General features: G+C 36.6%; 14 protein-coding genes and 3 long non-coding RNA genes across 20 annotated transcripts in view; 9 read left to right on the forward strand and 8 right to left on the reverse strand.

Annotated features, from left to right (window-relative positions):
• Positions 1-9,242: 9,242 nt before the first annotated feature.
• LOC148695626 (uncharacterized) lies at positions 9,243-10,893 on the reverse strand. Its single transcript, XR_015964916.1, has 2 exons — positions 10,810-10,893; positions 9,243-9,424 (listed from the first exon to the last, which is right to left on the reverse strand). It is a non-coding gene; the product is annotated as an uncharacterized LOC148695626 (long non-coding RNA).
• A 2,023-nt stretch (positions 10,894-12,916) lies between these two features.
• Positions 12,917-16,235, forward strand: LOC137734216 (endoglucanase 4-like). The gene is made up of 7 exons (XM_068473516.2): positions 12,917-13,207; positions 13,884-14,291; positions 14,508-14,600; positions 14,742-14,939; positions 15,048-15,159; positions 15,472-15,638; positions 15,815-16,235. The coding sequence occupies exons 1-7, from the start codon at positions 12,989-12,991 to the stop codon at positions 16,130-16,132; spliced, it is 1,515 nt and encodes a 504-aa protein (XP_068329617.2). The 5' UTR covers positions 12,917-12,988; the 3' UTR covers positions 16,133-16,235.
• A 1,464-nt stretch (positions 16,236-17,699) lies between these two features.
• On the reverse strand, positions 17,700-20,677 carry LOC137734719 (Tetratricopeptide repeat (TPR)-like superfamily protein). Its single transcript, XM_068473986.2, has 2 exons — positions 20,225-20,677; positions 17,700-19,314 (listed from the first exon to the last, which is right to left on the reverse strand). Exons 1-2 carry the CDS (start codon positions 20,591-20,593, stop codon positions 18,079-18,081), a joined length of 1,605 nt encoding a protein of 534 aa, XP_068330087.2. The 5' UTR covers positions 20,594-20,677; the 3' UTR covers positions 17,700-18,078.
• An 8,570-nt stretch (positions 20,678-29,247) lies between these two features.
• On the reverse strand, positions 29,248-30,104 carry LOC137733260 (PRA1 family protein F4-like). Its single transcript, XM_068472408.2, has one exon. The coding sequence runs from the start codon at positions 30,012-30,014 to the stop codon at positions 29,436-29,438; it is 579 nt and encodes a 192-aa protein (XP_068328509.1). The 5' UTR covers positions 30,015-30,104; the 3' UTR covers positions 29,248-29,435.
• Positions 30,105-36,603: 6,499 nt separating this feature from the next.
• Positions 36,604-43,615, reverse strand: ALG12 (homolog of asparagine-linked glycosylation 12). 3 transcript variants are annotated; one of them, XM_068473873.2, is made up of 20 exons: positions 43,443-43,615; positions 43,045-43,086; positions 42,882-42,927; positions 42,551-42,637; positions 42,011-42,066; positions 41,764-41,881; positions 41,077-41,135; positions 40,809-40,880; positions 40,644-40,707; positions 40,358-40,461; positions 39,852-39,923; positions 39,381-39,467; positions 39,227-39,294; positions 38,793-38,861; positions 38,632-38,714; positions 38,362-38,461; positions 37,704-37,769; positions 37,123-37,216; positions 36,943-37,042; positions 36,604-36,874 (listed from the first exon to the last, which is right to left on the reverse strand). In XM_068473873.2, the coding sequence occupies exons 1-19, from the start codon at positions 43,563-43,565 to the stop codon at positions 36,965-36,967; spliced, it is 1,488 nt and encodes a 495-aa protein (XP_068329974.2). In that variant the 5' UTR covers positions 43,566-43,615; the 3' UTR covers positions 36,604-36,874; positions 36,943-36,964. The 3 variants fall into 3 exon arrangements, with proteins under 3 accessions (XP_068329974.2, XP_068329972.2, XP_068329973.2); XM_068473871.2 differs by having other exon boundaries at positions 37,123-37,219; XM_068473872.2 differs by having other exon boundaries at positions 36,604-37,042.
• A 115-nt stretch (positions 43,616-43,730) lies between these two features.
• LOC137735532 (pentatricopeptide repeat-containing protein At1g71460, chloroplastic) lies at positions 43,731-46,001 on the forward strand. Its single transcript, XM_068474959.2, has one exon. The coding sequence runs from the start codon at positions 43,784-43,786 to the stop codon at positions 45,827-45,829; it is 2,046 nt and encodes a 681-aa protein (XP_068331060.2). The 5' UTR covers positions 43,731-43,783; the 3' UTR covers positions 45,830-46,001.
• Positions 46,002-46,192: 191 nt separating this feature from the next.
• LOC137734218 (uncharacterized) lies at positions 46,193-46,507 on the reverse strand. Its single transcript, XM_068473518.2, has one exon. It carries the CDS (start codon positions 46,505-46,507, stop codon positions 46,193-46,195), a length of 315 nt encoding a protein of 104 aa, XP_068329619.2.
• A 6,421-nt stretch (positions 46,508-52,928) lies between these two features.
• Positions 52,929-60,255, forward strand: ASG3 (SNF2 domain-containing protein / helicase domain-containing protein). The gene is given in 17 exon segments (XM_068474654.2): positions 52,929-53,164; positions 53,266-53,273; positions 53,958-54,036; positions 54,143-54,303; positions 54,459-54,590; positions 55,037-55,217; positions 55,451-55,586; positions 55,669-55,786; positions 56,438-56,527; positions 56,782-56,889; positions 56,989-57,192; positions 57,509-57,634; positions 57,712-58,355; positions 59,061-59,206; positions 59,445-59,609; positions 59,716-59,830; positions 59,922-60,255. Coding segments are annotated over 17 exon segments (2,619 nt in total). The 5' UTR covers positions 52,929-52,983; the 3' UTR covers positions 59,947-60,255.
• A 4,193-nt stretch (positions 60,256-64,448) lies between these two features.
• LOC148695627 (uncharacterized) lies at positions 64,449-66,072 on the forward strand. Its single transcript, XR_015963859.1, has 2 exons — positions 64,449-64,867; positions 65,552-66,072. It is a non-coding gene; the product is annotated as an uncharacterized LOC148695627 (long non-coding RNA).
• A 323-nt stretch (positions 66,073-66,395) lies between these two features.
• Positions 66,396-68,524, forward strand: LOC137733300 (type III polyketide synthase A-like). Its single transcript, XM_068472454.2, has 2 exons — positions 66,396-67,045; positions 67,367-68,524. Exons 1-2 carry the CDS (start codon positions 66,835-66,837, stop codon positions 68,350-68,352), a joined length of 1,197 nt encoding a protein of 398 aa, XP_068328555.2. The 5' UTR covers positions 66,396-66,834; the 3' UTR covers positions 68,353-68,524.
• A 404-nt stretch (positions 68,525-68,928) lies between these two features.
• Positions 68,929-74,106, forward strand: LOC137734934 (alpha/beta-Hydrolases superfamily protein). 2 transcript variants are annotated; one of them, XM_068474265.2, is made up of 9 exons: positions 68,929-69,172; positions 69,267-69,326; positions 69,967-70,099; positions 70,621-70,900; positions 71,791-71,919; positions 72,012-72,061; positions 72,351-72,448; positions 72,538-72,825; positions 73,415-74,106. In XM_068474265.2, exons 2-9 carry the CDS (start codon positions 69,282-69,284, stop codon positions 73,895-73,897), a joined length of 1,506 nt encoding a protein of 501 aa, XP_068330366.2. In that variant the 5' UTR covers positions 68,929-69,172; positions 69,267-69,281; the 3' UTR covers positions 73,898-74,106. The 2 variants fall into 2 exon arrangements, with proteins under 2 accessions (XP_068330366.2, XP_068330367.2); XM_068474266.2 differs by having other exon boundaries at positions 68,988-69,172; positions 70,624-70,900.
• A 5,387-nt stretch (positions 74,107-79,493) lies between these two features.
• On the forward strand, positions 79,494-90,401 carry HUB1 (histone mono-ubiquitination 1). Its single transcript, XM_068473390.2, has 19 exons — positions 79,494-80,045; positions 81,249-81,410; positions 81,539-81,623; positions 81,794-82,021; positions 82,116-82,277; positions 83,379-83,557; positions 83,654-83,737; positions 83,864-83,983; positions 84,080-84,266; positions 84,357-84,517; positions 84,589-84,660; positions 85,918-85,994; positions 86,395-86,589; positions 87,835-87,907; positions 87,990-88,076; positions 88,245-88,382; positions 88,465-88,667; positions 88,746-88,911; positions 89,648-90,401. Exons 1-19 carry the CDS (start codon positions 79,935-79,937, stop codon positions 89,777-89,779), a joined length of 2,622 nt encoding a protein of 873 aa, XP_068329491.2. The 5' UTR covers positions 79,494-79,934; the 3' UTR covers positions 89,780-90,401.
• A 1,245-nt stretch (positions 90,402-91,646) lies between these two features.
• On the forward strand, positions 91,647-96,901 carry LOC137734722 (autophagy-related protein 3). Its single transcript, XM_068473988.2, has 10 exons — positions 91,647-91,920; positions 92,357-92,427; positions 92,822-92,938; positions 93,014-93,174; positions 93,304-93,377; positions 93,599-93,650; positions 94,819-94,884; positions 95,372-95,499; positions 96,038-96,147; positions 96,528-96,901. Exons 1-9 carry the CDS (start codon positions 91,760-91,762, stop codon positions 96,132-96,134), a joined length of 927 nt encoding a protein of 308 aa, XP_068330089.2. The 5' UTR covers positions 91,647-91,759; the 3' UTR covers positions 96,135-96,147; positions 96,528-96,901.
• Positions 96,902-104,346: 7,445 nt separating this feature from the next.
• On the reverse strand, positions 104,347-105,279 carry LOC148695628 (ethylene-responsive transcription factor ERF039-like). The gene has a single exon (XM_088696346.1). It carries the CDS (start codon positions 105,243-105,245, stop codon positions 104,430-104,432), a length of 816 nt encoding a protein of 271 aa, XP_088552472.1. The 5' UTR covers positions 105,246-105,279; the 3' UTR covers positions 104,347-104,429.
• An 18,966-nt stretch (positions 105,280-124,245) lies between these two features.
• Positions 124,246-126,279, forward strand: LOC148695629 (uncharacterized). The gene is made up of 2 exons (XR_015964794.1): positions 124,246-124,455; positions 126,055-126,279. It is a non-coding gene; the product is annotated as an uncharacterized LOC148695629 (long non-coding RNA).
• Positions 126,280-127,103: 824 nt separating this feature from the next.
• On the reverse strand, positions 127,104-134,113 carry LOC137735106 (uncharacterized). The gene is made up of 4 exons (XM_068474482.2): positions 133,419-134,113; positions 132,120-132,644; positions 131,621-131,649; positions 127,104-127,508 (listed from the first exon to the last, which is right to left on the reverse strand). Exons 1-4 carry the CDS (start codon positions 133,969-133,971, stop codon positions 127,431-127,433), a joined length of 1,185 nt encoding a protein of 394 aa, XP_068330583.2. The 5' UTR covers positions 133,972-134,113; the 3' UTR covers positions 127,104-127,430.
• A 3,052-nt stretch (positions 134,114-137,165) lies between these two features.
• The window catches only part of LOC137735285 (lysine-specific demethylase JMJ26-like), an 11,323-nt gene continuing 6,173 nt past the window's right edge, over positions 137,166-142,315 (reverse strand). Inside the window, exons 8-13 of the mRNA XM_088697921.1 lie at positions 140,517-140,855; positions 139,925-139,997; positions 139,729-139,814; positions 139,255-139,374; positions 138,789-138,850; positions 137,166-138,666 (exon numbers count right to left, since the gene is read on the reverse strand). Coding sequence (XP_088554047.1) covers positions 137,337-138,666; positions 138,789-138,850; positions 139,255-139,374; positions 139,729-139,814; positions 139,925-139,997; positions 140,517-140,855 — 2,010 coding nt within the window. The 3' untranslated portion in view covers positions 137,166-137,336. The remainder of the gene's footprint in view (positions 138,667-138,788; positions 138,851-139,254; positions 139,375-139,728; positions 139,815-139,924; positions 139,998-140,516; positions 140,856-142,315) is intronic.

The raw sequence follows: 142,315 nt of genomic DNA on the forward strand, positions 1-142,315 counted from the left end.
CATGACCAACAACTATGCCACGCTCCAGAATCCTGAAGCATACACAGGCCCTGAACAAGTGTATATTGGTGATGGCAAAGGTTTGCCTATCACTCACACTAGCTCTTCTCTTCTTACTGCTTCACATAGTAAATTTGCACTCAAATCTGTGTTGTATGTGCCTGCTCTGAAACACAATCTTCTATCCGCCAATCGCTTTTTAATTGATAATCAAGTCTCCATGCATCTTTATCCATCTCACTTCGTTGTGAAGGATCTTTCTTCGGGGAGGATGCGTTTTAAAGGTCCTGTTCAGCATGGGTTTTATCAGTTTCCTCCACATTCTTGTACTACTGACAGACATCTAGCTCTCACTGCTGCTCCCAAAGCTTCCAGAACTCTTTGGCATGGACGATTGGGCCATCCTTCTGTCGCAGTTCTTAATAAGCTAGCTTCCATCTCTAGTATCTCTATGCTACAGAATAAGAGCACTTCTTTTTGCTCATCTTGTGTATTAGGCAAAAGTTCTCGGTTGCCATTTGTCTCTACTATTAGTACTACAAAGAAACCCCTAGAACTAATTCATACGGATGTTTGGGGCCCCTCTCCTATTGCTTCTAAGGAAGGTTTCCGATTCTATGTCATATTTGTGGATGACTTTACTAGATATTGTTGGTTCTATCCTCTGCGACATAAATCTGATGTACTCTCGTGTTTCATGCAATATAAGTCATTGGTTGAGAATGTTCTGTGTACTAAAATAATTGCTCTGAGATCTGATTCTGGTGGTGAATTCTTGAGCACTCTATTTTCCAATTTCCTGGCTCAACATGGCATTCAACGTCAGTTGTCCTGTCCTCACACTCCTGAACAAAACGGATGTGCAGAACGTAAACATCGCTATCTTGTGGAAACTGCAAGGACTCTCTTGGCAGCCTCTCAAGTCCCTCATATATATTGGGTTGACGCGTTTGCCACTGCCATTTATCTCATAAATCGGTTGCCTACTCTATCTCGCCCTTCTCATTGGGAGTCTCTTTTCCAGAAGGCTCCTAGTTATAGTACACTGTGAGTCTTTGGCTGCTTATGCTTCCCATGGTTGAAGCCTTATACTTCTTCCAAGCTGGATGCTAAGAGCAAGCATTGTGTTTTCCTGGGGTACAGCCTTCACCATAAAGGTTACAAATGTCTTGATCCTGTTTCAGGGAGACTGTACATCTCTCGGCATGTGGTCTTTGATGAGGTTCAATTTCCATTCCATACTCTTCCTACTCCTCCTCTCTCTTCCCACCCTCCCTCTACCCTCTCCACCTCTTCTATACCATCTTCTTTTACTTTTACCTCAATCCCTCCTCCTTCATGTCCCCCTGTCCTTTCTCCTCAACCTGTCCCTTCTCCTCAACCTGTCATTTCCAATCACCCTCCTCTTAATCATGTCTCTTCCTCACCCCCTGCCTCTTCCTCCCCACTGTTGCCCACTCATCCTATGCAAACCCGCTCAAAGTCTGGTATATACAGGCCTCGGGCTCTTACTGCCACTAAACATCCCCTTCCCTCTCAGCTGTTACCAGATTATCTTCCCACCACTTATCTTCAAGCTTCCAAACATCACCATTGGCGCACTGCAATGCAGGAGGAATTTACTGCTCTCTTACACACTCGAACCTGGTCTTTGGTTCCTTCTCATCCATCTCAAAACCTAGTGGGTTGTAAATGGGTCTTTCGAATTAAACGGAAGCCTGATGGATCTATTGATCGTTATAAAGCCAGGCTGGTTGCCAAGGGCTTTCATCAACAAGAAGGTCTTGATTACACTGAGACTTTTAGCCCTGTGGCTAAACCTGTGACAATTCGTCTTCTCCTTACTTTAGCTGTTCAATTTGACTGGTTCTTGAATCAACTTGATGTCAGCAACGCCTTCTTGCATGGTACTCTTTCTGAATCAGTCTTTATGCAGCAACCTCCTGGTTTTCAGGATCCCTCTAAACCGAATTATGTCTGTTAGCTCCATAAATCCTTATATGGTCTGAAACAGGCTCCTCGAGCCTGGTATGATAAACTGCATGCTGCTCTTCATTCACTTGGTTTTGTTGGTTCCAAAGTGACCACTCTCTCTTTGTCAAAACGGATCCTGCCTTCATCTTCATCCTAGTTTATGTGGATGATATTTTGGTTACTGGTCCTTCCTCTGCTGCCTGTCAAGCTGTGATTCACAAACTCAGTGATATGTTTCCCATCAAGGACCTTGGAGCTTTACACTACTTTCTTGGCATTGAGGTCAAACGTTCCTCTACTGGTATTTTTTTATCTCAAACTAAATACATTCTTGATTTACTTACTAAAGCAAACATGGTTGGTGCCAAGCCCTGTGCTACACCCCTTAGCACCTCCAAACTTGATCATGACTCTCCTCCTCTTGAAAATGTTACCGAGTATCGATCCTTGGTAGGTGTTCTCCAATACTTAACCTGGACACGGCCTGATCTTAGTTTTGCTGTCAATCTTGTCTGTCAGTTCATGCATCTTCCACGAGTGTCCCATTTTCAAGCTGTCAAGCGCATTCTTCGATATCTTAAGGGTAGTCTTGATCTTGGCCTATGGTTTACTAAATCCTCCTCCCCTCTCTCTCTCACGGCCTTCTCCGATGCTGACTGGGCCGGTTGTTCGTTAGACAGGCGCTCTACTGGAGGTTATTGCATCTATCTGGGCAACTCTCTTATTAGTTGGAGTGCTAAGAAACAACTCACTGTTGCTCGTTCTTCCACCGAGGCTGAGTATCGTTCCCTTGCTAACACTGCCTCTGAACTTACTTGGATTTGTAAACTGCTTACTGATATTGGGTATTGTTTACCTTGCTCTCCTCAACTCTGGTGTGACAATATCTCTACCTTGTCTTTTGCTAAGAATCCTGTTTTCCATGCTCGCACTAAACATGTCGAGATAGACTATCATTATATCCGTGAACAGGTTCTGGCTCAGCAGGTCTCTCTTCATTTCATATGCTCCCAGGACCAAGTCGCTGATATCTGTACTAAGTCTCTGTCCAAGCCCAGATTTCTGTTCCTCCGTGCCAAACTTCCACTTCGACCTCTCCAGTTTCGTTTGAGGGGGGATATTAAGGATAATATTGTAAATTCATCTTCAAGGGATAATACTTAGTGACTAAGGAAAACTGTTAATTTGTTATAGGTTTGTTTTCTCTTAGTTAGAAAGTGTTGTGATTTGCTTTGGCTCACAACCAGTATATATACTCATATTGTAATCTTATTCAAGTGTGAAATACAAATATAATTTCCTAACAATTGGTGGTGAAACCACTTAATATAAGTTTATTTAATGGGAAATTTTATTTGAACCCATCTAATTTCACTCTACACCCAACTTAAATTTTAAATGTTAATTGTCATTTTTATCCTATTGCTTAATTACCATTAAGTACAAGATGAAATTTATAATAAAACTAAAAGTTATCAATAAACCCATACTCAATAATCAAACTATACCATCACTTAATCTTTATCCTACGTTCATTTTGACTAATGGATGATGATTTTGAAGTTCCGAATCCTTCAACTAAGATATAAATCAATTTATGCACGTTTTTTTTTCATTTGATTTTAATTTTTTTTAGAGTTTGAAAGTATATTGCTTGCAAAGAAGATCTTTGTTAACCCGTGGATAAATTTCTCTATAGGACTCATAACTCTTCCAAAAGGCATTGGGAATTCAATACTACCACCAACTAAAACATAAAAATAATGAAGCTAAAATGCTAGTAAATAGCTTGGCATATACATAAGAAAAACAAACAAGGTAAAAACAACTGGAGTGAAAAAATGTATTTGAAGTTCTTGAAAGCAGCAGTGTCATCCATTAACCAATGCGAGAAAAAAGAAGAAGATTGGGACATTGATGATAACGATTATCATCCGTCCTATACCAATAAGAACAATGTATATCATTGTGACTATATTTTCAACTCTAGCGAGAAAAAAGAGAAGAGGATCACCATCCTGCATGGGCACTTTCTTCTTGAGAAATATTGGAGTAGCAGGTTCGCACACTTAAGAATCAGATATGAAAATAATTTCAAAAACAAAGTTGTCTCCAACTAATTTTGGGTTTATTTTCTAAATGGGTGTAAAGATAAATTTATATATTGAATTGGGTTCGTGAGGGTAGTTTAGGTAGATAATTAGGTTTAAAGAGATATTGATAGTTTAATTGAAATTAATATGGGTGTAGAGAGTCAATTGAGTGTAAAAAGAGGTTATATGGGTTTAAATAAAATTTCCCTTATTTAATTTTGTCACGTCTTCGATCTAGGACTTTACACACTCCCTCTCATGTGGGACCACTATTAATGGCTTCAACATTAATAGGTGTGGTGTTTTATCACAAAATGTCACATACTCACAATGCAATTAGCGGTGGAACCACTCAATATAAGTTATATTTAATTTTGTCACATCTTTGAACTAAGACTTTACATTTTTCAACACTCCCTCTCACGTGAAACCACTCTTTAGTGAGTTACACGTGCATCCAATTACACATCGTTACCCCTTTATTCTTGTTATTTTCTTAAGTTAATTCGGGCAAGGAGATATTCAACATTCACAACTTAAAGGTCGGGGTGGTCAAGGTCAATTCACAAGAGTAGTCATGGTCGGGTTAGGTTTAGACTAAGGTGGACTGGTTTAAACTAAACTAAGGTGGACTGGTTTAGACTAAAGTAAGCCTATCTCCAACCGAAGGGTCCAGAGGGCCAGAAGGCCGAAAATAGCCTGAAAACCATCTCCAACCAAAGGCTAGGGCAGAGGGCTGTGGAATCTGAGAGGGCCCTACGGAATCAGAGAGGGTTGGAGGGCTGGCTGGCCAAAAAAAATATCTTTCCTATCGGTATGCTTAAGAAAAAAATTCAAATGCAACGGTTAGTTGACATCAGCTAGCTGTTGCATTTGAATTTTTTTTTAATAGTTTTATTATTATTTTTTTATTTACAAAATTTTTCCTATAACATCTATTTTTCATATTTTTTTTTAAATTCCATTTTTTTTCTATAACTTCTATTTCACAAATATTTTTTTAAATTCCATTTTTTCCTATAACTTCATATTTTTTATACTCCTACGATGGCGGATGATGAAGATGATGTTGATTATGGATATTAAATTTAAGTTAATGTTGTTTTCGAATTTAATTTGTAGTTTTTAAATTTAATTTGTCGTTTTTAAATTTTAGTTGTAGTTTTTAAATTTAAGTTGTTGTTGTTTTTAAATTTAAGTTGTTGTAGTTTTTAAATTTAAATAATAAATTATGTGGCCGTATGGCCCTCGGTTGGAGACGGTTTTTTGTGACAGGGCCAAAACGAGCCCTCTGGCCCTTTGCCCCTCGGTTGGAGACAGAGGCAAATATATCACTTTACTGTTCATTAAAATATTAATATCTTGGAGGGCCAGAGGGCTAAAACGAGCCCTCTAGCCAGCCATTAGTTGGAGATGGCCTAAGCTGGACTAATTTAGTGAAGCGTTTGGTTCAGTGTTGGACTAAGAAGCAAGATAATTAACAAACTCTAAAATTATATTATTTTAATGCATGTCTAGATTTTTTTTTATTTTTTATAATTAATTATTCTTTTTTTTTTTCCTTCTAGAAACCCTTTTTCTAGTGTTCTGCCTTCTTTGCCTCTCCACTCCCCTTTTTTTCTACATCCGTAACCTCAATCCTCTTTGCCTCTTGATTTTTTCCTTCATCAAGCTTGGCCTAAACATCTGTTGCTTTCCTGGAATCCGTTTATAAAAAATCAACCGATGAAACACCTTTCAAAATCCCATTTCCTTTCATGCAATTCCCCAGTTCTTACTAATTTCCATTCCATTTTCTTTCCTTTCTCTCTCAATTTTCTCACCAAGTAAACACCTTTCAAAATCCCCAATTCCAAATAATTGCACCTTGTTTGGCGTACCGGATTCAGATCATGGTCTGCTGAAAGAGACAGAGTCAAAAATTGAATTCTAGTGACGGAGCGTGACTGATGGGGGAAAAATCAGCAAAAGCGGGGTGGTTGGTAAGTGAGAATATTAAGGGTGTTTTTGAGAGAGAGAGAGAGAGAGAGAGAGAGAGCGATGTATGTATGTGTGAGATTTGAGATGCCAAAGGACCCAAATGGTGGAAGAGCCCAAATCACCGACCCAGATGAAAAAAAATCCTTATTTTCAAGGATTGTGATCTTGTAAGTTCGAACGAGGCACAAGGTTTGGATGAGCCAAACGAAGTAGCGCAAGGGTCATAACAGTCTTGGGATATTTGGGGGGTCTGGCTAGTGAGAGAGTCAGTCGGAGCGAGTCCGACTTAATCTCATTAAACCTAATCCTTCATCCTAACAAACATGGGATTGCAATAATAGCTAAGCCAATCCAGTCCAAGGAGAGTTAGTGAGCCCAAGCAAACACACCCTTAAGGACTTAAAAGGGAATCTTTGTGTCTCTAAATATATATTGTCTCTAATGAGAGAGTCCTTATAGTCGAATCCCTAAATTTGAGGTTTTTACATTTTTATGTGATAATTTGATTAGGTGCACATTTTTTTGAATTAATTTAACATTACTTCTTGTAAAATATTTTTGTTAACATGTTAACCAAAAATAATTCAAATTCTGACACCAATTTTTTTCTTCACGAAAACGTAACTGGAATGAGCGAATTGAGTACAAGTGAACTGAGTATAGGAGATGAAGTTGTGGTAAGTTTTGGTTAGATAATTTGGTATTTATAGGAATGATGAGAGAATAAAATTAGAGAGTAACCAAAATTGGAACTGTTAATCTTTCAACAGAAGCAATATAAAAAGAGAAGAAAAAAAATTTGAAAACAAACATAGGAGAGTAACCTAAATGAAATAGATATTTAATTGGAACCGTTGATCTTTCAATGGTAAAAAATTTGAAAAACAAGAATCAATCTGGACCCTGTATTTTAAACGATTGAAAAAAAAAAAAAAAAAAAAAGACAAGGCCATGTGACTGGGCCCAAGCCTACTTTTCCACTTAAATTGTCATATTGGGTCCACCATTTCAGTCCCTATATTTGGATACATACACCAAGTATCCGGCGAGTCCCTATACTTTAGGGACTCACTTTCCGATCCATTAGAGATTCATTTTATCTCTATATTTGTTTTATATTCATTTTATGCGGTGGTTATCCATATATAAAGACTCCACTAGAGATGCTCTAATATCACAACAATCTTTGTATTTTTTTAAGAAAACCTCGACCATACGAGGTGAATTTTATTGAATAAAAAAAGAAAGTTACACATTTTTAGGAGGAACATAAAACAAAAAAAAAAAAAAAAGGGGTGGGAGAACTTCTCCAAAACAAGGCCTAAAATATAGAATACAAACAAGCTTGGAAACACCTAAACACATAATGTTGGACAATCTGTAAGCTGTAAGCTAAGAAAATCAAAATCCAGTGAAGCTAACTTATAAGCTGGGATGCATACTGATTTGAAAATCGAAAACCATAAGCTAAGAAAATTAGAATCCAGTGAAGCTATAATTGCCGATGTAGGTGAATCGTTCCACACCAAGGTTGAGGAGCCAAGCTCATGTTAGCAAAGCTTTCCGAGACATCATTTTCTTCCTAGTAAATGTCAGAGCAATAAAAAGTCATCATCAGGATTCCAGATGTGAGCCAAATAAGTTAACTATTGTGTACAAAGAGGCCATAGAGGGACAAAGTCATCCGAGCAAAGACAAACGAGGACACTAGAAGAACCACATTCCAATCAAAAAGTTTGTCAACCCCTATGATAAGCAAAATAAACATCAAGAATAGTTGATAATTATTCCACAAAACCGGAATTGTTATGGCCAATACCTTGGCAAAAACCACCAAAAAATTGATCATGCGAATCCCTAAAAACTCGCCCACAAGTAGAATTCCCTTTAGCCAAACCATCAATGTTAAGCTAAACCCAAGGATACCAAGGCGGAGACTAAAGCACAATAACAAGAGCTTTACAAAGGATAGGTTGGATATCCAAAGATGAAATTATTCGAATACCAAACTATAAGAGTATCCGGGGATAAACTTCCCAACATGAATGAGCTCGGACATAATAAACATGCATAGGTGGTGTAAAGAAACTGGTCTATCCTAAAAAATAGACTTATTTCATGCTTTCCAAATAGTAACAACAGTAAAAAGGCTCGCAAAAATTTAGAGCTTGTGTAACAAATAAGAGAAAGGCTTATGCACGAAAGTATCCCAAAATATTGCCAAAAAACCAGAAATGGGCAAGGAAATACCAAATTGACAAGCCAAACATGTCCAAATTTGCTTTGATAAAGGACAACGAAAGCAAAGATGAGTATCAGATTCCTCAGAACCATTACACAAGCGACAAACAGATGCCAAACAAATACCTCGTTGTTGAAGTGCAGCCTTAGTGGGAAGTAAGTATGGGCAATGGTTATGGCAAATGGGTAAATGCGGTTATTTACTCTTAACCATTTAACCTCTTACTTGCATAATCATTTACCCATTGGGTAATTGCATAAACTGGTATACCCATACCCATAATTATTTTATAAACGATTAACTATTTAACTGTTTACCCCGTTGGAGTTAGTGTTAAACCGACGAAACTATTTTGGCGGAGATGAGAAAAGGGGCATCGGGGAGAGAGAGGAGCGGGGTTGGGAGAGGTCGAAATGTTTTTAGGGTTTTTAATTTTAAACTTCCAAAATTTTACAAATATTAAAACAAATGGTTAAATGGGTACCCGTTTGTAACCGCGGTTAATACTCATAATCACCCATTTATATTTCACAAATAAACGGTTTTATCCATAACCGTTTGTTTATTTTGTTGCAGTCCTATTGGAATAGGAATGTGATTGTGTAAATCCTAGTAAATATAGGAATTTATCTTATATTCCTATTAGGAGTAGATTACCTATTAAATGTTGTAATCCTAAGAGGTAAAGAATTAACTTTCCCTACTACTATAAATAAAGGCACAATGGGGTGGAATAACACACACCCACAATTACACTCACTCTCCTTCTCTCTCTATGCCGCACCCTCTTTCTCTTTCTGGCCTCCATAATTGTTCAGTAAATTATATGACACGCCCCGACCCTGATATTTCCCGAATATTAGGATAGGCACGTGCTGGCCGACACCCGAGGGTGACGAAAGCCATTTATTGAGTGCAAATGTTGAAAACAAGGGATAAATAAGGCTTATAAATATAAAAGAATAATTAATATGCAAATAAGGACCGTGTTCAGAGCACACCTCTAATCTAGAATACTAAAAGAAAATAATATAAAATTGAATGAAACAAAGGAGTGGGTCCTACACCGAGAGGACTCAAAGATGCCGATGCAAAAGTGCCTGGACGTCGGGATTGTATGCCTCGATTCTAAGTCCTGAAGGGGGCGCAAAACAAACATGAGTGGACCAAGTTGATATATATATATATATAATAAAACAGTTATCAACGTACTAAATATATATATATATATATATATAATAAAACAGTTATCAACGTACTAACCCCCAAGTTTTATGAAAACACAAATATAATAATAAACATAGGTTTTTCGAAACCTAGCATGTCGTACAATGTCTCAAATCATAACTTGTATATATAATAAACACTAGTGAATGTCTGATACAACTCTCCAGGCCCCATGCCGGCTCCCCATCTTTGAGCAGACAGTCAGAGGAAAATACACTTCAGGCCCCATGCCGGCTCCCCGTCTCTGTGCTAAATAGTCAGAGGAAACACACTCCAGGCCCTATGCCAACACTAAACCGTCACCCGGAACAGACCGGATCTATCCCTACGTCCCGTAGCGGAAAGCACCACTAGGTAAGTACAAAACCAGTTAACATACATATATTGAAAATCAACTTCATAGTATAAAGTCATGCATCATCTATACTATAAAGAGGTGTTCTAAACATGTTCTAAATATCATATCGTCATCCATCAGATATTCTATAAGAACATGGGTTATAAGAAAAATAGTAATAATTCAAACTAGCCTCAGTAAGCATGTTATCTCATAAAACGTTTCATAAAACATAATCATCAAATCATGCTTTTCATGTATGCATTTCTACTATCAAAACATGCATTTTTAGAAGGGGTCCACTCACAGTACTTCGCCGTCGAAAAGCCACGTCATCTAGCAAAGAAAGAAACGCTACAGATAAACGCCCCTAAGCACATAAAGGGTACATTTAGTCAAACTCTACTCAAACGACTGAATTTTGGAAAACGGACATCCGAAATGGATTCAGAACGTCGAAATTAGCCTAGGAGGGGTCCCGCACGAAACTCAAAAAGTCAACGGTCATGGTCAACGCTGACCGTTGACCGGTCAAAGTCAAAGTCAACGCTGACCGTTGACCGGGTCCGGGTCAACAGGTCAGACGGGTCTGGGCTTGGATCCAGATTGGGTTAAAGGGTTTGGACTTGGGTTGGATCCGGGTTGAGCCTAAGGGTTTGGGTCTAATGGGTTTAGGGTTAACGGGCCGAAGGCCCTAAAGGAAACGGCCCAAAGGCCATTACATTAACAAAACAAAATAAAATAAATAAAAAGGTTGGGTTGGGCTGCCCAGGGTTTTGGGCTTGGCAGGAAAGGCCCAAAGGCCTTGGGTTTTGGTGGTTCGCCGGATTCCAAGGAAGGAGAAGGCCGGTTTTCGGCCGGAGAATTCCCAAGCTCCGATGGAGCTCAAAACTCATCCAAAACATGTCATTCAATATACCAAATTGAAGCCCCGAAGGTAAGGAATCGAAATATACCCTTGTTTCCCGTCATCGTGGCCGGAGTTGGCCGGAAAACAGCCTGGAAGCCACGGGTGTCCGCCGGAAACTAGGTAAGATTCAAATGAGTATAAATTCTTCAATACTCACTGAAATTGGGTGAAACAAAATAGAAAGTTGTAGTACTCAGCGAGACGAAGAGACTGATAGCTTGCACGCGGGCCAACTCGCCGTGGTTTGGCCGAAAATTGCCTCGAAAGGGGCGGTGCTCGCCCGAAAACTGGGAAATGTCTCCGAGGTGGTTTCTTCATGGTTTGACATCCAAAACACAACCACGGGGTTAGAAAAGAACTATAGGGATGAAAAGAGAAGCATTTGGAGTGTTTTGAGGCTTACCCAAAATGAAAGGACGAGGAACTCGTCCGAGTTCCTCTATGCTCCATAGAGACGAAGAAAGGGAGAGAGTTGACATGGTGAAGATGGTGATGCTGCTGTTGTTGTGGTGTTTGATGATAAGGGAGATGAGGGTTTGTTGGTGTGTGTGTGTGTGTTCTGCTCGGAGCGAGGGAGAGAAAGACAGAGAGAAAGAAAGAGAGAAGAGAGACTTGTAGAAGAAACAAAAGAAAGGGAAAGGGAAAGGGAACCGGGAAACAAGACAGGGGGTGGGCCCCTTGGGCTCACCAATTAAGACTCAAAAACAATTTTAAAAAGGAAAGTATCCCTCAAACTTAGTGAAAATACAAAAATATTCATTTTCTTCCGTAAATTCTGGGACGGGTTGTTACATTATACATACAACATATTTATTTATTTATATGGTTACTCATAACTGTAACCGTAAATTAATGAGCGGGTACCTATACCCACAGATATTTTGTCCATCCCTCATAAGAAGTTTGTCATGAGACAACCGTCAAACAAAATAGGAGAGTCGTGGAGGGATGAAAGAATGCCATTTAACTTTAGCCTAAGCGCAATCAAAATGTTTACTTCTAAGAAGCTCATGCCCAAAAGAAAATTAAAATTGCCCCAGTAGAGGAGGATAGTTACTTTTGTCATCTTCCACTGTTAAAAGGAGAGGAAGTGTTACAGGAGAAATGACGGGAAATAAGGAAGGATTGATAATCAAATCCTCCAACCATATTTATCAAACCAAAAGAAAACTGACATTCCATAACCAATAAGCCAACAACTATGATTATTTAAATAGGGTAAAGCATGCTTCAAACCATACCACACTGAAGATCGCAAGTAGACATCTTTTTATTTTCTTTTCCATATGGTGCAAGAGGAACACGTTGACGTGCAAAAAAAAACCCCACAAAAATGAAGATTGTGGAGGGCAACAACCTCGAGATGACAAATGAAGAGATTCGTCTAGTTGAGTTAAGTAAGTTTAGAACTCTGCTCAGAGCTTCTTCTACAAGACAAAATAAAAGTGGAGAAAATAAATCTTCCTAATGCACAACAACAAATCTTAGTGTAATTAGTAGTAGAATCACACGATATAAGTCATATTTTTATCATGTTTGAACGCGGCTTTGCATGCTGCGATATTAATGCTGATCACAGTGAAATATAACGTTCTATTTCTACCTAATCTAGCATGTGGTGTTGTTGTGGTGTCTCTCTCATTTAAATTCACGTGACAATTGATTAACAACTCTCTAGATGATTTATTTTGACAAATTCGTGTGTCTAACAGAAATAACCAAGATTGATCTTGTACGCATAGATAACTGTTGTAACAGAAAAGGAAAGAAAAGCTAACTACCTGTATACTACGTACCCATCCCAGATAATAAGAAAATCATTCAAGCACATATGGAATGGCTCTCAAAGGTGACTTTGAATTGACCACTTGACCTACAATAATATTGGATAAATAAGTTACCAAATAAGTTACGAAAGAATATTGAATGGGTTAATTGTACCTAGCTTTCTTCCAAACTGCAGAATTATATGGAAAATAGGCCAATTTTGATGACCTCGTGGACTTCCATCTACGAAATAAGCCAACTGTGTGTACAATGCACGCATATAATTCATTACATCTAGGCACGCATAAGCACGCGTTTAAGTAGTATATAAACAGGTGCTTGCTGAGTTTCTTTTCATCAAATCAGAGAGATTATATTGGTTCTTCTCCAAAATTGAGAATTCTTTAAGTTTTTGATATATATAGTGAAAAAAATTGGGTTGTAAAAGAAGAGAAACAATGAGTAAAATCATGTGTGGCAGTTCCCTTCTAAGGTTGTCAATATTAGCATGGATGTTGGCAATGGCCACAGCACAAGTCGCGTCTTCACACAACTACGCAGATGCATTGTCAAAGTGTCTTTTGTTTTTTGAAGGCCAAAGGTCGGGAAAGTTACCACCTTCACAACGAATCACTTGGAGGAAAGATTCTGCTCTAAAGGATGGCTCTGATGCTGGTGTCAGTCTCTCTCTCTCTCTCTCTCTCTGAGTTAATCAATTAATCGCAATACATTGTCCGAAACAGATACTTGTTGACTATTTAGTCTACAAAAGTCAACAATCATCATAAATTTTGGAAAAAAAAAGAAAAAAAAAAGAAAAAAAACAATAACCACAAATTAATGACTTGCTTGGTTGTGCTTTTAGAATGGCTAAAAACGATTTAAGTTATAAAAAGTCCTTTCAGCAGTGTTTGACAAAAATAAATTGTAATTACTTTAATTACGGTTTATTGAAAGTACTTTTAAATGATTTATACAGAAGCACCTACTATAGCTTCATCAAATTAAGTGTTTCTCTAAGAAGCAAGGAATCGAGAACACAGAAAAGGAGAAGTAAGCAAGGATCAACTAGCCCTTTAGTTAATTTGATTCTCGATTTTCAGGTGTTTGCTTAAGAATTTTGAGAAACTCACATTTTTATTTTGATGAAATGATTCTCATGCCCATGTTTTAATTAGTGAACATACAGCATTCAAGAATCAGAATGATTCAAATTTCCTATTCCTTATGAGTAAACATGCTTAATTTCATGAACCACTCAAGAGTACGTGGAAGCGCTTAGAGTTTGACAAAGGTTTTGTATCAAGTACTACCTAAATGCATGACATATATATGCTCTTTTTCCATCCAAAGATGGATCTTGTAGGAGGTTACTATGATGCCGGTGACAATGTGAAGTTCAACTTTCCCATGGCATTCACTACAACAATGTTGTCATGGAGCGTTCTAGAGTTTGGACAATCAATGGGCTCGGAGCTTCCATTTGCTTTGGAAGCTATAAGATGGGGAACAGATTATTTGCTTAAATCCACAAATGTACCTGATTCTGTTGTTGGCGTTGTTGGTGACCCCAATAGCGACCACACTTGTTGGGAAAGACCTGAAGACATGGACACCCCTCGAACCTCTTATGTAGTAACTAAAGAAAAGCCAGGCTCAGAGGTTTCAGCTGAGATTGCAGCTGCACTCGCAGCTTCTTCCATGGTGTTTAAAGATTCGGACAGATTCTACTCGGCTTTGCTTCTTAACCGGTCTATTCAGGTATACAATATTTTCTTTCTAGACTTGTAAATGTATTGTGAGTCAATTAATCTGTCTCGCATATCCAGACAACAATCAATCTGATGATTCTGATCGAGATTCACAGTCTCATAATAAAAAAATTCCAAGCATTAGATAGCATTATACTTATGTTTTGTGCTATGTATATTGAAACTTTTTAGGTTAATAAATTTTCTTTGTATGGTTATTAATCAGGTGTTTGAATTCGCGGATAAGTATAGGGGGTCTTACAATGACAGTATTGGTGAAGGAGCATGCCCATTTTACTGCGACTTCAGTGGCTACATGGTATATAACTGATTGATCATGGGACCTTATAATTTGTTTTCCAAATTTAATTACATGTCAAAAATTTTGATACGGTGTCGTGTTAAATAAACTTTTGTCAGCATAAACAATTTTGTGCGACTAATAAAACAATTGTTGCAGGATGAACTGGTCTGGGGAGCTGCGTGGTTATACAAGGTAACCAAGGCACCATATTACTGGGACTATGTCCTAGCTAACATCCACTACTTGGAGTCCACTGTAATAAGAAAGGTTAATGGCGGCCCGTACTTAACTGGTTCTGTCACTGAATTTGGATGGGATTCAAAGCATTCTGGCATCAACATACTTGTTTCTCAGGTCAGTTTTCAGTTAACACCATTTTCTTCATCTCTTCTCTTTTGATCAACCTACGTTAGGTTTTCAATCCAGCTAAATTTTCTTTTCTTTTATTTACTTTGTTTGCAGTGGGCGATGACTGATCCCAACATTTCTAATCCCTTTATTCCCAAGGCGGACGAGTTAGTATGCTCTATTTTGCCTGAATCACCTGCTCCAAAATCAGTCACATTTTCACCAGGTAGTTCCCTATAATTGACCCAACTATTTATGTCATTAGTTTTCCAAAATGTGAATCACTATCGTAAAGTATTCAAAATATGTTAAAGACGAAAAATGTTAGTCACACTCTTACTTTGTCACAGTACATTTATTTATGTGCGTATTTTGAAACAGTAAAACTAATGAATTTATATATAAAATTTTCCAGCATTTATGCATATACACACACACACACTCGTGTGCACGTAAAAGATTAGTACGTATTTTCCCTATCTTGATATATTAATTTTCTACTTTCATATATATATATATATATATATATATATATCAGGTGGGCTATTGTTCAAACCTGGAGGAGGTAACCTGCAACATTCAACATCCTTATCATTTCTTCTTTTAGTTTATGCTGGCTACATGAAAGCTGCCAACAAAGTTGTGAACTGTGGCAACAATGTTATTATCACTCCAGATAGGCTGGTGAATTTCACCAAAGGACAGGTACATATACGTCTCCATATTTGTCAGAATGTCCAGTCTAAATTTACAGTCTAGCAACATATGTGTAAGTCCGGCTGCAACATATAGCATCATCTGTATGCACGAACAAACCTATTAGATTTTTAATTGTTACATTATAATTTGTGGCTGAAAGTTAATTGGTAATTTTAATGCAGGTTGATTATATACTAGGAAGCAACCCATTGGAGATGTCATACATGGTTGGATTTGGGCCAAAGTTCCCTCAGAAAATACATCACCGGGGATCAGTGATACCTTCCATGGATAAGCACCCACAACACATGCAGTGCCATGAAGGAGACTTGTATTTCAAAAGCACCGATCCAAACCCTAATTTATTAATAGGTGCAGTTGTGGGAGGGCCTGCTGAGAATGATACATTTCAAGACTCTCGATATAATGTTCCACAATCGGAGCCAACCACATATATCAATGCACCTTTTGTGGGTGTATTGGCTTACTTCAAAGTTTGAGCTTTCCTAATTTTGTGTAGGACAATTTGGAGGAAGTGACTATTAGCCATCCTAAACAATTCATCGTTGGAAAGATCAAGAGTATGAGTTGATGTAGTTCCTTATCTTTGTCAAAGATTATTAGAACCTACATAAAGAATGTGATGATCCTTTAGAATTATTATTTACCTTCTGGTAAAAAAATTGATCCTTTCTTCTATCTGTTTTTTTATACAAAGGTTATGTGGTCGTTCTGTCCTCCTACTATTGTTTTTACAAATAAATAAAATTTAGTGTTGTAGGAAATTAAGAACTTATTCAGCATAGCAAGAGGCTTGTAGCTCAGTGAATCAAAAGTATTGTTAACTCTTGCATCTTAATTCCCGAGTTTGATTGCTCCACTCTGATATCTCGTTTGTTTAAGAAAAGACTTTATCACTTTAAACAAAACTAGAAAGAAAACAATTCACGAGTTATACTTAGTATAAACACCCATCCAGATAAAGACATTACCAGCCAAGTTTAACGTTAATTATGTATCTAATAAGCAACTGCCATGCCCATATAATGATAGCAGATCTTGGTCCATTGAGTCCAAGAAGGTAAGAACTCCAACCTGTCCAATGCTTCCTCGGCCAAATATGATATACAAGTGGGACTTGCACTATGAGCAAGCTGTGCGAAAAACCGCTTCTTTTTTCCAATTTCACACCAACTTGGGTGAAATGGGGTTCTACCGGGAAACCATGGATTTTTTAGTTTTCACCATTGGTTACCATTTGAGCCACTGGAATGGAACGAGATAAGAATCTATGTGAACATGGCTACAGGCTCCTTGCTTGCATGTTTGGATTTGCCAACCGCCACACTAACTTCATTGCACATGGAAAATGGGCATGCAAAGACCACAATGTGCGTGTGCGTGCGTGTGTGTGTGTGTGTGTGTGTGTGTAAAAATGCAATAGCATTCCGCTTTTCTCACACAATCATATATAGTCATGGCTAAGTTTCAGAACTTGTTTCCATGGGCAGTGTCCATGGCTCTTTTGGTTCCAGCCATGGGCAACAAAAGCGCCATTGGCCGAGAAAGCCGTGAGCAATGATTGGGACGATGCACACGCAACGCTTTATGGTGACATGGGTGGATCAGGAACCATGAGTAAGTGAAGAATTTTTTATTTTATTCACCGGTTTCATATAACACCTCTCTCTCATGGTAGTACTGAACCCATTTAGTGCCGTACGTAATATGAGAGGAATGTATATATAACCGGCACATACAAAATTTTTGTTTCCGATACATGGATAGTTTGAACTTGATCTATTTCTTGTACTTTAAACAGAAGGCTCATATGGATACACAGTGATCTTTGCCAAGAAGGCTATGGCTCGGAGACAACAGCTGTAGAGTACTATTCAACAACGGGCTCGTTTGCGGTGCTTGTTTCGAGGTAATGTGCGTCGATCATCCACAATGGTGTCCTCCTAATGTTGGGACTATCAAACTTACAGCAAACAACTTAGGCTGCTTTCGCCCTTCTTGTTTTAACCCTTCAACAACTAATGTTGAAGCAGAGAGAGCGGCAGAGACGGCCAAAATTGGCTATCTTAACGTATCATTTAGGAATTTATAGTTATATGTAATCGACTGCATAGCGTCTTGCTCTTTAACTACACAAATTACATCAAGAACTTCATATCAACACTCACCGCAAACGATGAGTGGAGATGGCGTCTCCAGTCACAAATCATCAACATATTATTCTGCAGAGCAGAATCTTCCGTTCAGAACTCACTCTGATATGAAGGCCCTATCAACTTGGCAGCTCGCATATACCCAGCCACAACAAGTAGAATGTTAACCATGGAAAGGAAGGACCACACTGAAACGTGAAAGGATCCTATCTCAGTGAAAAACTTTCGGTAAACCCGATAAATTAGAGCAGATTTTCCCAAACACTCAAGTATCACGGGGTAGTGTCCTGCAATTGGTTCAAAAGAAATTCTGACCCCTCATCTGCTTTCTCATCATCATCCTCATTAACGATAGTTTTATCATTAACATCATCAGTTAAGCCAAGAAATGATGCATACAACTTATTTTTTAGCCGTCCTGACTGCCTCAAAAGTCCCATGAAAACCTCTTTGCTTACCGAATCAGATTCTTGCTCACAAAGTTCGAGGAAGGCAGAAACATTTACCGGCTTTGGCCTCCAACTCTTTGATCCCTCAGCAGAAAAAGCTTCTTTCCAGCAGGATAATGCCTCAGAAATTCTCTTCTCTTCCATATGCCCTTCAGCGAGGGACTCCCATGTACTCGAGTTGGGTTTTCCTCCTACATCAACCATGTGGTCATAGAAACTTTGGGCAGAATCAAAATCCCCTTCTTTAATATAAAACACTATAAAAAGATTTGCAATTCTAGGGTCGTATGTTGACTTAACCATCAGCCATTCCTCATAAAGCTTCTCAGCCCCTTCAACATCACCTAATCTGAGCAGAGAAGACATTATAGCATGGTAACCCAAATTCGGAATACTGGGAAAAATTGCTTTGTATACATTCCACACCCGATAAGCCTCCTCTTTCTTGCCAACACTGCCGTAAAGACTTAAAAGATAATGATAAGGTATCCGATCCCGACCTGTGATTCTACTCTCAACCTTCCTCAGGCAAGCTTCGGCTTTGTCAAGCTTCCCCATCTTGATGTACATTGTAGCCATTGTGCTGAATGTGGTCCAGTTGGGATTAATGGTTCTGTCCACTTTCATCTTTTCAAAAACCTCTTCCATCCGTTCTGCAGATCCTTGGGATCCACGAGACGATAACCAGATATTGTAGGAGTATATATCTAGCTGGATGTTTTTCTCTATCATTTCAGAAATAATCGAATCAACTTTATCATAGTCTTTGAGATTCATATAGAGTGTCATCATCACATTAAATGGAAGAGATTGCAATGCATGACCTTTAGTTCTCATTTTATCCAGTAATGCTTCTGCCTTCTCTTTCATTCTAGCCCAAACATAGGCATTGAGTAGAGCCCCATATATTCTCCTGTCCTTTAATATATCTGGCAGGCTCAGGAAGTAATTTTCAGCGCTAGCAACTCCCCGAACTTTAGCAAATAAATCTAGTTGAATTGCAGCATCGCTAGTGGATATTCTAAACCTCTCTCCTCTGTTGCTCATCCAATCATACACCTGCAGGGTGCATGAAAAATTCAGAACCGATAATACAACATGCCATATTGTCTCTCCAATACGACATGCCATCTTGCCTCTCCAATTCAAAAAATACAGCAAATCAGGTGAAATTTACTACTTTACCACTTCTATCCTCAGACTTCTCCACTCCATGTCATTCAGTAATAAAATCTTACTCTCTCTCGCTTTGGTTCATATGAGTCAAAACCTTCCGTATGGTCATAGAGCCCTTATGATATAAATCAATTTAGAATCCAGGTTACATTTTCATTTGTATATATTGGCTTACTATAAGGTGACAAACAAAAATTACTAAAAGTTTCAAGACATTGTAAGAGTTGGCCTGTAACGAAAACATCCTTTCAGAGATTATTCCATTTCGCAATCACGGTATACAGATACTTGATGATTTGTCATTTTATACGAACATGCATAATGCATTCCAATATAAGCAATCTCAAGACATCTTGAGAGAATCAGCAGTTGTGACATCTAAAAATCTCATTGTTCCTTCAGCTAACAGACTCGGAATAGGCCTTTAAACTGGTAATCGGTTGCTTAACACTTTAGGCCAAGAGTTTCCAAATACCGATACTATAACCTAGAGAAACATATGAACTGCATTACCTAAACCAATGCATGATTGTACCGAAACATGAGAAACAAGACTTTCAGACCAATCAATTTAAATAGTAAATTTGATTTTTCACTTACCTATCAATAAAAGTACACTCAGAAACACCAAATTGAAAAACCCAATGTCGAATTTACCCAGGAGCTTAAAAACACAGATTCAACTGAACCATTTCCCAGCAAAACTATGAATGACCGACTAATCAAAACACCCTAAACCCACAAAATAACAGCACAAAATACAAATTTTCAGTATAAATTTCACTTCTTTTACCTCAAGAGCTCTGTCATAGCGCTTGTACTTCCGCAATTCCTTGACCACTCTACAAAGCTCCCACTTGGTGAGCTTCCTGCCCTCCTTCTCCCACTGGTTCAATACGTCAGCAGACCGCACTTCGGGGTCCTCCGTGAGCGATATTTTCCGGTAAATGGCGTTCCATTTGACCATGGGCCTCCGCTCGTAGTCCACGGTGCCATAGTTGTGGACTTGGGATATGGAGCAGAAGATGGCGGGGAGTTTTAGAAAATTTATGGAACCGGGCAGGGTCCGAGTTGGGATTTTGCATGGGAGGGGGCGGCAGTAGGAGAGGGAGGAGGAGAGGATGGCGTTGTGGTGGTGGTGGACGGAAGTGTGGGGAAGCATTTTGTTTGGTGGAGGAGAGTTTATCGTTAAATTTATAGACTAAATTTATTACAGAGATTAAATTTACAAACTAATAGAAATGGGGTGGGAGAGGGAGTGGAAGTTTGTGAAAACACTTCATGGCCCTATTATTTTCATTTCCTCTTTCTTCTTTTATTTTTTTTCTTTTCCTAAAAATAAATTTATTTATAGTAGAAGTCTAAACTCTCTAAGTAATGTTTTATTTTATTTTTTCATACAAAAAATTTGTACTCTAAAGAGTGGACGAATAAACTCACTCTTCATGAGATTCAAACATAAAAATACTACTAAAGTATAGTAGTAATTTGCAATTCTAAAGTAATTTTAAGATTACCACTTAGTACTACGGTCTAATGGTACTCATCTTCACTTGTAAGTGAGATGTCTTAGATTCAATTATCTCCAAAGGTGAAGTTGAATCATATTATTACTAGCTCATCTTAAAAGCTAAGTTCACCTCCCCTCCTTAGTGTAAATAATATTTTTTGAAGTAATTTTAAAATTACAAAATTTGAGTTCAATTTAACAACCCCAGAACCAAGAGGTTTTCTATGATAAGGATGTCATATTTTTTCAAAAAATAGAAAAGGACTGTCCACATCTTTCTTTAAGGCTACCCATAATGCATTTTAATTATCAAAACAATCTAAATTTTAGGTTTTCTTTCGATAATCATCACATAAAATTTTCAAGGCAAATTAATTACTCATTTTAAATTTTTGAGAAATTATAATTTATTGGATAAAATAAAATGAAACTGTGGATAATCAAACGTAAAGGGGAATGCTAGCAACCTTCTCGTTTGGACATTTTCGTTTAACTTTTCCGCCTCTCTGTCTCATCTTGCAATGTTGCTTAATGATCAGAATTGTCTACTTTTTAGATCACTACTTAAAATCCTCAATGTTGTTGCAGTCCTATTGGATTAGGAATGTGATTGTGTAAATCCTAGTGTATCTAGGAGTATCTTGTATATTCCCTTTAGTAGTTTAATTCCTATTAAAGACATAATCTTATTAGGGTAAGGTTTCTACCAATCCTACTACTATAAATAAAAGCATAAGGGGGTGATGCAATACACACTTTAGAATTACATATCTCTCTTTTCTCTCTGTTGTCGTCGACCCCTCTCCTTCTCTGCTATTTATACAGTTCAGTCAAATAGGCCTACAATACTTTATCAATACGCTTTTACTAGAAGCTAAGGAACCGAAGGATCGTAGGAGGAGGATCTCTTCTACAAATTCAAAGGCTTTCAATTGTTTTCTGTCAATCAGGTTCTTCTAAAATAAATTAAGATATTTGAAAAAACTTTGAAGCATGAAAACATTCCCCATGATGCATGAACCCCCTATATTTATATTTTCCTTCCAATTATATATATTGTATACATGCCTATATATTTTGTCAATATATATACTTGTTCATACAACACGCAATTATTATATGTGGAATTTGTGAGTCCAAGTATCGAAATTAATTTAGAAGCAATTAGGGTTTTTAACCCTAGAATTCGAGAAAAAAAAGCTAGGATTTTTTGCGGCCGAGCCGCGACATCACTGCCGCGCCACCGTCGGTACCACCACCACCATACCCCGTCGTTGGCCTCAAGCCTAGGTACATGGACCATCTTGGGACACAACACTCGCAGTAGCCCTTTGGGCTTGTTGCCTCTGCGCAATACAACTAGGCTTCGACCTGGTTTAAGTTTCACACGAGCATGAAGACCCAAGCCCACCAGCACGTCTGCAGCATTGCTAGGCCAAAACCCTGCAGCTTGGCCTGATCTACTAGCAAGCCTTTGTGCTTGTTGGGCTTTGTCCTAACTCTGACCCACAACCAAATAGCCAGCCTAGTAGGCTGGGCTTGTTCCCCCAGCCCAAAATCGAAGCCAGCTTCGTTGGATTTCGCACGCACCCACCTTTCAGGCCAGCCCCGTGCTGGGCCTATGCACCTGCGCCGTTTCGGCTTAAAACATCAACAGCTTCACTGCTGGGCTCGTCCCAATTACATGGCCCGTGGCCTACAGCCATGATTTGGGCTGCCTTCGTAACCACCCGAGGCCTAATATGCCCTTTAAGGCTTTGCCCTACTCACGGCACCCAAGCCTAATGTTATTGGGCTATGGTTTTTCGAATCCAATGCTAATTTTTTTAGCATTTTAAATCATTTTAACCCGAATGTTATTATTATTTTTTGCTTCTACGATCGACCTCGTATGGTCCAATCTATTGAATTAATTAAAGTGACCAACAGTCCATTAATCAGACAATTAATCCAAAATTATTGGCCTGGAGTCCACTTTTTGGCATTAATGATTCAATAAATTTTTTCGTTTCTTTAAACCGTTGACTATCTTTCGTAGTCCCGACGCACTCACACTTAGGTTCCTTAAGCAATCCATAAATTCACTACACTTTATTGTATGTTGTATTCTGTGTTCTTGCAGGTACCCTATATGAACTAAACGTTCATAACTTAATCGAACCTGCAGTTTCGAATTTAGTGTCTTTGAAACCCGAGGTTTTCATTCAAAACTTACCACATGAAACTCGTAGCTTTCATACTTAAATTAAACCAATACATGTCTATAGAACCCGAATGTTCTATAATGTATGTTTATGGATTTCCATATGATTAACCATGTTTTCTTATACCCTTTGTTTAAGGACATGTCGAACATGAACAAGCACGATTTCACCGCTCTAGAAGTCTCTGGAAGAAGTGGGTTCAAGATGTGAAGCTCCATCTTACTGCAAAGAGTTTTAAAGCTATTATCGAGGAACCAATCAACGATGAACCCACCGATGAAGCTCAGAAAGCTACTACTATGATCTTCATTCAAAGACACATCCATGATGCACTGCAGACCGAGTGCCTCACGGAGGAGGATCCACGTACCTTCTGGCTTGCTCTGGCGGAACGCTTCGATCATCAGAAAGACATTTACTTGCCTGAAACAAGACATGACTAGCAGCATTTACGCTTCCAAGACTTTTAAGTCTGTGAATGAATACAACTCTGAAGTTTGTAGAATCCGATCATTACTTAAGTTCTTTAAAGAGGACTTAACTGAACAAGATATCCTGGAGAAGACATATTCGACCTTCAATGCCACAAATATTGTCACACAACAACAATATAGGGCACAGAAGTTCACCAAATTTTTGAATTTGATATCTGTTCTACTTCTTGCTGAAAAGCAGAACCAGCTTTTGATGAAGAATCATCAAGCTTGACCTACTAGCTCGAACGCTTCGCCTGAAGTGCATGTGACCAATCTAACAGCCACAATTGACGTAAACCTCGTCGTGACCGTGGTAATGGGCGGCAAGGCCCACCATGGGCCTAAGGTCCACCGAATAGAGGCTCACCCAAGGAAGGAAATTTGACCCAGAAGCGCTAACCCCTTGCCCCGAAGGCCCCAAACTTTAAGAACAAGGGAAAAGCTACCGTTCAATCGGATTCCATTGAAAATAGACATGTGCTACTGTTGTGGATCAAATGATCATTGGTTACACGTATGCCGAGTTAACCCCGAGGCTATTGTCAAGTATCATTCCCATCGTATGACTAACTTTGTGCATGTGGAACATCCCAAAGATGCTACTACAACTCCGGAGGTTTCAGATTTTAAGGAGGCATTTGCTCTTATGGAAGAATAAAGTTTTATTTTTCTAAGACATATTAGGGTGTTTTTATACCCTTAGTGGCCGAACCCAATAGGAGTGGCTGAACTCCCCCTTAAATTTTAGGTTTATGGTTTAATTTTTGGACAATTTTTCTAAGTCTTTGGAATTATTTGTTTGGTTTGGTTTGTTTTGAATTATGGATAATTATTTCATGGACATTATTTCTCAAATTGATTAATTGAATGAATGGACTTATATTTATGCATGTGACTTATTCAATTAATTTATTTCTAGGTATGACCAGTGGGGAAGTTAGTTGTCTGGCTAATAGTGCAACCACGCACACCATTGCGTGAGAAACACTATTTCACTAACTTCGTACCTAAGAATGCACCTCTGACAACCCTCTCAGGCTTATCCAACTTGATAGAAGGATACAGAAAGGCCCGTATAATGTTGTCCAATGGTACTAAATTAACCATTAAAGAGGCACTCTATTCTCTACGTTGAACGTTGCTGAGTTTTAGAGATATTCGAGATAATCAATATCATGTTGAAACCACTGAAGAGAATGGTTCTGAATTTCTTTGTATCACTTCTTGCGAATATGGCCGGAAGCGTATTCACGAGAAGTTGGAACGTCTCCTGAGTGGGCTGTACATAATAACCATTCGAGCCCTCGAGACACACCATGTGGCCGGTCCTATGGTTGGGTTCCAAGACACTCTCCTGCTTTGGCATGATCGAATGGGACATCCCGAATGAGATATGATGCGCTATATCCTCAAAGTATCATATGGGTATCACTTGAAATCTTATCCCGGCCATCCGTTTTGCAAAGCATGCTCCTTGGGGAAGTTGAACATTTAACCCTCAATTACAAAGATTATTCACGACCCTCTTAACTTTCTTCAGAGGATTCAAGGGGATATTTGTAGACCTATCCAACCAATATACGGACCATTTAGATATTTCATGGTGTTGGTTGATGCATCGACACAATGATCACATGTCTGCTTATTGTCCACACACAATGCTGCATTTGCGAAACTCCTAACGCAAATTATTAAGGGTTCACCACCCTGATTATCCGATCAAATCGATTCGACTAGATAATGTTGGAGAGTTTACGTCACAGACCTTTGACGATTATTACATGTCTGTTGGGATTGCAGTTGAATAATGTACCCCATGTTCACACCCAAAATAGCCTGGCAGAAGCTTTCATAAAGCGCATTCAAACGATAACTCGGACTTTGGTTATGCGAACCAATTTGTCAATATCTGCATGAGGCCATGAATATTGCACGCAGATATGTTGGTATGCCCGAGGCCCACCGCTACCTAACCTTATTCACCGTTACATTTGGTTACTGGATACGAGCCTGACGTCTCGCATTTATGTGTGTTTGGGTGCGCAATCTATGTGTCAATAGAGCTGTCACTACGTACCAAAATGGGTCCTCAGAGAAAAATGGGAATCTATATCGGTTATGATTCGCCATCAATTATTCGTTACTTAGAGCCTTTGACAAGAGATCTCTTTACCGCACGTTTTACGGATTGTCACTTCGATGAGGCAATTTTCTTGTCGTTAAGGGGAGATAAGATCACTAACGTTCCTGTGGAACACCACGAATTGTCATGGATTACTCCCACTATGTCTTATTTAGATCCCCGCACACCTCAGTCTGAAACTGAAGTGCAACGTATTCTAGATATTCAGAGCATCGCTCAAAGCATGCCATATCCTTTTACTGATCTAGCAAAAGTGACGAGATTACATATACCCGCTACAAACACACCTGCAAGGATGGACGTATTTAACGTACGTCGTAACACCGCCGTGGAAGGCTGGACCGTCCCTAAGGGTGGGGCAGCTGCACCTTCTACACAGCAAGGTACACTGGCGGCTAACCAATCACCTGCTCCTACCCTGAAGCGTGGTAGGCCCCCTGGTTCAAAGGATTCACAACCCGAAAAAGGAAAACGGCACAAACTAGTGACCTTAGTTTGAATCCAACCATTGCTTACTCATGTGTTCCAACGCATGAGGTTATTCTAGATTACGGTGATGTCTTAGACGAGATATAACAGCGTCTCGAGAATCGTGAGATTTCGGTCCATTATGTAATATTAGAAGAGGTTTGGAATCGGAATGAGAAGATTGTCAATGATGCATTCGAGTATACCGTTGCTTCCGGCATCATGTTTAGCGATGACATTGAACCACGTTTTGTTAATGAAAGTCGATGTAAAACGGATTAGTCAAACTGGAAACAAGCAATCCAGGTCGAACTCAATTTGCTTGCAAAACGAAAAGTGTTTGGGCCTGTAGCTCTTGCTCTACCATATGTGAAGCCCGTGGGCTACAAATAGGTTTTCATGAGGAAGCGTAATGAGAAGAATGAAATAGTGCAGTACAAAGCACACCTCATAGCGCAAGGCTCTCTCAACATCCTGGGATTGATTACGAGGAGACGTATTCCCCGGTAATGGACGTCATAACATTTCACTACCTTATCAGTTTGGTAGTTTCCGAAAAAAACTGAATATGTATCTTATGGACATAGTAACCGTGTGTCTCTATGGGGATCTAGATACGGAAATGTACATGAAAGTTCCAGAAGGATTTCCATTAAATGGTTCAAATAGTTCTAAACCACTGAACACTCTCTCGATTAAATTGAAAAGATCTCTCTAAGGATTGAAACAATCCAGATGGATGTGGTATAACCGTCTGAGTGAATATTTGAAAAGTCAGGGTTATGTGAACTATGAACTATGCCCATGTTTGTTCATTAAGAAGTCACATTCCAGATTTACGATCGTTGCAGTTTATGTCGACGACATGAACCTCATCGAAACTCCCATAGAGCTTGAGGAAATTGTCGCGCACTTAAAATCAGAATTTGAGATGAAAGATCTTGGGAAAACTCGATATTGTTTTGGCCTAGAGATCAAGCATTGTTCGGATGGAATCCTAGTACATCAATCGAACTACACCCAGATGGTGTTGCAAAGTTTTAATGAGGACAAAAGCGAAGCCTTCGAGTACTCTTATAGTCGTTCATACTCTAGATGCTAAACGATATCCCTTCCATCCCAAGGAGGATGAAGATATTTTGGAGCCTAAAGTTCCATACCTAAGTGCAATTGGTGCTTTATAGTACTTGGCTTAATGCACTAGACCCAACATCTCATTTGTTATTATTCTTTTGGCTAGATACAGCAACGCGCCTACACGCAGACATTAGAATGGTGTTAAAAACATTTTCTGCTACCTCAAGGGTACGACGGATTTGGGCTTGTTCTACACCCATGAATCCTCGAGATGAGCCACCGCCCCCTTCTAACTTCGGGTTGATTCCTGCCTCATTGGTTACGCAGATACTGGTTATCTATCTAACCCATATAGGGCACGTTCTCAAACGGACTATGTCTTTACCATTGGAGACACCGCTATATCTTGGAGGTTTACCAAGCAAACACTAGTTGCGACTTCTTTGAACCATACTGAGATTATTGCCCTACATGAAGCATCGCGTGAGTGATTTTGGTTTAGAGCAGTCATGGAACATATTCAAAGCACTAGTGGTCTTACTTTCATCGTTGACCTTCCTACGATGATCTTTGAAGACAATGCAACATGTATCGAGCGGTAAATAAGGGATACATCAAGGGAGACAACACAAGGCACATAGCGTTGAAGTTCTTTTATTCTCACCAGCAACAACAGCATCAGAACATTGAAGTCAAGAATAATCAATTCCCATGACAACCTGGCCGATCTCTTTACCAAATCATTGTCCAAGTCCACTTTTCAGAAGCTCGTCCAATGAATCGGTATGCATAAATTATCTGAATTGAATTGCTTGTAGTTCTCTTATTTAGAAGTTATGTCTAACTCAAGGGGAGTATCCTGAAGCATACTCACTTGATCTTAATGTACTATTTTTCCCACGATTAGGAGCATTTTTCCTACTGGGTTTTTGCTACCTAACGAGGTTTTGATGAGGCACCCATCCTGGAATAATCATACTCCATTGAGTTCACTATTTTCGTCATGTTTGACGTTTGTCTTAGACATTATGCATACTTCTCACTTTTCTCCTTAGTCTATGGGTTTTTCACTTATCTTAGGTTTTACCATAACGAGGTTTTGTGAGTTTTACTACCAATGCATACTTACTTTCTTATATCTGAGACTTGCATTCACCCGTTGTGCCGACGATTTCATCAAATGTTCTACCTCATCTGCTGAATATTTGATGCGACATTTTGTTTGAGTATTTACACACTCAAGGGGGAGTGTTGCAGTCCTATTGGATTAGGAATGTAATTGTGTAAATCCTAATGTATCTAGGAGTATCTTGTATATTCCCTTTAATAGTTTAATTCCTATTAGAGATGTAATCCTATTAGGGTAAGGATTCTACCTATCCTACTACTATAAATACAGGCATAAAGGGGTGATACAACTCACACCTCAGAATTACATATCTCTCTTTTCTCTATGTTGTCGTCGGCCCCTCTCCCTCTCTGTCCTTTATACAGTTCAGTCAAATAGGCCTACAACAAATGCAAAATATTAACTAAACCCGAAACATTTAGTCATCTAATGGTTATCCAATAAATAGACAAACCATGTTTCTCATTTTACTGAAATTTTGACCACATTAATCAAATGGTTAAATGATATATCTGATTATTGGTTGATTTTTTTTACAGAGTTGATCTTTAAAGGGTGATCTAGAAAGTAGACAGTTCCGGTAATCAAGCAACATTGCAAGATGAGGAAATCTTTAAAGGGTGATCTAGAAAGTAGATGGTTCTGGTAATAAAGCAACATTGCAAGATTAGGAGAGCCAAGAAGGTAGAACAAGAATGTCTAAATGAGAAGGTTGCTAGCATCTCTAATGATAAAACAATTTCATTTTTAACCGATTTTTTGCAAGTATATTAAGAGAAATTAAAATTTGAACAATTATGATCATTGGATTAAAACCAAAAAATAGGTCTTTATTTGTGTTAAATAAATATCTCAACCATAATCTTTCGATACAAGCGGGACATTGGCAGATGGAAATTGAAGGGAGGACATCAGGTGCAAAGAAAAACGCTCTTACCAACTAAAGCTACAAGTTACTCGATCAACTTAAGTACCATTATTAAAATCCACAGAATTTTCAAACTGAATCCGCCAACTTGGGTTCTTCGGTTGTTGTGGGGGGAACATATTCACCAAAACCACAATCCTCTTCCTTAACAAAACCATCATCTCTAACCCTAAAAACTGCATGAACCAAAATAATTGGCACCGTACAAGCTAAAGTCACAAACAGATGTTCGGCTGCATACGTAAGTATGAGCTCAATCATCGTCCCAATGGCCAACAAAACCAGCACCAACCGCCCTTCGACGGTCTTGTGCAGCAGCAGAGAATCAGGCACTACCCTCAACAGCGCAAGGTACGAGCATCCCACTGCAGTCATTATCACCAAGAAAATTAGAGACATCTGGCGCTGAGGCACTAGGGTTATGGAGAGTACGGTCCATATCAAGAGTGTGTAGTACGATCCGAAATAACCAAAGTTACGGGTGATGCGAACTGCGGCGGCTTCTGGGGTCGCCGGGATGTTGAAGAAGCAGAAGAGCTTGAAGTCCTTGCTCATTTTTCCGGTTGAATCTTTCGGTTTATGGGGATCATCAGTAGGTGTTGGTGTGGAGATGGTGGACGGCCTTTTCATGGTGCCGTAGTCAGCCATTTTCTGACCAAACAAATATGGTGTTTAATTTGACTTGGAGGGATTAGAAAGGCACTCGCTGATGTTTTGGATCGAATAAGTTATAAGTTTTGAAAGGATAATGCATATGTATATATACACACACGCATGATAGAGAGTGACAGTAGCAACTTCAAGGAAATGATTCAAGACGGACGTTTTAAACAAAGTGACAATTACTGCGACACTTTTGTCCACATTTGAGTGGAAATTTCAGGGTGAATTACAAGAAGAGCGTCCTAGCTAAAAACAAATCTGTTGCTGTGCGGTACGTTAATTTCAAATTCTCGAATTCTCAGATTTGTTTGGTTAATTCTCTTGATACATAAGAGATACTCTTATTACCAGTTCATTACGTGACAAGTTTTTAATATACGAATGATATACTTTTTGAATCATGACAAACATATATTCAACGAGTAAATACGGCTGTAAGTAGATAGGATAAAATATTTCTTATTTTGTTCCTTATTGTAAATAGGGTTGTAAGTACTTTCCACATATATTGCCTATTGTATATATTTACAACTTTCAGATATTTTATATGGTTATGTAACCCGCGGCATAGCATGGGCACTCCTTTCTAGTTTGAGCTAAAAGAAACAAAATGATAAGTTTGGCATGGCTCGTTCAACGTATCCTCTCTTGTTTGTAGGGGTGGGCACTTGGAATTGAAAATCTAAATCAAAACATGGACCAAACCAGACTGCACCGAACAATTTGGTTTTTGCACTTTTGAAACGGTACAGCTTGAAACCGAACTGCAAGCTGAAAAATGGTTTAGTTTTGGTTTCCAATATCTAAAACCGAACCTTATAACCGCATAATATAAGAAAAAAATATTTAATTTTATAGGGTTTAGATATTGTAATGTAATTGATTATTTGGTCGAGTCCCACATTTAGTATGAACTCAACCACATCATAACATGCCCATTGCCCAGACTATTAGAGGCTTTCTCTCTAATAATTCGAGTCTCGACCTCGAAACAGAGTCAAGACATCTCCTCCTCCTCTGCCACAACCTCGACTCCTCGCTCCTGTTCATCTCTTTCGAGTAAATCTCTCCTCACTCCTCCAATCTTCAAACGAACCATTACTCGCCCTCAAGTCTTCCTCCCATTTCGAAATTGAACTCCTCCCGTCCTCTCTTGCATGAAAATTTTATTTTTTTGGGTTTTATTAATGTCATAATGCTTTGACGTTGAACTTTGCTTGAACTTTAATTTAAGTACGGTAAATTTAACTTTTTCAATTGGTTGTACTAAAGTAATTTTATAAGGCATTTTGATGTTGAACTTTGTTTCAAGTTGAATTTTAGTATGGTGATCATAATTTTTATTTTTCAATTGGGTTGTATTAATGGCATAAAACATTTAATTTGCTAAACTAAGTTTTGAACTTTTTTTTTTGTCAAACAATAGATTTTGTTAGAATAGCCACCGACGGAGTTTGAATCCACACGTTTGCTTGAATGTTGAATACTTATATTAATGCCAAATTTTAACCAGCCTACAAGTGAGGCACAAACCAAAATCAAAACCGTTTGAAACTGAACCAAACCAAAATCAAATGGTTTGGTTCAATTTTGGTTCACACTGTAAAACCGAACTGAATTGAACTTAATTGAAATAAATTTCGGTTTTGGTTTACCCGAAAATCGCATCACACCAAACCAAATCGTTCCCACCACTACCTTTTTTTTCTTTTTGTGTCTTTTTTTTTTTTTTTTTTTGGCTCATTTTCATTAATAAGAATGAAGGAAACAATTCGGAATGAAACATAAATATGCAAGTTAGGGTTCGGTTGATATACATTTGGTTTTTCGTTTTTTACTTTTTATGCTTCAAATATAAATGGTGGTGAGGTAGGGAAAAGAATAAAAAAAAGAATGACCAAAAACAAAATCTTGAAAAAGTCACTTGAAATAAGTACTTTTGGTTTTCCTTTTGTACCATTTCTCATAATTAAGTTTCTCTCTCCCAACATTCTTCCAACTTTTCTTCATCTTCCCTTTCAATATACTTATCCCATATTTCAAACAAAAGAAATAAAAAACTAAATGCATAAGGATCGTTTGATAACCATTTCATTGTTGGTAACTTCTATCCAACAAATACATAAGCCTTAGTTTTTTTTTTTTTTCCATTGAAGATTCAAAACTACACTTATATAATGATATTGGTTGATCATCTTTTCTCGTTCGTGCCTATAGAATTGAATACACAACCTTTTCACTTTGCTTGCAGCCTCTTTGTTCTGCTTCATTTCTCCTTTCCCTCTATTACTATTATATATAGTCTATGAAACCAAAGAAATAGAAAAGGATTTCCTGTGTCCAAATTAATACAACAAAGGCATTCAATTTCTCTCATGACTTATGTTTCGACATTATATGCATTTCCTTTACATAGTCTATACTCTAAAACGTGACTCTCCTAACATTAAGTTCTGGCTCCCCGCTCAGAGCATGTCATCCATGGTGATCCACAACTTTCCTCACAAAAATCACGAAACAAGCCCCTAATGAAGCTCTCACATTAATCTTATATGATGTGAGACTGCCTTTATTCCGCAACGTAAGTAATTTTCTCTCGTGACCAAGACTTCACCTTGTTTACAAAAAAGAAAGTCAAGTGGGTCCATGCTAGACCCAGCAATTTCCACGTTGTTTCTTATGTTGCTTTTTGCCAAAGTCTCTCATTCATTTTGTAAATCGAAGGTCACAAATTAAATCTCTCCCTGGAGACTTCCAAGTTATAATAATATTACTGAAACTGAGAAAAATTCTCATCTTGCAATGTTGTTTGATAATCGAAACTGTCTACTTTTTAGATCATTATTTAAAAATCATCTATGCAAAATACTAACCAAGCTCGAAATTGTTTAATCATCTAAAATTTTTCAATAAATAGACGAACTCTTTCTCACGCAAACATTAAAATTTTGACAACGTTAATCAAACAGTTAAACGATATCTAATTGTTGGTTGATGTTTTATAGAGTTGATCTTTGGAGGGTGAAGAAAGTCGACAATTCCGATAATTAAGCAACATTGTGAGATGAAGAAATTCGAGAATGTCAAAATGAAAAAGTTGCTAGCATTCCCAATAGTGAAACAATTTCTCGTATAACCAACTTTTTGCAAGAATATAAGAGAAAGTAAAATTGAACAATTCTGATCATTGGATTATAATGAAAAAAATAGGTCTTCATTTGTCTTAAATAAATATCTCAACCATAATCTTTTGATACAAGTAGACACCGGTGCAAGAAAAAAATGTTTCTATCTACTTGAGCTAAAAATCGTTTGATCAACTCAAATACCATTATTAAAGTCCACAAAATTATGAAACTGAATCCGACAACTTGAGTTGATCGGTTATGGTGAGGGGAATGAACTCACCAAAACCACAAGCCTCTTCCTCAACAAAAAGATCATCTCTAACCTTAAAAACTGCATGTACCAAAATAACAGGAACCACTCAACCTAGAGTCACAAGCAAGTGTACGGCTGCACTCGTGAGTCTGAGCTCAGTCATCCTCCCAATGGCCAGCAACGCCAGCACCAGCCGCCCTTCGACGGTCTTGTGCAGCTCCAGAGACTCAGTCATAACCCTCAACAGCACAAGGTACAAGCAGCCCACTGCAGTCATTGCCACCAAGAAAATTAGAGAAAACTTGCGCTGAGGCACTAGGGTTATTGACAGTACTTCAAAACTTAATAGCCTTTGTGCGATGGAACCTTATGGTTCGTCAGCAATATTTGACACAATACACACGCCATTTTTTTTCTTGGCACCAAATGATTTCCTGACGAATTCCTCTTGACCTCCGAAATTATTTCGTCACATGTAAAGTCTAGGACAAAACTCTAGATTTAACCAGCTTAATTTGTTTGACCAACTGGAATTTTTGTCGAATAAAATAACTTGACCCGACGAAATATGGTTCCTCATGCCAAATTTCGTAGGGCAAATATAGCATTTTCTGGTAGTGGGTGTACAAAACAGTACTGTTTATTTTTATTATAGTTATATATGGTGGTGACGGTTGTAATTGTTCGACAATTGTATTGATCCTGAGATGGGAACAATGAACGTGTGCATTCCCACTGTTGGAAGAGAGAGAGAAAGAGAAAATTTCTACTAGCAGGCCAAACAATGTTATTTTGTAAAACTGTTAATCTGAACGATCAAAATTTAATTAAGAATTTATTTTACTCACTGTTTTAAAAATATCGAGTAAGGATTAGGCGGGCTAGGCAGCTGCCTAGGTAGGTTAGGCATGCTAGGAGGTGGCTAGGCAGTTCTATTGTTTTTAATTTTTTTTTTTTTTTTTAATTAACTCAAAGGGTTTTCTGGGTAACCTACTAAAAAAGAACCTAAATTATGAAATAGTGAATTTTCAATTTTGGTTTTTAGTTTTGGGTTTTTCTTATTTTTACAGCATTAGTTTGTGATGATGGTAATGCCATGATGACTTAAGTTTTAAGTTTTAACTTTTCCAAATTCTCAATACAAGTATAATTTATTTTTATTTTTTTGAGTGTAAGTAGGCACTTATTTATATGTTATATAATAACTTTAATTAAATCTACCTAGCTACCTAAACATTAGGTCCCAACCCGCCGCCTGATTATCGTCTAAAATCTTTTAGAACCTTGATTTTACTATTGAGTTGTAAAAGTTTGATGAGTTAGCTTAAAGAATTTTATTAATTTGTCATCAAAATAATGTTTTACGTTAACTAATTAATATATTACGTTGTTAGATTGTTAATTGAAATGACATTTAAATAAGAATTCACTTGATCAATGAACCAAATTAATAGTCTAAATTATACATTATGACAACATAAGCATGTCTGTCAAATCGACAACTTGTTGGCATGTGAGGGGAAAGTGCATCGAAGTTAAAATAAAACATAAAACAAGCATGTCTTGTCCCCCTAACTCTTTGTCTAGAAACTGAGAGAATGATGCTTGGCCTTTGGCCAGCTAGTTGTATAATCACTTGAAAGTTAACTTGCAATTTGTTATTTCTACCTCCTCTGTTCTGTACTCAGAGGACTAGTTTAAATTACACACATCAAATCTATCTATGTGGTAACCCCATTAGTTACTTGTTGATCACTCTGTGGTATTGTCCGGTTTTAATACTACATAACATTCGATGTTACTAGTGTTTTAATTGATAGATTCAATTTTAGCTATTCATTTTTAGTATCATGACATTCTATTAAAGAATTTTCCCATTTTTTTTCTCTCTCTAATCACATAATTTGTACACATGGACAGAGAGACGAGGACAAGTCACATGAGATGAGAGTCACAATTAATCGTAGAAACAGTGGCCACCTATACCTCAAAATGGAAAGGGAACTTGGGAGTGAGTGATATACTTATGAAGATTGCAGTAGAGAGAGCCAAGGTGTGATATCGACAACGCATAAAATGCTGTCTTATGATGCGCATAAATGGCTCTTCCGACAGTGTGACCCTTCTTACCATCTTACCAAAGCCCTCCTCGCAGATTGACGCCGGCTTGGAAGGTCGCTGCTGCAACCCTGATTGTTTTGGTGGATTTTCCATTTTTCTTTGAAAACTAGCAATGATGTTAGTTATGGTTTCAAAGGTGTCTATGTAAATAAGCAATGCTCACCACATGAGTTGTTTCATCGATGGTTCCCTTGTAGGCTCCTCCCCTTAGTAATTAACCCATCGGGGGATTTCGTTTGGTTACCTAATCTTCGAACATTTGTTCTTTGTGATTTTTGATGTATGAGATCTTGGAGTATATACAAACAAGTTTGACGATTAGATCGTTAAAACTTGTTTTGTAGTATGCGCATCCCGTCAAACAATAGATTCAACAAATATTTAGAGACTATTCTATACTTCCAGTAAATAGACGTAAGTTTTTGTGGTATCCGCTAGTGTAGTTGTAAATAATCATCAAAATCGAATCTAAAACGATCGTTAAATCGTGATTTTTCGTTTGTAAACGCCAAAGAATTTGGTCCCATTACCTAATCATTGAAGAAACTTAATATATCAACCATGTCTCTCACTTTGCCCCACGAATATATCCACTTGACTCAAGGAAACAAAACCCTAGCTGGTCGATAAACATGCTCATTTTTTGTGTTGACACATCACTTGGTTTGCAAATTTTATCGACAAATTTAATCTCCCATCTTACTTTTATTCTCTCTTGACCTGGACTTCACTTGGTTACTCGAAGAAAGGCAAGTGGATCCATGCGTGGACCTAGCAATTTCCCACTTTGTTTATACGTTGCTTTTTGTCAGAGTCTCATACATTATGTAAATCAAATGTCACAACTGAATCCCTCCATGGAGATTTTCCAGCCATAATAATGTTGTTCGACTGAATTTTCTTTCAAGAAAACTTGGCCTTTGTCCACAACATCATTCACAACGAAAAAAAATCTTTGTTAGGATTGTTCATGTCATGTGACAATTCCGAGAGGCAAAACTAGTGACTGCAGTCCATAACTTTTGCTATGGAATACAATCACAGCCAAAGAAACCTTTACGCAGTATGTAAATTAGGTTAAATTTAATAAATTGCATTAGGTCAGAAAAAAAAATAAACTGTTTTGGTGAGATATGGCTACACTATTCATCAGACAATCAAATAACAATTAAATTAACGAGCATTCATAGAACTCTTGTGTTTTCTTTCCCACCTGGGCGTAGATACAGAATTTGTTCTATAGCTTATCTTCCGTACTGTATTTCATTCTAATAAGAAATGGGATTGATCTCATCAGGCTCGACTGTCTTCTCAGCAAGTATCAGTTTGTTGAGAGGCCAAGGCTGTCAAAGATCGTATAAGAAATGCAAGGTATCTGTTACCACAGTATCGGTAAGTATCATACGCTTACCTGTTCATCAAAGTCATGAGAATTAACAGCCTGGCCAAATTCTATGCATAACATCTTCGTTTCTTACATTTCCATGAACATAAACCTTGGGCTCTTTAACCTGGAGCAAGGATGAAGTAGTTAGCATCTGATTTTAAAACAAACATGCAACTACTTTTGTGAAATTATATCGATTCGTACCAGTAAAACGGGAGGGAATCCAGTTCTCAAACGAACCCGGGAGAAACCATTTACAGCAAATAGGCACTTGAATCCATCAACGGCAGGATGTTCACTGCTATACAAGAAAACAATGAAATCCGACTACATGAATGAGAGCATCAATGCAAAACAAAATAAGTTTCAATCAAAGAGCATCCAAACACCGTAAGAATGGAGAAGCTTTTGGATTTAGATAAATCTCTACATGTGTCCGTTGAAAGGGTATAAGCATTAGAATTATTGCAAAACAATTTTCTATACTATTTAATCCTGTGTTATGTGGGAATGAACGAAATGCCCTTAACATTATTGATGGTATAGAAAATGTTACTGACGTCTTATAAACAGTTTGCCATACAACGCTTCTTAACAATCTTAAACAGTTTTGTTTGGAAAATGTCTTGTTGGCAGAAAACTCTTGATGGATGGTCAATGTTAAGGCAAAAGCAAAGATTTCTCCTCCAAATACACTACTACTTTAACACATTCGATTCTAAGAACGTTCTAGACAAAGAAAAAGGACGACAATCGAAAAAAAAAAAAAAAAAAAAAAAACTCACTTTATAAGATAGGTGAAATTTCTGCGGTGTAGCTCTTCAGGAGGAATCCCTTCTTCTTTAGAATACCTGCACTGCCAGTAGTTAAATGAACTGATACACAAACCTTTGACAATTTATATATTATTAAAAAATCAGTAAATTTAAATTAAGATGGATTCCAAAATTGAATTTTTCACAATTACTTCAACATGATCTCTGAATTTTTTTTTTAACAGAATAGAAAAGGAAAATAGAAAATTTGACATGGGTTCAAAGTTTCAAGCAACATTATAAGCAGCGTATGTTAGAAGGATATACAGTCTTCCATATCCATTTTCCAGGTTAAAGAATCGGAGTCGGCAACCTCGTATACCTATCTTTTAGAAAAACAGACATAACTTCTAACAATTATTTATTTATTGCTACACAAGTGTAAGCTCAGCTTCCTCTACCCAGAGGTACAGAATCTTCGCTTTCACAGTAAATGTTATGTTGTTTACAAAAGGTGAATGATTATCACAATGACCGTAAACCATGTCATCTTGAAATTGTTTCAGTATACACTTGCTAGTTTAAATTCAAAACCGCTAGTCCAAAGAGACAGCTGAGTTTCTGGAATAGCCAACAGCATCATCAGAAGTTACAAGTGAAGTTAAAACTAGAAGAAAATCAATTATACCTCCATGGGAAATTATTTTCACAGAAGCGGGATATTCCATTCATGGCCGAAAACGTATCAATGTGAACCCAATGTTCATTTGAACTGTTAGCAAGATGGCCTGTCAAAAACTCGTCATATAATAATATCAAACTCATATATCAACAGTACCAAAATATATACCGACTAAATTGCTAATATAAATAAGAGACACAGAACAAGAAGCTAATAATAACAGTAACAAGAAGATACCAACTAAATTGCTAATACAAACAAGGAGACAGTACTTACCGGTCTGATGCAAATGTTTTAAAGCATGACCACTGGGATAATTTTCATTGGAAGCCATGAAACTTATGACAGTGCACCCTAGACTACAAAAACATAAAATCAGTAAAGAAGGTGGCAGATTATTCTTTCTGATGAAACCAAAAGAATTTTAAACATCCAACCTGATCAACAATAATCCAAGCATCATTGGATAAAGCAAGTTCCAGAAAGTCTTCTTCCTATTGTTATAGCTGTAGGAAAGAACAATCAGAATTCATTTAACTGTTAGGTTAGTAACTGAAACCCAAAAAGACGGGAAATAAACGAGCAAGCAAAAATAAGAATGATTTAAACCCAAGGCCTAATGATGCAGCAGCACTGGATTGAATAAAGAAGATTCAATTCTGCAATCCAGTGCCTAGGGCTATAAGAGCAACATCAGAGAAAATTCTTTAATCAAGAATAAGTGTCCTTAGTAGTTTGTTACGATAATCTATTTATACTATTTTACAGTCAGGTTTTATTTATGCCGGAGCAAAAATACAATTACAACAATTTGATCCTATTTTAGGAATTTAAAAAAATTAAGATAATGCCACAAATAGACCATACATACATTCTAGTTGCAGCAATTGCAGCAGATAAGTTGAACATCGGAACTGAGCTAATTATAAAACGAAGCTCCTGCATCATGATAAATAAGGTCTTTCAATATCTAATCTAGAATAAAAATAAGCCCACCAAACTCTATAAAATATGAGCAATATTACCTTGTGGGGAAGCTTAGAGTAAAGTAAAACAAAGGACAAGGCTGGAAGAACGAATAGCAAAACCCTCCTCTCAAGTAAGACCCCAAGCTGCAAGTAGATTGTGTATCAAGTTAGAAAGAATAAGGGGTTTGGAGCCCTGGAAACATAAGTAGTAGTATGCTTGCGAAGTTGAATGTATCCAAAATGATTAATCACAAAATACATTTGCTTCCGTATCCATGTCTATATTATTATCTACCCCAAGTAGAGACATTCGACATACAATTACTCTTGAGAAAATTACTATGTCAAGTGCAGTTCATACTTATGCCAAGTAATTAAGTATTATCAGCCATCAACTGTATTAAATTAGAAAATGTTCGAAGCAGTGGCCAAAATAATAGACAGATAATCTAAGCAACAAAGGCTCACAAGTAGCAACCGATTACATTATACATGAAAGAGAAGGTTTAGTTAGAGCACCAGACTCACCAGAAAAAGAGGGTATGCAGCAAGCAATGACCGCGGGAGTGCTGAAGTGAAGTACCAGTAAAACGGATGTATCTGAATAAAAAGTAATATGAAGGAAAACTACTAACACATATTTATTAGTTTTACATTCACTCCGCTTTGCCCCCAAAAGACAAGGCGATACTCCCACAGAATCTTTGAATAAGAGTTCCTTCTCTTGTACCAAAACAATTAATGAAAAGAAAAGGATAATACTCCTATTTTAGCATCCACTGAAGAAGGTATCCACCAAAAGTTAACTGTCCCACTCCTAATATATAGCCTAAAATCCCTAAAACGAAACACTAACAAAAGATTCAAATGCATAAAACCAGGCAGAACACACACTACAAACTCGGTGGCAAAAACACTTGAAGACTCGGAAATAGTCTGCTCAATTGGACTAAAAATATGTCTTACTCTTACAAGATTATAAACATTACAACACACTCCAAATCAAATGCGAAACAGATTTGTTGTAAGGATACACCCCACTCTGAACTTCTATTGAGCACAGAGTTGAACCAGAAAACTTCAAATTCAGGCCACAGTAACCTTTTCCACATAATTGAATCTACTATAACAGTAAGGCCTGAACTACAAAAAATCCAAACAAGAACATTATTCAGAAATTGTTGTTATTTTTGCAACCAATGTTGTGATCTATGCATCTGAAGAAATTGATAGTAGGGTAGTACCTGTAGTAATAATACTAATACTAATAAATTATAATAATAGTAACAATAAGAACAATGATAATGATAACAAAACGACCTACGCACAATACAGCGCACAAACTGCAGCATTTCAACGCCTTCCATAATGAAATTCTTCTAGTCTGTAATCAAAAAGAAAGATCAATTACTAATTTATTTCACGAAGGTACAAATTAAAATGCAAATTGATTATCCACCTTAACCGGCACAAGTAGAAACTTACCAACAAAAGCTCCAAGCCAAGAGGTCCAAGAAGTAACAAAATATCACATCTAAAGATAACCGTAGCAAAAATCTGAATATAAAAACCAAGATGCAAATTAAAAGAAAATCAGGTAAGTGTATCTTAACTGTGAGGAATAAAGCAAACTTACTTCATAAGAATCATCAGCAGAGTCTACAAAAAAGAGTCCAATTGGACAAAAGGGCCGAGATTATAGTATCCTTAGACATTATGATGCATAATCTGATTATAGCATATAGCGACATACCAGGCAGTTTATGGCTGCATAATATTTCTCCTTTAACCAATACCCATACGCCAAATTGACTACAACAAGAAAATACGAAAAATAAATAAAAGCCGCATGACATATGAATAAGCTGTCAGAGCCAATCAATATTTCAATTAGAATGAAAACTAGCATGCATCTCAGGCCAAGCACAGTAAGGGCTATAAAGGTTATAATCATACCAAAAAAATAACAATACAAGGTCCTACAAATGATATTATATGCATCTCCTGTGCTTCTTCTATGGGGTGCAAATGAAAACCCTAAAGAAGAAAATAAGAACCACTCCTTCCCAACTCTTCTGTTTCCCATTTGTGCCATTTGACCCTTTAGTATTATAATAACAAACAGACAGCACTTAAAAATCAACGAAAAAGAAAGACACAAAATAATGTTTTCCCCTCCATATCCAGCACGTACCTAACATGTATATCCTTTGTATTCTCAAGTCAAACTTGTTAAAATGATAAAAAAGATACATATTTGGAGTGTCAAATACCATCTACCCGCAGGTGAACGTAATTAATCATGTAGTAGGAAGCAGGAAAAAAAATGTTCAAGACAACAAATCATTTGCAGAGGTTCATTAGATAGCCAGTTCTACATCTGTACAATCTTAAAAATATACATCCACAAGGGAAAAAGAATGCACATGAGAAGAATTACCTACGCCCAGAGCTAGTATATTTGGAAGTGGACGAGTACAATAGAACAAAAGGTGGAACTGAACTGCAGTTAGTATCACAAAGAAAGCTTCCACTTGACGTCCAAACTTATGTCTAACCTGAAAAAGGAAACAAATAAAAGGCTTACTTATATTTCTTTTTCTTTTAAGAAACACAACTTAATGAACTGAACAAATTACAAGGAGTACAGAGCACGAGAAGAAAATAAGTATAAAGCAACAGCATACCTGAAGGCGAAAGAAGCATAATGTAGATAATATGATGCCACCTAATGCCAAACGAACTGGCAAACAGAAACTAAAACAATTTAGGAATTGTTATTATGAAAGGCAAGATATAACATCAAAAAAAATTATAATAAAAAAAGATATAAACAGAATGTGAAAGGCATTCCCCATGAATGTCATCCAACTTTTTTCTTTCTCAGAAGAAGTAATAAATTAATAGATGACCCCAGGTGCATGAAAAGTATGTAGGAGGCATGCCTTTCAATTCCCACCAAAATGTACCACTGAATGCACAAAACAACGTGCTTTTCAAATAAATCCTCTGTGAGACTTCTCAGACTAGATGGGTTTCCAAATCGCCATTCCAGCAAGCAAGAAGGTCAGCCACAAATCTCAGCATAACCAGTAACCCCAGATACAAAAATAAATACTAATCTATATGGAGATCCGATAATAAGATGGAAACCATGGAATATTTTCTGCCACTCGTGAAGCAACACTCAGATGAATGTAAACTTACAAGAAATTTAAAGCACTAACCTGCTAAAAGACTATAAACCTTTGGCAAATGCAACAGTTCCATTGCTAAAACAGAAGGAGAAGCCAAACTTGAAACAAACAATGCACCTAGAAGAATGACATACCACACAAATCAGTGAAGTAAACACCTTCGAACATTTAATAATTCATCAACGAATCAGTACAATTTTCAAAAGTCTTAATAATTTATCCATGAGATAAAACACTAGAACAACTAAAACTGCATAGAAATATGGGGATTGCCCCCAAAGGCTTTATTTGGCTAATTTACTCATTTAGACTTTAAATCACAAACTTAGTAACATTGACAGCGCATATTTTACAAGCTTACCGAGGAAAGTGCGAGGAACGACTCCTGGGAACTCCAAATGATCATACTAGCAGGAGGCAAACATTTATCCAAACAAAGTAGTTAGATAGCCAAAAGGACCAACACATTCCAGAAAACATAACAGCTGACACAAGCTTATGAAGAGACGGATATATAAACTCACATTATCTATGCGATTTCGATAATACAGAATGTCATGCATTGCCTGATAACAAGTAAGAACAAGAAACAACAAACAACAAAATTAGAAGTAAGCAAAAGCACTAAAGAAGCTGAAAATGATACGCCGATAAACAATTCAGTTTTCCCAGATAACAAAATCATCTCCCCCATCATGTTATCAGTGAGCAGACCAAATTTGAACTTCAAATTTTCATTTAAATCCTGTTTAATTTTTTGTATATACTGAAAATTTTTACATTTTCCACCATTACAAATTACCACAAATCACTGTAATTCAATAATTTAACTCTCTTATTAGTAAATATTTCCAAGTTTTTCACTTTCATACACGTCAGGCAAATAGAGAGAGAGAGAGAGAGAGAGAGAGAGAGGTGCCACCTGGACATTGAAGCTTTCTTCAACCTTAGTGTAGGGCGCCATGAACACATAAAACGCAGCTATCGATCCAAGTACCAAATCGTAACCATAGCGCTCAAGAAAATTGGAAGACTTGGAAGCCATTGTTTAGAGAGAGAGAAAGAGAGAGAGAAACACAGACGCAGACAGGAGATAGAGAGAGAGAGAGTTGAACTGAAGTATGTGGGTCTACTTATGGGCTGGGCCAGATCGATGTTTTATTGGGCTTGGGCTTTGGTTTAGATAAAAATTTAAAACAAGACACTTGACCAAGAACAACGTCAGTAGAACGTTGTAACAACCGTAGCCATAGCTGATAAGCCATGGAAGCTGTAACAGTAACCTCACCGCCTCTCTCTTTGCACCACCACTGCTTCCCGCCAAGCACACGCATCGCCGCCGCCAACTCCAATGACTGTAATAAACACCGCCAAACCTTCAAGCGGAAAGCTTTATCATCAGGGCGGAAACAAAAGACTCCGACATTCGAAGAACACCACGCGTTTCCGGACTCCTTGCCGCTCCACACGAAGAACCCACATGCCATTTACAAGGACATACAGAGCTTCGCAAGGAGAAATAAGATCGAGAAGGCCCTGAGTATCTTGGACTACTTGGACCAGCAGGGCATCCCGGTTAACGCCACCACATTCTCCGCCCTCATCGCCGCTTGTGTCCGTACAAGGTCGTTGGATCACGGCAAGCAAATCCACACGCATATTCGGATTAACGGGCTCGAAAACAATGACTTTATACGCACAAAGTTGGTAAATATGTACACTAGTTTTGGGTCAGTGGATGATGCACAGAAGCTGTTTGATGAAAGTTCTAGCAAGAACGTGTACTCGTGGAATGCCTTGCTTAGAGGCACTGTCATTGCTGGTGGGAAGCGGTACGGTGATGTTCTTGATACTTATTCGGAAATGCGGGTGTTAGGGGTGGAGTTGAATGTGTATAGTTTCTCTAGTGTGATTAAGAGCTTTGCAGGTGCTTCGGCACTGTCGCAAGGTTTGAAGACGCATGCCCTTTTGGTTAAGAACGGTTTCATTGATAGCGCGATTGTTCGGACGAGTTTGGTTGATTTGTACTTTAAATGTGGCAAGATTAAGCTTGCTCACCGCGTGTTTGAAGAATTTGGTGATAGAGATGTTGTTGTATGGGGAGCCATGATTGCAGGTTTTGCGCATAATAGGAGGCAAGGGGAAGCTTTGGAGTATGTTAGGATGATGGTAGATGAAGGAGTAAGGCTGAATTCAGTTATATTGACTAGTATTCTTCCTGTGATTGGGGACGTTGGGGCTCGAAAGCTAGGGCAGGAGCTTCATGCTTTTGTGGTGAAGACGAAAAGCTATTCCAAGCAGATTTTCATTCAGTCTGGCTTGATAGACATGTATTGCAAGTGTGGAGATATGGATATGGGGCGGCGGGTTTTTTATCATTCGAAGGAGAGGAATACAATTTGTTGGACTGCTTTGATGTCAGGTTATGTTGCAAATGGGAGGCCTGAGCAGGCATTGCGATCGATCATTTGGATGCAGCAGGAAGGGTTTAAGCCAGATTTGGTCACGATTGCCACCATCCTTCCAGTTTGTGCAGAATTGAAGGATTTGAAACGAGGGAAGGAGATACATGCGTATGCTGTGAAAAATTGTTTCTTGCCCAATGTATCTATAATTTCTTCTTTGATGGTGATGTACTCGAAGTGTGGCATCTTTGAGTACTCCGTAAGACTATTCGATGGGATGGAGAACAGAAATATTATTCTTTGGACGGCCATGATTGATTCCTATATTGACAACGGTTGCCTCTACGAGGCACTTGGTCTGGTAAGGTCAATGGTCTTATCGAAGCACAGGCCAGATTCCGTTGCAATGGCAAGGATTTTGAACATTTGCAATGGCCTAAAGAATTTGAAGCTTGGGAAGGAAATTCATGGACAAGCTTTGAAGAAGAACTTTGAATCCATTCCTTTTGTTACTGCTGAAATTGTGAAAATGTATGGGCAATGTGGAGCCGTTTATCATGCAAAGTCTGTTTTCGATGCAATCCCTGTCAAGGGTTCAATGACTTGGACTGCAATCATAGAGGCTTATGCATACAATGACCTTTATCAAGAAGCTATCAATCTGTTCGATCAGATGAGATCTAAAGACTTCACTCCGAACCATTTCACTTTCCAGGTGGTTCTATCTATTTGCGATCGAGCTGGATTTGTTGATGATGCTTGCCGTATCTTCCATTTAATGTCTCGTGTGTACAAAGTTAAGGTGTCTGAGGAACAATATTCTCTAATCATTGGACTTCTTGATCGTTTTGGCCGCATTGAGGAGGCTCGAAGATTTACAACATTGAGTTCGTCTCTGTTGTAATGATGGATGGTTGGACCTTCCTTCTTTCATGTCTAAATTTCGTAAGCTCTTGAAACTTTCTTTGTGATTACTAGTTTTCCGCAACTTCACAAATGTATAGAGACCCATTGTATCTTCATGTATGAGTAACATGGTAATTTTCAATTTACTTCAATGTGATCGTTGTTACCAATTTACAGTTATTTTTTTTACCTCCTCCTTGAATTAAGAACTTCATTAGGAATCTCATCAATTGAATCGAAATAAAATTCGAATCCAAACCCAAATGCAGATAGACGGTTTGTGAAATACTTTAATCAAAATGTAAGCTCAAATTATCGAAAAATACATTCTAAAAAACAATTACAGTATAAAAAAGAATTGTTAACCTAATAGAGAATCACACCAGTTAAGCTCAAAAAGGTGATTAGTGGATCCATCATCAAGGGGATTCAAAAAGACGTAAACATGTGATCCATCTTGGACTCCATAATCAACGAGCAAAACTCCGTCTGCATCGTCATTCATGAGACGGCTACAATGACGATCATCGCTGTCAGTGTCAAGAATCAAGATCAGACGGTGGTAAGGGAGCTTCTGCTGGGCTTCAATTTCCCGTTTTAGATCAGCAACCGTGGCCTCCTTTCCGACTTGAACATAGAAGAGAGTTCCTGTCAAATTCTCCACCACCACCTTCATTGTGATGTCGAAATGTCGAAGTTTATTGTTAATTAAGACAAATTCAGCTCACTTTTGGTCTCTTTTTTCTTTTTCTTTTTTCCGGTAACAATTTAAGCTCAGTTTATCTAGGCAATATTCATGCAGAAAGCTTGAGGGAGGCGTTCACGTATGCAGCATTCTCGGCAGTTTGTTACATGCACATGCTGATATGCTGATGTGTTGGCTAGGCTGATTAATTAGGGTTTTCGGGACAAGAAGATGCCAAGGGCTCTCCGACGATCAAGATATTGAGAGAGCTAGAGTTTTCTCCGTGTGGAATATTGTGTTACCTGAAAACAAGCCATCAGATGTTGAATATGTAGGAGAGTTGATAACGATTTAGGAATGTATTGCAAAAGAAGACATGATCCATTAATATAATTAATCCCTTGATTTGAGGTAAATATAATTTGACAACGATCTATGATATGATCACATACCTAATATGTGTGTGTGGAGCTGTAAACGAGTTGAGCCGAACGAAATATAATTGTGTTCAAGTTTACCTTGTTTTTTTTTTTTTTTTTTTTTTTTTTTTGAGCTCGAGCTAGGTTGCGCTTGCTTCTGATACGAGCCGAGCTTGAGCCAGAATAATTGTGAGATTTCTTCAATTATGACAATTCCGAATTTGAAATTGTGATCGATTTTATTCTAAAATATTAGAACAGAAATTGAAAACGTTGTTTTTGATCCGATCTATCCAAAATATAATCCCCAAATGACCCATATGGTCAATAATTTGATTCTAAAATATTAGAACAGAAATTAAAAACGTTATTTTTGATCCGTTCTATCCGAAAATATAATCCCTAAATGACCCATATGGTCAATAATCTAAATGAGAGCACAAGGGCACTTAAGTGTATCTATTATTACTTATTTTAGGTCAAATTTGTATTTTATGTCAAACTAAGAGGGATTTTCAGGAGTGAGGTCCAAATTTATTATGTTACATAATATATTTTTTTTCTTAATCAATATACCAAGTATACGTATTTTATGCTGTACACAAAATTAACCTACTATTTTATCAATGTTCTGTTATTTAATATACACATTGTTGTATAATATGACATGCAAAGTAACAAGAGCACTCGCAATATTCACGTTACAAATTTTTATTGTATAGTTTCACATTAAATTATAGTGTTATGGTTGTTGGAATTTATATTTGATGAGGTTGTGACTGTTTATGAACAAAGTTGCGATTATTCAATTAATATAAAGTAAGCAACATTCAAAATACCATAAATTGTTCTTGAAGAATTTTGAAAATTACAATTGAACCAAAAGGAGTTAAAGTAATTCATCACATTTTAATTTTGAATGAATTTAAAATTTAAAATTATAGAGGGAAAAAAAAAACTCCCACGTTAATAGGTGGTTTCATGTTTTTGCTTAATTTCCTTTTTTGAATAATTTTTTAATAAAAATATAAATTAGTTATTTAAACAAAAATATAACTATAAAGGCCAATTGCCAGGCTAGTTCAATTAAAAAGAAAAGTGAAACCTTTGTTTTGTAATTGAAGAGATACAATTATTGACTCTTCCAGACAAAACACAATTTTTCTAAAGAGTCACTTAGTCCACCCCATGCCAATTGCTTGGGTAATTGGGCAATCCAATCCCCAAAACTCGAAAAAGTCTCTCCACCCCAACCCAATCAATCATGCTATTAGGGAGCCAACACCGCCGCACTCATCACTTAGGCGGAATGGCCCAAGTCTGTGACTAAGTGGATCTAATGTTAGGCTAACAACAGCCAAGTTCTCTTCTTTTTTTTTTTTACGTCAAGTGCGTGGATTTTAGGCACAAAGAACGGCATATAAGCCAACCAATAAGGTGTGATGGGGCCCGTGCTATAAGTGCACTCAGCCGAGCCTAATGGGGGGCAATGTGGCACATTATGTGCTTTTGGATTTCCAACGGCTATATTTCTGGGCCATTGGATTTCCAATGGTTAAAATTTTTTGAATTCAATCCTAACGGTTAGTACATGTGGTGACATCTGGGCCGTCAAAGTTTATCATCAACAGTCCATATTTTTTTGAATTAAAAAAAAAGATAAAACAATGAAAAATCTTATTACCATTGGGCCCATGCGGCACAATCTGGGCTCTTGGATTGCAAAAAAAAATGTAATACAATCGTGCACATTAATTAAGTTAGATAAAAATTATAAAAAACTTCACACAAATACAAAAACAAGTTTTAAATATTTCCTATAAATACCCAACAATCCTCTTCCACCCTACACCACATTTTATATAACAAATACTTTCAACCAATCTTTCTCTCAAAGTTTCCGAATACTTTGGTACAATGCAACCAACAAGAACAAGTCATTCAACCACTTTGAATGTTGGAATGTTCTCAAAGGTTGCCCCAGGTACAACATTGTGCCAAATGGTCCAACATTTTTCATGAACGACACCCCTCTACACTCTACATCAAAAGAAATCTCGCATGTTCAGGAAGTCGACCCACTTGAAGTATCGGAACTGATCTATCATTCACATAAACCTCAAGGTATGAAAGTTGTGAAGAAAAAAAATAAGGTCTTCCAATAGTGATTATACAAAATATATGGAAGAAATTACTCGCCATGGTGCATTGAGTTTGGGGACATGGCTAAACTTGAGGCTAAGAAGGTTGGAGTCTGGAGATACGGCTAGGGTTGCGACTAATGAGAGAGAAAGAGAGCTACTTACACACAAAAAATGGAGATACTTAGGGAGGGTTGAGAAAGATCATCAAATTATCTCCAAGTCTCTTGAAGGAATGTCTCCGGATTCAAATTTTTTTGGAGATCAAAATGAGCGGAAGTAATGCGAAGGAGACGTGAAAGAGAAGAGTGACCAAGTGGAGATGATCCTTGTTGGAAATATTGGCAATGCGGATGCTACTTCTTCTACAATAATCACATAAAATAAATACTAGTATATAATAATTTTCATTGCCACAATAAATTACATAAAACAAACAAAATAAGATAAAATAATACTTATCTTTTGTAGGTAGAGAACACTCTTAGTCGACCCTTGATTAGAACAATATTTTAGGTTAAGGCGTGTAAATTCATTGTCTTTAAGAGTAGATTTCGTCCATCTAAGATAATGTCTCGGTTTAACAGGTTATGGTGCCCTACCCTCCAAGATACCACAACATATGATCCTCGTAAGCGTACGCTCGTAATACTTGGATTAGGTGAACAACTTGATTCTTTCCTTTAGTATGGAGTGAGTGAAGAATATAATAAAACTTTCAAGAATGATGGATCAAAAGGATAGATAAAAGAAGATGAGATGATTGTCATCTTCATCTTTTCACTAGAGAGATTACCACATGTATAATAGAACTATTCCAAAGGGACGTTGGCCAATAAATGTTAATTAATTCAAAGAGCAATTATTATACTATAAAAGTGTAAAGCAATTATTATACTATAAAGTGTAAGGTTATTATAAATGTTAACACTCAACATTTTGTTGACACACTCTACATAAAATTTAATAATAAATAACTCATATATCTTGATATAAAATAACTATTTAAGCCCTAAATAGTACACTCCATAAGTTCTTTTAACAGCACAACCTAATAATAATTCAAGAACATGTTGAGATCAATTTTTCTTGTTTTTAACAGCATAACCTAATGATAATTCAAGAACATGTTGAGATCAAATTTTCTTGTTTTCGAGTTGCAGTCTAAGAGTTTAAACTTGAAAACATTTTCTGCAAATTCCGATATCACTTTTTTAAAGATAATTTTCATAAGCTGGGGGTGTAATCGCGATCGCATATGCTACAAGGAACACATGAGATTTTTTGTAAGGGAAATAAAAAACTGATTCCATTTGACAGTTAAGAATGTCTGGAAAAAAGGAGTTTCGTTTCTCATTTTTTTCTGTTGAAAGGAGAGACTTCAAGAAGAGAAAAGATAGCTGAAGTTTGAAATCTCAGAGAAAAATAGGATAAAAATGTAAGAGGTCAAGTCAGAGGCTAGAGCAAGAACCAAACAAAAATAGCTAAATTATACAGCTAGCAGTACACTAGAAGCTAGGCGCATTTTATTTACTGGAATTCGACAAACAGAAGCAATTCTTTCTAACACTGGATAAATCTCCCAACAAGGCAGCAACAACCTTTATTATTTCCTTGTGGGGTGTAAGGGTGGTGCAGGAAATTACGTGGAGTGGATTAAGATAATTTTTAATTTAAAAAGTAAATGTGGGGTGTTTTCAGTACGTGGGATGTGGTTAACAAAATGTGGGGTGTTAATAAAACAGCCCAAGGAAGTATCAGTTTTTGTTTTAGAAAGAAAACTCACATCAGGACATGGTAAGCTGCACAGGACCAATTGGCTAACTAACAATATTAGACTAAGTAGTATAATACCAACGTCCCAATTCTTGAGTAATAATGTCAATGTTATTGGCTAGAATTTTAATTCAATCAATAAATGGATTTGAAGGAAAATAATTGTCACAATGAGCATGATTTGTATTTTAAAATACCCTACAAAATTCCAACGATCCTAGCATCACAGATTGGTTAGGTGATTTATAGGGAATATGTGGTAAATCGGAGGTGCACATAATATTTATTTTGGGTTATAATTTCGTATTTGTTTAATTCGGTACGTTATTTAAATTAAGCTAATCGTTATATAAACTATGAGCATCTTTATTCAATTGGAATTGTTCACAAAACACACCAAACAACATAAAAACACAACACAATGTTGTTCATTGCCAATGCATACAATCGATATGTCCAATCATACCAGGAAGGCCTCACATTTTACCATTCTTCAAAAGCCTTTGCATGTCCATTGTCATGGGTCGCCAAAGGTACTTATTGGTGTAAATAGTCAATTTTTGGAGCAAAATCTCATCAATGACTCACAATTGTTTTCCCCATCTCGCTATCTCAGCCACTTGGTCTGCAAATCCTCCATATGCAAACATCAGCAAGGCATCAATCATTTTTTGCTCAACAATGAGATTTATAACATTAAAAGCATTATTCCTTTGCACAAAGTATGAATCGTAGTTGCAAATAGCAATCATGATTTTATTGAACATATATGGTTGCATTCTAAAATGGCGTCTAAAATACATAGTAGGACAACACAATTTGGGGCAAAGTAATCTTTCAAGAGACCATTACCTTATTTTTCCTCTTTCTATTGAGGTTTGGGAAACGACTAGGTCTGTAGATTAGCGCCACAACTTGCATGACACGACCGGTATGTGCGGTTCTCTCTCTTCTTGCTTCATCATGTCTTAGTTTACGTTCTTGATTTTCTTGCTCTTCCATTTGGAACAATTCATTTTCTCGCTCCTAGAGCTCGAACAATTCATTCTCTTACTCTTCGATTTCTAACAATCTCCTTGAAGAAGACATTGTCAGAATTCAAGATTTAGACACTATGAAGAAGGATTTAGAGATATTTTGAATTTGGTGTGCGAGTTTTAGGTTGGATGTAGAGTTTATATTGAGAAAAAAAAAAAGGAAAGGATGGGGTTGTAGATTATGCTACGTGGCAGCCCGTGATTGGTTGAAAATCTTATAAGAAACCTGTTTATAAGAATTATGAACATATACTGACATGTGGCGAGACGAGATTTGGCGAAAAAAAAAAACATCATGCGTATGTGTGAGCACGTGCGAAGAAACTAGTGATCAAAGAAAATTCACGAATTTTTTTGGGATGAAAAAAAGTTGTGAAATCTTTTTCATTCTTTTTTTTTTTTAAAAAAAAGGTTGCCATATGTAAGAATAATATTTGACTACTGAAAACTTAGCACGAAATTTTGCACATAAGTAACGTGGCGGGCTTAGAGGACAACGTGTGGTTTTCTTTTTGGCTCAAAAACCTTTTACTTTGGATAATGCTAGGAAGACTAAATGTGTAGACTAAATTTTGTAAACTAAATGACATGGAAGTTAATGATTGGATTATCACTTAAGTGTTGGTTAACATGCTTATTTTTGTTGGTAACACGTCATTTAGTTTGTAATTTTAATCTACAAATTTAGTATACCTATCATAACTTTTCACTTTTATTCTCACAACTTTGATAACGTTAATCACTCTATTTATTCCTGGTATGTTACGAAGACTAAATTTGTACACAATTTTATGCAAACTAAATAACATAAAAATTGATGATTAAATTATTACTTAAAAGTTAACAAATGTGTTCATTTATATTGATGCTACATAATTTTAATTTACAAATTTTGTCTACAAGTTTCGCCTAGAATCGTTTCTAACCGCTAAACAGACGTCTTTGTAATGTAAATGCGGAACTGATTAAGGGTATTCTGGTCACTGAAGTCTCTCTCTTCCCTCCACCGCTCTTCGTTCAAAAGCGCGCTCTGTCTGTCTGTCTCTCTCTCTCTCTCTCTCTCTCTCTCTCTACTGAGTTTGAGAAGACGGACGATGAATTACGAGCAGAGGCTCAAAGCCGCGGCGAAGATCATACTCACTGATGACGCACGCGCCGGAGACGCGCGTGTCGACTCTGAAGAGCTCGGCGTCAAGGCTAAACTGAAGCCTCACCAGGTCGAAGGCGTGTCGTGGCTCATACGCCGATACAATCTCGGCGTCAACGTCATTCTCGGTAAGGGGCTTCCTAATGATATTTTTCAACGTGTTTGGTTGCCGAGAAAATCTACGAAATAAAGTTTAAATCTTTGATGAATTGTTTGATTGAATTTTCAGGAGACGAGGTACAACTGCTGTCACTCTTTTGAAGTCTTCTTACATGTGTTGAATTTGTGATTTTGAAATTTCCTTGAATTCGGTCGTTTGAGTTTGAAATTTGGTTATTAATTTTCGAAAAATTAAAGTAATTTTCGATAGTGCACATTATGTTCTTATGAATTTAAATACTGTAATTTTATTGCATAATTAAATTCTTGAGTTTCATTGCATAATTTGGTGTTCCTTAGTGTCTCAGGTTGGAAATGAGCAAAAAAATTAGTTTCATAGTCTGTACTGTTATCGAACCCGCTTGTACTTTTGATTTCTGTCACCAGTATATGATTTGTTGGTATTGGCTGAGGGTTTCAACTTTTAACAGTAGAGTCAATATCGTAACCGAATTCAGTGGAAGGTGTCAATTTAGCTTAGTTGGTAATGTTCGTATTGTATCCAAGGACAGGACTGAATCGCACCTTCAGTGGGGTTTAGGAAGTATGAGATGTACATATCCTTGCTTGCCAATAGGTTATAGGTCCAAAAGAAAAACAAAAGGAAAAAAAAAAAAAAAAAAAAAAATTTAATGAAGATGTTCATATTTATTGTTGAGGATACAACTAGTTGCACATGTTGAGGAGAAGTAACTGGAAACGAAATATTTTTGGCTGTGTTCATTGTACTTGAAGTCTTGAACCCAAGAGAATGATTGTCAGATGGGACTGGGAAAGACGTTACAAGCTGTTTCATTACTGAGCTATTTGAAGGTTCAGAAGATGTCACCTGGACCATTTTGTGAGTTTCATTTTTTGCTTTTGGTGTGAATTCCTTGAAGTTCATATTTTCTGTACTGGTGTGCCTGATACATTTCTTGTTTCCTTCCATCGGTCATTACACACAGTGGTATTGTGTCCTTTGAGTGTGACAGATGGTTGGATGACAGAGATGGACACATTTGCTCCAAAACTAAAGGCTCTTCGGTATATTGGTGATAAAGAAAATCGGCGCATTCTACGCAGGACAATCTACAAGCACATAAACGAACAGACCTCCTCATCTGATGTAAGTTTCAGTCCTGCTATTTACCTTTTGGAAGGAATAAACTATAGATGTCAATCACTATGTTTGGTTGAATTTATAGCTAATTACTATTATTAGCTCTCTAATAAGCTATTTTTTGTCTTGGATTGATGTTTTCAAGTTGGACCAATGGACAGGTATTGTCGTTGCCTTTTGATGTCCTGTTGACAACATATGACATAGCCTTGGCAGATCAGGATTTTCTTTCTCAGATGCCCTGGAGCTATGCAGTAATAGATGAAGCGCAAAGGCTCAAAAACCCTTCCAGTGTATGTTTAAGATGTCACAGATTTTCTCTTATGAATTAAGGAACCCTATACTAGTAGCAACATTTTTCTTATTATGATTGATTAATACTGATACTATACTATGTAGTCCAGTAGTGTGAATCAGGAAAATAATTAACCAGGTACAGCTATTAATTATATGACAGTTTGAACCACTGGCTTTCAGAAATAAAAATAACAGCATACTGCTGATCAGTTTGGTATGCTTTTTTAATTATAAACCTCTTCCCATGGCAATTGATGTTGAAAATTTTTAACTTTGATTCCAATACTCTGTGACTTCTAGTATGAAGACCATGAAAGTTTGTGCTACGCAGGCATAATAAGAAAATTTGAGCACACGAAGAAAGGGATGGAAGTTATTATACAATTTTTTTCCCCTGATAATAACTGTAATTACAAACATATATATGTTTCGACGTTAATAGGTTTTGCACAATGTCCTAAGAGAGCGCTATCTCATACCAAGACGGTTACTGATGACTGGCACACCTATCCAAAACAATCTCACTGAACTTTGGGCTTTGATGCATTTTTGTATGCCTTCAGTCTTTGGGAAGCTAGACGAGTTCCTTGCAACATTCAAGGAAGCTGGAGATCCCTCATCAGGTAATGTTCTTACTTGTCATAAGTAAGTTGGGTGGCCTATAATGTGATGTATAATGATTTGTGAACATTTCTTACTTAAAATTCAGCTGCAGGTAAGATCCTGTATCCTCTCTGTGTGGAGATGAGTTCTTGGTCTTATGACCCAACTATTCTGTTGGCAATTATTAAGGAGAATGAACTTTGGGATGTCAAAACATGGTTTTATATACATGGCACTTGTTATTCCTGAACAGGCCATGATACAAGCAAAGTCAAGGAACAACTCAAAACCTTAAGAAGTATCTTGGGAGCTTTCATGCTCCGCCGTACAAAATCTAAACTTATTGAGTCTGGAGATTTATCCCTGCCACCGCTTACTGAGATAACAGTGTAAGTTCTCCATCTCTTTCTTCATTGTAGACATACTCTTAGAACATAATGAATATGATGCAAAGATGCATTATCTTGATAGGCTGGCACCATTGGTCAGCTTGCAAAAGAAGGTGTATATGTCAATATTGAGAAAGGAGCTTCCTAAGCTACTTGCACTCTCTTCCGGAGGTTCAAATCATCAGTCCTTACAGAATATTGTAAGTTAGCTTTTCTAATTTTCACCGAAGTGTTTGTTTTCTCCCTTGAATCTTTTCTTATAAATGATACATTGGCATTAAACTCCTTTATCCTATACCATCTACAAAATTACAAATGCAGGGAGGTTATTATATTTCTACGTGATTCTTGGTTTTACCAGGTCCTATTGGCTGGTAGCTGTAAAATAATATTTGGTAAATGCAATTCAAAAGCTGTGTACATAGTCAAATCATTTTTCCAACTGCTCAGTATAATTTATTGAAATTATTAAAATGAGTTTAATGATTGTCATTTTTTATTTTGAGCCCAAAGTGCTACTTTTTTATAACTGTAACTTTAAAACGACCTGCTAGTTGCTTCCCAGCTACTGCTTCTCCGCAACTTTGATGAAGTAGAAGAAAAATCAGAAATGTACCAAATGCATGTGCTACTTTTCCTATAACTACAAGGAAGAAGTCGTATAAAAAAGCAGGACCTAAAATAGTGATACCAAAATGGTGCTAACTCCTGATGCGGTACTGTTAGTTCCTTATTCTTGTTTAATCTGGCTTCTTGGTTCAAGTATTTGTGTGCTTATTCAGTACTTCATTGCTTATTGTTATATGCAGTGATCAGCCCTTTTGATTTTACTTCTGCCACTGGCAATATAGGTAATACAGCTGCGAAAAGCATGTAGCCATCCATATCTCTTCCCTGGTATTGAGCCTGAACCATATGAAGAGGGCGAACACCTGGTTCAGGTATTTATATCAACACTTGGTAAATGATAATGAAATATGAGAGTGTAGCCAAGTCATGTAATTTCCAAACTCTTAACATCTATAGAAGCATTTCTGATTAACATATGATAGTGGAGCTCTAGTTGGTTTGGTTCATTAAGCTAAAATGCCTGATCCCTGAATCTCGATTTAAGTACTTTTAGTATGTATTCTGCTCTCTTGTAATATTTATTTCCTACCAACCATTCTCTGTTTATTTTTTATTTTTTGATCAGGCTAGTGGTAAGCTTATAATCTTGGATCGACTACTTCAAAAGCTACATGAGTATGGACACCGTGTGCTTCTCTTTGCACAGATGACGCATACCCTTGATATTCTGCAGGTTTGTTTTTTTCTGTCCTTCTCCTGTTTCATGCAAAATGATAAATGCTTCAGCTTGTTTGCATGCATTTAACAATTTATATTCTCTTATGTACTGTAGGATTTTCTGGAGTTACGAAAGTATTCTTACGAGCGGCTTGATGGATCAATTCGCGCTGAGGAGCGCTTTGCTGCCATAAGAAGTTTCAGCACACAATCAACAAAAAAAAGTTTGAAGTCTCAAGCTGATCAAAATGGTGCTTTTGTCTTCATGATCTCTACAAGAGCTGGGGGAGTTGGCTTGAATCTTGTGGCTGCTGATACTGTGAGTTTTTGCAAACAGTAGTGTACCTTGTTACTAACAAGAATCTTGGGTCTGACAAGTGATAATCTTATGTCCAGCATATTACTTTAAGATTGGGTAACTTGCTATCAGAGAGAATGACATTAATAGAATAATTTTGAGAGGTTTATAATATATTGCTGTTGAGGAACCTAAAGTAGGCTATGTTGTAAAATTTCAAGTAACATAAATTCTTCCCTGAAGTTGCTTTTAATCACATCATATTTGTATTCTATTCATTTTACATTAGCCATTTCTTTCTTTCCTGACGTTCTTTTGCTCAATTTGCATACGGTAGGTTATATTCTATGAGCAAGATTGGAATCCCCAGGTTGACAAGCAAGCTCTGCAGCGGGCACACAGGATTGGTCAGATGAATAACGTACTGTCAATAAACCTAGTTACAGGACGTACGGTGGAGGAGGTGAGACACAATATATCAGTTGTTGCCTCTAAAGCCTTTGAGGCCATTACATAAATATTTCAAATGTGTCAATATAGGTTATCATGCGGAGAGCAGAGAGGAAATTGCAGCTAAGCCATAATGTTGTTGGGGACAATGTTATGGACCAGGATGGTAAAGAAACAAGTGGAGTTGAACCTAGTGACTTACGATCCATCATATTTGGGTTACATCTCTTCGATCCTGATGAAGTCAACAATGGTGTGCTTGAGATGTCAGAACTGAATACTATGGCTGAGAAGGTAATTTCAGTGCGGAATAAACAAGTAGCTACCAAGGATGAGAGGAAATTTGAGCTTAATCCAGCAGATGTTTTGAATGGAAATGATCTTGTTGTAGGAGAAGGTTCCACTTCTCTTAGTTTCAATTCGGGCTTTGATGAATCTTCATATCTCTCTTGGGTTGAAAAATTCAAGAACGTGTAACAAGAAAATATGGATATGGGAAGCAGAAGAAATCTACTCAAGGAAAAACGTCTAAAACTTGAGACTGCAAAGAAGAAAGCAGACGAGAAGAAGTTGTCAAAGTGGGAAGAGCTTGGATACCATTCACTGTCTGTTGAAGACCCTATCAGCCCTGTGGATAGTGACATGATGTCTGATTCAGGTTCTGTCCAATTTGTTTATGGGGATTGTACACAACCATCAAAAGTTTGCCCCTCTGAGCCTACCATTGTTTTCAGGTAAATTTAATATCACTAAATTCCTCCTCCTGAGCATTATATTGCATTGGATGAGTTAGAACGGTGAATATGTGTTTTCTTGTGTTTCTGATATTTTGCTCTTCAAACAGTTTTCTTTAGTTTGTAAGGCTTCTTAATGCTTGAATAATTTTTCATTCTTTCTTTCTTTCTTTCTTTCCTTGAATCCAACATCGGTTATTTTATAATCCCAAGTGTAATCTCAAGTGTGGCTGGATTGAGCCAAACAAGTGGATGAATCGCCTGCTCTAACATCATGTTAATCCCAAACCAATTGGACATGTGTGGGCACAAGATCTTATATATTGTGATGCAAGACTTTGAATTGTTGTGGGATTTTATATTCTAAATATTAATAGTTGTTACCAAGTTTATTTTATTAACTCTCTAGAGATAATAACCAAGGCCACCACAAAATTGATGAATCATTGAATACAAAATAAAGATTATTACTCAAGTGAATTATTCGTCAGTGGACTTTTTCTGCTGATGAACTCATTCTGCAGCGTGATTCCTTATTATGTCCAGAGATTATGAGAGTTTGCAACCATATGATTTAAGGTTCTATTTAATTATTTTCCTTTGGTATTACAAATGTGCTCAAACTACTTCAGTTTCAAAAACTCTCTGTCTTGGTGGGTGGTTGGTGATTTACTGCCAGACCTTAGTTCTATGTTTATTTCACAGCTGTGTTGATGATTCTGGACACTGGGGTCGTGGAGGAATGTTTGATGCACTGTCCAAGCTATCTGCAAGTATCCCTGATGCGTATCAACGAGCTTCCGAATTTGGTGACCTGCATCTTGGTGATCTTCACCTTAAAAGAGTTTATGGTTAGCCTCTGGTCTCTATGTTATCTAAATTCGTCTCGTCGCTTATTATACAAAGGAATCTATTCTGCACAGAAGTACAAGTACTCGAGAAATGTGATTATATCATTTGCAGCACAATAATTTCTTGAGAAAACTTTAAGTAGCTCTTGGCTGCACAACGCACTATGCAAGAATTTGTATATCATTTCAGCTTGAAGTATATTTTACAATTTGTAGTTAACTTTCTTCCTTACTGTAGAGGATTCAGATGAGCCTGAGATGGACTCGAATCCTCCTCAATGGGTGGCTTTGGCTGTTGTGCAATCTTATAATCCTAGGCGTAAAGTACCCCGCAGCAAGATTTCTATCCCTGACTTGGAAAGTTGCTTATCGAAAGCATCGTTTTCAGCTGCTCAAAGTTCTGGTAAATATTTGCAATCCAAAAGTGTAGTTTTTTGTGTTAATGTTTGTTAATTTGGATTCTGACAAGTTAAGCCTCTCATATCATACTCGTCTGCTTGATTTTAAAGCTTCAATACACATGCCACGTATTGGGTATCAAGATGCATCAGATCGTGCAGAATGGTACTCCGTCGAACGCCTTCTACGAAAATATGCTTCTATTTATGGCATAAAGATATACGTGTATGTTTTCTTTCGCTTTTTTCCCTCATCCTGTCCCAACATACATACATACCGACTTTCGCAGCAAACTAATTTCTTGAAATCTTTGCAGGTATTATTTTAAGCGGTCTGCTTGACGTTTTTGACTGATCCCGCGCAGGACGAGGTCCTCGTATTCCACAGATGTAGCTGATAGAATAACGTTTGGAAAATGAACGCGTGCCGCCTTTCTTGTCTTGTAAATGTGTTCACCTCCAGAGTAAATATGTTGACCTTTTCCCTTGTTTGATAATGTTCTAGTGTAGGAACTGGGAACATGAAAACATGAAGTGTTGTTGTGTAAAACCCTCAAATGTATGAGTGATACCAAATATCTTCGGTTAAAAGATTTGAATCTGCCGGTCATTGAATGGCTTTTGAAGAGTTTGAAAAGTTTAAACTCGATACACTGTGAGTTGAAAATGAAGACTCTAATCAGTAGGGCAATCCGCTATTTACTTCTTTTTTTTCTTTAAGAGAAACGGAAGTATTTTTTAACTATGCAAAGTTGGAATTAAATTATAAAAATGTACTAAAGTTTTAACCGAGAAATGTAATGTTGAATAAGAAGAGTATCCAAGATAACTCTAATGATCCCAAGAAGAAGAAAATAGAGCACACTCTTAAAGAAAGCTCACAAAACAAACTAATTAGCAAAGCTTTTCTTATTTAGCTCTAGGCTTTGTTTTTCCTTGGATGATATACAATGCTTGAGGACTTGGGTATTTATAGCAAACCAAATGAAAGCTACACCACACACTTACTTCACCTACAACATCCACCTACTTCACCTACAACCTCCACTTACTTCACCAACCTCACACACTTACTTCACCAACCTCACACACTTACTTCACCTACAACATCCACCTACTTCACCTACAATTGACATTGATTCTCAACACTCCCCCTCAATGTCAGCTCTCATTCTTTGTGAGAATTTTCGAGCTTGCCTGTACTTAAACTTTTTGTGAACAAGTCCGCAACTTGATCATTCGTCTTGACCTGTCTCATCTCAATCTTTTCTTGTAGAACCTTTTCTCTGATAAAGTGGTAGTGCACTTCCACATGTTTAGTTCTTGCATGAAAGACTGGATTTTCCGCCAAGCGAATTGCCGATTGGTTATCACAGTACAATGGTACTGGATAATCTACTGGTTGATGTAGATCACTCATCAACTGTACCAGCCATGCATTCTCTTGAGCTGCCATTGCTGCTGCTCTATACTCTGCTTCTGTGGTTGACAAAGATACCGTTGGCTGTCTCTTGCTACACCAAGAGATGGTTCCAGAACCAAGCTTAAACACATACCCAGTTGTTGATCTCCTGGTGTCATGATCTCCCGCATAGTCAGCATCACAGTAACCAACTAACTTGCAGTCTTCACCTTTCTTGTACAAAAGACCATAGTCAATTGTACTCTTCACATATCTCAGTATTCGTCGAACTGCTTCCAAGTGAGGCTTTTTTGGATTTTGCATGTACCGACTCATCACACCAACTGCATAAGAAATGTCAGGTCGAGTCAAGGTTAAGTAGATCAGACTACCTACCAATTGTCGATACATCGTCGCATCTTCCAAATCTTTTCCTTCATGTGCACTCATTTTGACATTTGGCTCCATCGGCGTAGAGATCAGCTTGCATTCGAGCATTCCGAACCTCTTCAATAAATCTTTGGAATACTTCTGTTGACAGAGAAATATTCCTTCTTGTGTGCGATCAACCTCTAGACCAAGGAAATGCTTGAGTTGACCAAGTTCCTTCATCTGGAAACGGACTGATAAATTCTCCTTCGTCTGAAGAATTTCTGCCTCATCATCACCGGTTATGATTAAGTCATCCACATACACTAGCACAATAGCTAGCTTTCCTTCATTGGCTTTGACAAACAAGCTGGAATCTGCAGGTGTTACTGAATAACCACTTTGTGTTAGAAATTCAGCAATCTTACCATACCACGCCCTGGGTGCTTGTTTCAATCCGTAGAGTGCTTTCCGCAGTTTACACACATATTCAGGATGATCTTGGTTCTGAAATCCCATTGGTTGGATCATGTAGATCTCCTGATCCAGCTCTCCATGAAGAAAAGCATTCTTCACATCCATCTGCCACAGATTCCAGTTTTTGTTGGCTGCAAGTGCAAGTAAGACTCGTACTGTTGTAAGCTTCGCCACTGGACTAAACGTTTCATCATAGTCTAGTCCGTACTGTTGAGAGAAACCACGAGCTACCAATCGTGCCTTGTACCTCTCGATTGACCCATCTGGACGACGCTTTATCTTGTAAACCCACTTGCAGGATATGGGTTTCACATCTCTTGACTTTGGCACGAGATCCCAAGTCTGATTTTGCTGAAGTGCATCAAGCTCTTCTTTCATAGCTGTCATCCACTCAGAACTCTGCGATACTTCTTCGAACGTCTCAGGTTCTGTTGCAGTTGTTTCTTCAATTATGGCTGCATTGGCGTATTTGGGATTTGGTCTCCGTGCTCTTGTTGACCTTCGGAGTTGAGATTGTGGAGTTGATTCTTCCGGTACACTAGGCCCACCTTCTTCGTCTGGTTGTTGATACATGCCAGTTTGCCAAGGATTCTGAGTCACTCTCTGTTCGACATCATCGTCATTTGAATCTCCTGATTCATCTAAACTTGGTTGGAGTTGGATAGTATGCTCCCCCATCTTCTGTTGCAGCTTTTCTCCAAATTCTCTAGAGTCTGGTAGCACCTCCTTCTCTGATGACCACCAAGAAGACGCTTCATCAAACACTACATCTCGTGAAGTGTAACATCTTCCACTTGTTGGATCGCAACATTTCCATCCCTTGTATTCAGATAGATTTTGCAGCTTTTGTTTATCACCCGTCATATGATTTGAGCAGCCCGAATCTACGATCCAATCATTTTTGTAGTCAATGCGTTCTGGTGTTGTTACCGTGAGGGCTAATTCTTCTTCTTCCTCCGTAACGAATAATGCTTCAGCATCCCAGCCATCTTCACTATTCTCCTTCGAACTGGAAGTAGCAGTATTACTTTCAACAGGCTCTTTCTTGGTCCAACAATCTTTCGCCATGTGACCCATCTTCCCGCAGTTGTAACACTTGCCACTAAACTTTTTACTATTACCGCGATTCTTCCAAGCTCCCCCAAAACGAGAGCCTCCATTTCCTTGGTGACTTTGCACCTTTTCTCCATCATTTTTAGATCCACTACCAGTGTACCGCTTGAAGGTGCCTTTGCTTTTGTTGGTGTAGAGCGCTTCCTCTTCACTCTTCAGTGAGACTCCTCCCATTTGCTTGGCCATAGCTTCTTGACTTGCAAGCAAATTTTCAAACTCAACAAGCGATGGTTGTGTCGGCCATCCTTGTATAGCGGCAATGAACCCTCGATATTCGGGTCTCAAACCATGGATAATTATTCTCTTCATCCTGGTTTCCCCAATAGGAGCTGTTAGATCTAATTCTGAAATTTCGCGGCATATCGACTTCACCTTGTGAAAGTACTGGGCAATCGTCATGTCGCGTTGTACCATCGATAGCAGCTCATTCTCGAGAAGTTGCAATTTTGTATCATTCCTCTTTGAAAAGAGTGTAACAAAAGTGTCTCATGCTTCCTTTGGCGTTTTAGCATCCCGAATGTGCTCCAACATTTCTTCTTCTATTGTGGTCTTTAAGGCAAACATTGATTTGCCTGCTTTAATTTTCCACTTCCGTAAGACGTCGTTAGCATCTTCCGCTGCCGGTTGTGTAACTTCACTACCACCGACAACCTCCCACAAGTCTTGACCTTGAAGGTAAGACTCTATACACGTTGCCCACGTGTTATAGTTTTGGTTGTTGAGCTTCTTGATTCCTCCAACAACTTGAAGATCACCCATCGTATCGGCAAGACTTTGACTACACCGAACAAGCTTGAGTGACTACCGTGCAGAGTAATACACTACTCTTGACACAAAGAAGCTCCCTCTCAAGGTTTGTGATAACCCCAGCAATAATCTCAAGAAATCTTTTCTGATGTGAAGATCAGTCAAAACTGCAACCACAGAGCATACTCGGAAATTCAAGAGACTTTACAACCAATGCTCTACCAAGAACGATCCCTGACCGACTTGGCTCTGATACCAATTGTTGAATAAGAAGAGTATCCAAGATAACTCTAATGATCCCAAGAAGAAGAAAATAGAGCACACTCTTAAAGAAAGCTCACAAAACAAACTAATTAGCAAAACTTTTCTTATTTAGCTCTAGGCTTTGTTTTTCCTTGGATGATATACAATGCTTGAGGACTTGGGTATTTATAGCAAACCAAATGAAAGCTACACCACACACTTACTTCACCTACAACATCCACCTACTTCACCTACAACCTCCACTTACTTCACCAACCTCACACACTTACTTCACCAACCTCACACACTTACTTCACCTACAACATCCACCTACTTCACCTACAATTGACATTGATTCTCAACATGTAAAGCCTAAGTACCATTCATCATCCAATTGAAAGTCAACAAACTGTCAGAGTCATCCATGTTATACATAACTTATATAATATGACGTGGGACTAATAATACGTGGACAATTGACCTCAGGCGAAAATTCGGATTGAGTTTGGGATGAAATGGACGGACAATGCATCAATCCAATCCAATAAATACTCGAATTGAGATCAGGTTGGGTTTGGCCTGATTTTACTCAATTTTACCGGTCAGGAGCCTTGAAGAACACCAGATTACTACCCTGCAGCCAGATTTAAAGCTTGGTGCCTGTGCATGTAATGCCGTAAAAAAAGCAAATATTAAGGCTCTCAAGCGTTTGGTGGACCTCTCAATACGACTTCTTAACACCATGAACTAATGACCTGTATGCTGAACAGAATGAAGGTTGCTGATGTACAAAATCAGGTCGTTCTTGGGGAGTTGCCGGAAAACTTGTTCGCGGCGAAATTTGTGTCTTGGCATGGTACACGAGTTAAACTGCGTATCAAGGCCATCATTCGGAGTTGCTCAACGATTCTGGTAATGATTCCTGGAACTAGTGCTGAAGTTTTTACAATCTTCGACGGTATTTTGCTTACAAAACCAGCCTTAATCATTTAAAACTGAATGGAGTTTTATCTTGTTTGAGCCCCCAAGGCTGAAGTATCATAACTAACAAGGTCTGCAACTCACTGATTTTAGTGCCTGTTTATTTCTTGATAGATTTACATCTCAAGAATATTCATTTGCAAGAATTCAACTTCGTCTAAGTTTCCCGTGGCTAGCAATTGACATTTTAGTATCTCAATCCTACTTCCTACATCATTTGTGCTCCCCTACCGACTTAAACTTTCACCTTCAAAAACCCAGAGAGAACCTATGCACCTGATTCGAAACCTTTCTTTTAAACAGTTGCCTTCTCTCTTTTCCAGGAAACTTCGTCTGAGAATCAAACAAAACTCAGCCACCGAAGGAAACTTTTGCCTGAAAATCGAAATAGTTGATCCCATTCCTCCAAAAAAATCTTTTATGCCCTGTTCCTTGACACCAGGGCAATAAGGCTCTCTCAACAATAATCTATCTGAGACAAACGATTTCCCAAACATTTTTCGTTTAGCCATTCTTTACTTTCTTTTTCATATTGCCTGTTGTCGGCAGGGTATGTACAAGCAACGGTAACTTGACATGAAAAATCAGACTTTCCTTCGTTTTCGTTGTGTTTAGGTTGCACATCTTTGTTGCTGCTAACCGGTGGGGTTTTAAGGTCATCTCGATCACATTCACATCTCAATCTTGTAAATACACAGTTGTTGCTACCCTCCTCATCCTAAAACATCTTCCCAACATTCTGCTAACCGCTATCTCAATTTCATTGTTACCCCTCGTCTCAACCATTGGATCATATACCGTCCTTCCACACTCCAAATCCCACTAAACCAAACTTATACCCAGTTAAAACCACACCTGCTCGAAACTAAAAACCCACGAAGCACGAACAACGTAAAGTCAACTACCATCGAGTGGGAAGTGCAGCACAACACAAAATGGATACGGCCACGAAATTGTGGAGTGAAATCACAGCGATGAGAAGTGAAGCATGCCCGTGCTTTACTAACCAGAAGGCAGGCTGCAAGATCCATATTCTTGGTGTTACATTAGATTGTAAATCTCTTATATCCACCACCTTATGTTGTCACGAGAAATTTGAATTCTTATATTTGTTACATGTAGTTAAGAGATTTTTTTAGATTTGAATTCCCTTGTTTTGAAAAATTCTTGGGTGCGAATGACCAGTCCACGTGGCGGTCCGATCGCATACACAACACACAAGACACCCCACCCCCTTCAGCTAGCCAAAGCCTGGATGGCCAAAAAAAAAAAAAAAGAGAGGCAAAAGGCTCTAAAAGAAAAGGCTTGAATAATGTGAAAGGGCGGTAGTTGAACTGTTGAAGAAACAAACGGTGTCATCAGGTGCAAAGAGCGTGACTGGAATCTAATATGCTCCTCAAGTTTAAAAGATTTCAATCCCAAATCATTTTTCTAATATTCAAATTACAGAGCTGTGTTCGGAATGAGATGATTTAGAAATGAACAATACTACTCTAATCTACGGGTAAGAGAATTTGAACTCAGGCACTCTTATTTGATTCTACGAAACCCTAAATCCTAACCCTCTTTTTTTAACTACTCATGCTTTTGAAGAAGGTAACTATTTTGTTTTCAACCTTTTTACTGTGTGGTTTTACCAAACCAAACAAAAGGGAAAGATTGTTTTAGTTCCCTCCTGAAAGAATCACCCTCCTAACTCCTCCCCAACAAAAAAGAAACCCATAAAATCACCAAACCACAATAAATTAGACATCTCTTTCTTTTCATGCTACTCTCCCCCTGAAACCAACTCCTCTCCAACACCACCCAAATCTCCCCCTTATATACACATTCCCTTTGCTTTTCTCCAAACTCAGATACCTTCCTTTGCTCAGTCTCCTCCTCATAGTCTCGTAAAGATGTCGAAGGTCGAGAGAAACGGCACTAATGGTTCTTCCGGGCAACATCGTTCCCCATGTAGGTATGCTCCTACCCCGGGAAAGGCAACCGTCCTTGCATTGGGCAAGGCCTTCCCGAGCCAGCTCATCCCTCAAGACTGCTTGGTCGAGGGCTACATTCGCGATACAAAATGTGAAGACGCCGCCATCAAGGAGAAACTGGAGCGTCTGTGTAAGCAAAATTACTTATACTATGTCTTGTGTTAAGTTTCTTAGAATGGTTTCTTTACTTGCTTGTTTCTAAATTACGTTTTTGACTAAATTGTATAATTATTTGGGGAATTGTTATTAGTACTCCAAAAATCTCATTTAGCACTCCAAACTTTTTATAATTAAAAAGAAAAATACACTTGTGAGGAGTGTAGAATGAGATTTTTGAAGTGCTAATAACAATTCCCATTATTTGTACCATATCTGTCGATCTCATTGATGTGGTACACATAATACGTACTTAGACGCGTTATGTGATTATTTATGTCTTTGTTTTTTCTAGGCAAAACCACCACTGTGAAGACTAGGTACACAGTGATGTCCAAGGAGATCCTAGACAAGTACCCTGAGCTAGCAACAGAGGGCACAGCCACCATCAAACAGCGGCTTGAAATTGCAAACCCTGCGGTGGTGGAGATGGCGTTGGAAGCCAGCCTTGCTTGCATCAAGGAATGGGGAAGGCCGGTTGAAGACATCACTCACATTGTCTACGTCTCCTCAAGTGAAATCAGACTCCCAGGCGGCGACCTCTACCTCTCAAGCAAGCTAGGCCTAAGGAACGATGTTGGCCGCGTCATGCTCTACTTCCTAGGCTGCTACGGTGGTGTCAGCGGCCTCCGCGTTGCCAAAGACATAGCTGAAAACAACCCTGGAAGCCGCGTCTTGCTAACCACTTCCGAGACCACAATCCTTGGCTTCAGGCCCCCCAACAAGGCGCGCCCTTACGACCTTGTAGGGGCAGCGCTATTCGGGGATGGAGCTGCAGCTGTGATCATTGGAAGCAACCCAATAGCAGGACAAGAGTCTCCTTTCATGGAGCTCAACTACGCCGTCCAGCAGTTCCTCCCTGGGACTCACAGTGTGATCGACGGCAGGCTGTCGGAGGAAGGCATTAACTTCAAGCTTGGAAGGGACCTGCCCCAGAAAATTGACGAGAACATAGAGGAGTTTTGCAAGAAGCTGACCGTGCCGGCGAAAGCAGAGCTGAAGAACTTCAACGAGCTGTTTTGGGCAGTGCACCCGGGTGGACCGGCGATTCTGAACAAGATGGAGAGCACGCTGAAGCTGAGTAGTGATAAGCTGGAGTGCAGCAGAAGGGCACTGATGGACTATGGGAACGTGAGCAGCAACACCATTTTTTATGTGATGGAAAATATGAGGGAAGAGTTGAAGTTGAAGAAAAAGGAGGGGAGGGATGAGGAATGGGGACTTGCCTTGGCATTTGGGCCTGGGATTACTTTTGAAGGCATTCTCCTTCGCAGCCTCTAGTGGTGTGAATGGTCTCAATAAGCTACGAGGGTTGTGCATGTTGCACGCACACCGATACGGATACAACGATAAGATACTTTGTTAGAATTTCATTAATGAAATTATGAAATGGTGTTGTTTCAATTTAATTTAATTTGGTCATTTTAATGAAATGGAGTTGTTCGAATTTTGATTCCTTGGCGTATCAAGGTTATTATTGAACACATTAAATAGTTGGCCTCTTCTTTTGAATTTATTTCATGGAATAAAATTTTTAAAGAAGTTAATTTTGTAGTTGATGCCATCATTTCGTGTGAGCATAGTTTAGAAAATTTTCATGTTTGGGTTGGTTGTGCACCTCTGGCTGCTTCTGATGCCTTTTTATTTGACTCTAGGGGCGTTAGGTGTTCCCGAAGTTTTTCCCTCTCGTAATGTTATTTTGTTTCCTACAAAAAAAATATAAAAACACGTTAACACGATTCAAAATCTAGCACGAATATAAACATCTGACACTTTGCACACAAGTACTATGGTAGGAAAATCTGATAGCTTTGGGGTATTTTCGTCAATTAGTAGTGTTGTATTTTCGTGGCTTTCGAGCGGTGCCGCGGAAACAACGACAAACTCACACCAAACGACGTAGTTTTCTTATTCTTTTCTGTTCTTTCCTTATTGCTTTGCCGCTACGCAATTCTCCCTCTTTCTTTCTCTCTTTCCTGCAGAAGAAAAATCTGATAATTTCAAATTTCCAAAAACCCTAATTCCACTTCAATTCAATTCCGATTTTTTTCAATTCGTCCAATATTCATCTGATTCTGAATTAATCGCAGTAGAAATCCAGGTAAATTAATTTCACCAACATCTCTAAACTTTTCATTTTTAGGGTTCTTTTTAGGCACCTGAATTTACCTTGGAATTCTGATTCAATTTTGCAGAAATTGAGGTCTATAATGCAAGATGGAAAGACCAATCCCACCGAAACGACACCGTTGACGGTAACCTATCTATCATTCAACTTGTTTCCTTTTGCTGCTGGCTTAATTAATTAACATTGTTGCAAAAATTTACATTTTGAAAGATTGGGGCAGGTTTAGGTAATTAATTTTATGATGTGAAAGCAGTTGCTTTGTATTTAGTGGTTAAAATGGAGTTATTGATATCGCATTGAATCGGGGTTTCCTCTTGAGATTATTAAGGTGTTGCTCAAGGTAAATAATGAGGATGAGATTAGATTGTGAGGTTTCAATCAACTTTTTTGGTGCACATGGTTTTGCAGAGAATGTAGTATTATTTATCAGTTCAATTTAGTTTCCGGCAAGCTCGGTTATCAGGAACTAGGGCACCAATTATTTCTTGTGACTAATCTCTATACTTTAAGCACTCTTGTTTATGTACAAAGAAATGAAAATTTAGATGATCCAACCCTTTGGGTTTTGTGGCCGGAATCTGATTGTGTATTCCACTTTTGGTGCTGTCCTCTGTTTATTGCACTCTACGTCGCATTGCTGGATAAAAGAAAAACTTGAGAAACTTCGGAATTTCTTTCCTTGCTCATTTTCTTTGATATATTGTTTACAATATTTGTAATTAGGAAAAAAAACAATTATAATTATTTAGCAACTCCTTTTTTTCCAGGCTCAGAATGGTACTATGAGAAATGATGGGGTCTTTCCTCAGCTGCTTACCTCAGTACCAGCTCTCAATGATGCTGCCTCTTATCTTTCTCAGACAACTTCATTATTTACAAGCTGTTTCACTGATTATTCTGGTAAGTAATCATCCTTATTCCATATCGAGATTGTTTGAGTTTCTTAATTCTCTTGTTTTCCCTTCTTTATATTTCTCAACGTATAGTGGGAGTGGCGAAGGTGAGCTGGGGAGTTGGTTATGAAATGTGGTGTCTTTACTGTATAAACCTGGAAAATTGTTCTTTTGCAGCAGTATTTTTTTCTCTGTACATTGTCATTAGTTTGATTTTTGTGTTTTTTTGTTCCCCGGTCATTCCCTAAGAACAGTTCTCTTAGTTTTACAAGTACTCTGTGCTTATAATTTCTCTGAGTGTGGAAGTGATTTTTCATCAAATAATGAGTTGATCCGTTTTCATCCCTCTCAACCTTCTCCCATGTATGAGAATAATTCAATGAACACTTTGAAATAAGCTTCTCTCATGTACCTTTTGTATTTGCTTTTATATATTTCCTTACCATTTATTATTATGGTTTAGTTTTTATTTTACTTGTGTGCTTTTTTTCTGAGTTGTCATAAGTTATGGATCTTGCTATTTTGCAGTAGAACCTTCTTCTAGTGATTCAGGGGTTTCCAATGGACATGCTCAGGAAATGGTGACCTTTTGGTCTCGGCCAACTTTCGCCTCCCTTGCTACATTTAGCGATGATGTGTCTTCTAGTGGATACCATTCAGCATCTGCAGAGTCATCTAGTTCTGCAACTGATGCTCCCTCTGTAGTTGATGGAACAGTGAGAAGTTCTTCAGCAGATTCATCTGGAAACTCTAGTGCCATCATCAAATCTACCAATGGTGGCCAAGGTGGCATTCCTTTATTTCAAGGGTATTTGTTTCTAACATACTAGTTCTTGGTGACCTATCCTTGTAAAGTCTTCAATTGAAATGCGTTGACCATTAACCTAAAATATTTTCTGAAAAGAAAACTTAGTAGAAGAGAGGAACACTTTACTGCATTGCTTAAGACATCAGTGCATGGAGGACTATGTAGGACTCCAAGCAAGAAGTCAGCAATACAAGTTAGCCGAATATTCACTAATGGACTCAATCTGGAGAGTTTATATTAACAACCCCCAGCCTGCCACAAATAGAGTTAAAACCCAAAAGAAGGATTTGGAAGAGCATATATGCTAACCCCAAGCGCAAACCCGCCCAAAAAATTTAAAAACAATTGTTAATAAATATTTACCCTAACAGAGAAATAAAAAGCTTGACCCAGAAATTTTTGTATCTTGATGGTTATTACACTACAAGAAGCTAACAAAACTTTTACAGGGAATTGTGGGAAAAACATTCTGGTTATGGTTACAGTGAGTAGGTAAGAATAACAGCGGCAGAAAAAGAAAGACAGAACAAATTTCTAGGCATCAGTGCTGTCCAAGAAACCTACATAGCTTAGAAACCATGAAGTGTTAATAGTATGGGATGGCCCTTATTAGGACCCAAGTAATGCTTGTACCAATTTTGTGCAACAAATCTTGAAATTCCACCAAAATAACCTTGCCGCTAAAAACTTACCTCCTCAAGCAACTTCCCAACACAAAGTAGGAATATGATTCATTGCCACAGTTACCAGAGTAGCCTATGTGCCTCTTATTGAAACTACGCCATACATTTGTCAGAGAAATATCTTTAAGCTTGTATTTCTGTGAGCTTCTTGTTTTTTTTGCATCATCTGACTTTCAACTTAGTGGTGATTATTGTGTTGAATTTCAGCCTTATTGATCGAGTTCGAAAAACTGTGCGTGGGTCGGCGGATGATATAGGATGGCTACAGCGTGATCCGACAATGCCCCCTGTTGAAGACGGCACTGAAAGGTTCATGGAGATTTTGGGGGATATCAGGTGTAGTATACTGTATTTTATTTTTATTTTGCATATAGATCTTTTTATCCTGTTGATGCCAGTATTAAATGAAATATTTCTCCCCTTGCCAGGCATGGTGTTCACAGATTGCCAAACTCGATGGTTTGTTTGTTGGTTCCGGGTATAATTTCTTCGAATGAAACACAAATGGTTAATAGTACTTTAGTCAGGGAACGGATAAGGAGAAACAACATCTCCATTCCCTTCCCATTTCTGCCCTGATGTGGCTTGCTTGTATGATGTGGATGATGCATTCGGGATCATTTTTGGTTTTTTCTTCGTCAAATTTGTGCTTTTCTTTTCAATCCTATATACTTGGTCTGGAGATTGGAATTCCGAAGTGTTTTATATATCTTCATTTTGCTTATAGTTACGTGCTTATGAAGTTTGGTTACTTTTGTAATCAATAGGTCTTTTCAGCAACCATGGACCACTATATTTTGTAAATACAAAAACGAGTTTATCAAAACTGGGTCTGGTCTGCCATATAGCCAAGATTCATAGTGAGGTATTTATTTATTTATTATTTTTGCTTAAAGAAAGCCCTTTTCACCTTATTATTATATTGTCAACTAAGTGTTAATAATCACCAATCAGGCTTCAGTTGAAAAAAATGCTCGAGAGATAAAAGAATACATTGAGGAATTTTATTGGGGTTCCAAAAAACGTGTCTTGGTTCTGGGACATAGCAAAGGGGGAATAGATGCAGCAGCTGCTCTGTCGTTGTATTGGCCTGATTTGAAAGATAAGGTTGCCGGTTTGGCATTAGCACAGAGTCCATATGGCGGTAGCCCAATAGCTACAGATATCTTGCGAGAGGGACAGCTTGGTGATTATGTGAACTTGCGAAAGCTAATGGAGATTGTGATCTGTAAAGTGATTAAGGTATGTAAGGAGTGCATGCATGCATGTGACTATCTGGTGTATAATGAAAACAATGGTAAAGAGAAATGTTTTTTCATTGTTCCACTGTCATATTCAGTTGAGCTTTCTTGCCTGTCATCATGTTTTCTTTTGGTTCCTGTAGTAGGTTGCACTCGTAGGTGTGACTTATGCTCTTAATATGTATATATATTATTGACTGAGGTGTTTGGCCTGACATGAAAATTTTGGTAAAGTTTCAAGTGCTGCTTAGACTGATGATGGCCATTCAAGATGTGGGTGACGGGGGTTAATTTTGTTTTTTCCTGAGGATGGGGGTAGATGGTGTGAAGGACGCAATTTTTGTGCTTTCATATGCTAGCGGAAGTATGATAGTTGTATTAATCTTAATAAGTTGTGATATCCATGGAAGAAACAATAGAAGTCAAGCATGTTTTCGGTGTTATGGTGCTACTATTATGATTGTTTTGTTTTTCCGATAATGTTTCTGTTATGATTAAACGTGTGTTGGAGGTTAATATTGTGAAGCACTTTTCAGTTGATTTCTAGAATAATTTTTTTCTGAAATACCATGTCATCTTCTTCTGTGAAGGGTGATTTGCAAGCCCTGGAAGATTTGACTTATGAGAAAAGAAGAGAATTTATAAGGAAACACCCGTTGCCAAGGGATCTCCCTGTTGTTTCATGCCACACTGAAGCTCCCATTTCTCCTGCTGTTTTAGCTACATTATCTCGTGTAGCGCATGCCGAGCTACCTGCCGCTCTTTCTGCAGGCCAAGCAGCAAAACTTCCCGTGGTAATGCCCCTTGGTGCAGCTATGGCTGCCTGTGCACAGCTTCTTCAGGTCAGATACGGCAAGAAGAGTGATGGACTTGTCACATGCTGCGATGCAGAAGTTCCTGGATCCATTGTTGTGCGTCCAAAGCGTAAATTAGACCATGCCTGGATGGTATACTCGTCATTGTCAGATGACCCTTCCGAAGCAGATGCTTCTCAAGTGTGTGAAGCTCTTTTGACGTTGCTTGTCGAAGCTGGGCAGAATAAGAGACACGATAATGGGACGAAAGATGAATGAGGCCGATGACCTTTGCGTTTGATCTCTCGTTGTTATTTGTTCGTTGTAATATGGTATTTTATATCCTTTACAGGGTATGGTGCTCATTTTTTGTATATATTTGTGCTCCTCTCCGTCTTATTCTTTTGATTCAATTGTAGGAAAGTTGAGTAACTGTTGGGCATGGACATGGAAACACAATACAGTATAAGCGCAAGCTCACTTGATTACTTCTGTTCTTTTTTTCTTTTGATAGAAACGATATGATTTTCATTGAGAAGCTCAGAAAACTGAGTTTTAGAGGCTATACAAGCAGAGGACTATCCCCAGAAAACTATTACAAACAATCCTCCAAAAGGAGCTCAGTAATAAAAGGAGGAGGGCAGTCAATCCACTCGCAATGGTCTCCAATGCTAAGGCTGAAACAAGCGAGACGATGGGCAACCCCATTGGCTTGGTGGCGGACATGGGTACATGCTTCTTCAGTGACTATGGGAAGCCAAACCTTTGCCTCTTCCACAATATGCCCAATGTTAAACAAATTGGTAGAAGGCTCCGCGAGGGCATCCACAATCTGAAGAGAATCACCTTCGATTATCAAATTTCTAAAACCCCCTAGACGCCGCCCAAACCATACCATCTCGAACAACCAACGCTTCCGCTTGTAAATGAGTGAAAACATCCTTAAAAATCTTACAGTAGCCAGCGACAAAATTACCTCCATCATCTCTAATGACAATTCCTGCTCCGCCTACCTTAAGACTCTCCCTCCATGCGCCATCAAAATTCATCTTCCCGTTGGCAGGAGAGACCATTTAGGGTGGTCGGAGCAGAACTTTTGGGGCGAGATGTAGCTGTTGTGACCCTAACAAAATCCTACAGCCAAGATATAGCTCGGGCTACTGCAAGGTCCGGAGAATCACATTTAGCATTCCATAGAACTAAATTCCTGCAATTCCAAATAGTCGAACACGTCATCATGAAAATCTCAAAGTAATGGGGTGGGAACCGCTTAATCAGGTCCAAAGCCTAAGCCTTGAAAGAAATAGGGTATTTCACTCGTGGCAAAGTCCCCAACGGGGAAGATATCCAGGCACATCGGGCAAAATGGCAATCCCTAAGGATATGTAAGGTTGACTCAGTACTAGAATTGCATAGAACACACGATAGTTTTGTCACCACACGTTTTTTCTCCAAATTCTAACGCGTTGGGATGAGATTGTTGCAAAACTCCAACAAGTCAATCGCACATTTGGGGGCACACTAGCATTCCAAATTCCCGACCAAAGTTTGGAGTATGAAAGTCCATTAGACGATGATGATATTCCCATGGCAGGCTGTTGGAGCCAATTTCACGCTACGTGATAAGCCGATTTTACAGTGAAACGACCTTTTGGCTCAAAATGCCAAAAGGTCATAGACTCGCAGTACATCGGCAATTTGATTGCAATCCCCTAGCAATGCCCGAGTGAAGATAAAACTACCATCCGCGAACAAAAGGTGAGAGATTGTGGGTGCATCCTGTCATAGAGAAAAGCCCTACAGAAAGCCGTATCACTCCCTTACATCCAATAGGGCGGCTAGGCCTTCTGCGCAGAGGAGCAAAAGGTACGGAGAAAAGGGATTACCCTGTTGAAAACCCCGGGACGGATGAATGAAGCCGTTGGGAATCCCATTGACGATGACCAAATAGTCCACAGTAGAAACCGCAGCCATAATGAGATTTGACCACCGTGGGGGGAAGCCCAGTTTTTGCAACACCCTCCAAAGATAAGACCACTCGATTCGGTCGTAAGCTTTGCTCATATCGAGCTTGAGCGATAGGAACCCCTTTTTACGCGTTCTCCGTCTAGATAGGGCATTTACAAATTCAGAGGCCGTAATCAAGTTATCCGATATCAGCTTACTACGGACAAAAGCAGTCTGATTTGGTGATATGATGCGGGGTAGTAGTACCTGCGATCGATTGGCCAGAACCTTTGATATAAGTCTCATTAACACATTGCATAGGCTTATGAGACGGAGATGCGCCATTTCCTTCGGTTTCTTTTGTTTTGGGATTAAGCATACATGGGTGAAGTTAACGTGCCAAAGCATCCTCCTTGAAGATAGAAAATCCAGGACCGCCCAGGTAACATCACCACCGACTATATCCCAGTATTTTTGAAAAAAACAGAGGCCTCATCCCGTCAGGGCCTGAGGCCTTTGAGGGGTGCATATGGAAAAAGGGCGGTCCTCATCTCCTCCTCGGAGAAACGTCGATCCAGGTGTGTCCGCATATCCTCGGTTACCCTAGGTTCCATTACATCAATGGTCTCCACACCACCGGTTACAGTAGTTGATTCGAAAATGCCGTTCAAATAATAAAGTACACCACCGGTGTACTTTTTATGACTCCTATTTAACTTTTTAACTTTTTGTGATCCATTTTTTCATCACTATGCCTAAATCAAGTTTCTCACAAACATACCCTTAAGTCATTTTCTGAAAAACAATTGAACAAATGGAAGCTCCAGTGATTTTCAAGTTCATAGGTAGCTTATTTTGACAGAAACTTTGAAGTATGATGTTTTGAGTTTGGTGAAAAAAATGTTGCGAATCGAGCTTACTACAAGACTCGAATTAGGCTCAAGAAATTGAATTTAGGCCTAAAAAGTTTTTTGATGGTAGATGATGAAATTTGGGGCTTTCGTTGTGGTTATCTTCTCCAAATTCATGTTTCGTCCATTTGAAATTTTCGGTGGCAATCGATAGTGGTTGGTTGTGGTTGTTTTTACTTGAAATACATTTAAAATGTTATCCTCAACCTTACACTGCTTCTTTTAGATAAATTAATAACATTAAAATGAACTGTCAGGTAATGTGTAGTTTTAAGTCGAATTTTGAATGCTTGATTGTTTTTGTTCCTACCTTTATTGAGTGCAAGTGCAATATTAACTCTATGTAAATAAGAGTCAATGTGACCATGTAATTGAGTGAGAAACATTATGTAATTGAGAGAAAATAACATTATGTTACTGAGTGACAATGATAAGTAATTGAAGCCCATGTGTCTAATTTCTTTCTTTGTGTTAGATTATGTGTGTTCATTTCTTAGTATTAGTGTACTCTTCAATAAGTACACGTGCATAAAAGATTTTTTTTGTAAAATTTATTTGTCAAATATAGTTTAATAAAAATGACACAAAAATAAAGCTCATGATGATTGAACCTTGCAAATTGGAGAACTATGATAAAAGCACCACGAGGAAAGATTGTGCTATACTTTGGTGATATTGCAATCATCAACAAAGAAGCCATATCATGCGTCATCTTCAAAAAATGTCTAACTTTCTTCTCCTAATTACTTGTCAAGTGCACAAAAATAAATAAATAAACACAAGACTCTTTGACAATATGAGAACAACTGCAAAAGATGAAGACTTTCTTCAAAAGAGCCGAAAAAAGTCACAACTAGAAGAGACATAGAAATAAAGAGAAGGAAAAAATCAAGAGGGATTGTCGCTGACTCTAAGATAAAACAGGATTGTTCTTGACCCTAAGGCGAAAGGTAGGGTCGACAAAAGCTTTATTCTTAGTTTTTCTCTCCATGAACTAGGGCTATGTTGTACAATTGTAACCATGTTAATTTCTCAATACAATGTAGTAGACCCATCTAATAATATTTTCTTATCTACATTTTTTCAAAGAAATATCAACAAAATAAATTTACATAAATGTTATTCACAATTTAGAAAAGACATAATTCACTCATTTTGTACAATTTAATTTATTAGAATGAAAAAATGCGTATATGATAACTTTTTTTTAGTGTGAATAATAACTCCTTAAATACAATGTACAAAGGCTAGTCTTTTGTCACTAACCTTTCTCTATATAAACCTACTCGATATGGTATTGTAGATGTGAAATTTTATAACTTTTGTGTGCTTTCTTATCTCATTTTTACGGTAAGATTAGGGTTATCAACTTTCGTCTTATTACTTATTTCACATTTACAGAGGGAACGCCGCAACGGTCCTTCCCCTTCTCGCTCATGGGGGAACTCCATCATCTCAGATCTAAACTTTTTAGCTAATTTGGAGATACGAGAACCTCCCAATCAGGCTAGCTAGTTTTGTGAAGTCATTTATGCATTGTGAAATTTAACGAAGAGAAAAGAGAAACAAGAGTCCCACCAAAGGATTTCAGCAGGTAAATTTTTATTTTTATTTTTTTTTCTAAAATACGTAAAAGCTAACCATAAAATCAATCTCACCAATTGCTTCCATTACAAAATAAAAAGACAAGCAAAACTCAAATTGAAAAAAAAAAAAAAAATTGTAGTAGGTGTTAATTTTAATTCTTGAAGGGAAGAAAAATTGATATACATTTTACAATATTTTGTAAAATAACTCTTCTATATTTTTATTTTTTGTTTGTGTGATGAATGGATATCAATTTGAATGATTTTGTTTTGATTGATGTATTTGGGTGCTATGCATTTGCATTCTTGTACGAATTTCTTTTAGGAAAATTAGTGATTATTCTAAAATGGATTTGTTTTTAAATGTTTGCACTTTCATGTTATTTGTTATTGTTAAAAATTTAAATTGTTTACTATATTCTTTAATCTGAATTTAGATACAGATTTGTTATTAAGCTTTGTGAATTTAGAGACAGATATTTTTTTTTATTATTAAATTAGGTTAATCTTTCAAAGTCTTAATTTAGATAAAATAAAGATTAACCAAAGTTTTTTTTATTTTTTTTATAGTGGAGATTATATCTTTTTAACGACTTCACCTAAACCTTAGTTAACATTTTGTGGCAATAAATCAAGAAAATCTTGTATATCGTCAACCACTGCTCACAAATCTCTCTTCATATATAAGTGAATGATTAAATGTGAGAAATAACTAGATAGTTTTAGTGATATTTCTCACATGTAAGTGCAAAGTCTTAGATTTGAACTCTTGATGATGAGTTCGACAATAATTTTTCGACCCTTAGTGTTAGACTATTATTATATCATTATTAAAAAATTGTAAGAAATGAGTTGCACAATGATTTTTGTTTTTACAATTACTCATTGTTTTTCTTGTTAAGAGTTGTAAACCGAGTAGTGATATTTCTTTTCATTTTACAAGTGTAAAGTTTTAGATTCGACTCATATTGTATACCAAATTATGATGATTGACCATTGTGTGTCTTAAAACCAAATCATGCTCTGTTTAATGTAAAGTATCATTGTACTAAATAAAAAGTTGTAAGGCTAATACCTTTTTCTTTTGTATTTTTTTCTTTTACGATAATCGATATCATTAGTAAGTTAGATAGTTAGTTGAAGAGAATAGTCCGAAAAAAAGTTAGTTTATCGCACTAACTAAAACAGTCAAAGTCACTCAAATTGAGAGCCCAACTGGCAACAACATATGCAACCAGAGTGGCAGTTTCATCATGCAGAGTACTGGTAGTAAAACTGACCAAATAATCCCCTGCTTCTCGCACCACGTGCAACCTCACACCCAACCAATCACACATCATTCTCTACCCCAAAACACCGTTCTAAAATTCACACAATTCCACGCTTGCCCCTTCAGTTTCTTAAATATTGTTGCACAAAATTTACAAAACCATAAAAAAGTCAAATTATTTTATTTATTTTATTTTATAATTTATTTTTTCTGAGTGTTTGTGTGTTGAGGGCTTCCAGTCTCAGCCGAGAACGCGAGAGAGAGAGAGAGAGAGAGAGAGAGAGAGATCTGATGGATCAAAATTCCTTGACAATCTTAAGATTGAGAGATTAGGGTTTTGAATTGCAGTTGTGGAATTTGAATTAGGGTTCGAGAATTTGGGGATTAAGAGAGCAGAAAAGGAAAATAAACTGTTTTTTTCTTTTTGGGAAAATTTCTAGGGCTTTTTCCAGCTAGGGTTTGTGCTGGAATTTTTAGGGTTTAATGGTGTGCCTGCCTAGCTGTTGTATAAAAGGGATTGATTGAATTGGGGCCGTTTTTCTTTTGTGGGGGTGTGTCCGGTGTAATGTGAGTGGAAGTGTTTGCGGGTTCTAGGGTTTCCAATGGGGAGCACAGGTGAGTCTGATCGAAAACGGCGTCACTTTAACTCCTTGTCGCCCATGGCTGCTACTGCTAAGAAGCAGCCCATTTTGCCCATTTCTGAGGACAAAAAGGTGTGGTCTTTTGTGCTTGTATTTGCTCATATGTTTTGTTCTTAGTTTGAATTGGAGGTTTCGTATTCGGATTATTGGTATTTGTTGTTTTGTTGATTGAGTTTGCCCGATGATTGGAACAAAATTCGTGCTCTTATCATTGTTGAAGGATTTATAGTACACCATTGAACTTATCAATTGATCTTAGTTTGAGGAAATTTTACTACTTTATCCAATTGAATTATTTTAGTATACGGATAGGTTGGCACTTTACCGCTTAATCTTTGCAGTTTTTCAGTCTCTGGTTTTTGCCCCAGCTATTTGTGGTGATTTTATTTATTTCAGTTGTACCTAGAGTTTACGCAGCTATGTATGGAAACTGTAGATAGCGAGTCACGTTGCTCTTATTGGCACAATCTCAGGGATGAAATCCACTTACGTTAAGAATAGATCAATTGGGCTAGTGTCAAACAGAATAGCCAGACTCTGTGTGAAAGACAAGGTTGACTAGTGCCATTTGAGGATTTTTTTCCCTTTCGTTTCTTCTCTGTATTGTATGAATCCTTATAAAGGTTTTCTTGGTTTTTACTGATATCTGAATTGGGTGCATCTTTATTTTGTTAAGGGTATGATTAATTGATTTTAATGGTTAATGAGATGTGTGTTGACTCAAACACTATTTCGATTATTAAATAGGTTGGCTTGATATAAAATCATCAAACATGGATTAGGGTAGATTATATGACTCAATACAAATATGATAACATTTCCTCCTTTAAAGATGATGCGTGCACTCCAGATGTTCTAACTTTTGTTTTCTTTGTGAATTATCATTTCTAAGGTAATGTGGTTGGGCTATGATATATAATAGGGTGGGAGACAGAAGAAAATAAGTGAGAAGTTATTTAGCCCTGATTTGAATGCTTGATGAATAAATGAATAGAACAATCTAAATTTCAAGCATTTCTTTGAAATTACAATGAAACATGAATGTCAAATTCGCTTCAAATCTGTCCTCTTTTGGGGAAGAGTTAACAAATGGACCAAATGCTCTTGTCAATCAGCTATTCAAGTGATGTAAGATTTATGCATATCTTCCTTTCACTTCCCTCTTGAAAGCTGATAGACATTTTTACTGGCATACATACGATCAGCTAGCTGAAATACATAAATACATGTAATCTTCGTGTTTTTTGAACTTATGTTGTATATTTTGACTTGTAGCTTAACATTACTGTCATGCAAGTTCAAAATCAAAATCTATCGCGGAAGTTAGAGACTCAGAAGATGGAGCACTCTATTCTTGAGAATAAATTTTCTCAAATGAAGGACAAACAAAAGGCATATGATTCCATATTAACAGTGGTCAATAAGTCTTGGGAAGAGGTAGGACACTCTGTGGTGTGATTGTTCTCTATTTCCTTCTTATCTGTTATGATTCTGTTGTCCTTGGTGTTATGGTTATGGTACTCTATATTGATTGTGGGAAATTGACAATATGTTTTTAACAATAGATGGTTAATGACTTGGAATCTTGTTCCATCCGTACAAGAGAATCGAACAGTCAGAAAGATGCTAAAGACATTTCCATCATGGAAGGTGAGGATCAAACTTGTGTTCAATGTAGTCATGATGAAAAATCTTAGTTAATTCTGGTTTTAGCTTTCTGAAGTTTGTGTGTGTATATTGTATATTAAACTTGGTAGTCGGTGTAAAAGTCCTGAGTTGGTTAACTAATGGTTTTTTATTTTATTATAATTGTTTGTCAGATGGAGCTCCATCTGCATTGCAGGATGCTTTTCTTAACCGTCTTGCACAAGCAGATGCAACTGAAAGTTCATGTACATATAAAAGTTCTAATCAGATGGAAGAAGATAAAGGTGCTACCGGTGAAAAGACTAAGAATATTGTATGTAATGTTGTAGCTGCAATTGACAACCAGTGGCGTGTGAAGGATGCATTGTATGATGCACTTGTGAAAGAGCTTCCAGAAGATGGTGAGAGTTTAGATTAGATGTCTTTCAAATGTGTTATGATCTAGTTCCTTTGAAACTTACTCCTCATAAATTCTGTTACTGCTCCTTTTGATAGGCACAAGTAGGCAGAAGACATCGACTGACTTTAAAAATGAAGTTAAGAACTTGAGATTGGCCTTTATCGATATGTTTTTGAAGCACAGAACATTGGCAAGGGAACTGCAGAGCCACCGTGACTTGGATGCAAAGAATAAAGCTGAGCTTAAACGTTTGAAAGGTAAAATTTTACACCTATTGTGTTATACAGCTTTTTACCAACCTGTGAGATAATTTGCCAAATACTTTCTTAACATTTCTCCTTGTTTGCTCCATCTTTCTTTATATATATATACTTACATTTAATTTTTGTATCTTTTTTGGGGTTGAGAAGGGCAGAGTGGGTCAGGGTGGAGAGCGTTGTTGGGGTGGGGGGGGGGGGTGATTTCGCATTGATTATTAATGTTGTCCTTCGTGGGTAGTCTGTCTCTCCAGGATGTAAGAGTCTAATAATCCACCTTGGTTGGTATCTTCTCCTCCCCACAATGAGAGTTTCTGTTGAGAGTATCACGTTTAAGAATGGGAAAAATAGAACAATCTCTGGAAATTGAAAAACAAGTAACCAAGATAAATAACACCAAGAATTTATGTAGTTCGGCAATATGTGCCTACGTCCACGGGACAACAACAACAATCTTTCACTATATCAATAATGAGTACAACCAATAATCTTGCCAAATCTCTAGAACTAGGAATTGACAAAAAACCTGAAAGAACAAGAACAAGAAATACACTTTCTCTTTTCTTTTCTTTTCTTTTCTCTCGCACACACTTTACAATATTCTCTCACTCTAATCCCTTGAGTGGTATACAATTTATTGTTTTGCTACCTTACATTCAAAACTAGTACAATAGCCCCTTAATATAGACATAATAAAGGTGTTCTTCAATAAGGATTATTAATCCTAATTGGAGTCTAGTTATAAATCCTACTCCAATTGAGAAACTAACTCCAATTGGGAAAACAATTTAATCCTCTAAGACTATAATTCCTTATAGATTTAGGATAACTTATCATGGGCTGGAAAAACCTAACAGTTTCTTTCTCTATGAGCTTTCTAGATTGTTATTTTCTTAAGATGCAGAATTCTCCATTTTTTCTTGCACTTATTTCTTTTCACTTTGTATTAATGCACTGCTGTTTCCCACAAACAAAATGTTGCTTAATCACCTGCCCTTCATAAATTAGAAAGGAAGAATCTTTGGATGGTGGCAGCTTTTCATGGTTTGATAGGTCTTTGAATGTTCTGAAAGTTGGTTATGTGTTCGTTGTGTTTTGAAGGGGAGTTAAAAACTGTAGTTGGTGAATTAGAAGACAGTGATTGTCAACTAAAACAGACAGTTACTACAGCAAAAGGCACAGTTTCCCCAGTTCTAAATGTTGGGAACAAGCATGTTGATAGGGTAAGAGATAAGCAAAAAGATCTGCAAGATATGGAGTCTACTCTCAAGGATCTAATGGTATTGTGATGGATTTTCTCTTCTTGAATTTTTTGACTGACTTCTGAAAACTTATACTGGATGGGGTAAGCTTATCAATTGATTTAAGCTCTGCAGGACCAAGCTTCATCTCGACTAATGGACATCAAAGGCCTTCATGAAGAAAGGCTAAAAATATTACAGCAGTTATCTAGTTTGCAGGTTCTTTTACTGTGCTACTATTGTCGTTTTCTATGTCAATGCAAGTCCAACTTTACTTTTAATTTCTTGCACTTTTTTTAGTTCATATTCAGTCGTTTTACTAAAATTGGGATATTTTATTGACAGAACGTGCTTAAGAATGTGATGTGTATTTCTTCTTCCCAAGCCTATCTCTTGGTGAGAGATCAAATAGAAAAATCAAAGTCAGAAGTTTTCGAGTGCCAGGCCTTATTTGAGAAACTACAGGTTGTAACTGGTCGGTAGTTTCAGTTATGCCTTTAACTGTAATTTTTTTGAAAGTTTAGTGTTGTAATGCTGATTTTTTCTTTTGCCATGGAATAGGCTGAGAAGGATAATCTTGTGTGGAGGGAGAGGGAGCTTAATGTCAAGAGTGACATTGCTGATGTTTTTCGAAGATCTTCTGCAGTTGTTGAATCTAGAATTTCTGATCTAGGTGCAGAAATACAGAAACAGATTGGGGAAAGAAAAATGATTGAAGCCAAGCTCGAAGAGGCATCAAGAGAACCAGGTTAGAGGATATGTGATGCTTTTCTTTTGAACTGTGGAATTCTTGCATTTGTTCACAGTATACATGCTGAAATTATGTTCTCTATTTCAGGAAGAAAAGAAATCATTAAAGAATTTAAAGCTTTGGTTTCATCATTTCCTGAGAAAATGGGCACCATGCAAGCTCAATTACGTAAATACAAAGAGGCTGCTTCTGATTTTCATTCTTTGAAGGCTGATGTGCAGTCTCTATCCAGCATCCTTGATAGGAAGGTGGGTATTTCTATTATGCAGTGAAAGTCTTGGTTGCATTGAAATAGGTTAACCTTTGCCTTTATAAACAGGTGAAAGAGTGTGAGACTTTATCTGCCAGATCCAAAGATCAAGACGCTGAGATACAAAAGTTGAATGTTGTGGTATGTGTTTCTTGATCTTGTGACTGAATTTATGTTAAGGCTATCATGAGTTGGAAGACTTGAATTTGTGAGCTTGTCTTATTTGACCTAGGATTTTTGTTAAGTTTGTTCGTGTACAAGGAGCACTTTTATGTAGCCTTTATTATTGGGATAAAATTCAAAGAGTCATCTCTAAGCAATTGTGTTGGACTATCTCTATTTTCTTTTTGAATGCATGAATATTATTTTATGTTTTGACTGTTATGTTTGGTGGAAGTGATTGCATTTCCATTTGATATGTTGGATATGCTAAAAGCTTCACTAATATTAGTTTAATATATCTAGATTGGTCTGCTATTCTGAATAATTGTTTTTGTTTGGATTGGTGGACTTTCTTTGTTTTTAATTGGCATGCCCACGGCAGACTTCTTGTCTGTCTTGTTTTGTAGTTTTCTTGTTTAAAATTAATAAAAGTCTGATGATAGAAATATGTACCTTCCACTTGTATTGAGACTTTGAGAGCAAGTAGTTTTGAAAGTTGAAGTGAATCAATTGGCGTCAATCCTCATCAGATTTGTTGGTTCTTTTATGTTATTTCTATTAGAAAGATGGAGATTGGTTCTTCAATATATGAATGGCGGCACATGTTTGGAAAACCCACCTTGTAATCCCAAAGAGAAAAGTTTAGCAACTAGGAAAGGCAGCATATTCGGTGGCCACTCTTTGAGTGAAAGGGTAGCAACTATAAGGAACTATTTCAATTGAAAGTTCTCCTGGAAAAGTGATGTATATATGTATACACGTTTGGGAAAGAAAAAAAAAAATGTATATACTGGATTTTAATTTCCTGCTCCCCATTGAGTAGGAAATCCATGCTCACAGAGTGTGAGGATCAAAATCCGAAGACTAATAGTGGAAACTACGGTTTTATATTGAATGGCCTATGGAAGATGATGAGAAAACATAATATAGCTGTCTGGTTTGCTTGTTGGGTTCCTAATGTGTGGTTTTAAATGAAATAAAAATAAAAGTTGCGGTGCTTAGCATTTATTATAGTACAGGGATACGATCCTTCCGTTCTAAACATTTTATAAACTTCGTTTCCTTTGCACGCATGCATATGTACATTTTAGATAGCCACACCCATCGAGTTGCATCTGTTCGTATAGTATTAGATATCAGTGGCTCTCAGATTATAAATTTGCTTTGTACTTTTTTGCCCTCATGTGATTTGTTTTGCTTCATCAAGTTTTCATTTCTCTCATTTATTTGGTGTAGGTCCAAGATTTAAAGGAAAGCGAGTCAGAGTTAAATCTGATTTTGGAAATGTATAGACGTGAGTTGACTGATTCAAGGTAAAGTGCCTGTACTAGTTTTTGGTTATTTAGTTATTCACTACTTCCATTTTACATATTGTGCAAAGAATGACACTTGAACCATCTACTCAGACTTTTTGAAATGCGCTTTGTATTTTCTGAAATAAAATCGTTTCTGTTTTATTAACTAAATCAATGCAAATTTTGTAAAGGGTGCAGCTGGGTTTCCATATCTGATTCAAGTGAATTTTTGAGATCTCATGTTCCAGTTCACTTGCATAGTGATGGCTTTTGTTCAACAGTGTTATAACACAACTGTAATAAATGAGTTCCATAAAATTAATGTGATTATACAATAACGGCTGATTTTCTTGTCATGTGTTGGTTTCGTTGTGCAAATGTAACATGTGTTTGATGTGTGGATTTTTTCTGTTTGCAGGGATGTATTGGAAGCTAGAGATTCAGAATGCAAGGCATGGGCTCATGTTGAAAGTTTGAAGTCCTCTCTTGACGAACGCAACTTGGAATTACGGGTTAAGAGAGCAAACGAAGCTGAGGCTATTTCTCAACAAAGGCTAGCTGCTGCTGAAGCTGAGATTGCTGACTTGAGACAGAAATTTGAAGCTTCCAAAAGGTTACACTTTTTCTGACTAGTTTTTTAATTGCATGATAGGAAACAGATAGTATGAAATGAGTAGAGACACATTGAATCAGTGTTCTACCTAAAAGATGTATCAAATAATACAAATGCAGTGGAAAAAACATAACACCCTCCAATCAAGAGACAATCTTAAACTGCAACACATGCAGGCCAAAGAACATCAAAGAAATCTAGGAAATTGTTCACATTCAACAAGAAAGGGCACTCTTTAGAGTCATTAGAAACCGAGACCCAAAACAATTTTTTCATTGTCCAAATTTATCCTTAAAATCCTGATATTTCTTTCTAGACAAACCATCCGGAACATTACCATTACACCAGAGTCCCATAAAACTCTTTACTTTTTTTCCCTCCATTAAAAGAACAATAGTTCTCTTCTTTATGAATAGTTGTGGACATGCATGATTAATTACCCAACTTCAAGCAATGGAGCAATGGGCTAATTACCCAACTTCAAACAAAAAATGGGTAGTGCTATCCATACACCCATTTTTACTTCTCACACACCCCTCTCAATTTTCGGCTGTCGGATTAAATGAATTGAGGAAGATCCATGGCCAAAAATTAACAAGGGTGTATGGGAGGTAAAAATGGGTGTGTGAATAGCACTATCCAAAAAATTTGCTGAATGTCTTGTTTTGGTTCGAGAGAAATGCTAGGATTAGTAGGATGTTTAAAGGGTTTTTTAGAAACTAAGAAAACATAAGCCTTGGGTCTTCTGGTTGGGTTTTAACTGGTTGCATGGGTGAAGCATTCCACTCTTTCCCTTCATTTTCGATTTGGACTAACAAAATATGATTGAGCTCTCGTTCTTCGTCTTAGTTACTTTTTATTGAATCCCTCTAATTTATTTATTTATTACTTGTGGAATCTCAATGAGCTAAAAGCCTAAAATAAGGAGTTGGTATGTACATGGTTCACTTTGAACCGTCGTACTTATTTGAAGCATTGGAATAATTGTCCATAGTTCAATTCATCCTTCATCTCAAAAAATGATTGATTGTGGCAACTCACTCATGGGATTGACAACTTTATGCACACTTGTGTGAGTTTCCTACTTTATATGGGCTTAAAACGAGATCAAAACACAATGGAATTATAGATTACATTTAGTTTGTAATGGTAACTAGTACACTGTTGTTTGGCTGTTCCTAGTTCTCCATTCGACATGATTATTGCGTAGAGGAAATTTGATTTTTCCTTCTCTCGGCATTTCAGGGATATTTTGAGACTTTCTGATGTTCTGAAATCCAAAAATGAAGAAAATGAGGCATACTTATCTGAAATTGAGGTTAGTGCTCTTCAGCATATGCGGATGAGAGTTTTCCTTTGTCATCGGATAGTTCTGACATTTTATTTTGATTTTTCTTAAGACAATTGGACAGGCATATGATGATATGCAAACGCAAAACCAACATCTACTGCAGCAAATTACCGAGAGAGATGACTATAACATTAAGGTGATTGACTTGCCATTTTCTTTTGTCTGAAGGTTAAATTTTATATGCTGTAATACCGAAGGGGAACAAAAATACTCAGAGGCATCAGTCCACATGTGGCATGCTAAAGTGTTGAATGATTATAAACATGTTCTAATATTAGGTTTTAATTTGTGGCTCTTGTTGCAGCTTGTTTTAGAGGGGGTAAGGGCAAGACAACAGCAGAATGCTGTACTCATGGACAATAGGAAAATGGAGAGGGAGATTCAACAAGGCCATCATTCTCTTAATTTCTATAACATGAAAGCCGCTCGAATCGAAGATCAGGTACTTTTGAATCTTCTGTAAAACGTTAAATTTGATTCATATAGAGTTAAGTTAAACTGATTGTTCGATTCTTTCTTTACAGTTGAAAATATGCAAGGATCATGTTCAGAAAGTAGCAGAAGATAAGTTGCAAAAACAAATTACGTTGGAAAATACTCAAAAGAGATTGTTAGAAGTCCGAAGGCAATCTCAGCAGTTACGGGAGGCTTTAGCCGCATCACAATCTAAAGTTGGAGAAAGTCGAAAGGGTCTGTCAGAGCTGCAGTTGGAACTAGAGAAGGAACGGTATGGTGGATGTTCTGCTCCCCCTCCTGCAAATGTTTTTATAGTGGTGGTGTCAACTCATACTTTGTTATTCAATAGGTTTGAAAAGAGAAGAAAAGAGGAGGAACTGGAAGTTTTAAAAAGAAAGGCTTCACGGCTTCGAGCAGAGACGGAGGCTTCATCAATTGTTGAAAAGCTTCAACAGGAACTTGGAGAATACAAGGAGATACTGAAGTGTGATGTCTGCCTTGACAGGACAAAACAGGTATTAGCTGAAATAACTTCTATTTATACTTTATTTCCAGTTCAGCAATTCTTAGATTTTAGATGGTTAAAAGTCTAAAATATCAACTTTTGGAGCTGAAAAGGTCCAAATATCAGATGCTATGCAAGTTAATATGTGGAGCAACTAGGAAAATGTGAACATCGGTCTGACTTTACATTGAAATTTAATAGAAAGTAAAGAATAAGGGCATCGAATGATATATGAAGCATCACAAATATGGATTTAATTTTAAGCGAAGGCAACTTGTATGTGAAATGGAACGCATTATTTTCAAGAGAAATGCTAACAACCTTCTCAATTACCTTCTCCTCTCAACCTTCTCAATTCTACTCATGCCAAGTGTAATAAACTGACACCGAAAACTAAAATTGTAATTATATTTAAATCCCAATATTTTTCTTTCTTTCTTAATATAATTAAAGTTCTACTTTTTAAGTAATTAAAGTTTTAGTTTTGCATGCTAATGGAATACACGTGGCATGAGTAAAAGTGAGAAGGTTGCTAGCTTTCCCCAATCAACAATTGTGGTTTTAAAGTCTTTTTGCTATTTGTTTATTTCCTCTTCCACCATCCTTATCTTTTCGGAATTGAAATGTTAAAGTTCAGATGCCAGTGGCCAGTCAGTCATAGGAAAATTTATGTTACTATAATCATCATCGTTATTTTGGTGTCTCTGGTAGAGCACTTAGTTTCTTTTCTTTATCTGAATGCCCAGGTTGTCATTACAAAATGCTATCACTTGTTCTGCAACCCTTGTGTGAAAAAAGTACTTGAAACTCGACAGAGGAAGTGCCCGAGGTGTGCCGTGAGCTTTGGACCTAATGATGTAAAACCTGTATACATCTAAAAGGAGACGGATGAAACTTTCGTGAGATCAGCATCATGCATGTGAGGCAAGTGCAAACGATCCGAGACTTGAATTATGGGCTCTTGCAGCTTCAAATGTAATTGTTATCGCAGTGAAAATTAGAAAAGCTTTGTTTAGAAATGTAGCTCTCCCTTCCCCTCATGGATCAGTACAAATAACCTTAGTTTTGCTGGTTCTGCTTCTAGGATGGTAATATAACTGAGTTTTTCAGTGAAGTATAAAACTCTTTTTGGTTTTGCCCTTTTTAACTGGTTGGAGCCCTAGAATCTCACCTTATCGTCAGATTTATCTGATCTTGTCATACCGATTGTATTCCCAGAGGCAGTTTTACCCGCGTGATCATAAAAGAACAAGATATTGTGTTGGGGACTGGTAGTCGGTGTTTATTTGTATCCGAGGGCTTTTGTTTCTGCTGAAAACAGATGAAGCTGTGTCCGAGCTATTGGCTGTACAGATTTTAGTTGATATTTAGGGAGTTGTCTAAAGTAGCCTTGTTTTTGCTGTTTAATTTGTCATTTGGTAAGAGCAGTTGGTATGTAAATGTTACTGAGATTGATTATTCATTTGGTTATAAATGCAAAGACGGTCTCGGTTTTGTTCATTTATTAGTTGTAAACTTCCTCTTTGTTCACCATTTGTTCTTTGTACGTTCGGTTTAAGCCTTCAGATTTGTGAGCCTGTCAGCGTTCTTGCTTGCTTGGTTACAAGGAAAATTGAAAGGGTGCGGAAGGGACAGGTGAGGCGCGAGAGGAAACAGACCGGTTTGAAGGAGAAAATGACTCTGCACCTTCAATAACAAATTCATCCGAGTTTACCAGAGCACCCATTTGTATATCGATTCTCAAAAAAGAATGGCAGAAAAGTAGGAAGATTATATTCACACATCCCAAATTACTTCTTCCAGACCCTTTTAATTTTTTAATATTTTTCTATCAAGCGTCAGTGGTGTGTAGAAAATATTAAAAAATTAAAAACGTGTGTGAGAAGTAATTTGGGATGTGTAAATATAATCTCTCGAAAAGTAACCTCGTTTCTCTTTTTGAAAAATGATTTTCATACATCTATGCTTCTCACACCTTTGTTAATCTTGACCGTTGATTTTGTTTGACTTATTCATTTTGGTAGCCAAAAATAAAGAGTGGTTTGAGAAGCTAAAAAGTGTGAAATCACTCTTCTTCTTATTCATGTCCTTAACTAGGGGAAAACAGTATGTGAGTAACCAATTGGCCTTTAAGCTCTTCATCAAAATGTAGTGCTGCTTTGGTCTTCAATCCGCTATATTCTCGTCCTGAGTTCAAATTCTTCATGTTCATTTGGCATAAACTAATGTAGAATATCTCAATATTATTTGTACTAAAAAACACACTAAAGTAGAATTTTTAGTTGTGTCAAAATATAAGATCACTTGTATAGAAATATTTTATATTTAATGTCAATCCGTTTTATACAAGACACTTGTGATTCAAGTAACTATATGTAATGACCTAATAAGTTCAAACCTCTCATCTCTATTTAATATTATTGTTTGGAGAGATTTCTTTTATAACAAGAGATTTGTAGTTTAGTTGGTTAAGATCATTCACTCTTACATTCAAAATGCCGAGTTCAACTATTGATATTCGTCGTCATCCGATATCGTTTTATTTTATTTTTCATAAACAAAGGAGAAGATAAAATATGTGTATGTTATGAGGTTAAAAGGTGATTTGCCATATCAATTGTGTATAGATATAATAATAATTATTTTTTAAATAAACGATATTATCTACTGAAAGATGAGTGGATTAACCTTTTAGCAATGATGTGACATTTGACAATAATCAAACCTAACATGTCTCGCATATAGCATATAGCATGTAGTATTCTTTCCCACGCTATCGTCTCTACCCCCTCTGTTGCTGAACGCAAAAGGCTTTAGCAAAGGAGCGACTTTGATTGTTTATTTACGAGAGAAGGGAGATGGTTTTGAAACAGAAGCTGCACGAGGCGTTCAAAGGAACGGTCGAAAAAATCACAGGTCCCCGCACCGTCTCCGCCTTCAAAGAGAAAGGCGTCCTCAGCGTCTCCGAGTTCGTCACCGCCGGCGACAACCTCGTCTCCAAGTGCCCCACCTGGTCCTGGTATTCAAATTTCCCCTTTCTTTTTCTCTCAAGTTTTTTAATTTTATTTCCAAATTTCAATTTTGATTAATTCTCTTAATTTTCTGAAATTCGAGGTTTAATTCAAAGAAAACTAATGAAAAAGATTTGAAAACTTTGAGTTTTGACTAACAAAATAAAAGGTAAAATGAATAGTATAAAATTGATTTTTTAGTCTAAAAATGTGGTTTTTGATTAAACTGAATAGTATCGAAAGTTTTTTGTTAAAATTCAATGTTTAATCAGATAAAAATTGCAGAAAGATGATAAATTGTGGCTATAATTCTTGTTAATTTCATTCGGCTTTAACTTGCGTGTCTTTTTTTTCTTCACATTTGATTTTTGTTTCGGTATTAAGGGTTTAAATTGTTATCTTACTTTCCACTTTTGATTTTCCGTACTGTTGATATGGTGTTAGGGAATCTGGTGAACCGAGCAAGAGGAAGCCGTACTTACCACCGGAGAAGCAGTATTTGATTACTAGAAATGGTACAGTGACATCGTGTTGTGCTATTTCCTTACAATCCTTTTCTTGCATAGAACATAATGTTCAAACATATGAGTAATGGTAGTGTGTGCTTAGTGTTTTCTGCCTTTTCCTTTTCGTTGTAAATGAAAGAAAACCAAAGAAAGGAAAGTTTTGTCTTCCACAAAGTTAAGTTACCTCAATTAGTTTCCATAATCTTCACTGAGTCAAGAATCATATGAGCTAATCACCTATTATTGTGTGTCCGCTCGGTTGCTTCTCTCTCTCAATTTATGCATGTGTGTGCGAAGTCGCTTGCCTCTCTTTATGCTTCACATCTAAGCTCTGTGAGACTGCTGCCATTACTTGTTCCTCGTACCTTTATCTACGCCGGGTAATCTGTTTGTTTTCATTCAGTGCCATGCTTACGAAGGGCTGCATATTTGGAAGAGGAGTATGAAGCTGCTGGTACGGAAGTTCTTCTTGATAATGAAGATAATGATGGCTGGTTGGCAACCCATGGGAAGCCGAAGGGTAGGTTACTTTGGTTAAATTGCTATCCATACTTTCGCAGAACCAATTACTCAGACATTTTCTTATCTTTATAAGATAGAAGTGGTGAGGAGGAAAACTTACCCTCCATTGAAAGTTTAGAAATCAGCAAGAATAGGGATGTGAAGTCGGTCCCCTCGCGTGTTGGAGCAGAAGATGAAGACGATATTCCTGACATGGCTGACTTTGAAGAAGCTGACAACATCGAATTTGATCCTGTAAGTGTTTAGTTGGAGCAAAAAGATAGTTCTTGTCCCTTTAACACTCATGGCTATGATGCATATTGACCATGAAATTGATGCTTGCTCCATCAGTTTAGTATGTCATGTATGTTGGTTATATTGCAGGGAACATATCTTATTGCTCATGAACCTGACGATGACAATATTTTACGAACCCGAACATATGATGTTAGCATCACGTAAGATTATTTTTTTTGTTTTAACTTTTTACCAGGTCCAACATTTTCCACATTTGAACTCGGTAGCATATTTCCTTTTACCAGGTCCAAAATTCTATGATAATGAAGTAGCTTTCAGGATAATTCAATCATGAGGCAATTGAAGATTGCTTCAGTTTGTTGGTCTGTGTAGTTAATTTAAAGTTGGCATCAATGACGTTATTTATGTTACTCACTTGCAGGTATGATAAATACTACCAGACTCCTCGAGTGTGGCTTACTGGGTATGATGAGGTTAGTTTCAGTAACTAGCAATTTTTCTTTTGAATGGTTCCTATGATTGTCAAGAATTTATGTCATTTGGTATTCAACTTGAGGCAGTTCAAGTTTTAGATGTTAAGAATGTTCTTCAGCCCAATTTATCAAGCTGGAGGTGCATTTTGAGCTTCAAATGAAAATAAGGGAAAAAGAAAAGAGCTGTCACCAAATATACAAATATGTCGGAATTACAATAGGGTACAAAATGGTTGGCACGCAACTAACATTAAGGGACAACAAAAGGAGTACAATCATCTCAAGAAACAGCAAGCATCCAATTCACAGGAAACAGAAACATTTAATTTCAGTTGGTTCCTAGCTTGACTTATAGAGCTAAATACTCCAATGAAATAAACTCAAGAGTGTTTTTCCCTACGATCGTATGCCTGAGTTTTTATTTTATTTATTTTTGTTTGAGAATTAGATATGTTATTGAAAATGACAATAAAACAACAAAGAGAAAAACAAGTGGTGAAGAAGACCACTGGGAGATCAAGAAAAAGAAGAGTGACAGATATTGCAAAATAGTGGAGATATATCAAATGTAGTTGTTGGAGACCAAGTTCTTCAAGAAGAAACTAATTAAATGAGCTGACAGCTTAGCTGGAGTGTCTCTAAGCCAACATCTAGTTTGAGTATGAAAGGGTGCATACAAACCAGCTAAGCCCATATTCACATTTTTGGCTCAGTTTGGCTTGTATTAACCTCTTTGCTTGCTTGCTGACTCTATAGTGAGTATATTTCTTTTAAAGATGGGTAAATACTAAATAGGTACATGTTTTGCAAGAAACTCATTCCTCTCCTTATTTTCTATGGCACCTGGTGCTCAATAGGGTTAGGGTTAGTATCTATTTTATTACAGTTGGGATTTAATAATTAAAGAAGATAATGAATGTTAAAAAGTTGCAGTGGCTTGTTTCAGTTCTAGCTGTGTTAAGGTAACTGATTCTGTTTATTCCCCAATCCTGGTCATACTTTGGGCTCTGGCTAATTGCTTGTTAAAATATACAATCATTTTTTTATTGCTACACATTTTTAGACTTATTTCATTTTAAACTTGTGTGGGAATCTCAATTTGTCTGGTTTCTCATTCTCTAAAATTTGACTTGAAGAACTGATTAATCTCCCTTTCCAATGCTGTTAGTCAAGGATGCTTTTACAACCAGAGCTTGTACTTGAAGATGTCAGTCAAGATCATGCACGCAAAACTGTGAGTTGATGCCTCATATTATTCCTTGCTTTTATAATTAGAATCTGTCTTCCATGGGTTCCAAATCATTTGTTCATGGGTATACAGTTATACAAATACATACAACTCAAAAGGTAGGGAGGGGTGGAGCATATATAAGAAATTTTTTTTTTTTCCATTGTTCTTTGTCGTCTCTACTTGACTCTATTTTGACTGTCTCTAATGTGAAACCATGCCTTGAAGATGCCACATCAAGAGGGTGGTACCTCATTCCACATGCCACGATGTTTGTTGATTATGCTGCAAAGCCATTTACTCCTTTTTGAGGCTATGAATTTGTTATTTATTGCTCAAGTTCCCTAGGTGGTTGTGTTTTTCTTTCTTGTTTTAGTTTTTATTTCTTGTACTTCTTTAAGGAAGAGAAGTTTGCAATTTGTAAATTGTAATTGTGAGGAGAAATGGAAAAACTTCAAATGATTGTGTTTGACGGTTGAGTATTTGGACACAGGTAACTATCGAGGATCATCCCCATTTGCCTGGAAAGCATGCATCTGTACATCCATGCCAACATGGGCCTGTGATGAAAAAAATTATTGATGTACTAATATCACGCGGAGTAGAACCAGAAGTTGATAAGTAATTTTTTCTCCTGGCTCACCCATTTTGTATGCATTTATATATCCTTAAGCTAATTGTTTGTCATATGATGCTATCTGCTTTGTTGGATAGTTGCAATTTTAATTTCCCAATAAAAATGTCTTATAGTCTTACATCATCAATCTTGGAGTTTGTTCTCCATGTTACGTGAGAGTGTCGGTGAATATAGGTGTTCACTAGGGTATGTTTTGAGCCATGCACAAACCTTGCGTCTTTTGATGCTGGGATGTGGTTGAATCACTAGGATGTCAAAACCATGAGGTGGACTTTTAATGCATGCATATACTTATCGAAAGAACAATTTAATACTATGAACTATCAATTTTGAGATGTTAATTGATTTAGGAATTTATTTTGTCTCTATTTTAATTTTTCTTATATGTTTCAATTGGGACATTCCCACCAGTTTGTTGTGAGATACGCATCCTACAGTAATGCTTACACCATGTTTTACTAGAATAGTACCTTGAATGGTCAATGGACAACATTCTTATCATTGTGCATTTCTGTGTTGTAGGTACCTATTCTTATTCTTGAAATTTGTTGCCTCTGTAATTCCAACTATTGAATATGATTATACGATGGACTTTGATCTTGGCAGCGCCAGCAGTTAACAACTTCGCAGAGGTAAGTTTAGACTAAGAAAAGGATTTTATTGTTCTTCAGTATCCGTGAAGTAATGCTGGCAACTGTTGCCCCATTAAACTGTTTACCAGTTGACGGTTCATTTGTATTAGTATGTCTATAAAAACTTATTTTTGCCAGTCGGGTTTTGAAAGTGTATTGATAAGTCTGTTCCGATAGCTGTTTCACGTTACTCATGGAAATGTACTCTCCTAAGGAAAAAAATCTTAGTGCGGCATCGTCAAAATTAGTATTTGATGCTTTAAAAACTGCTTTAGTGGTTATGAAGTGGATATTTGACGAGATTTTTCCCCCTCCCCCACTAAGAAAGTTGCTGCAGAATGTTATGCATAACCTACTGAATCTAATTCTTGGCTTTTCAGGGGGTCGTAAATGCACTCGGTCGTCGCTTGTCATAGATTGGAGATGGAAGTTAATATTCTGCCGTTTGGAGTACTAGTATATTTTACGCATCCTCGAACAATCTGCTCCGATTGCATTACGTTTGACTGCTTGTACAGATGGCTAAATTGTTTATGGTGAAAATTCTCTTAGGTGTTTGTTGATATGTGTTACGGTGCATAATTTCCCGTCCATTGTTTTCTAATCCTACCCATGCTGCTCTTGTATTTTAACTTTTGTCAATTAGGAACAAATTAGAAACTCTTCTCGCGTAGTTGCGTGGGCTTGAAGTGATTGATGTGAGATGGACTCAACAAATTAGAAACTATTGCATTCAATTTTACGACACCATGTGATTCAAGTGGGAATTCACATGCTGCATTTTAATTGTTCATATCTAACATTTTGTAATCCATTTTATACTTGTCTTAATTCCTCGTGTATTTATTGCTATATAATTAATGTAATTAAAATAAAGATACCTGCCGTAGCCCTTGCTCGCCTCCTAGCTAGTGCCTAGAGCTATATAAAATCTTGCCTCACACATATTTAGATACTCATTTGGCAGGATCCACGTTGTGATGTATTTTAATGATCTACACCGTTTATATTTTGGTTCATCATTTATAGATCATCCTTGTGAAAAAAATTGGACAAATCGAATTAAACAAATCTTAAACTATTAAGACATTCATTTGTAGTAAAGAAAATTGATAAATATGTTTCTACAAAGAAACGCTAAATTTAATTCAATAGTCATATGTTTTCGGATTTGGTTAATTTTTGGTAGACATGATCTTTAAGTGATGACTTAAAGGATAGTTGGTTCGGATGTTAAAATACATTACATAATGGACCTCACAAAAACGTGTGTCAAAAGCGCGTCTTCAGTTCTTCACTCATGTATATGATTACTATTTTTGTTAGTTCCCATGGCATCACAAAATTGGATATGTGGGTGTGGAATACGTGTGCCACATCATCAATGTAACACACATTTTAACGGAAGTTAACAGCATGAATTAATGGTGCACATTTTGTTAATTCAGGTACCTCAGTTAGCGAATATTTCATTTAAAGACCAAGTCGAAATTGATAAGAATGTTGGAGAACGGTGGGAGTTGAGTGACCATTTTTAATCAGTTGGTGCCATTCGCGCAATTATTTTTACTTTTTGCATACCCTTCTCGATTTTCAGTCATCGAATCGAATGAATTGAAGAAGATTAATAGACAAAAATTAACAAAAGTATATGAAGAATAAAAAGAAGTGTGTGAATAGCACTAGTCCATGTCATGGAGAAGAGACATCCGCCATATCATTCCCTGTATGAATAATGAAAGGAAATGGTAATAGGAGGGGAGAGAATCCTACTCCATAAGCAATGAGCTTTTCTCTCTCCAGAGTCCAGTGTCCAGAGTCTAGATCTCTCCACTACAAAAGAGAAAAACATGCATGCATCAAAAGCATACAAGTATCTAATCATTCATTCAGCAAAAGCATTCAAATGCAGCTCTTTCCAACTTCAAAGAATTCATGAGATCGATTCCTTGCTCGTTGTAAACGTTCTATATAGCTCGATCCCAGTCACAATTACTTCATTGCATGATTGAAATTTTAATATATGACGTCTCTTTTGTGATGAGGTTTATTTCTGCAAACGTTTGTTTGTTTGCTTTTTTTTTTCATACAAGACGACAGTTTAAAAATTTTGTCTAAGACTACGACTACAACTTTTTTGTACTAGTGTTGGCTGTAGTTGCGAACCAATTGTCTAATGATTTTGTGGTTACGAGTCTTATGACTAATTAGTGAAATATATAATCAACCAGTCTCTAAATTGTGATTAGATTCTTCATGTGTAGTGTAATCAGTGTCTTTGTCCCCTCATGTTGCTTTTCTTTCTTTTTAGGTCTCCATTGTCATCCTCGGACACAATGCAACGCCATTGTACGTAAGATATATAACACATGCAACCCAAATCGACATGATTTTCTTGTTATATATTTAAATTATATGCTGCCAACTGTATATATTATAAGCAATCAGAACACACAATGTTAATCAACCTGAAAAAAATATTCAAAACATACACCTCAAAGATTTAGACCCTTATAAACCAAAACGAAATGTATCATATCAAAGATTAGAACTAATCATACAGGGCACATTTGATACAAGATTCGCTTGGCTTGGATTAATTATTGAGATTAGCTTGGACTGGTTTGACTTGGATTGAGTTGATTCTATTTCTACCCTTTATTTCATATGGTTTAAAAATTAGCTATAATCTTAACTTATCCAAGTTAATTAAGCTCATGTTTTCCCCATAATGAAATTAAGTTTAAAAAGCTAAATCCAGTCATAGATCGGTCAAACAAAACCCCCATAGGGTGATACATAGTACATACTTTCTAGGTTTGACAATCGATCTTGTCGTGTTTGCCATGTTCGTATCGTTTTTGTGACATACTTGATATCTTAATGTGTCGTGTCAAACTCATTAAAAAGAACGGGTAGATGACCTGACCCGAACTCGACCTGTTAAAATTAACAAGTAATATGACCCAACCCATTACCCAATAAAAAATATATTTTTTATTTCAATAAAGAATCAAATTAAAAATGTCATATTAAATTAGTATCTATATACCATGTTGTCACTAAATTAGTATCTACATGCCTGTTATTCTAGATCCTAAACCCTAAAATTCAAACTATAATGTAACAATCGTCAAAGCGTAGAGAATATGATCACGAGCGTTGATATAATTTTTTTTTACAATTTTCGCACTTATAAATTAATTATTATGAATTATTACACATTTTCAACTCCACCTAAAAATAGTGTTCACCAGGGTTTCGAGGGTTTTAAAAAATTCAAACGACGATGGGTATATCGTCAAAAGTGTAAAATATGCGCTCATGAGCGTTTTCATATTTGTTTCATATTTCTTACACTTGTAAATTAATTATTATGAATTTTTAATGTAATTTGATTTTTCCTACACTATACCAAAGCACAATAAAAAAAATTTCCTACTAATTAATTACAAGTGTGAAAAATATGCAAATACTTGTGATCGTGACAGCCCTTCTCTCCTAAGGTCTTTATTTTGAGGACTTGTGAGAACCAAATGCATATTAGCCATAAAATTATATTAGTTTAGATTCAAATACTCAAAATATTTGACAACTTAATAAAGCAAAACCAACTTAAAATCCATAAACCATTAGAAAACTCATTTTTTTTGTTTTGCTTTATTAAGTAGTCAAATATTTTGAGCCTTTAGGTCTAACTAATATAATCTTGTGGCTAATATGCATTTGGTCTTCACAAGTCCTTAAAATAAGGACCTTAGGAGAGCATGACTCCGTGATCACATCCTCTACTAATGGGATTACAATCCCTATATGGCCGAGATATACCATGAAGCCAAAGCAACAAAGATATTTTCTTAAACAGCACTCTTAATTGGTGACCTTTATCAATGTATCCATAAGTTAAACGTTCACTGACCAAACGCGCGAGATAGTGAGGATTTCAAACAAACCAATTAAGGAGCGTCACGTGTGCCGTAATGAATCATTTTCAAGTTCATATTTCCTACTACATAAAGACATAATGACCAACCATGGAAACGTAAATGTTCCTCTTCCAAGAAACCCATAGCTTTCGGATTTTACTATTCTTTAGAGTCTAACTTAGACAATGGAGGGGTTTTTATTCACACCACACCAGTAATCAGTATGACAAGGTTTTACCTATCAATTCTCTCATTTGTCACGGGAACACCATATACACTTGTGTAAAATTCTTTCCTCATAGTTTGGATATTAAAATTAGAATGTGTGGTTGAGCAATAAGCAATAAAATAAATGAGGGTAATAAAAATAAAAATATTTGAGAAGCTTTGTAACCTAAATAGGTGTAAAGAATATTTGAGCATTAGTGGTACCACTTAAGTTGATTTAGTGTGAGTGTGATTGCGAAGGACAATTATTTCAGCATAATTATTTAAAATCACCAATCTTAACATCTTAGTGACTTTGTAGACACCAATTATTTGGCACTAGAGTTTAGATATGTCTTTCATTCTGATGGCAAACGAAGCATCAACATGATTAAAGCCGCTGTTACCCTGACTTAATCCTGATGGACTTTCACAAATCTAAATCCAATCATCCATCTGCGACTTAGTATTATGATTTAATGATATTTTTCTTTACTTGTAAGTGAAAAATTTTAGATTTAATTCTTATAAAAAGAAAATTTAAACCACATGAATGACTGGTATTTCTCTTCACTCTTATAAGTGAGAGGGTGGATTATCCCGTTTGTGAGGGAAAAAAAAAAAAAAATTCCAATCATCCATCTTTTGTAATCAAAAGTTTGTCACTACTGGCAAGCACTAGTCAATATCATTTGGTTTAACACTCTCACCGCGACGCATGATTACTCATAACATCCAAAGAGCATCGCAATATATATTTATTTTGTATTTATATATGTTAAAAATGTGATAATCAACCTTGTTACTCAGTTATATTATAACCATTGTTCTAAAAATTTCTTCCTGGAACAACCTAGGCGCTAGGTGGTTGGCTACGGTCCCGATTAATGCTTAGGTGTTTAAAAATTAAGAAAGGACGCCTAAACCTGCTGAGGCGCCATCTTAGACCGCCTAGGCACCCTCCTAACTTACCCAGACCCACCTAGGCACCCGTCCAGGTTGCAACTCATTTAGACAAAAAATAGATAACTTTCATTTTGTATTTTATTTTTTTTAATAAATTGTAAGAGACTTATTGAATACTTAAATGAACACACATTATATGCTTGTTCCCCATGTTTTTCCTTATATTCCAATACTTCATAATATATATGTCATTCTATTTTGTAGTTTATGATGAAATTATATATATTTTAAGTATAAAGACACTTATTTACACGAAATATAATAGATTTATTTAAATCTGCCTAGGCGCTAGGCCGCAGTCCGCGGCCTGACTAGCGCCTAGCAGATTTTAGAACCTTAATTATAACAAAAAAAGTAATGATAAATTTTTAAGCTTAATATGGTCATCATAAAAAAATCTTGATGATATTAGGAGTCGAATCTTCTACATATAAATTATATATTATTTTGTTATATTTTTTACACGAATTTATTCTCTAACAAGTAATACTTGATGTGACAGCGTCAAATATACGTAAAAATTTCTCTAAAAATAGAGAGAAGGGATTTTACGTCATTAGTTTTGTCTCACGCCGCTGTGTTTAGCTAGTCGTTAATTATTTGTTTAGAGGAAAGTAATAGGAGCTCAATGATTAGAGACTCGTGAGTCATTTTTTAACATAAAGCTTGCTAGTTGGCATTGTATGCAAGACATGACAATTTTCTTTATTTTCTTGAATTTAGGCCAATGGGCAAATGAAGTGTGGCAAATAACCAAGGGGGAGATAATAATGAATACTATGAACAAGATAACCACTAATACACTGGGTTTTAAATTTCATTTAAGTCTAATGGAAGCACTGGGGCCCTTTTAGGGTTTCCCACTAAATTAATTTACACCCTAATTCTATATACATACATACACACACACACACCTAACTATTTCTTTAATTACTTGGTATTGTCACCTAGTTTGAGCACCCTACGTGGTTGTTTACATTCTTTGGACTCCACATTAATTCATTTCATTTTCTTAATTATATCAACATTAAGCCACCTGACGTTACTTTCTAATATTATTTTTCTTCACTTGCAAGTTAGAGGTTATAACTTTGATCAACTCTGATAAATGGGAAATTCGATACTCATTATTTTGCTAGTTCATTGTATGACTTGTTCCAAATCTCTGATCCCTTAGTATAAACACACCGTTGTATTGAAAATATTTGGGCAGATCACTTCTAATGGAATCTTGAAGTGTTTGCTACATACACTCACATGGTCTAACTATTTATGATTTTTCTTTTCGGGTAATAACTATGCATAATTTTTGGCTCAACAAATATTTGTTGTTTAGTGGCATGCATATATAAAAATGAAAAGAAATAGAGATTGTCCATCTTCAACTTTGACACTACTTGAACCTCCCACGAATCTTTCACTTCAGTTCATTTGATAATTTTGTAGAATCATATTTTTCTTCAAGTTTTTCATAGTAGATCTAAGATTTGAAGACCGAGAGAATAAGAGTCGAACTTTTATTATGAATAACAAAAATATTTTATTACTAGTTCTATGCATTGCTTGTAATTTTGCTTATTATTATATAAGCATAAAATTCAAGAAATATCACTGTATCCTTGACATTCGAATATTATGTGACCCTATAAATTTAGCTAAAAATGGTCGTGGGTAGTTTCTAAGATTTGAAGACGAGAGAACAAGAGTTGAACTTTTATTGTGAGTAATAATTAATAATATATTATTATTAATTTTATGCGTTGCTCGTAATTTTTCTTATTATTTTACACGCATAATTTAGGAAATCACTCTATTCTTGACATTGGAACATTAGGCGACCCTCTAAGTTCAGCTAAAAATGGTAGTGGGTAGTTTCTAATTAGCTAAAAAAGATTTCCACAATGATCCTAATACACGATACTTACATAAATGAAGACAATAAAGGAAGTGAATTGTTATTAGCACTCAAAAAATCTTATTCTACACTCCTCGCAAATGTATTTTTCCTTCTAATTATACAAAATTTAGAATGTAAAATAAGATATTTAGAATGTTAATAATAATTTCCTAAAGGAAAAGTAATTATAAAGACATCATTAGTACATCAAGTACTTCATTCTCCAAGTACATTTCCGAGAGAGAGAAATTGAAAAATGAAAGAAAAAGAAAAAAGGAAAAAGAAAGAAGGGTAGTATAAACCTTTGAAAGTGGGTAGCTTTTAAAAGTCATTTAACATAAAATTGCTTAAAATCTAGGAAGGTGGTTAACTTTATGGTCTTCTTCTCTGAACCCCATGAAACCCTCTCACTAAAGAAAACTTAGGACTGGATCCCCTTGCGTATAGAATTAAAGGAAATATCCAATTCTATTAGTGAAAAGTAACAGGTAAATCGTGATAGTTCTTTTATTACTAATGTAGTGTTTACTGACCGAGTTTTAAATTAGATTGGATAACAAGACGGAAATATAATTCCATTTATAGTTAATTTCAGAAAAATAATCATATAAATAGAAATCTAACACTGTTTATTCTGCTCATATAGTACACTGGGGGAAAGATTGTGCTCTTTTCTCTTTTCCAAGGCCAATTATAAGCAAACTAACAAATATTGTTTTAAGGCTTATTCTCTAATTGCCTTATGAAACTGTCATTTAGTCTCGATTTATATTTTTGAAACTGGTTTTGTCTTACTTTACCGTTTGAAACTGCCATCTTTTGCTCTAAGGTAACTCTAAATTCAAGAGCATTTTGAGCATTTAACTTCTTACACCTCTTTGTCTTGCCTCCATCCTTCCTTTTAGTTTAGGCAATTGATCTTCTTGATGAAACAAATTGGAGTCGTGAAAGAAGAGAACGAAATTGGACAATTTATTATGTTTGAATTTGATGTTTTTTTTCACTGAATGTGATGAAATGAGACTAAATGAGTTGCATATGACAATTTTTGAAGGTAAATTGAGACTAAATGACAGTTTCGTGGGCAATTTAATCAGTAAGTTTTTTTTTTTTTTTTTTTTTTTTTTTTTTTTTTTTTTTAACAAATTAATGCATCCACGCTGTTATTTATGTTTGGACAATGCAGTGATCGAATGTGATCAATTTTGAAACTTAATTATTTATTTTTGATAAAATAAACCAAAAAAAAAGAGAAAAAAATGCAGTCCTTAATCTGTACTAGCTAACTAATACTCCCACAAGAATGGCTCCTCTAGCCTGAATCCAGTGTCAGCTGCACACAAATGCCAAGTTGAAGAAGAATAATAGCAAAAATTATCGCTTCCATCTTTCCCATCCATGACAAGATCTGGTAGGTCAAACAATTGCTCCTCATCATAATCTGTTGAAGCAGAAGCACAAGTGCTACTTGATTCTTGAGCATTGGACAGAGTTGAATTTGCTGACATGGGGAGCTTGGCCTCTGCTTCTTTAGTTTCTGCTTCACAAATAAGCTGCTTTTCCTCAGAAGCAGAAGCAGATGCTGCTTCTGCTGCTGCCTTGGCAGCTGCAGCTTGGATGTCCTTTGGAGACTTGGAGTTTGGCTGGGGAAGTGCTTGGGCCAGTTCAGGGAAATTGAGATAAGCAGAAGCACCTTTGATGGCTAGAGCTGCCACATCATGAGCTCTAGCTGCCATTTCAGCTGTTTGGTATGTCCCTAACCATATTCTTGATTTCTTCCTCGGCTCGCGAATTTCCGACACCCATTTTCCCCAACTGCGCATTCGTACGCCGCGGAAAGTCGGGTGCTTGCCATTACTGTCATCACTAGTTGTCCTCCGCCTCTTCTTGTTGTTGCCTTGCTCTTTCTCATTGTTTGGCTCTTGCCCTTTTTTTGGAGTACAATTCTCTGATAGAGAAACTCGTGTGCTTTTATGATCCGCCAATGAATGGGAATTCGTTATCGTGGAGGAGGAGGAAGAGGAGGAGGAGGAGGAGGTGGTGGTAGTGGTGGTGAGGAGGTTTTCTTGAGCATCACTCTCTATGTTGATTTGGTTTGCCATGATAGGGGGCCTAACTAGCTCCAGAGTTTTACAGAAACAAATGTGAGTGGTGCATAAAAACATAGAGGTGTTGGGCTTTTATGATTCTCTATAAAAACAAAAAATTGAAATTAAAATATAAAGGAAAAGAAAAAAAAGAAGAATATGTATGAAGAAGCATGGTGGGGTCCAATGGCATGAGAGAGAGAGCATATGGGTAAATAGACTTGTGGTGTATGCTTTGAGAGCGCATATGGGAATGGATTAGCAGGGTACGCTTTGAGACCATCTTTTGCATCCACAATTTGCTTTTCTTTTATTTAAGATATGTAAATTTGTTTTTTATCTTCCCATCTTATCCTTGCTTGGTCTATCTTTTTCTCTTTTTCACTTTTTCATGTTAAATATATATTTGTTTTGGTCACAAAATTTGGTCTTTCTTTTTCTCCTTATTCTCTTTTTTTTTTTTTCACCTTAAATAATATATATATTTTTGGTGACTAAGCATATTCATTTTTTATGTGAAGAACATAAAAAATTATTTGAGATTTTGGTAGGCCTCACTGTGGTCTCAATAATTCTCACACTAGAGGTTTGTTTAGTTTGTCCAATTGATTTGAAAGGAAACCACCTATATATTTCAGGTTTATTTTATTTTTCTAGGAGTTAGGGTGTGTTTCTTAACATATTAGTTAGTAGAGTACATCATGTATCAATGTCCAAAAATATTAAATAATTTTTAAACACTTTCTTTTGTCTTTTTCCACGTTCTTATTTATTTCTGGCATTTAGTTTAATGAAACTAAAAGAAAATTAAGAAATGGAAAAAGAATAAAAGTTGCAAAAATAGGACAAAAATCTATGAGTATTCTAAGTTTATTCGTTCATGTCATATATAGAAGGCCTTTAAGAGAAGCGATCTCCATTTTTAAAATGAGGATTAGTTGTGGGACCCACATCACATTGAACTTCAACAATCCGAACCGTTTATTTTTCAAGTTAGACCTCATAAATCATCCTTACAAAATATTAGTCAAATCGGAAATATTTGAGATATCTAATTGAGTTAAAAAAAACTGACGAACACTTTGTTTTATAAGAAACAATGAAATTTCATTTTGATAATCAAATAGGCAAATAGTTTCGGATTAGATTGAATTTTTGCAAGAATGATCTATGAATCGAGACGTACAAAATGGAAGGTTCGGATTGTTAAAATTCGACGTTGAGTAAGCCCTACAACTAGTCCCCATTTTTATCCAAAAACGAGGATCCCGTTAGATAAAGGGCCTGATCATATACGTATTCTACCTTCAACTTGGTCCAATTATATCTCCATATTGCTCTGGCCTCTGCTACAACCTTGTTTGATATATTGTACCAAAGATTCTTAGAAAAGATTCTTAGCATAGTAGCCATATTTCAATTGGTCTATTAATTTAATTTTAACTAATATTATGTTTGATCTTCATTAATTTAATTTTAAAATTAAATGAATGGACCGATTGAAATATGGCTACTATTCTAAGAATCTTTGGTATACAAGACAGCATAAGCAGATGATGAAGTGTCAAAAACCCATAAAGTAGTCACACAAAGATCTGATCTTAGGGATGAAGACAATAAATGCAGCCCATATACACATGAATATTATTCAAATACTAGGAGACTACCACCTCATGCATTTTCTCCATAACTAATTGTGCTAATCACTGTCTTAATTAGTTTCGTATAATCCTTGATTAATTAATATGTTGTATTTGCTATCAACATATCTCTTAATCACCGTATGTTGATCAAGTTTCACGATTTTTAGGGATCTGATGAATTAATTTATCCTTATATTTCCTCAAGAATTTTTTTTCTTCTTCACATAGTTAACTTTTTACTTCGAATTTTTGCATTAGATATTCAAGGCCATCATGTTACTTTGATTTTTGTTTTTTGTTTTTTTTATTACATCGATATTTTTTACATTAAAAGAAGGGGGAGTTCGGCTAAGCCGTACACAATGAGCAGCTTAATTTGATATTATTAAATCTAAAACATACAAGAGACACTGACTCACATCATGTTACTTTGAATTTTGTTAACTCATATCTCATGCACTTTAGATACAATTTATGTATAATTAATAAGCAATTGTCATATTATGTGCTACACCAGTTAGTGTTACGTTAACAAGTAACTACCATATATATGTTCTCATGTTCAGATTTCACTTATATTTGGGCGTAACTCTAAGTATCATTTATTTACAACTAATAAGCAAGTGTTATGTTATAAGATACATCATTTAAAAAGCTGGTTAATAATTGGTGCTGTATTCGACATGGGTAATGCTTAGGAGAAGAAATTTGTAGACTAAATTTGCAAACAAAATGATATGTCACCAATAAACATGTTAATTAACACTTAAATAATAACTCAATCATCAACTTCCACAAAATTTAGTTTACCAAATTTAGTCTTCCTAACATTACTCATTCAACATATACTAGGGATATTGCACCATCGTGTTTTGTTAGGATGAAAAATTTCACATATTGGTTGTGTTTTGACAGCATTGAGAGAGTAATTTAGCTCTAAGTTGTTGGCTTTGTTTGTGGTCTAATCACCAACTCATAAATTAAATTAAGAAATTTGGATTAATACTGCAATTGTTTTTCCTAAAACAGGACAACCCCCCACCTAAGAAACCTTTTTAAAATTAGTAATACTAAGAGAATCAAATTTTTAGATTAAATTTACAAATCATGTAATGTGTCATAAATAGAAAATACATACGTTGATATATACTTAAGTAATAATTTACTTATCAACAACCATACTATATAATTTTCATAGTCTCCCCGCATTACCCGAATATTAATTTTGTTTTGATATTCGGGTAATGCGGGGAGACTATGAAAATTATATTTTGTAAATTACATAGTTTAATTGTTGATAATTAAATTATTACTTAAGTATTGAACAACATATTTATTTTTTATTTGTGACATATTACATAATTTGTAAATTTAGTTTAAAATTTTAATTCTCTTCCTTCATTCATAAAAATTTAATTCTCTTTTAGTATTACTCATTTTGTAAGGGTTTCTTAGGTGGGGGGTTGTCCTGTTTACCATCATTGTATGTATTGCTATGGTCCATGGCATGGACCAAACAACAACAGTAAAATCATATTCTGAGAGGCGGGACGTGTTCAGACGTGGGCTTCAAGGAATTTAAATTTACGTAAGAGAAAAATAAATTCTCTCTTATTATACAGCAATAAAATTGACCGATCCATGGCTTATGGTGCACGTGGCACAAATACATTGTCTTCCTAACGATTTTTGTAATTGAGGAATGATATGTGTCAGAAAAAAAAATGCTGACGCGTTAGTTTTTCTTCATTTAGTATTGTATTATTAACACGAGTTGTAGCGGTAATTATATTGTTCTTCTTGCAGAGGTATTGAAACTTTTAAGAATAGTACTCGACTACTTAAGAATGAGTGAGAATTCCTATTCAAAACTCTTTGTAATTAACTCACAAAACTTCGTACTTATAATCAGAACAGTCATATTATAAAGCACTTTGTAAAAATCATTTCTAAAAAAAAATTAAAAAAAAAAATTATGTCGTTTTGTCAATCAATTGTAGCAAATACTAAATAGATAGTCGGTTTGTTTAGTCAAACCAACTGTAATATTTTAAACCGTCTATATATTTGATTTGACTAAACAACTTTAATTTTTTGTGATATTTTGACATATATTATCTTTACAGAATAATATGTTGGGGCTCTATTGATAAGTACGAAAGTTTTGTAAACCAATCATGAACAATTTTGAATAAGAATTTCTACTAATTCATTAGTAACCAAGTATGTTCCAACTTTTATTGAGAGGTTAGGTTTCAGTCCTCACTAACAACAATGCATCGAAGATGCATGCGTCCAGCTTGAAACCACACAACAAAATGGGGACACTAGGCACGTGAACGTCACTATATCATAATAGATGTTGGATTGGGGTAAAGGAAAATTAGATCCCGGTCCAGAGTACGAACAAATGCCGCAAGCGACCGGACAACAATGAAATCAACACATCTATCCTTCCATTGTTGCTACAAAAAAAAACAACAAAGAATATACACTATGACTTAAGTTAATGAGCACCATCACGGTTATGAAAAGTATAACTGAATCTAGAAAATCAGACGAAATATTTAAAATTTCCAAATTGAAAAGGAACTGAAATTTGGAATCCTAGAGAGTTTATATTATTTCTTATTTGACAAGAAAAACTTCACAAGTTTTGAGTCTCACTTATCTCTGATTGGAAATTGACCGAATCGGAATATGTATACATGTACAAACATTGCATTGTGCACATATTCTTAGGGACCATGTTCCCATACTTGAAGTTATTGTCACAAAGGTACGTGGATGGACCTCATGCATGTTATTATGCGACTAAATTGTCAAATTTTCATATTGTACAAAGAGTCTAACTTTCCATATTTTGGCTCAAGTCCGAAACTTGCATAACCCAGAAAGTGATTTCAAACTCAACTCTTATTGTTAAAAGGAAATTTTTTTGAGTTTCGCTTATCTCTAATTGGAAATTGACCGAATCGGAATATGTGTACACGTACAAACATTGCATTGTGCACATATTCTTAGGGACCGTGTTCCCATACTTGAAGTTATTGTCACAAAGGTACGTGGATGGACCTCATGCATGTTATTATGCGACTAAATTGTCAAATTTTCATATTGTACAAATAGTCTAACTTCCATATTTTGGCTCAAGTCCGAAACTTGCATAACCCAGAAAGTGACTTAAAACTCAACTCTTATAGTTAAAAGGAAAAAGGGGGTTTGAGTCATACGTTCAAGAGGAGGTAGTACTTGCTAATTGACCACGTCCACTCCAATTGACAGGTACGTGCATATTGTGTGTCACAAACCCTAGAAAAATTGCCACTATAAACGGCACCTCCAATAATGCAATCTAGTGAACCTCAATTTTTCATCTCAAATATTACCAAAAGTTTCATATTGGTTATTATCAATACTAAAATAAAAAAATAATGGAAAAGTGATAATATATATTGATGATGAAAAGAATCATAGTCTATAGGAAGAAAACTTAACCTGAATCGAAAAAAATTAAACAAGTTAGACTACGTATTAGGATTTGATCAGTAGTTGACGAAGCAACCTACTCCTTAATTATTTCAAGTCATTCTAGAGAAGGAAAACATGGCCTCAAATTCAATCACAAAAATAAAAATAAAAATAAAACCCTAGTTTGGGTGGGTACACATCTCCACCCTCCGAAGTCATTCTAGTGTAAACAAGTAGTTTAATTTCATAGCATAAGTAGACCTGGCAATTTCTGACACGACCCGATAACCCGACACGACACGACACGAAATTAACAGGTGTTTGGGTCGACACGATAACGAATCGGGTCTTATCGGGTAACCCGATAAGCACCTGTTAAGATAACGGGTTGGGTCGGGTATACACGTGGGTAAACACGATACACGTTAAGCAGAATATTATTTTTATAATTTTATAACCCTCAAAAAATACTGTAATAATTATATACATTAATTTTACAATTTTATACCCCTAAAAATTATAATAAATATATATATATTAAATTAACTATAAAATTTATAATAATTATAATAATTATATATACTATAATAATTATACCCCCAAAATATTAAGTCTATCTATACTAATTATATATATATATATATTAAATTTTATAAAAACTATAATAATTATTAATTAATAATTTAATATGCATGATCATGCATTGCATATTTGCATGATTTTGCATTCATTGAAATTTGATGCGTCAGGACTCATATGTGATTTGTTTCCATTCTCAAATTTCAATAATCAATTTCTTGCCATTGCCATTTGCCAACTTGCCGCCCTTTTTGAAAAAAAAGATGGAGGGAAAATGAAAATGTTAAGAAAAGTTGAAAATAAAACAAAAAAGTGAGGGAATTCAATTAGGGAAAGATGTTGGAGGGAAAAGTGAAAATGATAAGAAAAAGTTGAAAAGGAAACAAAAAAGAGAGGGAAAAATGAAAATTAATAGAAGTGGTGAATCTAAGTATAAATAAACTCTAAGTGTTAGTCAATCTATCGTTTTACGAATTCTCCAAAACTAATTTCAACGATCCAAACCGTCAAAATTGTTTGTATATGCTTGGAGATCACATCAGCAAAAAATCACAAAAAAAAAACATTCAGAGATCAAGTAACGGGACAAAGCTTTTCAACGGTTATAAACGAAAAATCACGATTTAACGGTTATTTTAACTCCGATTTTGATGATTTTTTATAACTACACTCCTTGACCCTATATGAATACAATGAATGAATTCGATCTTCAATTTAAAATATTTACACAAGTGGATACCACAAAATCTTATGTTATACTTAATAAAAGTATAAATAAACTCTAAGCGTTAGTCAATCTATCGTTTTACGAATTCTCCAAAACTAATTTCAACGATCCAAACCGTCAAAATTGTTTGTATATGCTTGGAGATCACATCAGCAAAAAATGACAAAAAAAAAACATTCAGAGGTCAAGTAACGGGACAAAGCTTTTCAACGGTTATAAACGAAAAATCACGATTTAACGGTTATTTTAACTCTGATTTTGATGATTTTTTATAACTACACTCCTTGACCCTATATGAATACAATGAATGAATTCGATCTTCAATTTAAAATATTTACACAAGTGGATACCACAAAATCTTATATTATACTTAATAAAAGTATAAATAAACTCTAAGCGTTAGTCAATCTATCGTTTTACGAATTCTCCAAAACTAATTTCAATGATCCAAACCGTCAAAATTGTTTGTATATGCTTGGAGATCACATCAGCAAAAAATCACAAAAAACAAAACATTCAGAGATCAAGTAACGGGACAAAGCTTTTCAACGGTTATAAATGAAAAATCACGATTTAACGGTTATTTTAACTCCGATTTTGATGATTTTTTATAACTACACTCCTTGACCCTATATGAATACAATGAATGAATTCGATCTTCAATTTAAAATATTTACACAAGTGGATACCACAAAATCTTATGTTATACTTAATAAAAGTATAAATAAACTCTAAGCGTTAGTCAATCTATCGTTTTACGAATTCTCCAAAACTAATTTCAACGATCCAAACCGTCAAAATTGTTTGTATATGCTTGGAGATCACATCAGCAAAAAATCACAAAAAAAAACATTCAGAGATCAAGTAACGGGACAAAGCTTTTCAACGGTTATAAACGAAAAATCACGATTTAACGGTTATTTTAACTCCGATTTTGATGATTTTTTATAACTACACTCCTTGACCCTATATGAATACAATGAATGAATTCGATCTTCAATTTAAAATATTTACACAAGTGGATACCACAAAATCTTATGTTATACTTAATAAAAGTATAAATAAACTCTAAGTGTTAGTCAATCTATTGTTTTACGAATTCTCCAAAACTAATTTCAACGATCCAAACCGTCAAAATTGTTTGTATATGCTTGGAGATCACATCAGCAAAAAATCACAAAAAAAAAACATTCAGAGATCAAGTAACGGGACAAAGCTTTTCAACGGTTATAAACGAAAAATCACGATTTAACGGTTATTTTAACTCCGATTTTGATGATTTTTTATAACTACACTCCTTGACCCTATATGAATACAATGAATGAATTCGATCTTCAATTTAAAATATTTACACAAGTGGATACCACAAAATCTTATGTTATACTTAATAAAAGTATAAATAAACTCTAAGCGTTAGTCAATCTATCGTTTTACGAATTCTCCAAAACTAATTTCAACGATCCAAACCGTCAAAATTGTTTGTATATGCTTGGAGATCACATCAGCAAAAAATCACAAAAAAAAAACATTCAGAGGTCAAGTAACGGGACAAAGCTTTTCAACGGTTATAAACGAAAAATCACGATTTAACGGTTATTTTAACTCTGATTTTGATGATTTTTTATAACTACACTCCTTGACCCTATATGAATACAATGAATGAATTCGATCTTCAATTTAAAATATTTACACAAGTGGATACCACAAAATCTTATATTATACTTAATAAAAGTATAAATAAACTCTAAGCGTTAGTCAATCTATCGTTTTACGAATTCTCCAAAACTAATTTCAATGATCCAAACCGTCAAAATTGTTTGTATATGCTTGGAGATCACATCAGCAAAAAATCACAAAAAACAAAACATTCAGAGATCAAGTAACGGGACAAAGCTTTTCAACGGTTATAAATGAAAAATCACGATTTAACGGTTATTTTAACTCCGATTTTGATGATTTTTTATAACTACACTCCTTGACCCTATATGAATACAATGAATGAATTCGATCTTCAATTTAAAATATTTACACAAGTGGATACCACAAAATCTTATGTTATACTTAATAAAAGTATAAATAAACTCTAAGCGTTAGTCAATCTATCGTTTTACGAATTCTCCAAAACTAATTTCAACGATCCAAACCGTCAAAATTGTTTGTATATGCTTGGAGATCACATCAGCAAAAAATCACAAAAAAAAACATTCAGAGATCAAGTAACGGGACAAAGCTTTTCAACGGTTATAAACGAAAAATCACGATTTAACGGTTATTTTAACTCCGATTTTGATGATTTTTTATAACTACACTCCTTGACCCTATATGAATACAATGAATGAATTCGATCTTCAATTTAAAATATTTACACAAGTGGATACCACAAAATCTTATGTTATACTTAATAAAAGTATAAATAAACTCTAAGTGTTAGTCAATCTATTGTTTTACGAATTCTCCAAAACTAATTTCAACGATCCAAACCGTCAAAATTGTTTGTATATGCTTGGAGATCACATCAGCAAAAAATCACAAAAAAAAAACATTCAGAGATCAAGTAACGGGACAAAGCTTTTCAACGGTTATAAACGAAAAATCACGATTTAACGGTTATTTTAACTCCGATTTTGATGATTTTTTATAACTACACTCCTTGACCCTATATGAATACAATGAATGAATTCGATCTTCAATTTAAAATATTTACACAAGTGGATACCACAAAATCTTATGTTATACTTAATAAAAGTATAAATAAACTCTAAGCGTTAGTCAATCTATCGTTTTACGAATTCTCCAAAACTAATTTCAACGATCCAAACCGTCAAAATTGTTTGTATATGCTTGGAGATCACATCAGCAAAAAATCACAAAAAAAAAACATTCAGAGATCAAGTAACGGGACAAAGCTTTTCAACGGTTATAAATGAAAAATCACGATTTAACGGTTATTTTAACTCCGATTTTGATGATTTTTTATAACTACACTCCTTGACCCTATATGAATACAATGAATGAATTCGATCTTCAATTTAAAATATTGACACAAGTGGATACCACAAAATCTTATGTTATACTTAATAAAAGTATAAATAAACTCTAAGTGTTAGTCAATGTTAAAAACAAAAACTCTTTATCCTTGCACATTTAATATTTGTAATAGATTAGTAGTGTATGTATTATTTTTTTTTATTAGGCTTTCATTTTCGAGTATAGATATAGTACTTGAACGAGAAATGTTTTAATGTTTTCAAGTAATATTTATGTCGCAATGTGTGGTATGTGCAAATTTTTAAAAAAATATATTTTTTTCTTAACGGGTCATAACGGGTCGGGTCACTTTACCCGTTGGGTAAAGTGACACGACCTGTTAAGGACCCGTTAAGATAACGGGTGTGACACGACACGACCCGTTAAGATAACAGGTGTTACACGAAAACGACACGAACACGACAGACACGACCCGTTTGCCAGGTCTAAGCATAAGTTACTTTTGCCGTGTAAGGTTTCGGATTGTTGCGGTGCCTTGAGAGGCTTGCTAAAGTAATGCTTTGGAATTGGGATCTAGCTCTATTTTAATTTATATTTATATCACGTGTTGAATACAATTGGTGCAAACAATTTTTCAATTTTTCACATGTAAGTCCTCAAAGTATTACACTTTAAAGAAAACTACTTCAGACTCAGTACACTATAAAGTTAAAAATAAAGAAATAAAAAATAAAAATAAAAATCTATTAACTTTGTAATTGAAAATTACGAATCAATTAGAGCACGACAAGTACATGGTTAATGAGATTTTTTTTATTTTTTTTATTTATTTTTTTTCTTTTTAATCAAAATGGTCTTTGAGATTTGCATAATTCCTCACTTTGGTTTCTGAGATTTGAAATCGATAAAATTGGTCCATGAGTTTGTCCACAATAAATCATTTTGGTCATTTCGTGAAAAATATCCATAAAATAAGGATAAAATGATAAAAATACCTTCAATTTTTGTTAAATATTTTGGCCTATTGTTTATTATATTAAGGATAATTTTGTCATTTTGATCTTTATTTAACATAATTTCTCACCAAAGGACCAAGATGATTGATGGTGGACAATCTCAAGTACAACTTCTATTGATTTCAAATCTCAATGATCAAAGTGAGGAGTTAGACAAATTTTAAGGATCATTTTAGTTTGAGCTCTTGAAAGTGTTTTTGTATATACAGCTGAACTCTTGAAGTTGTTGAAGTGGTGTTTCTAGATTACAAATGTTGGAGTGTTTTTTTTTTTTTTTTTTTCTTTTTTTCTTCTCTAATTTACTAACATTGTTTTAGCTAATTCCCATTAAGGATCTTATTTAGACCCAACAATTTTGTTTCGGGACACAACATGCATTCCACCCACGTCTTATTTGAAAGAAATTACCATTATTCTCTCACGAGAACCAAGTTTAGTTCATGAAATTCCCTCACTTAAGTAAAATATAAAACCTAACATCTCAATTTCTCTCTACACCCAAGCAAACACATATGGGGCAACGTATGCCAAAGGAATTAGAGAAGAAAAATAAGATTTATTGTATGTCAATGTGGATGTGATTGTTTTGGAAAAGTAGGGTCTTCTTGTTATATTAGTCGCTTATAAAATTCATAAATTATCATGCAAGTAAACATAAAAATTAATACATACTAATAAACAAAACACAATGCTAATGCACATGAAAATAGATTAGAAAAACCTGAAAATATGGTCGAGTCAAGAATTAGGTTCTTTCTTCTTAAGACAATTTACCCACTACGGTGCCCTTAGTTGCTTGGTGCTTGTCTCCCAAGACACAATGACCAGCAGTGAACCATGGTTGTGTTGAACTCTCTAAAAAATTCACTTAATCTCTAAGCATGATATGACTCACATGAACTTGTATGATTCCACATTTTTTATTGACTTTTGACTCAATATGATGAGCCTTTTATATAAATGTAGAAGTGACTCTTCAAGAACTCTTCAGAATAGTTATCTTTTCCTTAAGAATCAATAGCTGCATCTTTTCAATTAAAAGGAAAATGTTGCACCTTAAAGAGAGTTAAGATTTCCCTATAAAACTAATTGACAGTATGGAGAGTAACCCAATTACTTATTAACACATACAAGATCTATATTTTTTCCGATGTGTAATTCACTCTCAACACACCTAGTCACAAACTTATTCACAAATAGTCACAATTCATCAAATATAATTTTCATACACATAAAATTTAATTCATTTTGAATTAAATTTTCTAACAGGTTGTAGGTTGTGATACATGCTATCAATTGTACGTGGTAGAGATTTGCCATATCTAATTTCCTCAAATATCAAATGAAGTTAAATGGGATTTGATTTTAAAATGAAAAAAAATACGACACGAGGAAAGCACTGTCGTAAATGTCAACCTTGCTCAGGTCTTCTAGATACCAACTTACTTTCTGAGACATTGCTTGACTGGAAGATACGATCGAGCCACCAAATCAGCCCTAATTGATCATTAAGTTTAATTGCATGATTCGTGTATTCATATTTGAGAGATCAACTATGACACATGTTCACTGACATGATAACGTCACATGTCAGTAATATATATATATATATATATATATATATTATTAGTATAAAACGCTATCATAATAATACACTTGTGTCATATAAATCTTTCTCCATACTTAAAGGTAGGGTCATTTCTGAATTTTCGAATGACCTATGCGACATTTGCAAAAGGGGCCTTTCTTATAAGACAATATTCAAAAATAAAAAATAAAATAATTGAACAATGTATTGAATGTATTGATGCTCAAAAGAACTACTGAACAAATTTTGTGCTTCTTTTTCTTTAACAAAGAACCTATCAATGTCTCATTTTTTAGACTGAGTCAGTTGTTCAACTTTTCTTTTTCTTTGGTGCTTTAAGTAGCCAAATGGTTATTTTCTAGTAGGTGTCATATCTTATATCTCAAACAAGATTACAATTAAATTATAGTAAGTATGAACAATGAAACTTGATAGCCGCAATGCCTATGCGTCTAATGATTTTTTATGGCTGCTCATTTCTTGTTGTGACAATTACTTGATTAATTCTTGAGTTTTTCCCTGAAAAGTTCAAAAGAAAAAAAAATATATTATAGATGAGAAATACTTAAATTTTTAAATTCCAACTCAAGATATTTAAATTAGTAAATATCTTACTATAGTCAAAGTATGCATCACTCTGATCACTTGAATTGTTTCCGTGATATGAAAATTTCTCTTCAATTGCATGAAACTATGAATAAAAAGTACAAAAGAAAAAAATTATTATAAACGAGAAATATCTAAATCTTCAAATTTCAAATCAGTATATTTATATTAGTAAATATCTTACTTTAATCAAAGTCTGCATCACTCCAATCGCTTGAAGTCTCAGTGATAAAAATTTTTCTTAACTGCATGAAATTATGAATCCGGGTTTAATGGGACAAAGAGTAGTGGAGAAGGGAGGTACATGAGCGCAACGTGGGGTGTGGGGCGTCTGGTGTGACAAATAAAAGTGGATTCTAACTCTTAATTGATAATCGAAAATTGATAACCTTTTCGGTTTGACTCTGACTTCTTTGTTGTATTTAATTGATTACATTTTATATTGCTTTATAATACGTGTAGGCTTGTGGTTTGTGGGCTCTGCTAACATATATATATATATATATATATATATATTGCTCGAATTAGCATTTTTATATATATTTATTATTATTTTATATAATAATATTAAATATAGAGTGACTCGTGGGTAATACGATAACTAATCAGGTTGATAAGAACATGCTAACAACAAGTTCTTAACAGGTTTACACGAGAGTAACTCGTGGATAACCCGTTTCAACAAGTTAAGAAAAAAATTATTTTGTTGATTTTAAAATTTAAACTACTAAAAAAACTTACTATAAAATAAAATAGCCGAAGTGTTTATGTATATATTGTATATTAAATATGTATTATTATATTATTATTATATATGAATTTAAAAAATGTAAGTTTTATTTATTTATTTATTTATTTTTATAGTATACTATAGACAAAGTGTCACATCCCGGCCTGGGGCGGATCACTTCCCGAGCCCGACTCCACCACCGTAGCACGATATTGTCCGCTTTGGGCTTACCATTCCCTCACGGTTTTGTTTTTGGGAACTCACGAGCAACTTCCCAGTGGGTCACCCATCATGGGATTGCTCTAGCCCCCTTATCGCTTAACTTCGGAGTTCCTACGGAACCCGAAGCCAGTGAGCTCCCAAAAGGCCTCGTGCTAGGTAGAGATGCGAATATACATTTAAGGATCACTCCCCTGGGCGATGTGGGATGTCACAATCCACCCCCCTTAGGGGCCCGACGTCCTCGTCGGCACACACGCGACCTGGGTTAGGCTCTGATACCAAATTGTCACATCCCGGCCCGGGGGGGACCACTTCCCAGGCCCGCTCCACCACCTTAGCACGATATTGTCCGCTATGGGCTTACCATTCCCTCACGGTTTTGTTTTTGGGAACTCACGAGCAACTTCCCAGTGGGTCACCCATCATGGGATTGCTCTAGCCCCCTTCTCGCTTAACTTCGGAGTTCCTACGGAACCCGAAGCTAGTGAGCTCCCAAAAGGTCTCGTGCTAGGTAGGGATGGGAATATACATTTAAGGATCACTCCCCTGGGCGATGTGGGATGTCACAATCCACCCCCCTTAGGGGCCCGACGTCCTCGTCGGCACACACGCGACCAGGGTTAGGCTCTGATACCAAATTGTCACATCCCGGCCCGGGGCGGATCACTTCCCGGGCCCGACTCCACCACCGTAGCACGATATTGTCCGCTTTGGGCTTACCATTCCCTCACGGTTTTGTTTTTGGGAACTCACGAGCAACTTCCCAGTGGGTCACCCATCATGGGATTGCTCTAGCCCCCTTCTCGCTTAACTTCGAAGTTCCTACGGAACCCGAAGCTAGTGAGCTCCCAAAAGGCCTCGTGCTAGGTAGAGATGAGAATATACATTTAAGGATCACTCCCCTGGGCGATGTGGGATGTCACACAAAGACTGATATTAAAAAACATAAAACATATCAAGTAATTTAAAAATACCAAACACATTAAAAATTTATAATAATTAATTTACAAGTGCCAAAAATATGAAAAAAAATATATGCAAATGCTTGTGATCGCATTGAGGATGAATATATTGTTGTTTGAATTTTTAAAACTATACAAACCCTTATAAATAGTATTTTTAAGGGAGTTCAAAACAAATAAAATTCATAATCATTAATGTACAAGTCTGAAAAATGTAAAATAAAGCCTCGTGATTGCATCCTCTATACTTAGATGATGGTTACATGGTTGTTTACATTTTTAAAACCTTCCAAATCTCATGATTAGAAACACACCTCGACCCGGAATGTCAACTAGGACTCCGAATCGAGCTGTGTTGGCCGCCACTTGGAAGGTGACGAAGCCATAAAGTGTAATGATGTGGAAAATGTGAATAAATTTAAACCTAAAAGTGCCTAAATACGAGAGTGCGCTGTGAGCGGAAATGAACTCATTTCACATGTGACGTCAAAGCATAAGTACATAGTAAGATAGGGTAAGAGTGATACCATCGATGGTAATCATCTACACCAAGATTTGCCAATAGTCCTCGTTGGTATGAAAGCTCTACTACTAGAACCTGGAGGGGCAAAAAAAAAAAACAAGGGTAAGAGGGCCTGAAAATAAAGTTTTAATAAAAACCTTCTGAAAACGTTATAACCCCTCGTTGTAAAACCTGTATAGTTTCCAGAAAATCATAGTACGTGTAAGTATGAAATCAAATGCAAATCAACCGTAAATCCAGAAATATTCCAATCACTACATATCGGCAGCCACACAATAAAATCAGGTGCTCATCAATCCATGCTGACACATGAGTTGGAGTTGCCTAATGCAACTTGTACGACAGTGTCGGAGTTGCCTATTATTGCCTAAAACATAAATATAGTAATGCCATAACTCAATCATTTCAAATAACATCGTAAACTCACTTGAACTTACCTACGCGTCCCGCGTTCACCTTAGCACTTCCAAGCATTCAGAACAATTATATGCAGGGAATATGCATATGGATATGCCATGATGCAATCTAAAACTTAACCATATCATAGTATTTAAAAAAAAAAATTATATATATATATATATGACATGGCATAAAATGCATAAATCAATTCAAAAGAATTTGTGGAACTATCAATCATATATATACTATAAAAATGAAAATACCCACTCACCTGAGATCCGCACAACAACTCTCTCGCACGAATATCTAGGCGTCACGAAAGATCATTGCCTAGAACAAATATTCAGTCACGTCTCAGAATTATTATCGATAGAACACGTAACTTACATAAAACACATCCCCAAGGACGTTCTAGAATGATTTGAGACCCATTGACCAAAAATGAATCGTCGGTCAAAGATCAACGGTAAGGTCCACAACCCTATGTAACTCAATCCAGAAGATCCGCATCTCGGATTTTTGATCCGTAACTTCTAAAGATCCACATTATACTTTTAGAACATCATACTAAGGTTTCATTATGACCCAACGGTTAAATCTTCGCCAATTGCAAAATTCAAGTGGCAGTCAACGTTTTATTTTACGAACTTACAAATCCAATTCGGGAAGATCCATTTGTCAGATTCCCAATCTATAAGTTTCTAATATCCTAAAATATTACGTACTATAATGTACTAAGGTTTGGTGACGATCCAATGGTCGGATTGTCAATTTCACATAATGTTCAAGTAGCGGTCTTTATCAAAACTATGTTCAAACGATGAGATTTTATCAATTGGACTTCACCTATGGAATTGGGGTGTCAAACTTAGCTTAGGAAGGTCAGGGGGCGACTCGGCTCACGCGCCGTTGCACATGGTGGTCGGCCGCCCCAATTTGCCTGAGAATTCAACTATCTCCAAAAATTCTCAAATTTTATAGAAATGAAGATCTCAGAGTAAAGCAAGTTTTATACCTGTGACCAAGTTCAATTTGACTAGGAAATGCTCCAATTTCACTCAAACCCACCGGAACCCTAAAATGGGTGAACTTCGATTCTCCTTCCTCGGTATTCCAACGTCTCTACCACTGGTTGGGTCTTGTTCTTGGGTCCAAGGGAAGTTGACTAAGGGTAGTTGTGGGTCGTAGAACTCACCAGATCGAAGGAATCACCGTCGAGCACCTCAGGTGCTCCGGTGAAGTTCTACACAGTTTTGGACCTAAAACCCTTTGAATTTGGGTGGAGATGGTAAAGGGGAGGTTGTAAAAGAGATTGCAGGTGATGGATGGTTGAGTTTCACGTGAAAAATGGATGAGATTGGCTGGAATTCACACCAGTTCGAAACCGGATTGCGGAGCATGGATGGGTCGACGGGAAAGGGTGGTTCTTTCTCACCCTTCTTGATTGGTCCCTCATTCCCCCCCCCCCCCCAATCTTTGATTGGTCCTAAAAAAAAAATGATTGGGTCGGTCCTCAACCTTGATTGGTTACAATTCCCACATGGTGGGAGTTTTAATCAATCTAAAATTCATAGCTTAGTAAAACGACTTCAAATATCCGTAACTATACCGTTAAAACCTGGATTCGCAACCGGCTTTCGCCTATGCTTTCGCTGCTTCGAGATCTATTCGGAGACATTAATTGTGACTTCGAACGGTCAACGAAAGTCAAACATCTTTGCCTCTAAGGGCATTTTTGTAAAATCACTACTTTAAAATTTATAAAACTTAAAATTAGGGACGAGTTGTCACAATTAGTGTTTTTTATTTGAGTGCAAAATTAATAAAATTAATAGAAATTATTGTAGGAGTGTGAAAAATGTAAAATAAAACTATATACAATCACTCGTGATGACAAGCTTTACAACTTTCTTGAAGTGCTTAACTTCGAAATCTGACATCATAATTCATAAACCTTAGATTTGAATTTGACCGTCGATTGTAGTTTACGCTTTATTCTATTCACCAAATTTCATTTTTTTAGATTTCCATTATTTATTGATTTAAAATATATTTACTTTAACAGATAACGAGTCGGATTGTATTACTTGATAATATTAATATGTCGATTTTGAGTCAGGTCATATTAGTCGTTTACTTTAACGAGTGTTACATGACACGACTCGATCCATTAAGATATCGGGTATATTGTGAAAACGACATAAACACAAAAAAACATGACACGAATGCCAAGTTTACTTCCAATCCACCAAACATGAATAAGCAAAGCAATGCAACCATTTAGCAAGGAATGGTGCAATTTGTTCTCAATTAACATTTTATGCTTTTAAGGAGAAGTCAATAAAGAAGAATTTTAGAAAGTGGTATTGGCCTTTAGTTAGAGAAATTTTTTTGTTTTTATTAACTTTAGTTGAATAGAAGAATTATTTCAATTGACTCAAGGTAAGTTACATTAAAGGGATTGAGGAATTCTAAATAAAAAAAGTGTTCTTTGAAATGAACGTAAAAGTATTTTCAAATTTTGTAAAATAAAATGTCTATTAATCCATGCCGAAATATGAAATTATTATCGACATGAACCAAATTTATGCATTATATTTTATTTGTAATGCTTTAGGATTTTGAGTTTTTTTTTTTTGTTGGATATAGAGAGATCAGTTATCGGGCTTTCGTTGAAACCTAGTTCAGCTCAGAAGCACGAGTATGGGAATTCGTGAAATCTCAAAAGAATTTTGATTTGAAAACGGCGAGGATTCGATAATTAAAAAAATATTAATATGTAATAATATATACTAGCATTTGCTTACACACTTCGTATGCATGAACATATTTTTTTTTAGAAAATGAGAAGGGGGGGGAGAGAGAGAGAGAGAGAGAACGTTGGGAAGTGGGAGGTTTTTGTTTTTGGTTTATTTTTTTTTATAAATATTGGAGGTATTTTAATATCATTTATAGGTGAGACTTCAATAAAAAACTGTAAAATTTGAACTTGTGAAATTACATTATTGCCCATTATTTTTTTTATTTTTTATGATAGAAGGCTAATTTGTCTTTTCATCATCTTTTGGTTGACGACAAAGAAGGTTTTATTAATTAGTAGAAATATATATATACACACACACATAATTAATTTTACAAAGCCCTTTAAGGGAGGGATCTCATTAAAAAAAAAAAAAACAAAAGAAAAAAAGAAAAAAAAGAGGATTAGTTGTGGAGCCGACACCAACTTCAACAATCTAAACTATTTATTTTTCAAATTGCATCTCATAGATTATCCTTACAAAATATTACCTAAATCAGAAATATTTGAAGCATCTAGGGGTGGGCAAATGGGTAGAGGAACTGCTGATCGGGGCGGATAATGTAGGTTCGGGACGGGTACGGGCTAGGTCCTATTTTTTTTTTTTTTGGAACAAACGGGGCGGGCCGGGCCGGGCCTTTGTTATGTACGAGGCGGGCTGGTTCCTAAACCTTAGAAAAAGGGGACCCCAGACCAATCCGTTTGTAATTATAATCAACGGTCAAGATTGAATGATAACCTATCATGCAATCTGAACGGTTAATTTCTAACCTAGGGTTCCAGAATCAGTTTCAGATTTTCAGTCTCTCTCTCACAGTCTCAAAATCCCACCTCTCCACCATCTTGAATCCCTACTCCGACGACATTCCAGAGGATACCCATCACCGCCGCCGCGACCAACACAACGACACCACCACCACCCATCCAGCCATCCTCCGACCTTGACGACATCCGTTACTTCGCCGGCTACCGTAAGTCTACTTCTCCGAATTTTATTTTTGTTGATGCGGAGGATTTGATGAATGCATGAATAATAGGATTTGATTAGAGCCTAAATCTTTAGGTGGGAGTAATTTGATGAATGCATGAACATTTGGGTGAAGGAATTGTGGATCTGTTTGGATAATTTCTATGTATGGCTTTGCCCTGGAATTAAGGCAAGATCTATGATGATTTCTCAAGTCCGATGAACCTCTTGTTGTTTCTCGTTCTCTCTGTTTTCGATTTTATTTGTCGTCCTCGGAACATTTGGGTGAAGGACTTGAAAAGCTTCAAATAATCAATGTGTTTTAGCGCTGAGAACCATTTCTGTGTTTCGTAAGACTGGAGGTCATTAGATTATCTTCAATGTCAGTAATATGATATTTGAAAACGTAATAGATTGTCCCTCCCCGCGCTCTGAAGTTTCAGTAGTGTTGGCCATTCTGTTATAAATATCATAAGTAGGTCGGACCAGATTTTAGAACCTCAATAGGCTAAGGGCTGGTTTGGTATTGCTGTGCTTTGAATAAAAGCTGCTTCTGCTGTGCTGTGAGAATAAGCAGCTGTGAAATAAAGCAGCAGAGTGTTTGGTAAACTTTTTTGTAAAAGTGTTTTTGAAAAAAAAAAAGCAGTATTAGAGTGTTTGATAAACTTTTATGTAAAACAGATGTGAAAAAAAGCCGGTTTTTCAAAGTTAGGTTTTGCAGCTTCTTGTTTTTGGCTTTTTTTCATCCAAAACTGTGAAAAAAAACTGAAGCTGAGTGTTTACCAAACACAAAAACAGCTCCCAGCTTTTTTTGATAGCAGCTTTTTTCAGAATCACCTCAGTACCAAACCAGGTATAAGCTTAATTTGTATATGAATATTGCAAAGGGAGAAGGAAGGATAAGTTGTGGGTTTGGTATGCCATGGTCGGTTTATATAGAGGTCCTGATGCGGTTGGAATTGAACAGGTGTATTACTTAATCATGCTGTAACTAATTTTGGATAATGGATGTTGTATATTGAAGTTGAAACTTTTCAACTTGCTCCATTTCCTTTTTTGTTTTGTGGAAATAGAAAGCAAGTTGCTTTCCTTGTCTGCAAACAAGTAGCTCACGATTACCTACCTACTTCAATACCATTATTGAATAATTCCAGATATTTCTGAGTTTTTTTTTATTTGTTTCATTGAATTTTGGGTACGTTTGTTGGAAAATAAGTTTTTGAAGAGAGTGTTGGAAAATAATTAAATTAGGACACTGTTTTTTTCTTTTCCTAAGTTAGGAAGTTGGTTCGTTTTTACGTTAGGGTTTTTTTGATATTTTATTTTGGACTCTCGGAATTTGGATATGTTGTTATTTTGGACGTTGGTAGTGCTGTGGTAGAAACCTAGAATCATAGAATCTATGCAATTGCTGCAATCTGTGGTTTGCAGTATGTGTAAATTGCAATGATCTGCTATAACCAACATAATCTGCAGCAGTGATCTTCCTTTTACCAAAAGCCAACTTTATCCGAAAGAATTGTTAAAGTTGAACATGTGCAGTTGTGCACCAGAAGATGGCTGCAATATATTTTATATAGCTAATAGCTTTAAATTTTTGTAGGACGAATATTGGGCTCCTCAAGATTTCAAGAGGCTATTATCGAACGATGTTTGAATCTATGCCGGTGTAATGGTTGGAATGTAATATGTTTAAAACTGAATTTGTGCTACTGTAATTGTCTTTTCCCAAACAATAAAAAAAAAAAAAAAAAAAAGTGAACCGTGGACCCTGCCCGTACCGGCCGGTTTCAAACGGGCAGGGTTCGGTTCAATTCCTGTAATGAAATATGATGTACCTGGCCCGGCCCGGCCCGTACCCAGCCTGAGAGGCATCTAATTAAGTTAAAAGAAATTGACAAACACTATATTTTAAAAAATATTAAATATTATCATGATAATTAAATAGGTAAATGGTTTCGAATTGAATTGAACTTTTTGCAATAACGATCTATGAATTGAGACTTACGAAATACACAATTTGAGTTGTTGAAGTTTGATGTGGAGTAGGTTCCACAATTAATTCCTATTTTTTGAAAAAAAAAAAAAAAAAAAAGGAGACCCATTCTCTGAAAGGACTTGATTAATTTTAAACGTATTTTATTTAACCAAAAACCAAACTCATGATCAAATATTTGATCAAATCTGAAGATTTAAAAGGATCAATTCATATTTATGGTCCATGATTTGAATTTGGAATCTACAGAAAACAAAACAGAAGAACCCAAGTAATCTACAACCCCTATAGTTACTAGCACCGCCACCCGAACTCCACAGACGATCAAAACAATATGTCGCCTCCCACGAACGCCTGAGATCAACAGTCACACCAGCGAAACCCGCATAATTGAGGAAGAAGAAAGCCTCATTATCCTCCAAGTAGCACCACAACGATCGCCCATAGATCCGCGACAAATGCAGATGAACACATGCAGTGGCGGATCCGAATTAAGGATAGGTGGAAAGATGGAGCCAAAAGATGAAGATGATGGAGGGAGATGGACCCAAGGAGGTGGAGGAACGGATGATTGGGATTTGGGGTTCAAAACTTCAAGATATTGAAATCAAAGACAAGAATATTAGCAGGATGAGGAAATCGAGACTGAAACGGGATGAGGAGAATCACAGACTAATCATACAATGACGATCAATGCCTCACCCGGAGGCTTCCAAACGGGCGATTTGGGTTGAGAAGAAGGTGATCTAGTACATGTAACCAGTCAGTGAATCTTACAAACAGAAAACATAATTTGCTACTGGTTAAGTAGACTACCACAAAGAGTGAACCATTCATCCAAAGCTTATATACATACATCATCAAAGACGAGAAACAAATCCAAAAATCTAAACTTTACTGGGTAGAGGTCCGGTGGATCTTTTTCGGAAAACAAGGAGAATGGACCATCTTCTAGTGGCGGCCGAGGCGATGATGCTGAGATGTCAGGCTCTCTCGGGTGAGTTGGATAACCAAGAAGGGAAGATCGATTCAAAAGCTTTGTCCATATCAAGATAATTCAACTGTTATTCATACAATAACAAGTAATGAGTACATTATTATGGAATCCACATTGAAGGAAAACACTCAAAACATATCAACATGGAAAACCCGAAAAACAAAACCAAAGTGAACGAGAAACCCATATCCAAAGTGAAGTCCAGAATCTAACTTTATCCCACATTGGCCTAAAAATTTTGCTTCTTCCTTCCAATCGAAATAACCCAAATACTACTGCTGTTAACACACTGCAGAAACTCTCAACAACGAAAAAAAAACTGAATTGCATGAAAAGGGCAGCACCAACTTTAACGGAGCAACCTGAAGTAGACCACAATCTCAAAGCCACTTGACAATGACCAAACATATGGTCAATATTTTCTGCACCACCTTTTCACAAAATGCATCGGTGAGCAAATAAAAAATAAATAAAAATATGGATTGTCCGGTTGAAGGACCACATAAGGCACACAATAAGTACTTAAACCCAACTCAACTATTTCCATTATTGCCTCCGTCTTTGACAAGCCCTTGACAACAACATAAGGAGAACGCCAGAGTTCGCTCATCCTAAACCCCTCATTTAAGACAAAAAAAGAGTGATAATTGCCGGTAAGTTTAATATCAGCAGTAAAATAACAAATTTCAAATGAAGGTTCCATGACTTGCAGTATTATCCTTTTCTCTATTTGTTCTTTTTTATTTTTTTAAAAATAAGAACAGAATTATTCATCCTTTTCTCTATCTCAAACATGGATGTTTTTATACGAGAAAAATTTTAAAATTTATGCATGAAAAGATTAAATACATTGTCCATTCTAAATATTAGGACTTCCAGCTTTATTTGACACCAAAGACACATTTTTAATGCCACTCGTGCTAGTCAACTACTTCTATAAATTAAGGTCGTCTCCAACCGAAGGCTGGCCAGAGGGCTCGTTTTAGCCCTCCGGCCCTCCAAGAAATTAATATTTTAATGAACAGTGCATGGTCATATTTGCTTCCACCTCCAACTGAGGGCCAAAGGGCCATAGGGCTCGTTTTAGCCCTATCACAAAAAACCGTCTCTAATCGAAGGTCATAGGGCCAAACATAATTTATTATTGAAAAACTACAACTTAAATTCAAATCCAACGGCTAAGTGACGTTAGCTAGCCGTTGGATTTGAATTTTTTTTTTTTTGCTATAAATATGGTGGATATTGGGCTATAATTCACACAACTTTGGATTCAATCTATTTCAATTCAATCTCTTTCAATTCAAGTTTGCAATGAATTCCAACTGGGGTCCTCATCCAATTCCAAATTGGAAGAAAAATGGGCGCAAATGAGACAAGAAGATGAGGAGTCTTGTTGAAGAAGTTCAAGTAAGGTGCAACAAACAAAACAACGCAGCAGCCATGGCTGCGGCCATGGTGTGTTAACCAACTGAGGAACAACCTCAATGGGGTGGCTCTGTTGTTGGTCGCTCTTACAAACCACGAGATTAAGTGATGACTCATGCCAATCTGATGAACAACTACTTCAACCCCAACTCGATGTACACAGAAGAGGATTTCAAACGTCACTTCCGGATAAGGCGCCATGTCTTCGAGTGTTTACTTCGTGAGGTCCAGCAGGTCAATCCATACTTTTGACAGAAGCGAGGCAAAGCAAGCCGCCTTGGTTTCTCACCTCATCAGAAGGTTACTGTTGCACTCCGAATGATGGCCTATGGCTCCCCAGCTGATTCGACGGATGAAACCCATGGTAATTTTGAGTCTACATTCCTTGATACTCTTGAATAATTCTGTGACACAATTATTTAGGTTTACAAAGACAAGTACCTCTGCGAGCCAAATCAAGAAGATCTAAATCGGCTCCTTCGCAAAGCTGAAGACCATGGGTTTCCGAGCATGATAGGGTCATTAGACTGCATGCATAGGGATTGGAAGAACTCTCCCAACGGATGGCAAGGAGGCTTTAGCGGAAGGTCGAGAAAGCCAACTGTTGTGTTAGAGGCGGTTGCCTCACATGACACATGGATCTGGGATGTTTTATTTGGAGTCCCTAGATCCCAAAATGACATTACAATTCTTGGGCGTTCACCCCTCTTCAATTGCCTGATGGAAGGTAAAGCACCTCAACTTGACTACTACATCAACGGCCGTTAATACAATATGGGGTATTACTTGGCAAATGGCATCTACCCAAAGTGAGCAACACTTGTCCAAACAATTCCAAACCCTAGGAATGACGTGGAAAAGTTGTTTACCTTACACCAAGAGGCATACCAGAAAGATGTTAAGAGAGCTTTCAATATTCTATAAGCATGGTGTAAGATCATTAGCGAACCGACAAGAGGGTGGAGTCGATAAAAATTGGACTCCATATGATGTCTTGCATCATATTACACAATATGATAATGGAGGATGAGTGAGATAAGTATATTGATGGAGAGTCCGATGACAACCAAGAAGATCCAAATAGGTCAAAAAGGGCTCGTGCAAAAATATATGATGGGCCTAATATGCCTTTCAATCCAAGAACTGATTGTATCTCTATAAATAAGTACATGAGGCGCTATAGAATGATACTTTCTCGTGCCACAAAAAAGTATCTACAACAGGATCTTGTTGCACATCTTTGGGCCAAAATAAGCATGGAGTAGGCGTTTAAGTTTTATGTTGTTAAATGTTTTTAAAAATGTTGTTTAAGTTTCATGTTGTTAAATATTTTTTTTTTATGTTCGTTAATGTTATTTAATGTTGTTTCATATTGTTTAATGTTGTTTCATGTTACTTAATTTAATTTAATGTTGTATAATGGCTTAGGAAGTTATAAGAAACAAATAGAATTTCAAAAAAATATGAAACAAATTTTGTAAAATAGAAGTTATAGGAAAAAAAATAGAATTTAAAAAAAATCTGAAACAAATTTTGTAAAATAGAAGTTATAGAAAAAAATGGAATTTAAAAAAAAATATGAAACAAATTTTGTAAAATAGAAGTTATAGGGAAAAAAATGAAATTTAAAAAAAATATGAAAACAAATTTTGTAAAATAGAAGTTATAGGGAAAAAAAATGAAATTTAAAAAAAATATGAAAACAAATTTTGTAAAATAGAAGTCATAGGAAAAAAAATGAAATTTAAAAAAAAATGAAACAAATTTTGTAAAATAGAAGTTATAGGAAAAAAAAAATGGAATTTAAATAAAATATGAAACAAATTTTGTAAAATAGAAGTTATAGGAAAAAATACAATTTAAAAAAAAATATATGAAACAAATTTTGTAAAATAGAAGTTATAGAAAAAAATAGAATTTAAAAATAGAAGTTATAGGAAAAAAAATTTGTAAATAAAAATAAATAAATAAAACTATAAAAAAAAAATTCAAAAATAACGGTTAGCTGACGTCAGCTAGCCGTTGGATTCAAAAATTTGTTTAAGAATTCCTGTCGGATATAACCGACAGGATTAATAACAATGCTGTCGGTTATATCCGACAATAATTCTTAAATTTCTGGCCAACCCGAGGCTGGCTGGATTGGGCCAGCCCTTTGGCCCTTTCAAATTCTGTGGGACCTATGAGCCCTCTGGCCTATCCCTCAGTTGAAGACGGTTTTCGGGCTATTTTCGACCCTCTGGCCCTCTGGATCCTTCGGTTGGAGATGACCTAACTAGACAACGACACTTTATCTTATATGATGGAACATCACATTAAGTTGGAAAAGAAGAACAGAAAAGGAAAAATGAAAATACAAAGCGTTTTTAGAACAGAATCAACCTAAAATCTAAATGTAAAACTATTAAACATACAAAAAGAAAATTATAATTCAAACAGACAATAAATGTATAATTTATTTTGGAGAAAATCCTAGGACAGCTACAAATCTATAATCAATCTAGCAAAGCAAAAATAAACATGAATTAAAACAGGAAAGCGGTATAGATGTTGGAGGCAAGTTGTTTCCCGGCGGTAATCATCTAGTAAAGCAAAAGTAAACATGAATTAAGGGCTCGTTTGGAAGTGCTTTTAAAATGACTGGAAGCGTTTTTGGTGAAAAAAAATTTGGGTTCCAAAAGTATTTCCAAACGAGCTCTTAAAAAAAAAAATCTAGAACAACTAGAAATCTATAATCATCTAACATTTTACCTCCAAGTTTTTCATTTGGTGTGGACATCCTGCAGAAATTAAAACGGGTGAATATAAATTATTTGTAGCCCAGATGGGTTATAAATTTGAATTCAACTACATAAAGGTCGCATTAGAGTGGGATGGATAGCCTACAAAAGAAAAGGGATCCACTTGACTTTAACGTGTACCTTAGTCCTTTAATTTTATTTATTTACCTAAATCCAAAGTTTTCAGACTCATTTGAAAGTCCAAAACTGTAAGATCAGAGAGGTGCAATATTTTTGCCAAAAAATAAGAAAGGTGTATTGGAACTCTGCAATCTCGCAATTGGATTCAAAGTGTCTTTGTAAGTTTGATAGTGTGGTCGAAAACTTCAATTCTGATCTCATCGATCTGAAAGTCGAACCTAATTTTGAGAAATGAGAATTAGGGTTTTATCTGAAAGCCTACTCTAATTCTGTCTTACTCCAAGCTCCAGTATCTAAACCCTAAACCCAATTAATGAGCAACTAATTACCTTCTGCAGTTGAAGCACAAGTACTAGTTGATTCCTGAGCATTATTTGAATTTGGTGACATGAGAAGATTGGCTTTTCTCCTGGGATCTGCTTCTTCAGTCACTGCTTCACATACAACCTGCATTTCCCCAGAAGCAGAAGCTGCAGCCTGCATGTCCGTTGGAGGCAGGGAATCTGATTGGGGAAGTGCTTGCGCTAATTCAGGGAAATTGAGATTAGCAGAAGCACCTTTGAGGCCTAGAGCTGCTGCATCATAAGCTCGAGCTGCCATTTCAGCTGTTGGGTATGACCCTAGCCATAATTTTTTCCCTTTCTGGCAGATTTCCGACACCCATTTGCCATTTTTGCGCCTGACACCACGGTACTTCTGCTGGTTGCTGCCCTCACTGTGATGATCATCACTAGTCCTCTGCCTCTTCTTCTTCTTGATGCTTTGCTCTTCCGCATTGTTTGGCTCTTTCCCTTTTTCGGATGTACAATCCTCTGAATTTATGGGAATGTATTCAGTTGAGATTTTGAAGGATTCTGAAAGAGTTTAAAGAAACACGTTACACAAACAAAAACATATCAGTGGCTTTCCTATACCAAATGGAACACAATTTGCAACTGTAAACAAAAGGTAAAAATAATCCTACAGCTCCTCCTCCTCGTCAACGAATCTCGTACCGTCTTAACCAGATACACCACAAGAGAGGCAATACAGAACATCACAAAGACTCAAACAATATATTCACCCCACCCCCAAACACCATACTCATGGAGAGTCTCACTGGCAGGAAATATGTAAATATTGTCTCCCCTAATTTTCTAAAGCTCCTAAGCAAGTGCATTCATCAGCACATAGCATCGAAAAAGCATTCATCCTCACCAAAAAAACGCTTCTAGCAAACATCCAAACAAGGCCAAACACTTCCAACAGGTGCATCCAGATCCGTCTACCAGATCTGCGGTGCAAAAAGTATATGGTCCACAAACTCCTTCTCCTTTATACACAAGTAACACAACACAAACACCAAGAAGTATGCACAGGTTCTTTTTCTCTGTAACATGTCATACGGCTATACTTCGAACCAAGAAAAAAAAAACTCGCCTTTAAGACAAGCTTAAATGAATCGAAGGGATCACCATGACTCTAATCAGTACCTTAGTACTTCAATTTTATTTATTTATCTAAAATCCAAAGGTTTCTGAATCATTTGAAACTGTAAAATCAGAAAGGTACTTTTTTTCTTGCCAAAAAAAAAAAAAAAATCAGAATGGTATATTGGAACTTCTACCAATCAATGAGCAATTAATTACCTGCTGCATTGGAAACCAATTTCTCAGCATCACAATCAGTGGAAGCAATAGTACCAGTTGGGTCTTGATCTATGCTGCTGGCTTTTGCTTCTTCAGTCACTGCTTCCCATACAATCTGCTTTTCCCCAAAAGCTGTTTCTGCTTCTGCTTCTGCTGCTGCCTTAGCAGCTGCAGCCTGGATGCTCGATGGAGACAGGGATTCTGGTTTGGGAAGTGATTTTGCCAAGTCAGGGAAATTGAGAGAAGCAGAAGCACCTTGGAGGGCTAGAGCTGCCGCATCATAAGCTGTAGCTGCCATTTCAGCTTTTGGGTATGTCCCTAACCATATTCTGAATTTCTTCCTTTTATCGCAGATTTCCGACACCCATTTGGTCCTCCAGCGCAACCACACGCCGCGGTACTTCGGATGCTTGCCGCCGTAGCTGTGATCATTATTCCTCTGCCTCTTCTTCTTCTTATTGCGGCTTTGCTCTTCCGAAATGTTTGGCTCCTGCCCTCTTTCGGATGTCCAATTTTGTGTGTCTTTATCGGCTAAAGAATCGGAATTTGTCATTGTCGTCGTGGAGGAGGAAGCGGCGGAGGAGGCGGAGGTTTTCTTGAGGAGCACTCTCTGTGTTGACTTGCTCCGTCATGATGGCGGGCCCAGCTCAAAAGGTTTTTGGGCTATTACGATTGTCTAGGAAAACAAAAAGAATCTAAAAATCAGCCAAAACCCCATTTTGGGTCGGGTAAGGATTCTTTTCAAATCTTTTTTACGAGAAATCTAAAGATCGTCACATCTTATTTGTGTATTGTGCATTGTACAATTAGTTTTCGTTAAATACTATTTATATTTAAATTTAAACAAAAATTCAAAATCAGCTAGCATGTTTTAGGTTCGTGTTTGTAGGGTTTTGTTGCAAAGCCGATAGGACGGTTAATTTGATGGTGTCACTGCATGGTTCCTGGCAGGAGGCGTAAGCTCTCTTACTTATTGGACACTTATAATTTTACTGTTTTTATGTTTTTCTTTTTCTGGTAAAATTTTGAGTTTCTTAGTTCATATGGATTATGGGATTTGAGTAAATGGGTTTTTCTCAAATTTTTTGGAAGTTTAATAGATAGTATTTCTTTATTAATTCACATATCATACGACTAGGAAACATTCTTGGAAAACTTTTGTGTCTCGCTCTCGGGTTGAGCCTCAGTCGCCCTGAAGCTGTAGCTCTCATAGCCACACATGTGTGTTTTTCGCTCCAACACTTGATGTTTTGTTTAAATTTACAAACTTTGACCGGATTTTGGTAACGGATCTTGTTTAATGCGTTTTTGTTTGTAGATTTGGAGTTCATTTGAAATGGCGATAAATTTTCCCTAACTTAGTTGTTTTATGCTTATTTAGTTGTTGGGTAATGTTGTATTGTTATTTCTCAAATCATTTCGGGCTGAGACTCCGTTCAAATGGCATATATAGAAGGTGGAGGATTATTGAATGTCTTCGGGTACATTCACTATCTCTGATTAATGTTGAGGGCAGGTTTATTGAAGGGACTAAGATTCTCTCCTCTCCTCTTTCTATCATTTCTCTTCTCTCCTCTCACGCTCTCTATTTTGTCTTTCTCTTTCTATAAAAAAATTAATATAAGAAATTGACATGGCTTGACCGTTCAAATAGGACGGGAGAGAAGGGGAGGAAAAAAAGAGGGAAGAGAATCCGGAGAGGTTTATAGGGCTGTGTTTCTTCCCACTAACACGCATGTATCTAGATGCTTGAGTACAATTGTGGAAAAGAAAATAGAACATTATAAAAGAGTGGTACTACGCCCACCCCATTGTCTTATCTTCTCACCTCATTTCTTTTTCACCCACCAAATATGTTAAAAGAAGAAAACACTATTTTCTCACCCACCATCATTCCTAAAATACCCTGATATGACTTCAGCCCTCGACACCCCTACTCTGTTGCAGTGCCGTACCAACTCCCAACACCCAACCCAGGTCCCCCAACCATCGAAACACCACCATGGCAGCAAAACTGCCCCACCACCTATCTTCTTGTTCCTTGCATAGTCTAGATATTTTATTTTTCCTATGAATTTCAAGTATTGTAGAATGCAATGGAATTCAATGAGTATGTTATGTATTTAAAGTTTTAGAAAGAAGGGAAATGAGAGAGAAGGGATGTGAGGTTTGGGTTGGGATTAGAACCAAAGAAGTGGTTGGGAGGATAGAGAGTTTGAAGCCATGGATCTTATGAAGCAGTGATGGGTCATATATGATCGGTTGGTTCGTATTTGATTTGATCCCTGGAATTAGGGTTTTGGAGAAAGAAAAAATGGAAGTCGAGATACTTGTTTACAAGAGATGGGATTTCGTCCCAGAAAGACACAATAATTAAATTGAAAGAGACAAGAATATTTTTTTCTTTTACAGAGATAGAGAACTGACATCAAGAAATGGGCAATCTGGCAATTTGCAGTGGGCATAAGGAAATTGGCAATCTGCGGTACATTTTTGTTTTGGTCCTTACATGTCGTTTACAAGAGGGTAAACTTGACAATAAAATTTATACTAAAATGTGGGTAGGGAAATAAGATAATGGGGGTGGGCTTATCAGCACTTTTATAAAAGGTCTTTCGCACCCACATGAGCATGTGTAGAAAGGCTAGTAGATATAAAAGGAGAACAGCAAAAAAGGGTTAAACCGCATTTTACACCACAAGGTTTGGGTCATTTGTAAAATGAGCCACGAGGTTTCAATTTTCAAATATTACATGACGTGACTTCTGAATTGCACCAATCTAACCTTCCGTCAATTTCATTGTGTAGTTATATGTTAAGTGTTGACGTGACATATGCCCACATTTGAAGCAACGTCAATACTCCAAATGGTTGTGAGGGAGATGATAATTGGCATAATGTGTTCATAATAGTTAATGTGTTCATAATAGTATGAGAGGTGATTGTGGTGGCGGGGTGATGTGTGGGTGGTGGAGGAAAAAGGATGGGGACGGTGGTAATGGTGATAGAGGTGGTGGTCATAGTAGGAATGGTGATAATGCTCATGGCAATAACTATGGTGGCGGTGATGATGAAAGTGGTGGCGGTGGGGGTGGAGATGATCATGGTAAGGTGGTGGTGGTGACCTGGTGATGAAAGTGATGATAACAATAGTCATTGCATTAAGATGGCTGGTGGAGTATATCATTAAAGAATTAGAAAAATATAAAATACATCAAAATCTTAGGGGAGAGGTTGAATTTACTATGACAAAAAACTTACATATAAAAGTACTCAAAGTCCATCAAAACCCATGACTTTTAAAATCCTTTAAAATAAATGAAATTTTGAATACATCTCGTTTTTTGTAGACTTACAAAAAGTCATAATTAAATACGACAAGATTTTCATAGACTTTTAAGAAGTCATAAATAGTGTCTATTCAATACAAGTGATTTTTATTGACTCCTTATAATTCTATATTGAATACACTAGAATTTGAGAGTCAAGCAAAATCCATCCCTAAGTCAAGTCTCACAAGAAAATTGTTAGGTCCTAATAGAATTGTCCTTCTGAGTATTTACTATGCAGTCCATTGGACTTCAAAAGTATAAATTTATGTTCTCAAAATCTACATCACCAAAGTAGAACCTCAAAAGAAGAAACTATTTGCAGAAAACTCTGAAACAAAACATGGAAGTAGCTTTGAGCCCAAGGCTTCCTCAAGAAGAGTTTTTCGAGTCCTGACCCGACAATTCTAATGTCAAATACGCAGCACAGAATTAGAATTTTGATTCCATAATCAACTGTAATCGTTCAGTGAATCTCAACATAATTAGTCACTGCTTAATTAACCACACTAACACAGAAAGTGCACCGTTAATCCAAAGCTTGTATGCATCATCCAAGACAAGAAACAAATCCTAAATCTAAAAATCTTTAGCCGGTGGATCTTCTTCGGTAAACAAGGAGAGGCGGACAGCCTTCTTTTGGTGACTGAGACAATGATGGTGGGATGTCAGGCTCTCTCGGATGAGTTGTGTAACCAAGACGGGAAGCTAAAGTCAAAAGCTCTGAACGGATATGCTGGAATTCAGGATTCTGTATTCTATCCCTCTGTTCTGTTGTCTGTTCAAAATGTGTAATGCGCTCAGTGAGGTTATCGAGATACTTCACCAATGTAACAAGACCAACATTGGTGTGTCTAGATACTCGTGAATGTGATGATTGCGAAGGCTTCTCTACAATAACCACGTCATCGTCGTCTTCTTCAGACTGTGATGATTGTGGAGGCTTGTCCACAATAATCAAATCATCCTCTTCTTCAGCCTGTGATGATTGTGGAGGCTTCTTCGCAACTGACTCTTCCCCTTTTGCCCTTCCTTTTTGTTGTTGTCCTCCACCTTCTAGCTCTCTCCATGCATGTCCAATGCTTCGCTCTTGAACAGTGGAATGTGCAGAAAGTAAGAATCGCTGCTCCTCGGATCCTTGGGCCTCTTCCTCATCACCACTTCCTTCTGTCTGTCCTCCAGCTTCTTCCCTTCTGCATGCCTTTTCAATTCTACCTATTTCAACAGGTGGCCGTGAAGTCTGCTGCTCCAAAACAGGTTGAACCTCCTCAATTTCCATTCCTTCTTGTTGTCCGGAAGATTCTTCCTCTCTCCATGCATGCGCATTTCTGCATTGTTCAAGAGGGGGCAGTGCACGCTGCTCCTGAACAACTTGAACCTCCTTGATTTCCATTCCTTTTTGTTGTCTGGAAGATTCTTCCTCGTGCACATTTATGCATCGTTCAAGAGGGGGCAGTGCAGGAAGTAAGAATCGCTGCTCCTTGGATCCATGGGCCTCTTCCTCATCACCACTCCTTCTGCATGCATGTTCAATTCTACATAGTTCAACAGGTGGCTGTGAAGACTGCTGCTCCAAAACAACTTGAACCTCAATTTCCATTCCTTCTTGTTGTCCAGAAGATTCTTTCTCTCTCCATGCATGCACATTTCTGCATTGTTCAAGAGGGGGCAGTGAACGCTCCTCAACAACTTGAACCTCCTCGTTTTCCATTCCTTCTTGTTGTCCGGAAGATTCTTCCTCTCTCCATGCACGTACATGTCTGCATTGTTCAGGAGGGCGCAGTGAACGCTGCTCCTCAACAACTTTGGACCTCCTATTCTTCACCCCTCCCTTCTGCGGCCTTCTTGTCAACAGCTTCGACTTCCTCCTCTTCTCTCCTTTTTTTGGTCTTTCCACAGCTTCATTTCTCAATCCATGTCTGATGCCGCGGAACATCAAAAACAAAATCCAAACAGGAGAAACAAGTTGGGACTTAAACCTATATTCAGATTTGTTCATCCATTAATCCATCCAAGAAAATCCATTAACTAATTGACTAACCTCATATTTGTATCCAACTTCTCCACAACCTGATGGACAGAATGCAAAATCATTTTCTTTACCTGTTTCAAGAGCAGAACAGTAAGGCCTCAATAAAAAGAATTCTTTCACATCAGATATTCTCATGTCTCCACCACAACCCTTTGTCCAAACCAGAATTGTTTAAAGTTAATGATCGCCTAATTAGGTATTGTCTCTATAAAATACATCTAAGAGAACATGGAAAAGGAAATACTAGTTGAATCAGGCAGACGCTCAGGTAAAAAGGATCTTGAATTGACACCAAAAATGAACCACCCAAATGAATACAAAAAGTACATAAAAAAGGGGAAGCTCTAGGCACAATGATTGAACAATTCATGCCAACCCAGCGGATAAAGAAAAATCCACCCATAACTCAAATTAGAACAAGTGATGTACAATTTGGTGTGACAAACCAAACGTATATCTACAAAGGACGACATACCTCCAATTTGTCCTCTTTAGCCCTGTGATTTTTTGGAAGTGTGCGGAACTCATCGGTCAACCGAATGCACTCACCGACATTTTCAGGTGAGACAAATTCAAGTGCAACTTTAATGCATGGCTGAGGAGAAATATGACATTGTCAATATTTATTCATATCTGACGTATTGAAATGATTCAAATGAACCAATCTGAACAAATTTCTTATTTAACACACAGAGCAAGAGTGCTCGATGAGAGATTGATAAGAATAGAGTTTAGACTTTCGAGAGAGAGCGTGAATGAAAATATCTCAAAGATAATAATCTTTTCTTTCAATTTTAGATGGACAACAAATTTATCACCCTCAAAATTGAAAGAACATCAATTCTGGAATGGGTCTCTTCATAACTCATTAAGAAAGCTCATGAATTGAATAGTAGGCATTGATGGTTTTGCAAGGAAAGAATCATATAATCGATAAAATACAAGTTACCTTCAAGTTTCTCACTTGGTGTGGACATCCTGCAGGAATTAAAACAGCATCTCCAAGTTTCTGGATAAATGTCCACGGTTCAATCCCTGGAAAGATAGCACAAGAATATAAGATTTATAAATTGTAACTCCGACAGACTATAAATTTAAATTCAACTACACATAAATATATATATATATATATATCTCGAAGCAACCATATTCTTCCTTCAGCTTCCTTTTGTGCTGCATTGTCAGATAAAAGGTTTGGTCGTGTATGGGATGAATAACCTGCCAAAAAAAAAAAAAAAAAGTTGGAAACACATTACCATAAACAAAAACATGAGAAAGAAACATGAGAAGGATGGCTTGGAGTCCATGATATTTAGCTCTCTCATTTTACACGAAAGTGTTTCTCCTTTATGGTGGCACTACCGTCCTGGTCATAGCTCATTTAAGTTGTAGTCCAATCCAGTATTTGAGTCCTTGTCTATTCTAGAATCACCATCATGTTTCTTTGTTCGTAGAGAACTTAAGCATATAATCAACCGCTGTGAAATAGTTCATACTCATATATGGGTTGTGTCTAGAAATAAAAGCAAGCTGAGATTTCCTTATTGGCTTATTGTCACATTTGTCGAAAGTAGTATCAAGGAAATGTTACGTTGTAAGAGTTAGGGTGCTTATGCGATTGTACTCTTTTATGACTAAGAATGCATACTTTCCCCAATATGGGATGAACCTTCACTCCCCTCTCTGTTACTCCTAGCTCATTAGCTAAACCCCAACAATTCATGAGCAACTGATTACCTGCTGCACTGGACAACAGAAAGTATGCCTGAATTCCTTGCAGTGCTTCTGAAGATAATCGTTCAGCTTAGGAACATCTTCACGCCGGAAAATATCCCATAAAGCACCACCCTCTATATTCTTTTCAGACTTGGAACCCTCTGAAAAACCTTCACCATTCAACCTAGACACACCAGAATCGCCAGACTGGTTACTATCAACATTTTCTTCCACGGTCTGAAAATTTCCAAAAATTTCCCTTCTGTCTTGTTCAATGTGCCTCTTTTTCAACCTTTTCATAGTCTCCATTTGCTTGGGAGTAAGGGGGGCCACTTCAGTAGTATTTGTCAAAATGTTCACCTGAGACAAGTTATTCAGGACAACATATATTGAAGTTACAATATGCAGAAGAGGAGAACAAAAAAGAAAGAACCCTGAGCTTGCAGAATGCTACTAAATTAAAAAATTCACCAAAAAAAGTTTTCAGCAATGATTTCTAACTAAAAAATAAAAATGCAAGAAACAAACATTACAACATATCCAATTGATTGAAATATCAAATATGACTGTAAAACCAATGGTGACGTTTCTATAAATCCTTCACATTTATACTTAATCATATCAGTACAATAACAAACCACCAACCAAAGTACTTCGACAAACCACCAACCATAAGACTCATTTGGGAAGCATAAAACTTTCCCTGGGTGTGGTGTTGAACACCTAAACAACACAGACACTGAAACACACTTCAGGCACGTTACACCAATCACAAATAAAACAGAGCATAGAACAACAAGGGGTACAACAGTGGCATGCAATTATGCGGGAGAGTTTTTTGATATTCCTAATGGAATTAATTCTTTTGACATGAAATCTATTAACCTTATAATATTTAAAATACTCCAAAATTGATAATATATCCCTTTGTTGTTTTATTTCCATAATCTTTTCAATGAAGGACATGAAAGGAGTACTTCTTCGGGGGAGTTGAGTAACTCCGAAGAGTGTTTAAATTACTCCTTCTACCGCTGAATCAGGAAAGAAGAAGTGGTTGTAGCCTTGAAAAAGATGAAGCATAGAAAAGCAGTGGGCACATATGATATACTGATCGAAGTGTGGAATGTCTTGGGAGAGACAGGTACAACATGGCTCACAAACCTTTTCAATAAGATTTTGGAAACGAAGAAGGTGCCAAATGAGTGGCGAAAAAGAACTTTGGTGCCTATCTACCAAATAAGGGCGATGTACAAAATTGCATGAACTATAGGGGTATTAAGTTAATGAGTCATACAATGAAGCTATCGAAGAGAGTAATTGAGCATAGACCGAGGCAAAAGACAGGGGTCTCAGACAATCAATTTAGGTACATGCCAGGGTGCTTAGCCATTGAGGCAATCTATCTCTTACGAAGATCGATGGAAAGATATAGAAATATGAAAAAGGATTTGCACATGGTATTTATAGATTTGGAAAAAAATGTATGATAGGGGGTCCCAAGAGAGATTCTTTGGAGGATTTTAGAGAAGAAAGGAGTACAAGTAGCATATATCCAAGTTATAAAGGATATGTATGATGGAGCAAGGACTACTGCAAGAACTCATGAAAGACAAGCCGAAAGTTTTCCCACAACTGTAGGGCTACATCAAAACTCATCTTTAAGTCTTTACCCTTTTGCATTGGTAATTGATGAGTTAACTGAACATATTCAAGATGATATTCCTTAGTGTATGCTTTTTGCAGACGATATAGTGTTGATAGATGAAACTCAGGAGGGAGTAAATGCGAAGCTTAACCTTTGGCGGGAATAAATGCGAAGC

Source organism: Pyrus communis, chromosome 7 (genome assembly GCF_041283825.1).
Source record: "Pyrus communis isolate YQ-2024b chromosome 7, ASM4128382v1, whole genome shotgun sequence".
In the NCBI taxonomy this organism is placed as follows: Eukaryota; Viridiplantae; Streptophyta; class Magnoliopsida; order Rosales; family Rosaceae; genus Pyrus; species Pyrus communis.

What these genes read in the sequence shown, in the direction of transcription:
- LOC137734934 (XM_068474265.2), top strand. Translation starts at nt 69,282, where the DNA reads ATGCAAGATGGAAAGACCAATCCCACCGAAACGACACCGTTGACG. An exon ending in GGTTTGTTTGTTGGTTCCGG is followed by an intron (nt 72,062 to 72,350) that starts GTATAATTTCTT and finishes TGTAATCAATAG; the next exon opens with GTCTTTTCAGCAACCATGGA. An exon ending in TAGCCAAGATTCATAGTGAG is followed by an intron (nt 72,449 to 72,537) that starts GTATTTATTTAT and finishes ATCACCAATCAG; the next exon opens with GCTTCAGTTGAAAAAAATGC.
- LOC137734216 (XM_068473516.2), top strand. Translation starts at nt 12,989, where the DNA reads ATGAGTAAAATCATGTGTGGCAGTTCCCTTCTAAGGTTGTCAATATTA. An exon ending in AGGATGGCTCTGATGCTGGT is followed by an intron (nt 13,208 to 13,883) that starts GTCAGTCTCTCT and finishes TTCCATCCAAAG; the next exon opens with ATGGATCTTGTAGGAGGTTA. An exon ending in GCGACTTCAGTGGCTACATG is followed by an intron (nt 14,601 to 14,741) that starts GTATATAACTGA and finishes CAATTGTTGCAG; the next exon opens with GATGAACTGGTCTGGGGAGC.
- LOC137733260 (XM_068472408.2), bottom strand. Translation starts at nt 30,014, where the DNA reads ATGGCTGACTACGGCACCATGAAAAGGCCGTCCACCATCTCCACACCA.
- LOC137734218 (XM_068473518.2), bottom strand. Translation starts at nt 46,507, where the DNA reads ATGAAGGTGGTGGTGGAGAATTTGACAGGAACTCTCTTCTATGTTCAA.
- ALG12 (XM_068473871.2), bottom strand. Translation starts at nt 43,565, where the DNA reads ATGGCTTCCAAGTCTTCCAATTTTCTTGAGCGCTATGGTTACGATTTG. An exon ending in GGTTTATAGTCTTTTAGCAG is followed by an intron (nt 42,067 to 42,550) that starts GTTAGTGCTTTA and finishes TCTGTTTGCCAG; the next exon opens with TTCGTTTGGCATTAGGTGGC. An exon ending in CTGCATACCCTCTTTTTCTG is followed by an intron (nt 39,468 to 39,851) that starts GTGAGTCTGGTG and finishes ATCTACTTGCAG; the next exon opens with CTTGGGGTCTTACTTGAGAG.
- LOC137735532 (XM_068474959.2), top strand. Translation starts at nt 43,784, where the DNA reads ATGGAAGCTGTAACAGTAACCTCACCGCCTCTCTCTTTGCACCACCAC.
- LOC137734722 (XM_068473988.2), top strand. Translation starts at nt 91,760, where the DNA reads ATGGTTTTGAAACAGAAGCTGCACGAGGCGTTCAAAGGAACGGTCGAA. An exon ending in AAGTGCCCCACCTGGTCCTG is followed by an intron (nt 91,921 to 92,356) that starts GTATTCAAATTT and finishes ATATGGTGTTAG; the next exon opens with GGAATCTGGTGAACCGAGCA. An exon ending in ACATATGATGTTAGCATCAC is followed by an intron (nt 93,378 to 93,598) that starts GTAAGATTATTT and finishes ACTCACTTGCAG; the next exon opens with GTATGATAAATACTACCAGA.
- LOC137734719 (XM_068473986.2), bottom strand. Translation starts at nt 20,593, where the DNA reads ATGCTTCCCCACACTTCCGTCCACCACCACCACAACGCCATCCTCTCC. An exon ending in GCTATGACAGAGCTCTTGAG is followed by an intron (nt 19,315 to 20,224) that starts GTAAAAGAAGTG and finishes TGCACCCTGCAG; the next exon opens with GTGTATGATTGGATGAGCAA.
- HUB1 (XM_068473390.2), top strand. Translation starts at nt 79,935, where the DNA reads ATGGGGAGCACAGGTGAGTCTGATCGAAAACGGCGTCACTTTAACTCC. An exon ending in AGACATTTCCATCATGGAAG is followed by an intron (nt 81,624 to 81,793) that starts GTGAGGATCAAA and finishes ATTGTTTGTCAG; the next exon opens with ATGGAGCTCCATCTGCATTG. An exon ending in TACAAAAGTTGAATGTTGTG is followed by an intron (nt 84,661 to 85,917) that starts GTATGTGTTTCT and finishes TATTTGGTGTAG; the next exon opens with GTCCAAGATTTAAAGGAAAG.
- LOC137735106 (XM_068474482.2), bottom strand. Translation starts at nt 133,971, where the DNA reads ATGACAAATTCCGATTCTTTAGCCGATAAAGACACACAAAATTGGACA. An exon ending in TTGTGCTTCAACTGCAGAAG is followed by an intron (nt 131,650 to 132,119) that starts GTAATTAGTTGC and finishes TAATTTCTGCAG; the next exon opens with GATGTCCACACCAAATGAAA. An exon ending in ACCAAATGAAAAACTTGGAG is followed by an intron (nt 127,509 to 131,620) that starts GTAAAATGTTAG and finishes TATGAATAACAG; the next exon opens with TTGAATTATCTTGATATGGA.
- LOC137733300 (XM_068472454.2), top strand. Translation starts at nt 66,835, where the DNA reads ATGTCGAAGGTCGAGAGAAACGGCACTAATGGTTCTTCCGGGCAACAT. An exon ending in GGAGAAACTGGAGCGTCTGT is followed by an intron (nt 67,046 to 67,366) that starts GTAAGCAAAATT and finishes TGTTTTTTCTAG; the next exon opens with GCAAAACCACCACTGTGAAG.
- LOC148695628 (XM_088696346.1), bottom strand. Translation starts at nt 105,245, where the DNA reads ATGGCAAACCAAATCAACATAGAGAGTGATGCTCAAGAAAACCTCCTC.